Source organism: Argiope bruennichi, chromosome X2 (assembly GCF_947563725.1).
Source record: "Argiope bruennichi chromosome X2, qqArgBrue1.1, whole genome shotgun sequence".
NCBI classification, from domain to species: domain Eukaryota; kingdom Metazoa; phylum Arthropoda; class Arachnida; order Araneae; family Araneidae; genus Argiope; species Argiope bruennichi.
In genome coordinates, this window is record NC_079163.1 from 9,408,649 (window position 1) to 9,552,827 (window position 144,179).

At 29.1% G+C, this 144,179-nt stretch overlaps 1 protein-coding gene across 1 annotated transcript; it reads left to right on the forward strand.

Annotated features, from left to right (window-relative positions):
* Window positions 1-1,245: 1,245 nt before the first annotated feature.
* Window positions 1,246-120,445, forward strand: LOC129960391 (uncharacterized). Its single transcript, XM_056073812.1, has 5 exons — window positions 1,246-1,406; window positions 100,859-100,991; window positions 104,747-104,889; window positions 115,384-115,519; window positions 120,184-120,445. Exons 1-5 carry the CDS (start codon window positions 1,358-1,360, stop codon window positions 120,443-120,445), a joined length of 723 nt encoding a protein of 240 aa, XP_055929787.1. The 5' UTR covers window positions 1,246-1,357.
* Window positions 120,446-144,179: the final 23,734 nt, after the last annotated feature.

Here is a 144,179-nt window from a genome sequence, read left to right on the forward strand (position 1 = left end):
CTCATATTTACCATTTTAATTATTTTATTTTCTTAATTATTTATTAGCTAGATTAATCGAGGGCTAATTTGGGAAGGACCTTGGATTATAGTTCGATCGAACTCCACTGAAGAATCAAATTATTTGTTCGATATTTAGAATTTTAGTACCTGAGTGTTCGCAATATACTCGGTAGTAAATTATAGAATAAGGACAAAGTATCAGAAAACTTAGCTTAAAAATTTTTAATTTTTCTACTAAGAAATTATCTTCTTTCTGTTTGTTTATATTTCTTTGATCTAAGTGCGTATTTTTAAATAAGTTTATTATGAATAAGATTTATGTTAATTTTTTATAAAAGTTTAATTATTAGCAATATAAAATATATAATTTGAATTTTTATCTTATTTTATTTTTATATAAATACATTATAAAAGAAATAAGAGTGTATTATTTTTCATAGATAATGCCAGTATAATGTCATTTTAAGTTTATTAATTAAACTGAATACCCTGTACCATCATATACTCCATCGCATAATCATTATCATATACTTCAACGCACAGAAAAACTGCAAATATTTTTACAAGTTTGAAAAGTATCGCATATAACTAAGAATGAATTATTATTTTATGTGGTGAGCCAAAATTTGAATTTTGATGAAAGATTATAGAAGTATTTTTATACTAAGCAGAAAAACTGAATATATATATATATATATATATATATATATATATATATATATATATATATCTATTCTTTATATTTCAGTTTCAAATTACTTTCATGGATGTAATGATTCTTCCATTGATTGATCCCATTCTTCTTATAATGCCTGTCTTAATAATAAATTGAATAAAAATAATTTTTTAAAATCCTTTTCTATTCTGATTTTATAAAGGCTATTTATTCTTACATCTTTAAATTATAACACATCATTAAAAATATTATGCAATAAATTTTTCCCCAATTCTCTACAAGTTGCTCACTGTTTCTGAATTAAAATTCGGTTAAATCAATGATTGGTTAAAAATTCAGCTCTGAGAGAATCTTCTTTTAAATAGGCTAATATAAATTTATTTAACAGTAAGGACCAACTTGTTTATTTTTCAGCTTTATAAGCAGTAGGCCTTTGAAAGTTAAGAGAGCTTCTTACAAATATCTAGGATGAACAAGTGAAAGTTGAGCGCCCTCTACCTTAAATTTGCAGCCAATATGACAGCGCGAATAGCACGTGGCTTTCATTCGGAAGAGCCATGCCGAGAAGACAACTTCAACAGTCTTCTAGAGTTCATTCGGAGTTGTAACGGGAAGTTTCCGAGTCTTTCAGTTTTCCCGAATCCGATCGCGCAAAGAATAGGTGAATCCGGATATCTGAATGGATGTTGCTCCGGGTGCATTTTTGTTACTTCTCTCCACCGTTATTGGTAAGTGTGAAATTTATCAGATCAAGTGTAACATTTTCTACGGTCATTACTTTTTGAAGGAAACACAATTCAGTTGGAAAAGACAAAAAAAAAAAAAAAAAAAAGTTAAAATATATTCTTTTGAATTTTATTTATGATTCCTATTAAAGAATCAAAAATACAATCTAGGATAATACAGAAATATCTTATTACTAAATTTCAAATTTGTTAGAAGAGAGCACAGTTTCAAAGATGTTTCAAGAAAAAATAAATGAATATATAATAATAAATTTTAATATGGATTTATTTTTCCTACTGATTTTTATATTTCCCCTTAGAAAAAAAAATGATTTGGGATTTTTCCACATGTATGTTATATGAAAATGAATTCCCTGTTTTAGAAATAAAATATCACCAGTTTTTAGATTGTATTATAATATCAGTTACTTACTGAGCTGCTTTTATTGGAAGATTCTTAGTTATTTTTAATGCAAAATCATTTGCATTTTAATAAAAATGAGAAATTTCATCTTATTTGTCATAAGAAAGCCCTTTTTAATAAAGATTTTTTTCTTTTTTACTTGGGCAATAGGCACATAGTTTGTTCTTTTTTTTTCTGTATTTATTTTTAATGGACTGGAATACATTATTGTTCATAAAATATCAATTAAATCACGCGTTGAATTATTGTGATATTAACTAAAACCAGTCAAATGATATTTCATTATTATTTTGAGAAATTCCTTTAAAAATTTAAGCTTATTCCCAATAAGGAGCTCTAATGTTAGATCTTTGTGAACTTAAAATAAAAATATAAATAAATTTCAAGTGCGTGTTTAACTTTGTAGCATAGACATTTAAAATTCAAAACTTCAAACATTTTACTCGAGGATTCTCTGTCCATAAAAATTTAGTAAATCATTTAAAAATTCAAATTGCTCATTGTCTTCAGAAGTCTCATTTTTCTTTTCTTTTTTTTTAATTTTTTAAACGCGTTATTATGTTTATACTAAGGATTTTATTTAATACTACTGTTTGATAAGACTCTGCCACGTCCTTAGCAATTTTATCGATTAGACATTTTTTCTTGTAGTTTGACCATGCATTGTGAATGAAAAAACATATAAAGAATTGAACTCAAAATGTTATTGAATACTACAGTTTGTCTTTAGTTATAAAGGATACCTAAAATATAATAATCGAAATTAATGAATTAATAATTCTTTTACTACACTCTTCTTTAATTGAAACAGATAGCTTCTGTTACATTTAAGGAAAGTCTAAACTAGAATTACCGGAGTTAATCTCAACACATCCTCTACTCATTAAACTCAGTTTTCAAGAAAATCCACTTTAAATAACTCATTAACTTCCTCGCTTTAGTTCCAAGGAAGATAGTGTAAAACTGCGTTCTTAATTAGTTTATGTCTAAGAACTGTTACGCAGTTGGGCTAGTCTAAGCTGTTGGTTTGACAAATATAAAGATATTTTGCTTAATTTTTATTTCATTTTTAAAAATTTGTGCTCCGACCTTTCTGTTGGAAAATTATTATAAATGCTGTGGGAATTAAAGTTTTTCATTTGCAATGGGAGTCGGATATGGAAAATATTTAAATATTTATTTCAACAGTATTAATCATTACACTTGCTTAATAAATTCTTTATAAAAATGTGAAAAACATTTCTTGTGATTCAGATTTATTTTAATATTAGCAAGTTGATTTATGAAAGAAGAATTCAAACGGCAGTACGGAAACAATTTTAAAATTATGTTGGTAATGTCATAGGATTAATTTGTAAATATCCAGCTCTTAATGATATTTGAGAAGAAAAATACAAGGCTCTGTGGATTAGTGTCTTTTTTTTTTTACTTTTTGCCTAATGACAGTGGCTTTAACTTTGAAGTCAAATTTAACGTACGACAAATGTTATGAGAATTTCAACGGTTGAAATGTCGTTTTATTTCCCTCAAAATTAAAATATGTAGACATAAAAATTTTTCAATAGCTTAGGATATTCTTTTCTCACTTTTTTTTTTTTTTTTTTTTTTTTTTTTTACCTCAGTACGCTTCCATTCGATGACATAAGCTTTGTTTTCATATTTCTAGAACGTCGTTCGTATAGGATGAGATATAAATTGTGAATTCTTTACAATTTTGTCATCAAAAATCTCATAAATATAAAATCTTTTAAGTAAGAAGATAGTGAATATTCTTTCACACAATAGAATATTACATCAGATGAGTCACAACCTTAAATAGGTTAAGAGATTTTTTGTTGTCAGCACCAGGTCCGTGCATTCAACTGAAACAAATGAAGCAGTACTTCTGTAAACAGTTTATTTCTCAAATGCTATCTAGTTGCGAATGTTTCGATTTCTTTTCTCTCGAAAATATTTAGAACTAGCTGGTAGCCGGCGCGTTGTTGCCGCAGAAAAAATAATTTTGTAAATATCGTTTGAAATTTGAAATAGCTATCTTGTTTAATTAGGAATGATCGAAAGAATGATATTTATTTTTTATAGACAGTGAATACATTAATTGAAATTGTATGATATATAAAGGAGCAGTATAAATAATATTCTATTTTTTGACGTTATTATTCAAGAGCTTTAGGGTAGACAGTATTTTTTGTTTTTCCGTTCTTCTGCAAAAATAAACACGTTTTGTAGCTGTCCGACTCTTGAGCATCCAATATACAGCTGGCCATGTGAAAAACATGGATTTTCTAGGTTCAAAACAATAAATTAATAAGGTTTTATCGTCATTGGATGAACAGTACGATAGCAAATAAAACACGAACACACAAAAATTCATTTTTAGATATTGGATTACGAAAGTGCTGTCTTTGTCCGTAGTGCGAAAGGTAGAATGGTTTTGTCGTGATCTCCTTACTCTTCAGTAATTTTGACCTTCCAGCATATCGGGGATGAGAATATAAATATGTATGTTTAAAGTAAGTGATTCATGCCTCATCTGTACACTTCAACTATATGTTCCAAGATATTCATGCTAATTGTGTTATTTTCTCGTTCATATTGATTACTTGACTTTCTGCAGAGGATATGGAACATTCGTCAAGAAAACGAAAATTTAAGAAGTGAAATTTTTCAAAGTGACTGATTATACATTTAAGAGTGGCAATGCATCCTATTATACCTTGCGCGTAGAGTAATAACTGAGTTCTATTTATGTGGAATTTTATATTAGTTCTTCAGTTTCATATTAAGTAGGTTTATTTTTAATAAGATTGTTAAATTTTTTCATAGTTCTGATGAAGCTACTTCCAAAAAATTTCTGCAAATCTTCTCTGATCATGATTCCTAGATCTCCAACCTATTTTATTTGAACGACTGAGGAATTTATTATAGGAAAGGAAGAAATCTTGGCCAAATTCGTCGATGCGGTGTCGAATTCAAAGGGATTGGAAATAGTAACGCAGTTGAAACTTTTATTTCCCCCTAACTCCTTTACTATTGGAGATATTTGAGAGAAAGATAATTTAAATTTGCCTTGATGAACAACTTTTGTATTGAAAATTTGTCGATAATTTCAATAGCTTAGAAATTAGGAGCTGAAAAGGTATTTTCAACCACCTAACTTGAGTTATTTTTATCCAAAGCGTATTGGAAAGATGTTATTAATGGTATTCTCTACTCCCAATTTCCTTCACAAAGCATCAATTCTGATAAAATTAGAGGGGGAAATAGCGAAAAGAATTCTTTATATCTCCGAGCAAAAGGAACAGGCTTGCAGATAGGAAATTTTTATTCACGTGCTTATATATATATATATATATATATATTACTTTAGGATAATTTATAAATGTAACAATTGTAAAACCTGTATAGATAATATTGTGCTTTCTAATTGTATTAAAGGTTCAATTGCTTCAATGGGTTTTAAAACAACCCCTAGTGAACACAACTTCGTCTTTTTACTTCTATTTATGTGTGCAAATACGAAGGTAATATTACTAGATGCTTTGTAACATTTCTTATGTTAATTCAAAAAATATTTCAAAAAGGAGATAAAAGTATACGCTTGTCATTCAATAAAATAGAAACATATTGGCATTCAACGGGCGAGCAAAGAATTGCTATCATTTACGAATTCATATAACTATTAAATGCTACTTGTTCCTGCTGGAAAGAAATACTTTGGCATTTAGATCTTCATACGTGATAAGAATGAGGAAAGATAAGGCTTAAGAGATAAAAAAATTTCAGTGTCCACATATAAAATATGAGTATACTTTTAAATAATTGTTTGCATTTTACATTTTGTTTTTTACTAAATATTTTATATTGGAATCTTATACTTGTTTTGAAAAAATTCATAAAATTTAGTACTTATTTATCCTGAAACGTATATTGAATTTGTCAGTTAAAAAAACTGAGTAGAGATTATTGAGAATAAAAATTCTAATTAATGATATTCTAGATATTCGTATATGCTGTTTACTAATAAAATAAAGTGCAAATTTTTTCATAGCGCAAAAACGAACATTTGCATCTATTTTTCTTGAATCATTTTTTCGTTATATTGTTTATAGTTTTTTTACTAGCGTTTTAGTGGAGTAGAAAGTAGTATGGTAATTAAATTTTACTCAACTTAAAAAAAAAATTCGACTGGTCTCAAGTAAAGTTAGAATACATGAATTGTTTTTGTATAAGTGTCAGATTGAAAAGCGCTCAAAATTTCTTGGAATTCGGAGCAGGCAATTAGTTAAAGTCCACAAATAACTGCCTCCCAACATATGAAGATATTCTAAGTTCAGTTGAGGAAAAAATTCTTGTTTTATTTGTTGCATCTGATACCATGTTTTTCGTAATAAATACACATTTCTTTAAAAAAAAATTCTTTTGACCTACATAAAATTAAAGTGTTGGTAAAGGGCTTTGTTAGTCTTTGAATCCAAAATACTTTCCATACTTAACTATAAAAAAAGAAATATTGAACAAATAAATAAAATAAAATGTTCTCTAGAATTGTGAAACTTCCGACATCGAATATAAATAAATGGAAAGAAATGATAAGTAAGAACTGGAGCATGCTTGTCTTAAAAAGATAAAAATTACTATATGAAATTCAGAAGACTTTTTGGATAGAGTAAAATTTATGCGTGATTTAATTCGTTATAATAAAATATACGATCGTTTTCATTTAATTGGTATAGTCTTGGGGGACTCGAGAGGTGGCAAAAAAGCCTGAATATTACTGGAATAAACTTGAAAGATGAAAAAAAAAAAAAAAAAAAAAGGTTTTGGTTTCCTTTTGTATTAAAAGAAAAAAAATTATTTTATCATGTTCATTCATCTAATGCAACCTACTGTTTGCAGTAAAAACTATATTGAACGAAATTCACTAGAGTGTAACTTTCCATGACAAACAAAATCGATTAATAAATGTACTTTTCAAGATATTATTTGTTGCTTTTAGGGTATTATTTGCTTTTTCTTCATTAGCTGTATTTCATTTTGGAAAAATTAAAGTCCTTTTATGTACTGTAGAAAAATACAGAGTGGTCATAAAATAATTTTGCAAATGTACGAACCAGATTCGAAGTATAAATATTTAAATATAAGGCTCGATATTTTTCTTAGTTTGTGCTGGGAATTTTCATGGTATAGGTATCATTCTAATCCCATTTATGATCGTTCATTGCAACGATCTGTAAATAATGCATAAAAATGAATTCTGGCATTTAAAGTTTTCGAAAATATATTGTTGCTTTCATCATTGAGAGAGCTCGGTTTTTATTATTCTTTGGAAGCCTATATTGAAATATTTACATGTGGAATATCATTCACATTAGTCGATCATTGCCGTCACTTACAAGTTACGTATAAGCGAAATTATGACACCTGTGTGTGCAGCTTACGTGATTTAATTTTAATTGAAAATTTTACGATAAATAATGTTCACATCAGTTTCTAGTTTTAAAGAATTACATTAGTTATACAAGTTATTTGGTCAGCATTACATTTTTTTTTGCTGCTGACAATTTTTAATTCATTAGTTTAATGTTATTTTCAACAAGTCCCACAATAAAAATTTATGGAGGAACAATTTAAAATTTTCTATATTTTCTATATCGTTAGTAGTGAATGAAAGCATTACAGCCTAAAATGTGTTTCATAAAAGTTCACAGTCTTACATCAGGTTTAAGAAAATTCTCTTTTGAACAAAATCAGCAAATAATATAATGTTTTATATAGTAATAATATTTTGAATAAAACGTATACAGGGAGATTAAAAAAAAATGAGGCAAATGTGAAAAAGTAGCGATCTTAATTCAGGCAAGGAATTATTTGCAGATTCCAAACTCTATTTCACATACGATAATTTTCAGTTGAAACCACAAAAAGAAAACAAACATAGATGTAAATTTGTTATTTATTGACCTACCATACTCTATATTATGTGATTTTACCATTTATAGTTTTTAAGTTCGACCCTGTAAGCTATTATGAAACTTGTTTTGTTTGCAGTGTATTATCGCCTCTCCAGATCTTTTGAAATCTCTCTGTATTGCTGCTAAAATTCGGATTTAGGATAAATTGAAAAAATGCTTTAAACTTATTTATTTAACTTTGTTTTCGTGTTCAGTATTTTAATTCATGTTGAAATGTACGTTTGTGAGAGTGCATACAAGGGAGTGATATTAGTCTCATCGTTTTGGAAGGAAGAAGTAGAATCTTGATATTGGATATTCAGAGCGAACAACTAAATGGTCACTTTTAGATCATTTACTGAAAATTTTGTTTGTAGTATGGCATCAAATTATAATTAACTAATTAAAGAGTTAAATCTAATCATCTTTAGTTGTTCATCTTTCTTGCTTAATAAATAAAATAAGCCCCTAAATAGTATAAAAAAATACTTTTTTCAATATTTCTCTAAAAATTTGAAATAGAATTAACATCTTGATGTCTCAAAATAGCAATTTATTCTGTTAAGTTTCATAAATGCTTTATTGGCAAAAATAAATTTGACTTAAATAATATTCCCGGAATTTAACCTGGACTTTTATTTCTAAATCAACAGAAAGTAAATTCTTCCAATATCAGTAATTTTGACAAGGTCCACATTATACTTTCACATACTTTCTAATACATTCCTTTGCCCCTCAGACAAATAAATAAATACATTATAAAAGGACATGTAGTATTACTCATTAATATATATTACAATAATATTTAACGTTCTTTTCAGCTATACAAAAATAAATCTCTAAAACTTACATCAGAGGGATATTTGAGACTCTTATTGCAAAATGTTTTTTAATGAAATATTTTATTTTCAGAAATATTTCAATTCCCCCGAAAATTGTCAAGAAAACTTGATTCTTTGCAGATTATTTTTCATTATCTAGACAAAGAAATCCGCTCTAATTGTTTGCCGCGATATAGTATGTAAGGTAGTGATATTAATCTCATCGTTTTGATAGTAGAAACAGAATTCTGACAATGGATATTTCGCATGAATCAACAGCGATTCGCAGTATTATCTTTTTCACTATTCAAGTACAAATAGCAATTTCAGGTGTGGAAATATTCTCAAAGCAGTAGTCTTAAATAAATATATTTATTGGTTTATAAATTCCTTTGTAAAAGTATGCAACAATACATATTGGATGTTTATCCTAATGACTGTTTGGTTTAGCTGTTTTTTCATGAATATTCAAGACATACTTAATCTTTTACAGATTTGTCATAAACTATTCAGCCGTCTTCAATCACCAAAAATTATCGAAACCTTAAAAATAAATTTCATCTAGTCATTCTTTTTACTTCTTCGAGTTTTATTATAGGAAAATATGTTCTATATAATGGTTATTGCTGTAAGGTTTCAAATGAAATCCCAGAATGTTACTTTTCAAAGTTGAATGAAATATGCGTTCGGAAATGTTGAGCATGTGCCACAAAATGCTGTCCTTAAAACCAGATAATGTTCTTAAACCTTCTGGACTTATTAGATGAAATCGCAGAGTGACACTTTCCAAAGTTGAGTGAAATATGCATTTGGAATTGTTGAACACGTGTCACAAAATGCTGTCTTTAAAACCAGATAATGTTCTTGAACCTTCAGGATTCATTAAATTCTTTCTAAAATAAAATCGCTGGGATTGTGCCTGAAGATCCGGGAAAGCACAGATGATGAAAGTGCGATTTAGGACTCATTTTTTTGTAAAATATATTTTCAGAATATATTTAAAACAACATGCTTTACGACAAGGAGCTCCATGTTCAATAGTGGGTGAAAGACATTGGCGTAATTATAGAATCAGAATTAGATCCTTCTAAAACACTGCTCGGGGTTATTATAGGACACACAGACCTACAAAGTCACAGGACCTACCGAGATTAAATTCTCGAGGAAGTATCTATCCAGAAGAGAAATGCATATTGATGTAGAAAAATTCACACACTGCTATCGATTTTGAAGAATGCAATTAAACATTAAAGAGAGAGCGTGGATTTTGTGAATCACAAATTCGGCATTCACCGATTCTTCCATTGAAATCGAGCTTCATCTGTATACAGCATGTTTCAAAGACATTTTGAATCGACTTATAACGATCAAGAAATTTAAAACTTAAGTGAGAATCGAAGTCGTGTGTAAAAATCGTATGGATGAAATGAAAGCTTGAACGAATACTATCGGAGGAATTTCAACAGCTTCTTATGAATAATTGAACATAGTCTACTCAGCGGACCCTGGTACTGATCGGAAGGTTTGAAACTCTTAATTCTTCACTTGAGCTGCAACTTCTTCCACTTGCTGCAATTTCTAGGACGAGTTTTCTTTCTACAAAAAGATATCGATTAAGGAAATCATATATATTTATCTATTAATGTGTATAGCATAAATACTAAATATGCTCAGAGATTTTTATTTATCGTTCGTTTTCTTTAACATAAATTTTATTTGCCGAAAAGTAAGAAAGAAAATATATATGTGAAAACATGAAATGTAAAATTCTCCATTGCATTCATATAATTGGTTGCTTTAATAATCTGTAGAATATATGAAATTTATATTAAAAATATAAATATATATTATATGTATCACAGTTGTATACACAGTTGTATCATATAATATATATTATATGTATCACAGTTGTATACACAGTTGTATCATATAATATATATTATATGTATCACAGTTGTATACACAGTTGTATCATATAATATATATTATATGTATCACAGTTGTATACACAGTTGTATCATATAATATATATTATATATATCACAGTTGTATACACAGTTGTATCATATAATATATATTATATATATCACAGTTGTATACACAGTTGTATCATATAATATATATTATATATATCACAGTTGTATACACAGTTGTATCATATAATATATATTATATATATCACAGTTGTATACACAGTTGTATCATATAATATATATTATATATATCACAGTTGTATACACAGTTGTATCATATAATATATATTATATATATCACAGTTGTATACACAGTTGTATCATATAATATATATTATATATATCACAGTTGTATACACAGTTGTATCATATAATATATATTATATATATCACAGTTGTATACACAGTTGTATCATATAATATATATTATATATATCACAGTTGTATACACAGTTGTATCATATAATATATATTATATATATCACAGTTGTATACACAGTTGTATCATATAATATATATTATATATATCACAGTTGTATACACAGTTGTATCATATAATATATATTATATATATCACAGTTGTAGATCTTCACAAGTCAAAGTAGCTTTTATAAACTTGTCACACTGTACAGATTTAGATCCGAAGTCAGTCTGTTTTTGAAAAACGTGCAATGTTTTCTATTTGAATTTCGGAAAAGCTGATAAAATGGATTTGTTTTTTATTTCACTTTATGTCTTATTTACTGAATCAATGATGCTTTATTTACAAATTTACGGTTTTCTTCCGAGTTGGATGTGATATTTTCTCTTTTTATTATTTTGAAAAACTATTTGTACCTGCGTTACGTTTCCAAGGTAAATAAACTCAGTTTAGAGACTATTGATTTCCTTTATGTGACAATTGGCTTTCTTCAAGCGATTGGGAAGCCTAATTGTTCTTATCACGAATCGTTAGTCCAATAGAAATCCTTGAAGCAATTAGTTCTGCAAAGCTTAAGCTCTGCTTTTTTTTTTTTTGTATTTCTTTGTTAAGATTCCTTTAACTTAGGCTCTTTGTTTGAAACACAGATGAACGCTTATAGTTGATTGCACAAATTTTTCTCCTGTGATACGTGTTCAAAATAAATAATAATCCATATTTAGACAAAACGAAATTATATTTTCCCAACGTCTATCATTTTTCAGATTTTTTAAAAACGAAAATTTTTAATATTCCATCCTGTATGTTGAAAGATAATTAGTCGGTTTCTACATTCTTGTGCAAGAGTTTTACAAAGCAAAGATATTATAATTGTAAATGAATTCAACTCCAGAATCTGAGGCGTCTCTCTGAGACTGAGTTTAGTTTAGTTTAGTTTAGTTTAGTTATATTAACGTCTCGTTGTAAAGCAACACTAGGGCTGTTTTGGGACGGACCTCGTAATTTTGAACCACGGTCCGATGACGAGGACAACACCTGAGCTGGCACCCCCATCTCCACACCACACCACACCAGCGGGAGGACCTCTGAGACTGAGAAAACCATTTTAAAGATTGTATCTGCTTATCTGTTAAATCAATGATTTAAAAACTGAAAGAGCTAGACCAAGGGTTGAATACAAATACGCAAGTTTTAAATTTGTATGGTTCGCAAAACATTATAAAATCTCCCCAAAGTTCTATTTATAAAAACGCAAGTTTATTTCGAAAGTAGAGCAAATACAGAACAACGGAAAAATTCATGTTTTTTCCGTCATTTGTTATTTATTTTCTGCTATAATCTTGCCGATTTCGAATGATATCTTGTCCACGATGATTACTTTCAAAACGATCTAAGGTGGATGTCAGTAATTCTTGATCTGGCAAAAGACTTATTTCCTTTCATAACTAAAAGGAAATAATCGATACCACCGATAAGTGCTTTTAAATAGTTTCATTTGCTAATTTATGAGTGATACAAAACCTGGCTGGCAAATATTTGTGAAATCAGGCAATCCAACTTTACTGAATTTTGCCTTCAACTCTGAATATCATTAGATTTTGACTAAATTAATCGATGTACGAGTAAAACGACTAATAATAGGACATTGGTGAACTTTGTAGTTCTTTATTAATAATTAATAATTTTGAAAACTAAGCTATAAAATTCTAAAAAAATTTATTACATACATATTATATTTGCTTGCTCGTTAATATATTCGAGCTACGAGTTTGACTCCCTTGAGCTAGAGAGATTTTACCAAAGAAGAGATTTTATCCGATCTTTATACCAAAATTATAAATATCTCTCAAATTTTGATTCAAATGCAAGATGCATCATAAATTCTCACAAGCTTCAAAAATTCATAACAAAAGAAGTAACGCTCGGAAAAAATTTCGGTTTCTAGAATATAATGAAAAAAACATGTTTTTTTTTTCCAATAATAATAATGATTATTTTTATTTTAAAAGTAACCGAAAGAAGGCGCTCACATGTCACATGTTTTATCTTTATCAGTCAAACACAAACAGATAATGAAACAGATCTCAATAGCATGGCATTGTGCATTTATTTTAAAGTAAAAGATGTTCACATGATCACCCCATCACAAGGCAAGTGAGGCGCATCTATTAAAGCTGAATGTAACATCTTGGCATCGATATCATCGATGGTCTGTCGAATAGCATCATTCAATTGTACCAAAGTGGCTAAAGAGCCCAGGTACATAGGAGACTTTAAGTATCCCCACAGCCAAAAATCTTGTGGGATCAAGTTTGGTGATCGTAAGGACCTCTTACTATCAATCGGTCTTAAATGAAAGTGTCCAAAAAAGAATGTCTTAAATTTATGGGGAAAATGAAGGGGGGAGGGAGCTTCATTCTTCATGAAGGTGATAAAAAATAATGCATATCTTTCCTACAATGCAGGCACATTGTGGTCACTTCCAACATAACGTTCTGAAGACTGTACAAGTTTCCCAATCGGACATTGGACAACGCTCTTCGAGAAAGAAAGGGCCTAAATTGAAAGACGCCGTGAAGCCACACCAAACAGTCACTTGAAGAGAATGCGGTGACGTAGTCAGTACCCATTAAGGCTTGACATCTCCTAGATATGATTGTTTTGTGTATTGAGGTCCCCATTCATTGAAAAGTAGACTTCATTCACTCATATGGCGTTCCGCAACCATTGTGATTCACTTATCATTAGTACCAGCGTTCATGTAGGAAAGTTAAGTCTTCATACGTATCCGCCGATAATAATTGGTGAAGTTTCTGTATCTTTTTAAGACACAGATGAAACATCCCGATCAGAATATGTTGAATCGATGACTTCAGATTCCCCGTTATTCTTCCGCCTTCACGAGTACTGTTACTTCCCGTTGATGTCTCAACTGCCAATTCTTCCGTTACACTTTTTATAACGTGGACGCTGTTCACTCTCAAGGGACGTTTGCCACTTCGGGAACGATAAAACCCAACTCCCGTTTCCTCCAAATGTTGTATTAAATTTGATATCGCATTCAATGAAATAGGGTTGTTTTTGTTCTTTTGGTCCCTTCTTCGTACAGTTTAGCATATGTAAATTTATTTTTTCATGTGTATGCAAATACGATAATTTGGAAAGGCGACAAGTCAGATTGGTGTATTTTAATGTGAGTTTTATGTAATTTAATATATAACGAAATCGTAGAGTTGTGTCTAATTTAAAAATAAATCCTTGAAATTTTAGAACCATCAGTTCTTTTTTGTCTGCCTATAAATATGTCAACACAACAACAGGTCAGATAAATGAAATTTAGATGGAATCATAGGATGGTAAATTTCCATCAAATTTTGACGATTAAAGCAGAGTTCCAAATTTTTCTTCTCCATACGAAGAAGCGAAACACAAAACGGACCTTAAAATTACAAGAAAGCCAAAGCTTTGATTTTCTTGAAAAATATTCAACAAGCGAGTTTTAAAAAATGAGTTTCAGCAAGCTCACTCAAAAAGTTAAATACGCTTTTTACTTTTCCAATTAGGGTTACAAAAGAAACTCATGTAAGAGTCATAATAATATAAAATTGTTTGAGAATTTTACTTTTAAGCATGCACTTTAGAAATATAAACGCATGTTTCAAGTGTAATCAAAATAAATATTAGCGTTGAACCCTGCTCAAAGTGAAATTTTAATTCTGCTCAATAAATGACTTCGTGAGGAGGTAAGATTATGCACGACATATCATTAGCAATAGCCATTGTTAATCATTGTCAATAATTTAATGATAATCATTATATCGTTAGTAATGATGTAATCTTTTCGATGATCTATTTGTTATTATAGCTGTTTGTGATTATTACCGATTTTTCAATTTGCATTTCAATGGCAAATTTTGAAGATGTTGGAGAAGCATAATGATTAAATTGTTCTCTCCACTGCCTTTTCTTTACACAAAGCTTCACTTAAATTAAATTATTATCCTGTCAATGATTGTTAATTTGTCTTAAGAAATATTTTTCTGCTTTGCATTCATTAAAAGGCTTTAAATTTCGGATCAATTGATGATTCTGTAGTAAAACAAAAATATGATTGAAACATAAATCCATTTGCAATTCAAAATCAGCATGCATTTTGAGAAAGTTATAGTAATGGATTTTACTTAATGTCTGTTAAAATGCCAGGCTCTTATAAAAAGAAAACCGCTGTTAAGACATTTGTTACATGATTGATCTAAAAAAATCAGCTCAGATACGTTAAATTGTTTATAGCAAATCCATTAATAAATCATACGTATATTTTATTGCCAATGCAATATTAAGAATCAACAATCTTCATTAAATAAGCTATAATTTTAGCCATCTAAACAGTAACAAATATTTAAAGAAGCTTACAAAGAGCACGCGTGTTTTATTTATGTGGATATTACTTAAAATGTAATCTATGAATAATTAATTTCAGTCTAATTTATATTTGTAAGTTCAACTAATCAATATAAAAAATAAATAAAACCCCACTGTTATCGAAGTGTTAAAAAGTAAATTTTTTAAAATCTCAATATTTTACTTTCTTGTTTGCTAATCTTTAATTTATAGTTCGTTATTAGAAATGATTGAAACTTCATGATCAATGCTTTTGAAAAATCATTGCTAGGTAGCGTCACTCGTATGGAATCAAAATTAAATTAAATTAAATTAATTACTTAAATCATAATTAAATTGTGAAATTATTAAGATAGGACATTGCCAGTGATCATAGATGGATGGATAAAATTTTAAAACTGTTGTATCATAAAGTGGGTAAAAAAATCGATTAAAATATTACATTTTTACAAACATGCAACAAGTCAAGTTAGATGAAAGTGCGTACTACAACGAGATTCGCTATAGTTTCGAAGCGTTAAGCTTATTATAATTGTTTCTCATTCAACATCATCTAATATCAACACATTTTTTTTTATCTCACTTGGGTTTATGTTTTCCATGCATTCATCTAAGTGATAATAATTTGATAGATATTGGCAGAGTCTTCACAGGTATATTTTATACAAACGCTATCTGACAAATCATCTACTACTAATTAATTTCCGCCTAATTTGCGTTTATGTTGGAAAGTCAAAGTAAAGCGTGTTTGCGCCTCCTTTTCTGGAGGATTTAGCCCGGGAATTAAGCTGCAACCAAGAGGAGAATGACAATCATTTTTGGCGGTTTCCTGTACGGGAATCCTGGGATTCTCGTTCTGAAGTAATGAAAGAATCTTCGACGACAAAAGGAAGAAGTCATCCGACAGGGAGGAAATCGGATCTTCGGCTTTCGTTGTGATTTGTTTCGCTATTTATTCGCTAAGCAAACCAACAGAACTATTGGCCCTCCCCCCATTTTTTTTTTTTTTTTTTTTTTTTGCCCGAAAGAAATCATCAGCGGTTAGTTCATGCAACTGGAAGGATGGTTTATTTTCGATCGGGAAGGTATCCTGCCAGGTGAGAGGGAATTTTTATAAAATAATTTGATATGGGTAAGTAATCTTAGCTACGAATATAATGTTTAATATCCTATGGAAGCAAAATGAAAAAAAAAGTATTGATCGTTGTAACTGAAATTGAATCTAATAGGATTTTCGCAGAATACGATATTGATTTGAGTCAAATTCTAGTATTTTTCATGAATGCTTAGTAAGTTATTAAACGTTTTAATTAAAAGAATATTTCTCCTTAGTTAATATTTTAGTCGTAAGGTTAGGAACAACAAAATAATATTACTCAAGATGAGATTTATGAGGCTTAGCCTTTAATTAAAACCGAGACCTGCGTCACCTGATGATAAGTTCTCGACTTTAGAAAAGGAACGTTGTGATTTCGGTAAAAATTCCATAGATTGTCTATCCTTTAATTGGACCTTGTTTTTTCTGTGTGAAATGTTTATTCTTGTCCTAATACCGATTGGTTTAGACGTGTTATCATAAAAGCGACGGAACCAGCAAATTCCCCGGATAATGTGTGTAATGACAACGATCTTTCGGTGAAATTATAGAAGAGTTTTGACATTTGTATCAATACAAGTTTCTATGTTTTTACGCAAGTGAGATATTGTCAAAAAATGTTTGAAATCACAAACTTTAGGGACAAATAGTGAAAAAAAAAACTCTTAGGATTAGGAACACTTCTAAAATGCTAGTTTAAAATCTAAATAAGCAAATGTAACAAGTATTCATTAAATATCATGAATTTTTAGTGCATATCATGCAATTCAGGTATATTTGTAAACAAAAATCGTAAATTTTACGGTTGATTTTTAAAAATGTTTAAATATTTGTTTTTATCTTGGCCTTGCCGATTTCTTTCCAAATCTTCGTCCCTAATTATCATCCATAATTCATCTTTTCAATGATTTTAGGGGGACTCTTTGGAGTAAATCAGGAAAACATCTATGCATTTCGGTTTAATAATTGATTACTTCTAAATAGTTTTGTAAAACATTGAGCACCTTTATTCCCAATTTTTTTAGAACATTCTTCGATTAGTTTATTTAGCACTTTTATAACTTCTTAAATAATTACTGTATTGCTATAATTCATGTACCTCATTGATTGGCAAACAATTTGGCATCGTATGATGTCAAATCAAATGCAATCACTTTTTTAGGTAAATTTTAATACATTTTTGAATTTATGCCCAAAAAGCAACCCTCATAAATCTTTTCCTAGTCCCTGAATGTTGGGCGAAGTTTCATGATGGTTGATCAATTTAAGCACATTGGAGAAATAGTTAATGTAAGTCTTCCCTCCTTTTCAAGAAATTTACGTTCTTAAGACCAAATTAATGTTTTCCCCTTACTGTGTGGGGAAATTGACATGGTATCATTTAATTTCAATCTAGTTAACATCTTATGCATGTCGAAGTTGACGTTGCATCATTATTTACGTTTTTGTACTGTGTTTATTTGGCATTTTTCTGGTGGAGGGGGGATATCTTTGTTCCAACGTAATCCAAGGATAAGGGAATACACTCGGTCATGTATCTTCTTTTTTTTCTTCTCATCTTTCCTGCATCGTTTGAGGTTTTTTTGAAACACACATTTATATCTTATTTTATTTTAAATTTGATTTCGAGCAACACTCATGCTAAACTTAATCTATCTATCTAAGAATATATAAATCTTCCAAATTTCCTATAGTGCGTAATTTTAATGTTTCTTTGTTTTATTATTCATTGGTCTCATTATTGATCCTTGATTTCATTATTTCTTTGTCTTTATTTTGCAATTAATTATTTAATTATAAATTATTTTAAGTACCGTTATAATTAATCTCAAGTTGTTATGTGAGCCGAATGTTTTTTTCGACTCCTTCTTTAATAGTATGTAAAAAATAAAAAAAAATTAAAAAATAATAAAAGACATTCAACACTGTTCTTGAGGAGACATATTTGATTAACAAATAAATTACTTTTATATAATGACTTTTATATAAATTAAAAAATGCATACATTTCTTTAAAATCCCATTTTAATAACACTCAGCTAGAAATCGGAGAATCACTCCCTCATTTGTGCTGGGCATAAGTGTAAATTCTCTCTTCTTTTTTAAATTATTGTTACAAATGTAGTCCATCAAAAATACCGATTATTGCTCTTAATCTATAAAAAATAAATTCAAGGTAAAAATATCATTCGATTTTGAAAAATATATAAATTGCATTCTCATATTGAATAATCTATATATTTATTTGTGCACAAATTGCAACGCCTAATGTTACATCTTTTTGTTGATTCTGCTAAAGAGAAATCTCCAAATATAAAATGTTAGATAAATTGTTCAAAATAATCTGAGATATACGAGAAAAAAAGATTTAGGAGCCTTCTCAATATATGCATACGTAACAAATAGGTCGTTATTTTGATATTTTCCTTTATGCCAGTTTTCATGTTTTCATTTCAATCGTTAACAGGGTTAGCTTTCCTCTAAAAAAAATATTATTATTTTTTGTTTTTTATGCATAATGTTATTAGTAAGGAAGCAAATAAGAATCCGAAATTTATGCGTTTATTTGTACACTTAATTGCAAATAAATAATAGATAAATAGTACTTTCGCATTATATTATTTAAAATAACCAAAAATTTTGATCCTGTTTAGCAATTAATATAAAAAAAAACTAACTTAAAAGTGTTTGGATCAGTTTGAAATAAAAGTCAGATGCTTATTTTCTGAAGCATTCTTTTATAATTAAAATACACACACACACACACACACACACACACACACACACACACACACACACACACACACACACACACACACACACACACACACACACACACACACACACAAAAAAAAAAAAAAAAAAAAAACAGGCTGTTGATTTTTTTTTCTAGTTTTCACAAAATTTAATTATTTTTAAATTACTTTTTAGAATATTTTTATATTTAATATCTTTTTGCCAGAAAGTGTATTAAATTAAGAAAATAATTACCGAAAAGTTCATTATCTTTTGTTTCATTACTGAGTATTTTAATGTAAATTAAGTATTATTGTCGAAGATTTTATATATCTTGAAATATATTGAAAAACCGGGATACCTCATTCAACATTAGCAACTCAAATTTTCAATACCTTATTACTTATCAAGAGTTTGCTCAAAATTACAAAATTTTGTATGTATTTGAGCTATTTTAATCTGAAAAATTCAGATATATATTTGAAATCAGGGGTTGCTATTTGAAAACATTGAATTTGAGTAAATTTATATATAGAGGTGACCCTTTGATCGAATAAATATTTCATTCACGTACAGGGAATATATTTTGACAACGGTTAGCATCTACAGATTTATCATGAGGTAATTGGTAATTAAATGCATTCGGATACACTTTTGGCTGATTGTACATGTGTATGAATATATAGGAATGCTCAGATTTATAAGTATGTTTTAATTTTCTCTTTTTTTTCTTTCATTTGTATTTTGCAAGGAGTGCCTTTAAATTAATTCATTTAACTATTTATAGTTTCTCAAGAGTTTCCTTTTACTTTCAGTTATGTAGTTATATCATATCTATACTTCAAATATGTAATGCGAGGTGATCAATACAAAATGTCTTTTTACTTTTATAATGGTCCGTCTTCATGAAATATTTTGCACACAGTAGATGTTGATACCTTCTTTCCACTGGCTCTCAATTTACTTCAGCGGCAGCCGTGTTCTAACTTAAGTTAGGATTAGTTCTTAAAGCGTAATTACATATATTGTTAAATGAAATTCGATATACCTCTTGAATAAATTTTCTGGATGCCAAAATTATCTATTCCAGATAATTTTTATCATATGACCATTTCAAAAATTTCAATCTTGTTTCATATATGTATTTTTATACTACTTGTATATGATGCATTTCCATTGCAGCAACATTATTTTACTTATTGCAGTTCCATTCAAAATCTTTCATCTAGCAACAAACTCGAATTTCCTATCATTAGTTAAAATTTTTTTTTTATTAATTTATTGTTGGGCATAATCATACAGTCAAAGAGCACGTAGAAACTTCTAAAAGCATAATCATAAAAAATCCCAAGATATAATAATGAAACAAATCATTGTAGGACAAACGATATTATAGCTAAATTTTTAGAAATAGCTGGGAAATAATAGCTTAGGTTTCTACAAAATTTATTTATTTCCAATAAATGGCGAAATCAAACTATATGGGAAAGGTTGCTGCTCTTAGATAGATGAAAACAACCAGTTTAATTGTGATGACGTCAAAAGAAAGAAATGATATACTCTAACAGTTACTCAACTCAGTTCCATTTACTTAAAAATAAATGAATAAAAGAGTTTTTTTACTTTTCTGATGGCAATCTGAAAGAAAACTCATAAGAAAATTGCATTTGTTAAGTTTGTTTTCAATTACGAATGTAGGTATAATTGTTTATATCGACATATGGATGATTTTTTGTGCCATTAATATAACATTTTTTGAAAAGGGGTCTTCAAAAGCAACAGGGGTGTTCTAACTGGCAGAACTTCCAAACATTTTCTGTAGATGACGCTGTATATCTGGATAAGCGAGAGTATTTGATTTAGTGACCATGTATCGTTTGTATGTACAAACGAAAGGGTAGCATGTTGCAATTCAATTTTTGTGTGACAAAGGCGTTTGTGGAACGAACATTTATAGACGAATGCGTATGATGATCAGTATTTATCCTGTAGTAGTGTGTTTGAATGATGTAAGAAATTTTTCAATGGACGTGTCCATCCAACGGAACTACAGCAAGATCTGTGCGCAATGGATCCCAAAACATCTTAATGAAGGATAGAAGTCTCTACGATTGGTTGTTTACTTCCTGTATCTGCTGCATTATAAAACGGAGGAAAACAACTTTCTTACCGGGATTAAAGCATATGACAAATCATGCCATTTTTTCGATTCCACAACAAAGAGTATGAAATGGTTTGTAGAGAACTCAATTCTTCTCGTCCGAAAAAAAGTATCTTCAATTCGAGCTGACGAAGCTATGCTTCTCTCTGTGTGTGTGCCCCCTTGCTGTTGGTTTGATTGGAGATGGGAATATCATTAATGTACTGTTACAAATAATGCTTTCAAAAGATGAAGCCAACAAGAATTTCAGATGTGATTTATTGTCAAAAAGTGTTATTAAGGGTAATGCTGGTCTTCCTGATCATCCTTTCTACAGTTCCGATCTGTCATCTTGCGATTTTCATGTTTTTGGGTCTTTGAAAAGAGCATTAAAGGAAAATTGATTTGAAGTCCCCAAGGATTTCCGTGCAAGCGTTGAAGACGGTTATGTTGTCCTGTCGTCAAAGAGGAACCTATGTACTATAGTCAATCAGATGATAAATGAATTTTTGCTCCCACAAAAAGCGGATATCCAAAAAAATTCTTGTGAAAAAATTAGCTTCGTTTTAAACTTAAATTAATTTACTTTTTAGAAGAAAGAGATCCTCTCTCTAATTATGGTAAAATTTTAAAGTAAAGCTTAAAAGTTTGTTGCAGCAGAGCTGGTTGTCTAATCGTAATCAAAGAATACACCCACACAAAACAAAATATACTAAATAGACAATAGTTAATGTACTAAAAATCCTTACTCAGGAACATACATATCAGCTTTCACTCACAACGATTACAAACTGGAATTGACTTATATATGCGTACGGTAAGTACGAAAAACTTAAATGATATGCCGATTTGGATTAATCAGTTTGTAATCGGGATTAGCGTATCATTCTAGTTTGTCAGCCTTGATCATTATGGCGACCCATTAGAGCTAACAATAAAAAAATTAAGATCTGAAGAGAAACTAACGGTATCGACGATACATGCAGATGTTATATTATTTCCCATACAAACGGTAGCAAGATGTTTGGTAGAAGAATTATACGCCAGGAGACCTCTTGTGCAGATCTTATGTTGATACTGCACAGTATAGATAATTTTAAATGGCTTCGTTAGAATCATAATTGGGCTGATTGATTGGGTTTGAGTACTATTCTTAGATGCGAGTAAGTTCAGTCTGCTATAGGATAGTAGATGCCAAATGATCTGACATGAATGTGGTACTGCTAATTGTCCAAAAATATCCAGGAAAGTTATCGATAAATGAAGTACAATACCATGGTTTGGATCGGTATCGTAATCAGTGGTTGCACGCCTCAATATATGGTTACAGCTGGCACTATGACTGACCAACTACATTGATAAAATTTATTGCCTGATGTTTGCGTTTTCCGTAGTGTTGCCTGTTTCATATTTTACACGAGTGAAGTCTAATAAAAACATAAATTTGAATTCATGGATGTCAGCATACCATATCATCGAGCATTTTCTATTCAGGATTATCTCGTGGAGCGAGAAATTCCAACACTTCGTTTGACCAACAGGTTCTCCAAATCTAAAACCCTCTGAAAGAATTTCGGATACTTTTGGGAGAGGATTTGCTGATCAAAAACATTCTCCAACACACAAGAACACCGCCATCTGTGCTTTGACAGAAAAGTGAAATAAAGTTTCCCAAAGTGAAAGTTTGAAAAGTGAGATGCATTCCAAGGCAGACATATCTGGTACTGACACCTTTCTTAAAGGTACATCCTGATTTTTATATGCATTTTTTTTTCATTTTCATCAAGCGAAGATATTTTTCTTTTTAAATGTTTAAACATATTGTATTTTCCAGAATAGAAATTATCCTCATTAGACTATCCGAACGGTGCGATAACTCAACTTCCAAGCATTTTTAAACAACGTAGCATGTTTTGTATTGAGCCTTATTGTAGAACTACAATAAGAATTTTGAACCTACTTCCATTGACTAATAAGATTCAAACCTTAAGGATACAGCGAGATTTTCGTTGATTTGGCAGCTCCAAACCGATGTCTGATCCACTGTTGTTTAATGGCGTGGTTCTGACGGGCACAGGAAATTGTCTAGTCACATCAAAGATCCAAGGGCACCCTCATCTTCCTATGGAAACTCTCCATAATATAATTCTATGCACTGGATTTCATTTATCTGATTCATTACGTTTTTGAGTTTCGGATTCATTGACAGATTTAAGGCAGAGTTGCAATTCGGGCTTTAAAATTTCGATTACTTTCAACCACCTAGTTTGTTGCTTTTTTTAGTTATCGAATCAACAAGCATACCGAAAGACAGGCTGATTCGTCAAGAGATTCATTAACATCCAATTCTTTGGATATTACAATTCTTTCTCTTTTTAGACGAAAAGGTAAATAACACGACATACCTTAAAATAAATAAAAACTATGTCTCAATAAGCTTAACTTCCTACTAAAGAAAACGCAAGAAAAAAGCTAATTTTAACTTAAAAGTTTAAATTATTTTAATTAAAATTAAGTTAATGATTTTTAAAAATCTAACTTTCTGAAACGATTTTAGGGTTTCAGTAGTTAGTAGTTGTTTACTGGATGTTTACAAACAGCAAAGCGTTTAAAATACGGCACAAGCTTTAAATAAAATCTTTAATCTTTATGTAATCTCAAATACTTGGTGTTTTAAATGACGATGTTTCTCTGTGGAGAATTAAGCCGGAATCGTAAATAAAGCTTTGCATATTAACAAATATTTTCTCCTAATACATCATTTCATCTAAAAGGGGAATGTTTAAAAATAGCGATAGCGCCTACATTACTCTACATATTTTTCTATAAAAAATTCATTAAAACGAAACTTGATTTTTGATAGTTTCTTGAATTTTTATTTCCAATCTCTGGCTTTTTCCCCATCTGGCAAAGACAGATTTCTAAGTAATGAACTAGTTTAAAGAGAGAACTTTTTTGAAATGCTCGATCAATCAGGATCCATAATGGAGCAGAATGAATATCTAGCGCCTGCTTTTGATTGAAAAAGTTTTTAAAATATCGTTTATTTCAGAAAGCTAATCTTTAAATTCTACAACCAAATATTTTTTCTAATTTGTCTCTTTTAGGTAATTACTTCATTAAAAGATACGAAATCGTATTGACGATTATGATATCTAAATCCATAGAATGGTAAGGGCATATCGATAGTTTTAGATAAATTTCGTTAGACCAATAGGAAAGAAACGTTTTGAGCTTTAATATGAGTTATATTTTACATTGCATGTGAATCGATACATTTGAAATATCCACATTATGATAGAATTAATTTCTGCGTTTCTTTACATACTCTTTACTTTGATCTACAAATTTATTTAAACTTCTACTTGGAATATTTATTGTTATTCCAATCCTTAAAAAACATGAAGGGTATGTAAGGTATTTATATGTCTAAGATATTTTGATTTTTTAAATGAAATGTTACAGTAGCTTATTTGTAGGTTTCAATATAAAAAATAACCGATTCAATTCACAATCCAAACGTTATTGTACGCTGAGGAGTTATCGAATGGTCTGATTTTGATTTTGTTATGATGGTAGTTTAGCGTCATTCTAATTTTAGAATTTACTCCCCATTTTACCAAAAACAGGACGCGAAATCCCAATACTAGATATCAAATGTTTGTCATGTGGTGATGTAATCAAGTGAATTGACTCCATTCACTGAAAAATATCTGGTTTTTAAAGCATTTGTTATTTTAAGATTACGGAGCCATGTTTTGTTAATTTATATCTCATTACATTAAGTAACTTTTTCTATAATCAATATGCTTAATAATATTTTATCGAAAGTTTGTGTTTGTTTTTTTTAAAAAAAATCTTAGTTGAAAAGAGATTAGAATTTATAAAGGCTTTCAACTTTATTGAACATGCATTCTAGGGGTATCGAACTAAGAATTTTATAACTAGAATGAATGAAGTTTTTATTATCAAGACGAAATTGATATTGCATTGATATATGAAAGTTAAATTAAATTCATATTTTTCTAATTTTTTTTAAAATTTTTTAATTAGAAACTTTTTTTTCTTTCAAATAATTTGTACTTACGAAATTTTTATCCCCTTTACTTCTTTTTATTTTGCAATCGTACAGATTATTCAAACTGATTATTATTATTTTTTAATTTCTGTATCCATTTCTTCGATCTTTCAAGAAAAAAGTATTTATACAGTCCGTCAAAAAAAGAAAAAAAGATCCATGGACTTTTTGTTGTTCGCAATTTTCAAATATACAACCATGTAAAGCGTACCATTTGATTTATGAGCTTTTTAAAAGATATGTAATAGTGTCGTCAATTACCACTTTTATATTTGTAAAACTCTCTCTGTAATCCAGTAGATAACATATTAAAGGACTACCATATTAATGAAAGTGTCAGAATAGTAGGGTTTTATAAAAAATGCATTTTAATAACAAGTGTCTGACTGCAGTTCAAAATTACGAGGTCCTTTACAAAATGCTCTAGTGTTGCTTTAAAATGGAATGTTGGTAAAATCTAAATAACTATATAAATAAATCTAGGATCTACCAATTTATATTTTACTGCTTTCTTCTTCTCAAAAATAGCTTGTTACAAGCCAGTAGCCTCTGTCGGTTCACTCATGTCTACTTCAGATCTTTTTCGGTACTATCCAGCAATCTGGTGGGTGATCTTCCTCTTTGTCACCTTCTTTCTATTCTTGAAAAGCTGGAAATACAACATCATGTCTAGATATAGGACCCAACAAACTAATGCGAAATATTTTTACTATTTTGATTGTGTCGACCTTGGCATATTTCTTTCTTTCTTTCTTTATTTTATCGCAATACAGAACAAGGTTTGATTTCCACATAAATAATAATAAAAAAAATTACTAGAAATAGCTAAATAGGCATGGCAGTAAAAGTATTAAGATGAGAAGCTATTTCGCACTGAACAATGGCATAATGTCAAATTGATATCGTATATTCAATAACCTTCAAGGATACTCTTGAAAATCTCTGTACCAGCAGAACAAAAATTGCGCTGTGGTTTGGACTCTAGTTTCAAACAATGGAAATTTCAACGGGGAATTTTACAAGCAGTTCATATTCACTACATATTTATTACTGCTTCATGACACATTGTATCCCCTCCCCAACGGAAACTTCAGTAAATAATGAAAAAAAAATAATGGAAACTTCAGCACCATTCTGTATTAACGCAGCGAACCAAGCTAACGCAATTCATGTGAGTTATTTATATTTTTGTAAGAAAAATTTCGATAATCTTCAACGGAACTAAATCCTTTAGACTGTTTCATTTGGAAGATTTTAGAGGTTAAAGTAAATGCTAAGGGCCGTAGAAGTTTAGACTCTCTTAAAACTTCCGTACTGAGTGAATAGGGAAGGTTTTTCTTCTTAAAATGATTCTTGCTGAAAACAGATAAGGCTGTTAATGATTATCTTTGTTAATTGATAATGATGGCAGTTAATTCAATTAAAATTAAATTTTTATTTATGATATTTATCATATTCATGAAATTATCACTTCCCATTTTATTATTGTAAAATAAAAAGATTCATTACTTATATCGAGATTTAGTAGCTGTACTTTATTTTAATAGATTATGGATTTCCTATAACTTTCTCTAGTATACGCAAAAGCAATTTTGCTTGGACGCTAGAAAAATTGAATCTGTCAATTGAATCGATTGGTCGATTCTTTTTTTTGTTTTTAAAATTATTTTTTAATGAAAAAACGTTATATTACAACCTGGTTATTAGTTTAAAGCAATCCCAAGATTGCTTTATTTTGCTGCGTCATTTCAGTGATATCTTTCCCCCTCATTTTATAATTGCGGTGACTTCCCGAAAAAAAATAAAAATAATTCTAAATGCTTTAGAATTTCTCTGTAAAGCTTCTGAACTACTGAACCAAAATAAATTAAAATTTGGTCAGCTGTGTTCTAGTTGCTTCTTTTCGATTTATTTATTTGAAAAATTTTGTATGTTTCAATTCAATAATTTTGAAAATTTGAATTAAATAGTTAATTAAAATTAAAACAAATCACTTTCAATTTCAAAATACGCACTTTTGGATTCATGTTACTACGTAAGAGTTTAATATAAAAAGAAAATTATTGCAATTAATCAATTATATATTGAAATATTTAGAAAAAATGGCCCACTTCATTTAGCATATAGATGCATAAATTTCAACTGCCCATAATTCGGCAACCGCATCTTTGGAACCTGCCAGTTTCAGATGCAATGGGGCTGTTTTAAGCCGGAGAATATAATTTTGTAGACTAAACTGTATCTACTATGCGAAAAATTTGAACTAATACTAAATTTACTATGAAGACCGTCCCTTGCATACACAAAAATAACATACGCTTTTAGACACCTATTTTCTAAGACGACAGAAAGTTTCGATTTTAATGCGCAATAATTATGCCTTGAGTAAAGTGCAGCGTTTGATGGACGCATGTATGAAAACAAACTTCAGTTCCTGAAGAGAGGATTCGACATTTCCTAAGGAAACCTATGCATCTGAAAATGCTGATTTATTTCAAACGCTAATTCATTTAGAACGACGAAATTTTGTATAACTTTGATCTGCCTTAAAGCAACTGAAATTTCATGACTGTTTTCAATGTTAGTAATTCAAAATGCAAGATAGATTATCGTGTGTAACTTTTCTTACTCGCTTATATTTTTAAACGAAAAAAATAAATAAATAAAAAAAAAGGCAGAGGAACAAGCAAAGCTTTGAATTCTAAAACTGGCAACTGAATGTATGCATGGAAAAGCAATCTGTCTAAGAAAGAGAAATTATATCTTTTATGAAGTTAGGTTTATATAAGTGTTGTAAAATACAGAAAATATTTCTTCAATAAAAAAATAAATAAATCTGGAATTCTGAAAAAATCTGGAAGGAAGCGCTGACATAAAATTTTTAAATAAGTTGAAATTTTTAATCAACGTTTTAGCAAATGTTCGAAAATTTCCTTTCTTTTAACATTCTTTAGGTTTTACTTCCTTTATTGTATTGCTTTGAGAGTCTCATTTTTTTTAAGATTATGCTTCGACTTCCAGATATTAGATAAACAAAATTCAACTTTTGTATTTTAGTACACTAATGAAAGTGTGCTTCTGAAAAGTCTTTTTTTATTAATTACTTTTTAAAAGATTTATTTTTAAAATTTTTATTAAATTAATCGTTAATATATGTAAAAATTCATTCTTATTATTATTATAGAATACTTAATCAGTATTCCTCAAATTCAAACCTTGATAACGATTCATGTATTGAATCAAATTTAATTGAAATTATGCTATTTATTGATATTTAAGTTCTGAAAATATTAAAGCATTGTACTCACTGCCGTACGGAATTGCAGAACTCTAGCATATTAAAAAGTGAGTGAAAAATTAATTACGAAGTTTCAACTTTTCAAATAGGAAACAATTCAAGTAAAATAAAATCGGTAAAAAACATGTAGCATCGATTTGCAGAAAAGAAAAATGCTGAACTGTATCATTTTAAAAGTAAAAAAAAAAAAAAAAAGAAACATTTTTTCTTAGAGGCTTCTGAGAGTTTTAAAATCAAAATGATCACTGAATATCTGTCATATCTTTTAAAGAGAATTGTTATTTACTGGAGACTGACACAAATAATTTTTATCCGTCAAAATAAATAATTGCTAATGATAAAGGGAAAAAGGAAATTGTTTTTTTTATCCAATTTACTATCTAAGAGGGTCGTTCTACATGTATCATGAAAACTTTTTATGCCATTAGTTATAATAACCTCTATCTTCTACTTTATGTATTCCACAGAGTTACTGACTGTCTGCTAATTACATATAATATTCGAAGTTAAATGCTTATAACATGAGCTCGGAAAAAATTAAAGCACTCGAATGTTTATCTATGATAAGTATTCCTACTTTACGACTTTCCAACTATATTATTCCATGTTCCTGTTCAAAAGATTTTGTTCAAATGAAATATTTTTACGTTCCGGAAAGGGGAACCCTCCGGAAAATCTGTAACAAAAAAGCAAGTTACATTCCGTGAGCTGAATATATAGAGAAGAACAGTTGTCACGAAATATTGTATTCTTATGTTTGGCACGCCTCCTTTTAGCCTTACGGTATGCGTTCTGCTTCAACAGTGCACTTGCTTGGATTTCTTATAACGAATTCTTTTCGAATTTTTCCGGAGAGCTTATAAAAGGCGAGAGCAAGCAGCGAAACAGAATTTCAAAATCTTTAATCTTACTGACGAAAGAATTGGAATTAAAACTATTATATTTTTTTCCTTTAGTACCAACTTCTTTTCTTTGCAAAAATATTTTACTCTTTATATAGATAAATGTAATTTTAAATTCAATATGTAGTTAAGAATATAAATTATTCAGTTTCATTAATAAATTGGTTAATTATATTTTTATTAATATTGTAGTAAAGTTGTTTTAATTAAGAAAATGTTTTCATCAATTATTTAAAAAATGTATTTATTTTATAAAATTATTTATGCAAAACGTTTTCATAAGCAGAATTATAAAAGTAAAACAATAAATGAAATAGAAAAGCTCCATACTATTCATTTTTATTTTCAGTTTCATTAGTGATTGTAAACATTGCATTATAATGAAAAAAACGATTTAATTTTTAAACCTTTATTTAAAAATAAGAGCTCTTGGAATTGTAATTTTGTTTGTTCTTAATATATTTAAAACTAAATTTTTAAAAAACTTATTATATTGTATGTTGAGAACACAATTTTTAAAACGTTTTTTTATCAACCCATTTACATACAAATTGGTACAAATTAAAGCTCTCAGAAGAGACAAATAAAAAAAGCAACAGTACGAGTCTAAAGCGAGATTGTGACAAAAATGCAGGACATGGAAAAATTTCAAAATCTCAACGATAGCATGAGCCACAGAAGTATGGGACCCATTCTGGTAAGGTAGTCTTTGAACGAAACTGTCACACCATGGATTCCAGCCTCGATTGTTTGTACCACATGAATCAAAAGCCTGGCTTTCGTTGTCAAAATGCTTGTAAGCCCTTCGGCTATTAGGAATATAATATATTTATTTTCTATGTAAATTTTTTTCATTCATCATTTCGTTGAATGTAGTTTCTAATGTAATTCAGGCAACATTTGATTTTATTATTGATGCATTTCTATAAACAGGCCACTGCTCTAGATACAGAAATTTAAAAATCATCACCTCCCCTTCTATTAACCCTCAAGTTCATATTGTTGCTAATTGTCTACATTCAGTTCGACTTAATTTTACTCAGAAACCTGAGTGTGTCTGTTTCCGAACGCACATTGATAACCATAGACAATAAATCATATGTGAAAGAAAAAAAGTTGACATTACTTTTGGCTGGTAAGTTATATAATTTTTTTTACATTTGAATGTGTTGGGTGATGAAGTTCAGAGTGTTACCCGAAGAGATAGTTTCTATAATCGAGTTCCCTATAAAGGAGTGATATAAGTAATTGTTAAAAAGTTACTTCTCATCTGTTGTCGGGTAAGCTATCAATGTTTGATGTTGTATTTGAAAATTATATTAGATGCAAGCTAGTTTTTTGGGAAATACTGTATGTTGCCAAAAGTCTACATACAACTTTTTTCAAAATAAATATACCACATTATTACCTGGATTTTTTAAATCTATTTTTTACATTATCTATGACTATTTTCTTATAATAAACGATTTTTTAAAATTCAAAACAAATAATCATGCCTTTAAGGGTTTAAATGCATCATATCAAGTCCTTTTGGAAAACGGGCCGTGGTGGCCTGGTGGTAAGGCCTCGTCTCGTGAGCCATAGGATTTCAGGTTCGAGACCGGATTCCATCGAAGAACCGTCGTGCAAGGTCTGTTGCACGTTAAATCCGTCAGGGCCAAACATCCTCCCATTGGTGTGGTTTTGTGTGGAGAGGCTGGTGCCAGCTCAGGTGTCGTCCTCGTCATCTGACCATGGTTCAAAATTACGAGGTCCGTCCCAAAATAGCCCTTGCGTTGCTTTACGACGGGACGTTAATATATAACTAAACTAAACCTTTTGGAAAAGAAATTACTATTACAGAAATTAATTATTCTTTGACCCTGACACGAGTGGACTGAATTTCCTGTCTGCGTTATATAGTAAAGATAATCAGATGTACAGTGTGATGTAAATGAATTTTTTTATTATTAAGTTTATTTGACGATACTTTAAAAGCCTCACAGACTCGACGAACCTCTCCCTCGAAAAAAGAATTTAATTAAAAATTGCAATAAGTTTATTTTATCTTGGTAATTCAAGACGATAGATTTTCATATTTTTTTTAATATTAAGGAAAAAGTAAATAAATTTTTAATTACAATACTTTTGTTGAAAATTTCAATTAATCCAAACGCGTTTCCAGTTCTTTCAAGAAAATATGATATAGTTTGAATAGATTATACATTAAAGGAACTTGTTTTATTTGGTTTTCGTTAAAAAATATGTAAACTTAGAAACTTTTCTTAAATTATAGCATATCAACAGCATCAAAAAAGGAAGACTTTTGAAACATTAGAAAGATTCACAAATTTGTAAATTTCTGAAAATTATGTATTTCGTTGGTAGATTATATTCTTTGATAATGTTGGTAGTTTTTAGTCCTCATTATTTCAGTTTCAGAAGAGCAACAACTGTTTTTTATAAAAGAAATGTCTATGTTTTATAAAGTGGCTATACGATGAGATCATTTATTGTCAAATATGAAAAAACCATGCGAGATATTTGAGACCTGTTCAGAATTTAATAATATAAGATCTAAATATTTCCAAAATGATTTCTGGAGTTTTTGCAAAGTATAGCTAGGCTGGGAAGAACTAACAGACTTACAAACTAAAAAATGTTAAGTATGTAAAGGCAATTTTTGGAATTTTGAATGAAAATGTGTAAAATGGATATAGGTTGCAGCTGAATTAGGAAATTAAAAGGGTTTCTAATTATCGTCCAAAATTTAAGCGGATAATATTAGAATAAAATGTTCTGTTTTTTCCTCTTTCATTTAAAAAATTTTCGAAAAATGAAGAAATAATAAAAAATAATTCCAAACTCAGCAGTAGAAACTTAGCTGTATTGCTTCATCTTTCTGTGAGAAAAAGGGATAAATGAATGCTGAATGTCATTCTTTTTTCTTATTTTCAAATTTTTTCATTTAACCTGAGTTTTAAAAGGAGAGGTTGATTTATGTCTGAAGTTAAGAGGTATTTTTTTCTGCATTATCAATTACATTTGCAATTATATGTTGATAAATTTGTGCTACCTAATTGTTATACCTATTTTTTTATACCGTTGAGCAATATATAATATATATGAATCTAATACACTAATAATATTTTAAGTATAAGAAATAAATTCAGTCTTATCTGTATTCATTCTTTTAAAAAGATAGATATAAATATGATAATCAAAAATATCTACGTGAATCTTGAAACATTTTTTTTTATTTGAAGGAAATTTTGATGAAAAGCAGCAATAAATTATGTATTTCATAAAACCTTTAGCACCTGAAACTGTACGCTAGATCAGACTTGGGAAAAAAAGCTCCATAAAAAGGCGGATTATGAAGCTTCCTTTATATTCCTATGTTGAATTTGGTTTTCCAGTGAAAACAGAAATAAGCAGCTTGGCGAAAACCATCAATGCTTGCTTACTCTGTAAAAAGTTGAAAATGAAAGCCAAGATCTCTAGAGATTCCTGTCATTCTTCTGTGATTGTATTTGAGGATAAATGGTTTGAAGATGTGACGCGCATACCTTTATTTGTTACAAGGGCACAGTACCTTACGTTTCTTGTATTTTAATACTAGAAAGCATACTGTAGAAATACTTTTGTAAGAGAATTCTAGACTCTTTTTTTTTTTAGGTTGTCTATTGAGGGCAACAGAAAAAAAATGGATATCGGATTATTTTTGAAGTTTATACGTGTACAAGTTTAAAAATAGATTTAAAGGAAATAATTTAACAAGGGGAGGGGGCACTGGCTGGAAAATTGAGTTTGGGATGAGATTTAGAATAATGGTAGAATACTTTTAGGATGTTAATTCATTCAAGTATTAAAGCGCAATGAATAGCCAGTTCCAAAAAAAAAATGGTCTTCACATTTTTGGAGCAGTTTATATACTAGAAAGTTCTTGCAATGATCGATATCCGAATGGTAAAGTCATGAAAGCACTTACTCAGAAGTCGAGAGGTCATATCTGGGTGCATTTTATTAAAACTTTCTTTAAAAATTATTTCGAATTTAATTATCAATTTTCATATAGTTTTAACTTGTTTATTACCCATTTTTGTGCAAAAATAAATGTTCATTTATCTAATACTTGAATTAGAATTTTACTTTTAAGCAGTAAAAAAATACAATTTAATTTTAAAAAAGAAAAATAATTATTATTATGTATGTGTTTTTTAATTTTTTTACCAAAATTATTTAAAATTGAATTAGCAGCAGCATAAATACTTTTAATTAACACGTAGCACATTTTTTAGGTAAAAATAAATGTTCATTCATCTAATGAATTATAATTTAATTTTTAAACAGAAAAAAATTATAAATATGGATGCATTTTTTAAAAAAAATCAATTATTTAAACTAAGCAATTTACAAACTACTGGCATGAGTTTATCTTCAGTCTCTGATACACATAAATAATAAGAATGTTTTAACTAATTATATGTTGCATTAATACACTCCAGTCAGAGCAAAATCCATGAAAAATTGGCACTTTTCCCTAGAATATTTAGAAAGAATGGAATAGGAATTTAAACGTATAGTTAAGATGTCCTACCACTCAAACATTTTTTTGTTCATACAGAATATTGCTAATGTTTTCTCTAAACTTTCTCTAGCGTTCGTCTAAATTTGGGAGATCATTAAAATTTTGAACTATCTGACAATACATTAAATAACTTAATACCTGCTTTCTATTATTTTCTTTCAATTATTAAAGACGGAAACGGTTGTTTTTGTATTTAATAAATTATAAAATGTTCTTTTTTGTTTCCGACATTAAACGGTTTCGTAAAATTAGAGCAGATAATTTATTACTATTAAAATAAAAAAATATTTTTAATGATTTTTAGGTGATAATTGTAATTTATTTATTTATCAACATAAGCATTATATTAATAATTATTTTATCACTTTATCACTTTCAAGTTATCACATTATTTTATCACTTTCAAGTTTGAAAGTGAAATTTATAAATCAAGTATTAAGTGAATGAACATTTATTTTTGAATCAAAATTAAGGAACATGCAACTTAAAACTATATGTAAACTGCCAATTTAATTTGAAGTAATTAAAAAAATAAAAGAAAGAAAACTACAATCGGAGAAAGAAAACTGAACCCTATTTTCTCAATTACCAACCGAATGCCTTGACGGCTAGGCCGTCCTGGATCAACGCGGGAACGTACTAATATGCGTACTAGTATTTGAAGGCAATTAGCATTTCGGAATTAGCTGCCTATTTCGCTTTAATATTTTAATAAATGAAAAACCTAAAGGTGCTCAACAATCATATTAAATTTCATCTCAAATCCAATTTTTCTACCCTGTGCCTTACCCTTGTAAGATATTTTTAAGTCTAAATTGAAAAACTAGTTAAACATTCAGAATTTTATAAACCTTAAGAGCAGGCATATAATATGAAGAATTGAAAGAAGACACTGCTAATTTTAAAATTATCTTAATCAGTCAGATTATTTATTTAAAAACAAAAATTACGGATACAGAAATCTTTGGGATAATGAACTGACATGAAAAATAGTTTTTTAAAGACAATTTAAACGAAAAAGTCCTTTACATCTTCTGAAAGATAGATTGAAATTTCAGATTCATAGATATTAAGATTTCAACTCTTTCAGTATTACGAAGTGCATATAAAAACTTCGATGAATGGATGGATACCTCGAAAGTAACACGAGTTAAAAATGCGACCATGCGCTTGTGCAAAATACCAACAGAGAGATGGCACATAGCAAGAAGCGCAAGAAACGACGCAGATTAGTATGCTACCGGTCATCGAACGATACGTGCTCAAAAACTCATGACAAATAGAAATGGAGCAATGGATAAACAAGAAGTCTTGTATCAGAGCAGAAAAAAACGGACACGGAAACATCTGTAATGCTGCTCTAAGTGTACAGAACAGACGCAATAAGCAGAGATTGCACGTACGACTGGTTTAAATATTTTCGGAAGGGAAATGACGAACCATATTCGGGTCGATTTTCAAGTGTGACGACTGGCAGTATTGAGAGGACGGGTCAGATGCAATTACAAAATCGCTAGCTGTCTTTACGATGGATATTAGAAGAATTGAGAATTAGTAAATACATTGTTGGTGCCACTATTCACCAAGATTTGACTAAGCGTAAGACCTGTTTCCGTTTTGTGCTGTGTTCATCGATCGACGAGCAGAAAAACACGTTAGTACTGGAGATTTCATTCACATGAGTGATAAAGATTCAACCTTTTTGCATATCAGTAGCAAACAACAGAATGGTGCTCATCAGCTTCCTTACGATCTAAAAAGAGCCATTTATCCTCTGGAGAAATCCAGAATCAGGACACTCTTGGTTTTTTCCCCGACTGTAATGGCATGAATTTGTTCTGGAATGCCAAACAGTCAGCATCGAATTCTACGAAGCCATTTTGAGGCTCGCTGCGCAGACAAATAAATAGAAATGAAAAATGGAATCTGTTGCATAATAACACGTGCCTATATACTGCAATCAGTGTATGGAATGTTTTGATCTAACCCCGAGCAATAGTTAAAGCACATCCCCTTTGCTCACTTGATCTAGCACCTGAAAACTTCTTTTTGTTCCTTCGCCTTAAGATGATCATATATTTTGAAGATTTATCTGCATTCGACGACGTGTGGCATTTGTGCTTCGATCGATCACAAAAGAGGGCTTCGCTAATTCTCTCCAGCAGCTTTTTCAATGATGCAAAAACTGCTGTGTGTCCAACGGATTTTACTTTGAGGGAGAATAAGATATTCTGTTTCCATGTTTTGTTTTAATAGTTTTATGCTTCAACACACCGAACATTTTAGACACGCCTTGTACTTTATCTTCGTAAAATTTTAATAATTATACTTTTAGAGAGAAATTTTTCCATATAATTTAGAGTATTAAAATTTAAGTTATTTATACAGATGTTGACAGTTTTTTCCTGTCATTTCTTGACACTCTATCCATGATTAGACATTTATTGTAATTATTCATTATGATTTAACCTAGATTCATTATCCTTATTATTAATTTTCAGAGGTTTCGAAATCCAGGAGGATAAATTAACAATGAGTAAAATTCATAAATCCCTTTAAAATTAGCCTATTGTCTAGATCCATCTTTGGATATAATACGTATTTTTAATCAACATTGTGCTATTTTTTCTTCATTTATATATTATGTTTATTGATTACTCTTAAATTCATAAAGCTGCTATTCAAATGCCTCATATCGTAATACAGTCGTTGCTGAATTTTTCTTTTCTGAACATAATTTATATCAGTATTGAAATAGTTTTTAGGTTATATTAAGTTGGAATGGTTTTTAGGTTTTATGAGCATACCAGACATTTCTGAAAGAACTAACAGCATTTCTTTCAAACATGTTCAATTTTATCTATTTCTAATATTCTTTGCTTATTTTATGACAATTTTTCCTACTTCATATAGGAGCATCAGAGGGTTTAGTGGGATTAATGCTTTCAAAACTGCATCTAATACAACATGTTTTCTTCATACATAATGAGAATGCCATGAAATTCCAATAGTTTCCAATCACGCTTCTTCACGACAAGCCACTATATTCAATATATTAATATTTATTTGTTCTTATCGCGGGGAGCATATGGAGACTATTTATTCTGAAGTGTAACAGTCGGCTGTTTAAGTTCTAAACTATTGCGTAGCCTCTAGCAATTAGTGATAACATATCACGTGGCCTACGACACCTTCCTTTCAGAAATGACGACGGACCTCGTTTATCTTCGTCCCTTATAAGTCCCAAGCGTTACCTCCCATGTTGAACCTTGATTATGACTGCCCAAACCCCCATGTCTCATTCTATTTTGATTTTGGATGTGATGTGGAGATGCCGTCTAAAGGAATTACATCTTGATCCCTCTTTTCGATTACACCCTCTGGTGGGTAGGATAATTTCTCTTATACTTGTAGTGACGAGTAGCAGTAGTGTGTGGATTGACCTTTCTTGCTTCCCATGAGAAAAAATAAGCAAAAAAAAAAATATTACTGACATAAACTAATCTACAATATTGGCAAAAATATTTGAAAGCTTAATATTACATAAAAATCTTTTTTCATCAATATATATATATCCCTATAAAACTGCAATAGGTTAGTTTAATATGGAATAGGTAAATTTAAAATGAAAAAATCATTTTAAAAATACACTCGAAATGTGCATTTTACATAGCTTTAATTATAAATTATCCCTTGACAATTATACGAAATTTAAAAATCTCCGATTAAAAAGTGAATTTAAAGTCAATTCACTTGGACTAGAATAGCTGTATTTAAACATATCATTGGGACTAAGCATAACTGCATTTAAATATTGCAGACATTATTAGTAAGAGTTAATTTCCTGAGTCATGCAGCTTTATAAACTAAATAACCAGAACGCATCTTGCTCGCTATGGGACTCGCTAAAATTAGAGGAATCCCAGCTATTTTCTAAGGATTAAGAAACTGCTTCAAAGCTCTTAAAATATTTGAGTTACCGGGAACTTTTCGTAGCCATTCAATCTTCATTTTCGTTGAGTTGAAATTATATTAAAGATGAAGTTTGCATTCCACATTTAATATCCTTTTTCCGCTTTTTTTGTTGCAAATATTAAAAAGAAGAAACTCATTTTTTTAGGTTTAATTTAATTCAAAATCGGTTATAAAAGCTTTTATCTATAATTTAGAAGTTTATCCCCGATTTTGCTTGCTATGGCGGGCTATCTAATGACACGAATGTAATCAATTTAAAATAAACTCTTAAAAAATGAAAAGTCCAAATTTCGTTAGCATTTTTCACCCTTTTTATCTATCCAGAACTAGTGTCTGCATTATTAGACATTTTAAAATTATAATATGGATCATTTTTTGTATTATTTTTTATTGTATAACATGACATGCAGATTCTTCTAAACAATAATTATTTCCAAATTAAAAATAAAATATATTTCGGTTTATCTTTTAAATTTGAGAACCATATTAAACAAAATAAGCCTTTAAAGAAATCTTTGTGCGGATTTTTATAGTTTTTTTCTTCCTATAAACAGAATATAAATGAAAGTTTGAACACTAAGGAATTAAAATTCTCATTGGGAAGAGAAGGCCCTAATTAAACATCCCATAACTGCATATTGCTTTGAAACGGAGTTTAATATTCTATTTAGAACCCCAATGCAATTTTCAGTCTGAAAAGGGTCTCAGTGACTGACAAATTCTAAATAGAAAATTAATTTCCCCCGAAGAGATAACATAAATTGTTCGGCTTTTAAGCAAAGCGATTGAGTTTCAAACCAATTGATAATCTTCACCGTGCTGTTAATTAACTGCTCCCACTGTAGGATTGTTGGCCGAGAAACAAAGATGGCGACCCTAATGAGCTATGCTGCTTCTATGATTGTTCCTTTGGTGACTATGACTCTTGTTGGGGGAACTCAATGGAAAGGGCTACACTTTCAATAAATTACTTCGAAAAGGAAATGCTTGTTTTTATTACATTTTACAAACTGTTAAATTAATTGAATTTTACAAATTGTTAAATGTAATACTTAGAGTGCAATAAGTTTGCGTGGAAGGATTTTGATAATTACGGTTAACTTCAAACATTAATAAGTTTCAATTTTAAAAGTTAGTTTTTCACTTTTATTTAGATATTTAGATTTTATATATATTTATTTAGATATTTGCGATTTTACGATAAGGATTTTAATATCTTAAAAACTCTTTTTCATTTATGGGATATCAGATAATATATTTCATAAAGCAAATAAAAAGAATAAAATTTTTTGGTAGTTCTATATATTTATGTAGAAAATGAAACATCTTACAACTTTCGCTAATCAACAATAAATTCCAATATTTTAATATTTTTTTATTAAATCGTAAATTGTTTCTTCTAATATTTATTTGAATTTTTCTATAAAAATTAAGTTATTGTAAAAATAGAAAATTTTTCAAAACGAAAAAGCACTTTCACATATTCTTATTTAAGATTTGAAAAAATTAATATTTTCTCAAAGTTAAACCTTAATAAACTTTTAGACAATCGATTGAAAACTTTTTATGCAATTTTTGAGTATAACGGAAAAATAATCGGAGCTTGAATTTTTTAAAAGTTATCTTCAAAAGATTACTAAATTCATTGTAAACAAATTCAAAATAATGCTTAATTTTATTCACAAAACGACTTTCAGACATGCTAACAAGTTTCTTTTAAACAAACATTTTCTCAGCAACTACAAATAAGCAATGAAATATGCATCTAAAATAATTTAATTTGACATGATGCGGGAAATTCAAATTGTCATATTTAATATGAAAACTTGAAAACGGGTTCAATTGAACTATTGAAACTACAATAATTTCCAAAGATAATACAAGGGCTACATAAATCTGATACCATAATATAATATTTGTTATAGGCAAACTACGAATTAAAATAATTTTTTTATTCATACATGTTGATTCCAATTCTCAATGGAATTCTAAATAATAAAGAATTAAATATTCTTTGGAAGACATTTAGAAATGAATCAACATGAGAAAAATTTGTAAATATATTACTGATGCAAGCCACTGAAAGAATGCCCTTAAATATAGACCAGCCATATGAGATATATACTGCCTGTTGCAGAAATGTTATTTTAGTCTCTCAAACTGTTTAAAAATTTCTTGATGTCGATGCTACAATGATGAAACATGGCGTTTCTCATATGATCTTAAAACAAAAGGAAAAAGTGAGGAAAATGAAGAAAGATGTAAAATAAACTTATCACAAGGAAAAAAACCTTATCAAAATAAAAAAAAATGCTCATGATATTATTTAACAATAAAAGTATTATCCACAAGAATTTGCTCCATTTACACAAACACTTTCTGTTGAGTACTATGTTAAATGTTTTGAAACATCTGACGGCCAAGAATTAGACGCAAAATATCAGAATAAAATAGCTAATATTTCTTTCATGGTAATGCAAACTAGTTTATGTTGCATTAACATGAAACTAACCACCTAAACAACTAATAACTGTTACCAACTAAAACTCAACTATTCATAAATTTTTAACAAAAGATTAACATCTGTGTGCTGAAACATCTAGAATATTCACCAGATTTAGCACCCTGCGACTTCTCATTATTAAAACTTTAAAAAATTTAAAATGACCTAATTAATTTTGAGAATATTATGAATAAACAAGTAGCTCTGATACGTGCTTTGAGGTAATTCCTAAAAATGGGCTTAACATGAATTTAAATAATTGTTGAATTGCTGTAACGAGTGTATTGAAACCGGAGGAGCTTATTTTTTTAGTAAAGTGTCAAGCCAAATAACATTTTTTTTTCATTTTAGTTTTTTACATACTATGTAGTAAGTAATTTATTGGAGGTAGCACTTTAAAATCTGTAGCTCTGATTAATGATTTCAACCATACTGTAATCTTTAATAATTTACATCAGTTCATTAAATAACTGAGATGATTCCGCCATAACGTATACCTCCATTGAAGCATTATTGAACATTTTCAAGATCTTTCCATAAAATGCCATATAGAATAATCCAGAGAATTGGCTGAATAATTTTTTCCCTAAATCTTAAAGTAGATATCAATTTATGTAATCTGAGAGTTACATTTGAGTTCAAAATTATTTCTATAAATTCAATTTTTTTTTCTTGACGTATGGTCTTCAAAGTTCGTATTTTACAGTTATCTTCTTTTAAAGGTTATTTATTTATAAATCTTAAGCACTTGAATAAACATTATTTCTCTTTCAAGCTCACAGCATCAGACTATTGAAATTCGATATTTTAGAATATTTTTTAAAGTGCATAAATATGATGGATTCTGAAGGGAAGAAGTACATTGAAGTACGAAAGTACCTGCATAGCTTAGGAATAATTTCAAAACAAGTTAGATGCAATCTATAAATTTAATAATATAAATAGATGTTTATAATTAAAATGGTAGTACGTACAAAGTATTATGAGTATAGCTAAGTACTATATTTCGAAATACATATATTTCTTTTGACATTTACACCTTAAAGAAAAAAAATGCTGCATTCTCCTTTGAAAATTTTAATATTTTTCGCATATAATAAATATAATTAAAATTAGTGTTGAAAATTCCGGCATTCCTACTAATAAGCGAAACTTTTAATTTTGGTTATGACTCATCACTGATTTTAAATACATTAAGAATTCTTTTTTCTTTAAATATGATGCTAAGGAAACATGGAAAAAGTGAAACATTATTTACAATATAGATGATCGCGGATTTTTTTGTTTGCTTTCCCCAACTGTTATTTTATTATCCAATTGATTTCTCAGATTAAAAATAAATATTATAAATAATCGGGTGAAATTTTAAAAATAAGTTACCGATTATCAGATAATGTTGAGATAATATAGAATTGGAAAATAATATTTTAAAGCTCAGTATTCCAGTGTATGGGATGTAAAAAAAAATGCTTTATAGAAATACTGGATTTCACTAAAACATTGGATAGAGTTTTTAAAATCCTTTCTTATTTCTTTAATAATTTATGAGAATCATTGTTTAAATACAGAACGTTTAAGTCGTGATTCCCTGAGAAATGTCAGATCTTTTGTAGTAAAGCATTCAAAGATTTATTTTAATTCATTATCTTGAATTCCTCAATTACGGTCGCAGAAACTTATGTGAGAGGAATGGCTTAGTTATGCAGGATGCAAAGTTAACGATAGATTAATCTAATCAATTGATATAGCTTTAAAAATATCGACAGATCTATTCCGTTGGAGATTCTTTCGTTAATTAATTACTAGCTCTTTGTAAGCCGATCACATTCAGAGTACTTGAGATTAATGCCAATTCTTTAAATGTCATGAAACTTTGTTTAACGGTGATTAATCACTTCTCTGAGAGTGGGTATGATAATACTTTCCTCTGTATTCGTAAACTGGAGTAAGAATAGAATCTTCAAAGACACACTTTTACTGTTGTGTGCTTCATAATTTTTTGCGATAAACTATCAATTAAAGAAAGTAATTGGTATAATTGAACTGGTATGAGAAAGATCTGTACGGCAGGTTAGATTATTCCGATTCTGTGGAGAGATGGGTGGAAGCAAGTTTATGATGGGGTTCGGATCACAATTTTTTGCTTTCATGAATCAGTAAGTAGGCGGGAAAATGGCGAACCAACTTCATGCTTATGAAATAAATTTAGAAGATTTTAACACTGTAAATTCAAGATATTTCACTGAATTTATTATCATCAATTACAAAGCATCATAATTTCATAAAATTAATAACGTGAAAATATTTATATTTTGCTTTTTTTTTTCTATTTTCTCATATACGAAGTAGAGTACACTTCTGAGTATCCGTTTCGAAACTATCTGCTTCCGTACTATCCGGCATAGTTCCTTTTATCGTAATTAAATGAGGAAGACAAGGCGTCTATTAAGTCATTTATTAAGGACTTATTCAACACCTAAAAACTGTAAGTTTTAACTCTTATCTTAGATTTACCTTTTCATATCTGTCTAACCATTTATCAATAAAAAAAAAAAAAAAAAATAAGTTTGAGTCAATTTTCATAAGAATTAGGCTTAAGATTTATTTAATGTTTTTTTTAATGTTTCCTGCATTTAAGTTGGGCATTACAGAATTTATGTTAAAATGTGAACAGTTTACATCCTTTAACTTATTTTTTTTCAAATAAATTCTTGAAACGTGCAGTGCAATATATAAACATAAACTCCCAGTACAGAACCTTCTATTTTAACTCGATACTCCCTGTAACTGCTTCTGTGATTCACCGGGACCCGTTTAGCGTTCACTTTGAGGGAAATGGGGGGCTTAGTACTCAATAAGAAATAAGAAAATGCATATCATAACAGTGAGTTTTGGTATAAGAACTTAGTTTTCTGGTATTGGTGGACAAAGAAATGAATCCATAGAACTCCGGCTTTTTTGTAATCCGATCAGTCTTTCTGCCACCTTAGGCAGGATACTCGGGAGTGTACTGTATAGAGAAAGTATTGTGATCACCAATAAATTCGAACTCCAGATTTTGACGAATCTCCATGTATTAGGCCTTTGAGTTCGAAAAACACATTTTTCGTATCTGTCTCTATGTCGGTCTGTTCGTCTATCTGTCTTTAACAAACTCAAAAACGCTTTTAGAAAGATGGATGGAATTTCATATGTGGATTTTACAACAAATTTGTTGATTTCTATCATATTTTGAGTAAACTTTAAAGAAAATCTGTCTGTCCGGGTGTTGGAATATAAGTTAACACGATAACTACAAAGCGAAGAGAGCTAGATGGATAAAATTCGGCCCACAGATTTTACTTCTGTAATATAAAAATATCAAATTTTGAGCTAAATCCAACAAGTGGTTGAATGGATGTTGGTCTGTGCTTTTAGATGAATGTAAATACGATAACTGAAAAACACAATGACTTAACTATATCAAACTTAGTATGTAATTTTGTGACTACAGTAATAGCTCTGTGTAAAATTTTTATTTCAATCGATTGGAAAAAATGCGTCTAAAACAGAAATTTCATAAAATGACTATATTTAAATATGCAAATTTAAATCAAGTTTATCTGATAAATCTTCAGAAACTGATATTTATTAGATACAAGGAAATGTCGAACTGAAGAACTTGCAGAAATAAAAATGAAATAAATAAATAAGTTTGCACGTTTGCCAACAGAACTTTCAATCAGATTAACAAGAAGTAAATCTGAAATTCGCTTTCCAGTGAGCTATCCGATAGATTTTTTTATAATTATTAGAGTATCTCATTTGGGAGTGGATAGTAAGTTCAGGTGGCACATGAATACAAACCAGATCAAAGGTATTTAAGTCTATATTTTTATTCTTCTTTTTTTTTTCCCATTTTGACCGACATTTATTTCTGATAATTACGAATGTAAAATAATCCTCCTGTAAATAATTTATTAACTTTTTCATTGCTTTTGTTAAAGAATTTATTATTTTTTTGAAGATCACATAACATATACATCAGTTATATACTAACATCAGTATATATATATATAACCGTCTACGTCCCTATGTAACGCGAGGCGGAGTTAAAAATATTCCCACCATTTTTGTCTGCTTAATTATAGGATGCGAAATCCCAACCTCTGTTTTGGCATCTAACAACTAAAACGTTTTGTTCATGTTTAATTTTTTGACTTAACAGTAGGTAAATAAGGTCATTAGCCGCCTAACTGTTTCGCCAAAGTGCCATACGTGCATCGATTAATCGAATTTTAATAGTTGTAAGCAAAAAATAAACCATTCATAACGATTAGAATTCAATATTAAAATTATTTCGAATACATAGAGTTCAAGTATTCAATGGATTTCCATTTGAATCAAAATAAGAAAATGTTCCTAAAATAAAAGGTGTCATCTTTTTAGATAGAAAAGAAAATAAAACAGTTAAGGGGTTAAAGTTATGGAATCCTACTTCACATTTATTTACAGTTTTTAATGCCGGATTGCAAAGGCTAAGGTTCTGAGGTGTTAGATTTTCATCATTTTATTTTATTTTGTATTTGACATTGCATCTTCTTTCTGTTTGTAAATCATTATTTGTTGCAAACCGATTATTTTAATTTGAGTTTTCCTGAACGTTATGAATAATGAAGATCCCATTGTAAGGAAACACAATTTTTAATGTTATTGTGTATGTACATCTAAAATGTATTGCAAGTTATGATTTTTTTATTTCTTGCGCACTCTGTCAATGTGTATGAGATTTCTACAACAACTTTCGTTAGTTAATCTGTGATAATCATATCCGATATATTGTTAAAAGGATAACAGCCCATCTAGATGAGCTAAAGCATCTTCTAGAATTGAATGAAATTTCCTGAAAAAACAACAATAGAAATATCTTTAGAATAAACTATGTTGCATTAAACCGTAAGTATTACAATGAAATTCACATAGATGGATATAAAGCAAAAATAGGTTTTAACAATTGCGCACTTCATAATAATCTGAAGCTTATTTTTGTACATTGATAATTTTGCCGAATGAGATATTTTTAAATGTTTTCTTTTTGACACAGTGCCTTTTATTGCACAAAAATACTTAAAATCAGAATGCGGATGTTTCAAGTTCAGGAAAAAATAAGCTGTCAATGTTTTTTTTTTAATAAAAAGTAATTATTACTTTTAATGAAGAATTCAATTTCAAGAAATTTTCATTATAATCATTTGTATTTTTTAAATCGCATTTACATATCAATCAATTTTTTTCTTCTTCATTCTGTCCTCTTTTATTAATTTAAGAGACAATTATTCAATAATGCACACAATAGCAAAATAATACATGTTTATCAATAGTTAAAAGTTGAGTATAGCAATGTATATAAAAATATAAAGCTTTCAATCATTTTATCAGAAAAGAAAACAAGCATACATTGGGATGCTAACTTTGTTTTAAATACGCCACGGAATTTCCTAGTACATTCATTATATTCAATTTCAAATACGATTTTCTCTGTTTCCATCAATATTGAAATTGTAATTGATGCTGTGACTTCCCAAATTTCTTTAAACATTTTTAACTTATGGATATTATCATCACCCTGTACCATGTATCAAAACTATTTTCCATTAGATTTTAAGCTTTCTTAGCAAGAAAAAAAAACTTGCTTTAATTTTTATTGCGCTATATTTATTCAAACTGTTATTTATAAACCGTTAAGAATTCATAAAGGTGGATCCTAAAATGCACACATCGATGCAAGAATCAAACATATCACTTTTGTTAAAGTATATAAAAGTGATTCTATTCTCTTAGCACTAGCTATATGTATTCGTCATCCATTTCTTAATTGAATCATAAATATCTTTCAAAGCCAACGATATGTTTGAACATTTATCATTGCTTTTATCATTTTCCTAGAAGTATTCCGTATTACCTTTAAAATCACCATTTTCCTTATACGACAATTTTCTCAAGAGATCTCCTAATGGTTCGCTTAGAGGGACTAAGTAAGGTGTCCAGCATTCTGGAAAATTTTTTCGGCTTCCCAAAAATAAACAAGATCGTGCATCGATTTTCATCGAGTCCCTCGATTTAATATTATGTGCGACAAATGATATATCTGTAAAAAGTTCATATTTTACTTCGTAAATTTGTTCTAAACGTTATATATATTTGTGCTATGCGACATATTTATTCAGGCCTCAGTAAATCCATTTTACGAAATATTTTTTTCCCATTAACTGGCTAAAACGGAACACATGATCACAACTTCTAAGAACTCGTTTCGGTTGAGCACTAACCATGTTGATGAAGCAGGGCCTGTCATAAGAATCATATTTAGCGGAAATTTCGATTAAACATTTTAAAAACCACTACGTAAAGAGCATGTTACAACTAGCCACAGACTGCTATATTTTATTAAATTTTAATTTCATCAGAAAAGTATAGGTGTGAGACACTAAATCCATCAAAAGTGACAGTATTTCTAAATTTAAAATTTTTACAAACATATTTCAGACATTAATAAAATCCTTCAGATAAAAATTAATCTTTTAAATAAAATATTTTAATTAAAATTATAAATAAAATCCTTCAAATAAAATAATAATTGTAAAACAGAGAAACTTACTAGAGTAACTTCGCTTTAGATTTCAAATGCTATCCAGTGTGCAATCGGAGTTCCAAATTTATTAGAGAATATTTTCGAAGAGTTTAAATAGACATTTAAATACATCCAAAGAAAGACATTCTTCAAAATATGTGAATGCCAATGATTGCCATTGTTGATTGCAAAAAATGATTGCATATCATATAAATTTAATATTGATGGTCTTATTGTCTTATATGGATTACTCTTATTATCTCATATGGGTTACAAGTATTCAGATACAATTAATTTCGATCAAAGTTACGGAAGGCTTTCCTAGGTCACCCTCTAATCATTGAAATTTAGTTTTGTTTCTTAACAAATATGTTTTCTTATCAAGCAGTGGTAACAGCGAACACCATTTTCAGAAAAGAACTCTTTTCTCTAAAATACAGCAAGAATTTCAGATCTAAATATACAAGTATTCCCTTCCTTGCTTATAATCTATATTATACTGAAATCAATATCAATGTATCTGCAAAGATTTGGACTGATACAATCAACACGCTTAGATTCAAAACCATTCTTAGACTAGATATGCAATCAAAATAATTCCGAATATTACTTTTCTAATCCCACTACAATGAGTGAAATCTTAACAGAGAAAGCTATTTATGAAAGAGAGCTTTAATTTACGAACGAGTATAAATTTTGAAAGGAGGTCCTTTGAGACCCAGCACAGAGAGATTTATTCTCCTTTTGCAAGTCCTCCCCTTCGGAACACGTATCGTTTCGTTTCCAAGGAAAGCGATCTGATGAAGCTATCACGTACGTGGTCACTGCCAGACGATTTGATTCATTCGAGTCATTATTGCTTTCGCTCTCATTCTGAAAGAACTTTAATCTTTTGACACTCTCCTTCTTTCTAAAAAAAGTATCGATACCATCAACGTCAGATTTTTTTCTGGCGAAGGAAAGTGACAGGAGCACTTGTGCTCATTCACATCTCTGTACATTTCTTTTCTAATTGAATGATTGATTTGTTGAATTAGCTCTAATTTTCGCCAAACTATACATGCTTAACTGTCTTGCCCGAGTACCATACGTGCATCGATTTATCGAATTTTAATAGTTGTAAGCAAAAAGTAAACCCTTCACAACGGTTATAATTCAATATTAAAATTATTTCGAATACATAGATAAGTCAAGTATTCAATGGATTTCCATTTGAATCAAAATAAGAAAATATTCCTAAAATAGAGGATGTCATCTTATTAGATAGTAAAGAAAATAAAACAATGAAGGGGTTAAAACGGGGTTTCAAGAACTCTTGTACGATCGGATGGGAGCTGTAACTTCTAACTATAGCTGCAGTATTACTTTTATTTAGAATATTTAATAGAAGTGAATAACTGCTTTATTAAAACTTCTTTTGCTATTATTGTGTCAGAAATCTGGAACTACCCTTTTCATACTACTCCTTCATAAAATATAAATACTTCCTAATAAAGATTTCCATGAAAGCATTATTTCCTTTAAACATCTTTTAGAGATATTCTAGCCTTGAGGCACTTAAAAAGGATTTCAGCCTGTGGCACACTAGTTCTAAATAATTCGGAAGAAGTTACATTTTCCCCATCATTGTCATGAATATGTCACCTTATAGATTAAATGTGACAGCATAACAGCTTTAGTCTGCACTGTCAATTTCTGATGAAGAGCAACATAATTTTGAGATGCTTTCAAATTACAAAAATGAATCAGTTCACACATTTTGCACATTTCATACTATTGAAAGTATTTTTGGTAAGGGCATGGTTTTAAGGATATACATACACATTTATCACATAGAGGTATTATCGAATAAAATCAAACGGGCTATTTTTGGATCTTATAGGTTTGAACCGAGGTTGAATGAAAGGGGCGGTTCATTGGTTGGCACCCTTTTTCCAAGTACGCAAAACCTGCCGGGGCATGCACCAAGCCCACACTCTTGCAATGTGGTTTTTCGGAGGATTTGGTTTTCGGCTCGGAATCTCCGATCTTGAAACTAGGACCTCAGTCAGCCATCGTGGCCCCCAGTATTAAGTCACAGAAAATGTTCAAAAGCAAAGACAGAAATTTAAAAATCCCGAAGGAACTCAGAACACAAAGCTTGTGTCAAGGAATAAATTATCAGTTCTTCCATATTAACAAATTAAAAAAAAAGGAATACCAAAAATCAATTAAAAAATAAAATACAATGCTTCATGAATGGCTAATGAAAATATAAATTATTAGGTTTTTAAAAAATCAGAGTTCAGAAATGTTAAAAGTGTCAAAGATACAATTTTTCTACCAGTCTCTTTCTCTAAGAGATCTCTATACATATATAATTTGAAATCCTAAAAAAAGTCTTTCAGTTTCATCAGACTATTCGTTAGTACTTAAAATTTTAAACCACGCGATTTTGCTTGCCTCTGTAGATCTGCTAGTGATATTCGGCAGCATAAATACAATTAAAAGCGTGGCGATTTGAACTACATCACTTTTTGAATTGCTTGCACAATTTCGGGTGCTTGTTAATTCGGAACGATGTAAGTACGAAATAAATGGATCATGGCCTATTAGAAAGTAAATAACATATTTGCTCGAAATTATTAAATCAGGATGAACAGATCAAATGTAACATTCAATTCAAGCTCCTCTGTTAGAATTCATCCAATCGTGTTGGCAGATACTTAATATGAATTATTTAATCTGATATTATTTTGAATTTGTAACCTTGCTTCCCTATTCAGTGGATTCCTGGCAAGCATAGGGTTTTACAAATAGCTCTAACGGACGCTAAACGGATCCCGAATCAATGATCTCTGATCTTGGCGACAAATATGTTGATAAAATTGAATATTCTAGAAACCACTGAAATTTTGGCGAGAGGTAAATTATGGTGATCTTTATAGAACTTTCTTTGCCCTGTTACGAAAACTATAAAACGCGGGAAGCCAGAGCTGAAATTAAGAAGTAAAATAACTTCATCTCTGGCATGTCGTGGGCTGAGTCAATTGAGTTGAGCTCAAGTGAATAGTTTAGTGAGTTCTTTCGTGCTATTTTGGTATACCTTTGCTCGTGCTATTTTGGTATTCATTTGCTCGTGCTATTTTGTTATTCCTTTGCTCGTGCTATTTTGTTATTCCTTTGCTCGTGCTATTTTCTATTCATTCTATTCATTTAGTGCCATTTTGCCGCTTGTGTGGTGCTGTTTGATCTGTGTGTTCATGTCTTTGGGCAGAATAAATCATTGTTCTTTGTTATTGTTCCTGTTGTATAGTTTCACTGTACATTTACTACGCAGGACCTATTGGCTTTCAGACTATGGATATTGTATTTTTCGCAACAATATTTTTAAGAAAGACTAGAGAACAGGGAGACTAACTTTTCCCCCAGATACTGTTACAATTTTTTCAAAGTGAACGGCAAGCTTATTGCTGGGAACGTCAGTTTGGACTTTGACCCAAGATAGACAGGATATTCTCTCTGGTATCAATAACTAACATTTTAAGGTTTAACACGAAATCAGATCTTTAAACTTTTTAATGACTCTGTTAACGAAGAACTCTCGATGTTGATCTTTATTTCGAATTCTTTTTCCAAACCCCAACTTGTAGCAAAGCTGATTGCCGCAAGTTCAGTGTGAAAAATCAAGTTAAATGAAGTCAACTGATAGCAATATGTTTTGAAAAGTTTTTGTTCTTTGAAAATGCACTCTGTAACTCCTGTGTTGGCATTAAACTTTGAACCGATAGTGTATACTTCATATTCACTGTTTTTTATATTTCCATTGAAAATTATAATTTTTCTCTAGTAGGCATTTACTACGGGTTTAAAATAATCAATATTGTTGATGGCTTTAATTAAGAAATTTTTTGTATACTGTGGAGCAGCTTACTATGTTTCTCAGTGAGTGTCCATCCATCTATCATAGAGTATGAGCATTTAAATTACAGTCGATTACCAATTTTTAGTTAGGGAGCTTCTAAAGATCCATTTAATGGACTGTCAAAATTACAATTGAATTGTAAGCTTTTATTTAAATACAGAGTTAAAATTGGTAAAGACCAACTGAATTTGTTGTGTTTTAAAATTGATTTGTATTGTAAGTTGTTTTTCTGCTAACATCAATTTTAAAAATTGTATTTTTCCATAATTCGGTCTCATTCTTTTTTGGGGGATCCGTTCATCTCCCGCTTTACACTCCGCTCTCCTACCACCTCATCAAAAAATGATTCCTACCACCTCATCAAAAAATGATTCCTACCACCTCCCCAAGCAACCCTTTACCTCCTTGCTTTAGCATTTCCCTTGACCGAGCCTGATCCTCTGCTATTAGACGTTTTACACATAATCCCATAAATAAGGTGAATTACTTGTCACCATAGATCGATCTGCCTAAGGGGGTAAATGAACATCTCACTAAATCTTGACGTGTTTACCAATAGAATGAATTTTCTGACATGCCTATTAAATTCTTCGATTTCCTCTCATCAGCTACCTTGACAAAATAAAGAGGTTAGATATATAAATATTTTACACAATGTGTGTGTGTGTGGGGGGGGGGTAAACAGAACTGATATTATCTTGGTGTCAGCTGGTAATGATATCTAATACTAAAATACTATCTAATACTATGGTGTTTAGTTACTTGTCAGATCCTTCGACATTTGTGAAAGAAAAAAGAACTGTAAATTGAAAAAGGTTCTTTATGCTTGACTTCGTCAGATGTTTATCCTGCTTATAAAGACTTGAACTTAAACACAAGCTCTTAAACATGACAACAAAAAACCTGAGATGTGTCACACTTTTCTGTGATTGCCTTTCACTTTATTCTGGAATATAATTTCGAGCGAAAACTGATATGTTGAAACGGACTTGATGCTGTAATTAATGGATAACATGCTTTAGAAATTATAAGCTTTTCTTTACTTGAAAAACAACTTCGTTTCTAGGAATATCGGAACTACTGGGTATAAAAACAATAACAAATTAATTATAAAGCAGTGTATAATAAATTGGTAGAAATTAATCACACATACTCACCACGGTTTTTAAAATCTCATCAAGTTAAAATATATTATCAAAAATCGCGAAGTAACCAACATAATGAAGAAATTTCATTTTTGTTATGTCTTGTGAATCTCCAAAGCTATTGAATGAGGATTGTGATGAAATATTGCCTCAGAGGGAACTGGAATTTGTTATTTGCCTTTATAAGAAAAGTAAGATTAAAAATCTAAAGACTTTATTTTCTTGTTAATACACAAAATCATTTAGAGATGATTCTTTCTATCTGAATTGTTAATTTTTTTAAATTGGTATTTGTCATTAAAAAAAATCTCCAGATTCAAACACGTCTATCGTTGCAATGTTTAAATTTATAATACTGCAAGCTTTCGATGGTATTTTACACGATATAATCCAAGTAGGTACATGAACATTTCAACCTTGTCATATCAAAGAAAAGAACGTTTATAACATCTGGATTTGTTTTTCTTGAAAAGTTAACAAAGATCCAGTTTTAAATTTGCTTAATTAACCGCCATTCATTCAGAGAAAATTTATCTATTAAAGAGTCCTCATTGTTCATATAGGGAAGAAACCTCCTAAAATTCAGTTAAATCATGGACAAATGGCGATCATCTCAGAAATATTGAAGTCATAAACGCACATGAAAATTAATTATTTCAAATATAGAAAGGATCAGCACTGCTACAAAAATAGTACTGGATCCCGTATTCATACAGGATAAACACAAAAACAGACCATGGCCCTAAGGAAATTCATAAACATTTTAGTGGTGTTGATTGGAATGACAAACTCAGAATGTGCTCGTCATCTGATTGAAAGGGTAATTTTAGTTCCAATCGCATGTGATGTGATGAAATTGTCATCGCCACAGATGCGTTGCCGATCATTTAGGTCTATGTGTAGTAGAGACATATAGAGACCTGCAACTTATCTGGGGGAATATGGGGATTTTTTTAATGCTCTTTTCTTTCATTATAAGTGCCTTTTCTCACCGAATGTTTTTTCCACTATAAAAATGCATTTTTGTTTTATATATATCAAAATGAAACTACAGTACTTTTCACTGCCACAAAATTGCTTACTTTGATCGGTTTTAGTGTGCATTATCTTCTTTGGTGTGGAATGAAAGATATTTTTTGAAATCGCTGGCTTGTAACTGTTGAAATTGCAGATAATGATTTAGAAGACAGTTAAGAAATAATTTGAGTTGCTGCAGATTTTATCAAAATTATCATGCGGCTACGGCTACTAACTTTATGATATTTTGAAATCAAGCTTACACTAAAACTGTAATCATCTAATACAGCATGGTCTTTCTCCATTTTCTCTCTAAATGGAATGCTGAAGTTTTGTAGAAAAAAATGGATATAAAAAAGTTAAGTAGCTATTTCGAATTTTGAAAGTAAGAGAAACGTTTTATTAATTGATGGTTTTACACTTAGGGAGCAATATAAAAAAAAATCATTTTTTAAACTTCTTATTATCAACTTGCACAAAAGCCAAAGTATTATCTTCTGTTTTAATTACTATAATTTTGTAATTTGAAGTATATGTCTAGATGCTATATTTAGAGACATAAACGCTTGTTCCATTTTTTTGAGCATCCTGTATAGTGTGCATTAAGAAAGAGAAATAGCACCCATTTAACGCTCGGTATATTTAATAATGAATGGAAATAAAATTCATTGTAAATTGCTTTATAAAATTTGTTTCAAATGCTCAGCATAGTTCATTTTAAAATTGTTTATTGATTTCAATTGCATATTGTAGTTAAATGCACACTATTTCTATCAATTTTTACAAGCGTAAATACTTATTGATAAGAAATTAGTTTAATATGTGTTTAAATTGGTGGAATCTCATTTGCTTCTTCTCTACACGCATTTAAAAAATAAATTGAATAACATTAAAAAATATCTGTCCTCAGAAAAACTACATTATCTCCAAACCATGACGACGATTATTTCGTTTACTCATTTCACGTTTGAGCTCAACTGTTTCATTTTGTTTTTGATTTTTGTTTAATAAAAAAATTGATTCATGTTCGCTTTTATTTTTCTAAGAAAAATATTTCCTGAAAAAATAATTAATCATGTTATTACAGATTTGCTCTGTAATGACTCGTTAATTGTATTTGATTATGTCATTATTTCATTTTGAATTGAAAAATATCTTATTGTTTAAATACAAATTTCGATGTATCATCATTATTTTTTGTGTGGCTTAAGCTAATTCTTGAGATCAATAATTAATAATATAAAACTGTCGGTCCTTGAATTTGGATTTTTAATTATTTTAATATCTTTCCAAATTGGAAACTGTTCATTATTATTTTAATACAAATTTTACTTTGAACAACATAATGTTTTGTAAATGTGATGATATTTATATTGAAAAACAGATCTGTGGTTTCGATTTTGAACTTCTTTTATAATACACATTGTTTTTAACCAAGGATTAGTGCAAAAAAAAAAAATAAGATAAAAATTAAAAATGATTGGTAAATTAAATTAATTTCTAAGATTGCGAGAGGATTAGCTCAGAACATGACTCGCAATTTTGAACCTTGGTTAGACGAAAAGGACACCACTCTTTCTCCACGCCATAACGGCAAGGAAGAGGGTGTAAATTTAATCCCGACTAATTTTCCTTGCATCACGCCCGCGCATGTAGTTTATTTTTAATAGTCTCAAGTATCTGATTTTGAACTAGACAACATGAGAAAAAGTACGAATTGTAAAAGCAGAATTATATGCATACAATTTTATACTTATATATGAAAGTAATAAAAAAAACCACGCATATTAAATCGAAACTATCTCACTATTTTTTTTTTTATTTTTTCACTTATAAATGTCAAACGTTTTCATTAAGAAATAAACGAACTTGTTAAAGTTGAATGCCCTAACAGAACAACTGATGTTCATAGCATAATTCTGTGAATAATGAAAATCAAGTCAATGAGTATATTGATAGACCTCTTCTAAATCCCAGAGAATGCATAGCTATGAAAATCTTTTTATCCAGATTAGTAAAGGATCAAATTCACCTGGCCCGGAAATCTATGTAATCCAATCACTTACGTCAAATAATGTCAAATGTTATGTCAAAATAATTATATGACATATATATTATCTATCTACGTTAATAATTATATGACATAACATCTATCAGACATAACTGTACTAGGCATTATCTCCACATTTCGAAATTCAAAGTGTAGCGTGATCCGAAAATAATTATTTCTTTTCTCGAATAATAATAAAAAGAGCTAAAATAAGGATGTAATATTTCTTCAATGCACCAACATTAAGCATCCTAAATGATTAGATTTTTATTCCGTTTCAAACGATAAGTATCATGAATTTTTGAGTTTAAACTGATACAGCATACGGAACAAATTTAACATAGCACTGAAAATTATCCCTATTATTTAATCAATATAAGTTAATAAGATTGTTATACCAACATTGCCCTAAGTAACGATGAAATTTATTGCTTTAGAAGACCAGAAAAGACTTTCGCCACGCTGTTTTTATTCTATCACTTTCAATATCAGAAACATTGTTGGCATCCTTGGCAGCTTTGACATTTTTGATAGGATTTACGGAAAGCCTTTTAATATCTTTAAACAAAACTCAAAGCTGAGTATAAGTAGAAAAGTCATCAGGAGAAGTAAGAATTGGCTATCCGTTTTGAGTAGGCGGCTTAGTTGAAAAGTAGTTAAAATCCATTGTGGAGAGTTTCTAGCATGAAGTAATTAATATTTTAAATGAAGAAGCTATTATTTATTTCAAAACATTCACAATTGCTTCCAGAAAGCAAAAATTGGAATTGGTGAAAGAAAGAACATACAAGGTATTCTCAAATAAAATAAGCCGATATTTTATTATTTGGCCTGTTAAATTCCGTGATTTTCATCCTAAGAACATCAGTAATTAACATGTTTATTTCAATATTGTTTTATTCCCAAAGATACTAAGCCAAAATTGTTTTTAAAAAATCATGTTTGCGGGAAGTCTCTTACATGATATAAGTTTTCACTTTAGTATTGGTATTTTATCAAATAGTGAAAATCAATTAGCATTAAAAGAACGTTTATGATAAATATCAAAAGAATATATTTGAAGTATGATTAAAGTACCCGTAACACATGACTTTTTAGGACCTGGTTTGACATCTATATAATTTAATGCAATAACACAAAGTAATTTTTTTAATTCTGTAGTTTATAAAAAATTTATTTTTAATTGAATTTAAAGAAAAGAATGCAAAATTTTATAAATTACTCAAAATGTCTGCGATTGAGTAGAAGCTTATTTCACATATTACCATCAAGATTTCAAATTAAATCAAGAATTTCGTGATTATTACCGAAATAATCCTTACCCAATCGTTTATCTCCTCCTATCGATGACGGGACATACTTCCTTAAGGAAGGGTTGTAACGTGGCCGATGATGGCCCTTAGCACTCAACCACCGTTCCCGCCAGTGTTGCTGTCGCGGCGGTCCAGTCATTCAAGTTTTTCCGTGTGCCTTCCGGCGGGTCGGAATAGTCAGTTTGTTGTTACTTAACCGTTTCTGATTTTAATAAGAATATTTTATGATCATAACAAATTGAGTAGCACTAGTTTCTCCTCTACAGTCCCAAATCTATTGTTTATTCAGAGCTCTAATATGTTTTCCAATGCCCGATTTTCTTCTTAAATATAATAAGAACATTAAAAGTGTTTAAATCAAACATTGTGAAAAAAAATCAGTTGCTTTCAACAAAAAATACACAAAGAAAGTATTAGGGAGAAAAATATTTTTCTAGTACGGCCGATTTGGGAATCTCTGAAATCGATAAGATCTTCTCATCCCCATTAATCTTAAATACTCGGCCATTTCCATCCAATGAAATAAAGATCAAACTATTAGTCACTGAAGAATTCTAGATCTTCAGTTTGACTTATGTCCATTCTCTTTATTTTTATCCAATTTCTATTTTTCTTGTGTTCGTGAGTGTTTGAAGTGGCACTTAAAATCTTCTTAACAGATGCTTATCAGACTTTGAAAGTCATGAATAGATTATCTGGTCAAGATTAATAAGTAATATAGAGTTTATGTCAATGTTTAATTTTGTAATTGGCGTTTCACACCATAATTTTATCAAATGTTGAAGAAGACAGTTACGAGTTCTTTGAATTTTCATGCAGACACCAGAAAAGTTGTAGCGGAATATCAAGCGGAACAAAAATAAGGTTTTTAAAATATGCTTTTATGTGTTAAAAAATACTATTTTATATAGAAAATAATTTGGGGATTAAATTAAAAGCTTGAAAAACTACGTAAACGCATTGATAATATTTTTAATTTTCAATGATTGTTTATTAATTTTCTTTTTTATGGAATTCATTATGGTTTCTTTTCTCTTTTTTTGTCGTTTTCAGTGTCTCCTAATCTGACACTTTTTTTTTCATCCACAGACATTTGCTGAGAAAAAAAATTAGTGCGTTTTTTCAAACATAAATCTAAACATGCTTTAAAAACATAGAATTTTCTTTTTTCAGTCTTTAATTCATAATTCATTATTATAAATATTATAGAATCTTGCTATTACTATTTTTTAAAATTCATAACTATGTTGCACCAGTCATATAAAATAAAGCTTCTGTTGAAGTTGACCAATTAATTTGAAATTAAATCCTAAAATTATTAAAACAGTGTATCATCATCAGGAGCAAAATTTCAGAACTCTTGCGCATAAAAAGAACATGAAAATCCAATTATAAGAGTCAATCCTTACAAACATGAAATTAAATAAAATTGTGTAAATCCACTGGATTATTCAAGATTGAACTCATTTATCATTCTTAAAACATAACTAGATACCTTGATATGCTTCTAACAATTTGGAATTTGAAAATTTAGTATGATTCTGATTCGTAATGCCACAAATTCTAACGTGGATCCATTTCAGCTAAATAAATCTTGAATTATTCTTTCTTTTAATATTAACAATGAAGTATCGGATTTTGCAAACTTCTTATTTATCAGAGAACTTGAAGTTTGAAATCAGCTAGAAATATCACCAGCTGTAGACATATAGAGAAATTATTTCATGGTGCAATAATATAGAGAAATTATTTCATTCTATAATAACACAGTGGAATTTTATTTAAGTTATCTTCTAAAATCAAGATTCTAGGATTTTTCCTTTATGTTATTTTCTATTAGATGGGATTTTTTTTTCCGACATGACCACCTTTTTCTTTTAATTTATTATGCGAGAAATACAATAGACTTCCGTACAACGTGACAAAAAGTCCAATGTATGAATGCGTATTAATGAATATTTCGCATTATGAGAAATTTATCTGTTCAGAAACCGCACTCTTAAAGCACCAGATTTTTCAAATCCTATTTTTTGGGAGATAACGATACTTTTATTGCCAATCTTATTTAACTTGCTGTTGATTAGTCAAGGATTTATCTTAAGACAAAAAATTTTGAAAGTGAATTCTCTTACAAGATACTAGGATCTTTAGGTACTAGCAGGAGTGTTCTATTCGACACTTTCTTGCATACAGATGTTATCTCCTTCCTCTGCTTGAAATTGTAGACCTAAACAATAAGATATTCAGATTCTTATTTTCACTTTTGCTCCTTAGAACAGTAAAGAAAACGGGCGTTTGCTTAGCAAGCGCATGCCACTGGTGAACAATAATTATTAAAGGTCGATGTTTGGTGCAAATTCAGCCTTCTTATTGAATCTGGCATACTATCTTTGGTTATTAATCACTGACATGCGGTTAATACACCAATAATGGAATATATAATATGTATTTTGGACGGCTAATAATTAACTAAATGAATTGAAACTAAAACTTGCCATAGAACTACAAGTATAGTCACAAAATCAGACATCAGTTTTCATTTATTTAAGTAATTACATTATTGAGTTATCGTGTTTACATGCATCAGAAAATACTGACTGACAGACGGTCAATCATTTAACAAATTCATTTCAAAATGTGAAAAGAATCTGCACTTTAGAGGCTTAAACTTTGTTATTTTTCTGGATGACCTATGGGAATAACTATGATAACATGCATTCAACATAATGGAATTCAGGAAAATTTGTCAGCCAAGACATGGTAAATGGTTAATGGTTTTAGCCATTAAATGGTAAATGGTTTTAATAGCTAATTTAAATGGTAAAATTTAATTTATCTTACGTATTATGAAGAAAAATTTAAGAACAGTCAAGAATGTTTGTGATATATTCCATAAATTACTTCTTGTCCTTTTATTTTCCGCAATTAAGTAGTTCAAAAACTCCTAACTACATAGATTGCCGCAAACATGATCTACGTTATATAATTGCAGAAAGCTGATGAGCATAATATAAAAAGAAACTGAGTTTTGCATCCATTAATTTCCGTCAGGGAAAACAAAACAAATGTAAAGTTATGTTCATTGAATAAAATTAATGAAAATAGCAATTACGTGACTGCTTGAGAAATGGACAGGGTCCTTAAGTTTTTGTTGTCCTATTCATGTCATTGGACACGCAAACAGTTTTTGGACATGGTGGCTTTGAGTAAGTTCGTGAACATTTTCATTTCCTCTATTTGCAAACTACAATGTTGTTTTACATCAAAAAGCGATTAGAGCTTGTCTGACATAAAAACTAAACGTTCTGAAAGTGTGTTATATTACTCTGAAAGTCTGGCTTTGCATAACTTTCCAAAATCCATTCTAAAAATGTGTTTAAAATCTGAAATTATTATTGTGCTCTATGATTCAGCTTTACACCCAAAGTTCAAACACGAAGTTATTTCGAAAGATTAAAGATAATTTTTATACATTTAATACAAGCAATTAAATAAATAATATCTGCAAATTTTTTACAGCTTGTAACAAACAGAATTCTTATTTATTTTAATGATGAATGTTTAGTATTGTCTGTAAATGAGTACTTAATGTTAAAAACATATTGTAGTTTTCTTTAATTAAATATAAAATGAAAAAAGAATCTGTGAAGAGATTTGCTTTAAGAATATTCGTGATGAATGAATTGTATAAAGGAGCAAGAAAATGCCGTTAAAATATCCATCGTAATAAAAATATTCAATTTTCTCTTTTTTTCTTTAAAGAATTTCCTTAAATATATTTCCATTTCTGTAACGTTATTTTATCTAATTCCATGCATGATCATTAAAAAATTCTAGAAATTCACAGAGTCTTCTATTATAATATGTTTTTAAAGTTTAGATTAAAAGTTTTCAGGTTTCTTTATAACTATGTACAAATTTTTCAGCTGTGCGATTTTGCGGAAATAGAATGAAGCGAATGTTCTTCAACTTATATTCTGGTATAAAAATTTGTCAGTCACCGGTTTTCATATATCTTTTCAATTTATATCTATTTAATTTTAAAGTAATTTTCGCTGCATAAAATGCTAACTTTTGATCAGTCTTTAGTTTGAAAAAAATTCTGGGAGATATTTCTGTGTTTGGTGGTGTAAACTTTCAAGGAACAGAAAAACAATTTGAAAAGAAGAAAGAAATGAAAGAAAAGGAAAGAGAAATTAAAGAAAAAAAAATAAAAAGGAAGAAAAGGAGAAAAATTGAAGAGAAGAAAAATAAAAATTAAAAAAAGTGAACCAATTTTTTGAAAAAAAAAGTATATGCGAGAGTTAATTAGTAAATTTAGCTCCTCTTGCATCATCAAGGAAAGTTATTCAAAGAATAGAAAGGCAAAGATAGCATGGTCATTCCTGTAATGCTGACCGAAGCTGGTTATTTAGCATTGACGAAAAAGAAAAATTCGGATGATACGTTGTCGTCATCTAGATTAAGTCATAAGGAGCATCGGAATCGAAAATCTCATCAAATTTGAAGTACATAATAACGAAAAAATTTTTGGTAGCTGGAATTTTTCGCGAGCCGTGCACATCATCTGAAACAAGTTTCGTGTGTGACCATAGTTCATGATAATGTTAGCTATCAAACAACTAGACGCACATAAGAAATTTTGCAGAACTTCGTTGGAATGTTGTTTTTTTAAAAGTTTTTTTTCCCTTGAAACCCAGATTCGATGCCGAATAATCGATGACGATGATGTATTTCAAATCTTATAAAATATTCTAACAAGTCCTACAATTTGATTCATTAATAATACGTCGAAATTTGGATTGTTGTACATTTTTAATGTGCATAATAAGTATTGAGTCTACTAATATTTACCGTTGATCATTGAACGAAGTGTATTCACTGAATTACCTTAAAATATTTTATTCATCCTCTGATACATGGTATATAAAAAAGGTGTGTGTCTCTCATTTTAAATATATCAATATGAGCAGTCAAACAAAATTATTTGTCAGAAAGCTGACTCCCACATGCTTCATAACTCAGCCTAAGTAATTCTTGACTTATATTATGCAGCGACTGAATTTACCTAAGAATTCTTCAATTGATTTCTTTACTTTCAACTTTTATACATTTATAGCTTAACGAAGAAAGAATTTTGGTTAAATAATTTTAACTGAATAGTTAATATTTATATTAAATTAATTTTAATTAGAAAATAAGTTTACGAATATTTTATGCCCTTTTTCTTAATCTACATTACTTTACTTTCATTTATATAGATTTTCACAACTATTTTTGAAAAATAAAAATATTTAATTATACTGGCTTAAACAGGAGAAGCAGTGGAGTCAGTTCAAATGATATTGAAATCATGTGACAAGCATCACTGTTCATGTCATCTGCCTTCTGTAAACACGTTACCTTAAGTTGTGCATAATATCAGGCCCATTTCCTTAGTGGAAAATATTCAGTTGATTCAAGTAATTATATAGTTGTTGGGCATTTACTGTTTGCTACTAGACAAGATTTGATTCTTTCTTAATAAATTTGTTTTGAAATAAAATCAATAAAATGATTAAAGTATGCACTTTGGCATGGTAGCTAAAATAAAACTTTTGACCTCTGTGAGTGTTTGTCATTTACTTTTTAATTTTATGATACGTTTTTGACATTTAAAGTACTATTTCCTCTCAATGACTCAAAATTTATATTCTTTATTGTAAAGTGGTTGTTCTTCCATTTTTTAACATGGAATTTATTTATTTAACCTTTATCACTCCCTTTCATGAGATCCTCCCTTATAATTTCGAGCTTAAAAATCAATTATGTATAGTATTCTGTAGTTTAAACCATCTCAAGAGAAGGTCTGTCTCCCCAGACAGAAAAAAAAAGCCCATTCTTTTTTATAAGATTTCTTGTTCTAATTGCAGTCCAAACGATTCTCCTTTAAATCTACATTAAGTTCTATGTGGACTAGAAAACAAAACATTTCAGTAAGGGATGTGCTTTTGTATGTTACAATAAAGTGAGTGAATTTAACAAATTTGGGGTTGTTTCAAAGAGCAATACTTCTGAGGCAGAGAGAGTCATTACTGTTAAATTCTCACTTTTCCTACATTGTGATCGGGTTTTTTTGTAGATCAGAAAAAAAACAATGGTGCTGACATTTCAAAATACGTTTGAAACTATTTAATAGCTATTTTTTCTCTACTTAAAGCGGATTTTCTCCTAATGCAGACTGTTGCTAGTCAATGGAAATTCCATTTTCTTTCTTCCTCTCTTTTTTCTCTGAGTCGTTTTCGTAGTTATCGAAAAATCAGCTCTAACTAGACGACCCTTTTCGCATTTGGATTTGTAGGCGGGATAAATATTGAAAGCTCATTCTTTTTTATTTTTTCTTTGTTAAATTGCTTTTTCTTTCTGTTCTTTCCTCTTTCTCTCAACTTCGTGTAAAAGGAAAACAAAATCTAACGATGATTGAGCACCTGTTTAGATCTTTTATTTTTCTTTCTTCCAAAGGTGTTATCTTGTGAGAAACTCAGAAGTCTTAGAATTAATATCTCGATACTAATTTATTTCTTTAAAGATATACCCGACTCTTTCAACGTCAATTCAGAAGAAATTATACCATAGACATCGAGATTATAGTTTATTTGACTATAAAACAACAAATCTACCTTTGTATTATCAATGGTTTTTATACCAGGAAATTCTCTTTATTATAATCAGGCTATGAACCAAACCGAGTAAATACTTACCTTATGGCTTTATTTAGAATAGAAAGGGTATATGAAGAATTTGAGTACAGTAATAAAATTCCTCTTGGATTAGTATGTTTTACATGGGTACGACAGTCCTAAATTAGTCTAATTCCCTAAATATCTCCCTATGTCATTTGGTGTCTGCTGTCTACTTTTATCTCTGGGTGGCAAGCGAACGAGTTCTCCATGAGAAGCTATTATCTTCCTATTTGCTTCTTGCCTCTCATAGGCAGTCCAAACCCCTCTTGTTGGCCATGCTTCGTGATCCATTAGATGAATGATGCATTGTCGGTTCTCGGGGTATCAGTTTGGCTGGTAGTTTAGATAAAAACCACCCGGTCACTGTTACAATTCATCGATACTTAAATAGCCATTACAACGTCATATTTGATAAGTAATTAAGGAAATCCTTCAAGATGTATCTTCGGAAAGAGCTATAGCAGTGATATTTTTGAGCAGACTAATATTTATGCAAAAATGATAATCAATTTAGTATCAGCCAAACATATTGTACTTAATGCCACAAAATTACATTTACCGCTTAAGGCTAGCTATATTCATATAGAAATTCTCTCTAGATTTTCAATACAATTCAGTGTTATAAATATCAAAGATTTGACTGTTCCAAAATTGCCTAAAAGTGGGAAGCAGACATGTTGCAAGTGTTTTTCTGAACTACCTTACAATCGGTTGTCAAGGTATCAAACTTCTGCGTACAAACTGTGAGCAGTCACATTTAGCAGACTCAAAATATTTTCTGTGTTACACAATGAAACTTATTAGTAAATTATAGAGCTCCCTGAGACGAAATATGAACAATAGCAAAATCTCAGTCGTGTCAATTTTCGTCTTTGGCCTGCCAAGAACGAAATATTTGACTATAGTCCTAGGATTCAAATCTGTATTGCTGTTGACGGTAATCAATTCGAGAAAGATATTGAAGTTCTACTTCTTCTGTATTAATTATTGCAATTTTGTATTATTTTACTATGATTTCTGAGTAGTTTTCTCTGACTATTTTTCTTTTGATAGAAATGAGAATAGTAGTATCAGTAGAAATTCCAGAGACTTCTTCTAAATTCTTACTTTCTATTTTCAGCTTGGATTTTTCCTGCACTTAAAATGTCTCATTCTACTAGGTGTAAAACGCTACTAATAATGATATTATGAATTGATTTCCCCCATATTTTCAGTAATTTTCTAGATGCTAGAAACAACGCAATGCTTTTCTCGATATTTATAATTCGAAGAGTCAATAGAAAGAAAAAATTCAGATGGGAGTATAAGATTCTTTTCTTTAATTTTTATGGTTTGATTGTCATAAAATATTCTTGAAGGTTTTCTAATGCACTGTATTTGCTTAATTCCTGATGTCACTGGAAATTAAAAAAATAATAATAAACTTAGAAAACTAGTAAAATTAAGGTCACTTCAATATTCTGAAAAAAAATTTACGAGAATCAAGTTTATAAGACAGAATATTGTTTAGATAAAACGAGTTTGCTTTAATCCGAAATCTTCTCAGTTACATTCTAAGTTCCAGCGTGTTAAAAATACCCTCAAAACGGAGCGCATTGAATGTGCTGAAATTTTTATAGAATTAGGAAGGGTTAAATAGAGCCAAATCACACTCGATATTAGGAAATGCAATTTTCCAATCTTGTAAACAAAAGAAAAGACGGTGTAAAATATCTTCAATAATTACTATGGTTGTTATATAAGAGAACACTTTAAGTGCGAATATTTACATAAAAATGTTTCGAAAGCAAATTTACATCGAGAAAACGAAATCTCAATTGATGTGGAGTTCAGATGCCACTGGTATGATGCTTACATAATCTCCCACCTTACAATTTTATGGAGTACTTGAAATTACAAAAAAAGTTGTAAATTGAGTCTATTGGGAATTTTAATACGTCTGCCAGCTTTAGTGACAACATGAGAAGTTACTCTGGTTATTTAATCATCATCTTCACTGGAATCGTGATTTGAAACAACTGGAGTTGCAGGAAGTTGAGTGTTTGTATCTTTATCCTTTTGCTGAGCAATGAATGGTAATTTATCAGAACTTCTGATTTGCAAGGAATAAAGTCTCTGGAATGATCTTAATTTTTCCCCTTAAGCTGTTCTTACTCTGGCAACTCTTGAATGACAACCTGCTTCAGGGAGGACTTCAGTTACAATTCCTAAGCACCAGTGAAGGCATTTTCTATCAGTTTCAAGGAGAATTATGTCTTCAACATTCAAAGATTCTTCTCGGTTGTGGCGACCTTTATGCACTAACATTGCTAAGTATTCGTTGTGAAATCTCGTTCTTAATTCATGTGTAGTTTTTGAATAAAACATAATTTTCTATTTAGGCTTTTTCTGTCGATTTCGTCAAAATCAGTTGAATCACTACTAGGAATGCCTTGCAAGAAACAAGCAGGTGTCAATGGCCTTAGAACTTCTGAATTATCTTCAGTATATGTGAGAGGCCTGGAATTTATTGTAGCTTCACAGTAACATATAAGAGTTTCCAATTCTTCATAATCAATATTCTTTTGGCTCAAAATTTTCCTTATCATTTCTTTTAGCATGCGGATCAACCGCTCCCACCATCCACCCCACCATGTAGCAGTTGGAGGGTTGAAATTCCATATAATTTTCTTGATAGTGGAAAACGACATAATCCCCCAATCTAGATTTTTCAAGGCATTACTTGAACCAACAAAGTTGGTGCTATTATCAGCGTAGATTATGTTAACTCGACCTCTCCTAGCAAACAATCTTCTTAGAACCATTATAAAGGCTTCCGTGAACAAGAAATTGACACACTCAAGATGAATAGTCCTATAAATAGCACAGGTAAAAAGGACAATCCATGTCTTTTCTCCAGAACGCAAAGACAATGGGCCTGTCAAATCAATCCCTGTGACTTCAAATGCTGCAGTAAATTTTATTCTATTTTTAGGAAAAGGTGCTAAAGGTGGCTCAGTAGGTTTGGCTTTAAATCTTTTATAAGTAACACAATGAGAGCTTACTTGTTTTGCTATTTTATTGACAGAAATAATCCAGTAATTTTCCCTCAAATTGGAAATGCGAGTTCGAAGTCCGGCATGCTGCAACTCACAATGTTTCTGTTGTATCAATCGACGAATTATTTCGTGGTTACCCGTCAACAATATTGGGCACTTAAAATTCTCCTTTATTTCCCAGTATGAGTTTAGTTCTAACTTTAAGAACGTCGGAATCATCTTTGAAAGTTTGCATATTTTTCAATGCTTTCATCTTGCTATCTGCAAAATTTTTCTTTTGAATTAGCTTTAGAAAACAATTTTCAGCTGTTTGGACTTCAATTTGTTTGGACAAGCTGTTTCGACAACAATCGAGTTAGTCCAAAAGTATACTTCATTAAATTTTATCTCAAGTCCATCTGTCACCTGACAATATAATCAGGATAATATAAGATCTCCCAACAATTCTAATTTTCTTTGTTGGTGACATTCTTGATTTATTTGCTACTAATTGAACTGAAATTTTCTCATTATATTCAACACGTAAGAAAATACATGCGGCATAAGAGACTTCACTGGCGTCACTGAAACAGTGAAGACTTATCTGACAATCTTTAAAAGGATTTGAAATGAGTCGTCTTGGAATTTTGCAATCTTTTAGCAGATTTACATGTTTGTACCAGGCTAAAATTTAATTTCATATATCTGGTGGAAGCACATCATCCAAATTAATTTTTCTTGTCCATATTTTTTGTAGAATGATCTTTGGAATTAGAGTAGTTGGACTCGTAAATCCTATTGGGTCGTAAATTCGTTGAGCAATAGATAATAATGTTCGTTTAGTTATATTTTCTTCTGAAATTTTAATAGCTCTGTTACAAGAAAGTTCATCATTTTTAGTATCCCAGGAAAGTCCTAATATTGGAATATTTCTCTTTTTTGTTTCTTCTACAATTTTTTCAGAAGTAATCCAACCCTTTAAATCAAATTTGGCTGCAGATATCAGTTCTTTAGTTTCAGAAATAAATTTGGCTACCTCTTCCCTAGTTTCCGAACTAGTTATGCAATTATCTACATAAAAAGATTTTTGAAGTTGACTAGCTGTTTCCTTCCTAACATCTGGAACATTCTCTAGATGATGAGCTATCGTTGCCTCAAGTAAAAATGGGCTAGGAGAAGCACCAAATACCACTAAACAATGTCTCAGGATGATCAATTCCTCTCGTCTAGAAAAGTCTTTCCACCATAAAAACTTAAAATAATCTCTATCCTTTGGGTTCAGGAATCGAAGACTGGGCGAATCTTTGTAGTTGTATCTCCAGTCTTTATTACAGGATGATGAGGTAACTAGTATCCTTTATTCTTATCTTTATCTATAATTTCGATAATTCCCTCTCGAATCCAGTCATTAAAAGCATCATATTCGCTTAAATGTCTTGATCGAATAAGATTTTTTGTAATTGACATCAAACGCTGAGTGGCTAATTCTTTGTTCCTTTCTAACTCTGGATATCCACTTTTCATATACTTCACAACATAGTTCATATCTCTTGTCTTCATTTCTCTGAATAGTTTTAGGGAAAAATTCAACTGTTTCTTTATCGGCTACCTGCCTTGATTTAATTTCTACAGGACCTCGTATACCGATGGCATCTAGTCTTCATAATTCCATCAAATCTAAATTGGTAGCATAAATAATATTCTTCAAAGATTTTGACTGTTTCGTTTGTTTACCTTGAAGTGTCCATCCGAGTTTTGTTTTTATGGCTACTAAATTTTTATCAATGTGTTCAATGCACCAAGATAATCTGCTCTTATTAATAAATCTATTTCAGGAGTGTCTTCCCCTGTATCACTTAATTCTCTATTTTTTCTCTTCAAAATGGGGAAAATTTCAGGATTACTTACACGAGGAATAGCACCACGTATTTTCTTTTCATCTAAAACGGAAATGTACTTGAAATTTCAACACAAACTTTGCAATGTAATGTTATACACATTATGGGACTTTTGTTTAGTTTCACTGCCCCCCCCCCAAAAAAAAGTCCAAGACATAACATTTCTTGATCTACTGGTTCTAATCCCAGTTTATCCCCAATATACTTTTTTATGAAAGATCTCTGAGCACCGGTATCGAATAATACTCGGATAATTAAAGATCTGTCTTTATTCACGATTTACACCAATACCGTTAATAATAACGTAGATGAATTCAAGAGACTCTTAGCATCTAATTCAGGTGATGGATTTTGTTTTGTTTGATTTATATTTGGACACATAATACTATGATGTTTTTCTTGCATATAATACACTTCAAATAGGTCCTACAAATCTTCGAATTATGACCTCGTTTCAAACAAATAAAACAAGCACCTTTCTTCTTTAATATTTCTCTTTTCTCTTCCAGTGACATATCAGGAGCTTTAAAGCAATCTGTTGTGTTATGAAATGATTTTCCCCAAAATAAGCATTGCTTGTCATTATTATCAGCTCTTTTCTTTTCACTAGATACAATGCAAGCTGCAGTAGGAATTTTCTCTTTCGGTATAATTCTTTGGAACTCTTGATCCTTCTCAAAATCGGATCGAGCAAGTTGTAATCTCTCATCACTTTTGACTTCCGATCGAAGGAATTCTAACAAGTTTCCCAAAATATTCGGCTTGACTTTATTTTCAACTCTGCCACGTGTTCGTTCCCACTCTTTTATAAGATCTTCTGGAAGAGCTGACTCTACTAATGGATACAGAATTGCTTCGTACTTTTCAGATGTCACTCCTAATGTTTCCAACACTCTTAACTAGGTTTCTAATTTATCATAAAGAGCACGTAAAGTGAAATTTTCTCCATTCTTTGTTTGCATTAAAACAGGATTCAAAAGTTCGCGAACATAAATTTGAATAAACAACTCATCTTTAGCAAAAGGCGATTTCACTTGTTCAGTAGCTTTATTATAATTCGCGCTCGACGGTGGAAAACTTTCTACTAAATCTCTTGCCGATGAACCAATTTCCGTCGCTTGCAAAAGATATTGAATTTTATCATCCGAATCAATACAATCATCATCGTGAATTTTTTTGAATTGTCCCCAGAATCCGAACCAGTTCGTCAAAACGCTTTAATTCTAACTTGGGAAAGCGAAAAGTTCGTTTTATTTCATTTAATACACCGGAAGTATCGCCATTTTCTTCTTTCGTGGTCAAAACAAAATCAATTTTTGTTTTCATAGCAATCCACTGATCGCGATAATTTTCCGTTATGTCAAGGTCATTAGAAAATTCTTGTTCAATATTTTCCATTTCGGACCATATTACTCTAATTTTTTCATCTAATTCAAATAACCTTTCAGTTTTATACTTAAAATATTAAATACCTGCATCAATTCAATTTTACTTACTGGTTCCGTTTTCACAGCATTTTCAACTTCTTTCAACGAATTTGTAAATAATCGCATGAATTGTGTTTTCTCCCGTTTTGGATAATCCATAGTCCTGTCACGGACGCCAATTTGTAAAATATCTTCAATAATTACTACGGATGTGATATAAGAGAACACTTTAAGTGCGAATATTTACATCAAAAAATTTCGAAAGCATATTTACATCGAGAAAACGAAATCTGAATTGACGTGGAGTTGAGTTGCAACTGGTATGACGCATACAGACGGTAAATCATTAGAATCGACGGTAAAAGGGAATGCAAGCGTCATTACACATGTTATGTGATTGTAAAGTCATGAATAGACTTAATTCTACCGGCTGTCAACTTTCATCGTGTATATATATATATATAATGTGCAGTATAATTTTGGCAGTTATGTGGCCGAAAAGAACATACCTTTTGAATGAACTTCAATTTATTTTACCACAGGAGGCATAATTTTTACACAAGAGCAAAGGTGCGGCGCGATGCGTATGTTCACACCAGCCCTTGGGTGGTTTTATTACGAGATTTCATAGGGATTTTTTTTTACATTTGTCGACTTAGGAAAGGAAATCTTAGGTATCTTTGAAACAATTACGTTAGACGCCAGGGAGTTTATCCCTTCTTTCATGGCGCGAGAAACAAAGAATAAGCAATTTTTAGAGCGTGTGTTGGTAATAATTAAATAAAGTGGGATTTGGGTCAGGAAATAAAAGAAAATGTTACAATAAAGTAACAAGGACTATTTTTTGCTTCAAGAAACTTGAGTTACACTTGCAACCTTCCGTGGTTTGAAATTTGTCTTTTATTGGGCAGAAGGATTTGATAAATAATTCCTTCCTATCAGATGTTTTATATTCCTACAATTCCGCCCAAAGTAAATTGATAATACAGAAGAAAACAATCCTCGAAATAAATGGCATGCTTTTTTTTTTGCATAAGCTTAATGAAAACGCAACTTCCTTTCGCTCTGTTAATCCATTTAAACAAAAGAGAAAATTAAATTCCTTTAAAGAGCCTTTTTATGACAAATAGCAGCTTGATAATGGGTAAATTCAAAATAAAATGTTCCATTCTGCAAGCTTAAAACGGCTTTCTTACCAATTCCTCCATCTCTTAATGTAAGCATTCAAGAAGCGAATTCGAATTAAACTAAATAATATTCTGCATTCAGACTAGTCTCGAGATGATTTTAGTAAGACGCAGCTTTCCAAATCCAGCATAATCCTAGTAATCAAGCATTAGTAAAATTGTCTTTAGAGACTTAGAGAAACATGTGGGTTTAAATCCTAACTGAATTTGCTGACAATGTATTATTTAGATGAAAGTTCTCGGATTTTTATTTATTTTTATTTTTACGAAGACATTAATTTTTATTTATGAATATAGTTGTTAGTAAAAATCTGTGTTGATCATTTTCTTATGAAAAACCTTTTTTTCTGAAATAAAATACCTGTGTTTATACTCAAAACGTGTTTTTTCTATGAACTCTTCCTTCTAATTGCTTAATTTTCTTCTTAAATTATTAAAATAAAAAGAAAAATGTTTTTTTCTTAATGCATAGAAAATTTGTTGTAGGAAATTAACCAGAAGCAAATCTTTCTTACTCATGTATTTTTCTTGCAAAGCATTGTGTGAAATTTGACCAAAACTTCTTTATGTATAAATCTATGCACCATAGTTTTGTATCTCCCGTTTGGGTTTCCAAAGATCGTGCTTCTGTGATGACCAAATAAAGCTGTTATTTTTAATGTCAAAGAGGTTATTTAATAACCGTTTACTCTAATTTTTCACGCGTTTATTTTAGTTATTTATTACTTAAAAACTAAAATTTTCCTTTATTATAGATCCTATAAATGCCCCAAACAACATATTAGAAGGAAAGAAAATTCCTTTTCTTATTTTTTATACTATATACCCTATTTTTTATGCTATATACTATATTTGGCTCACAAAATTGAAATGTTGCTTATTTTGATATCAAAAGAATCACCTACATTCGAAGAACATTATTTGGTAACAAACTATACATTCAAATCTATTTGGTATTGAAATTTTTTTTTTTAAAAAAATTATAGCATAAAGAAAACATATATAACACTGGCTATAAGACAGATGTTTATATTGCAGGTTGTTTATAAGGATCTGTCAGTGAAAAAAAAGGCGCTGAATTTCTTTAAACTATATGCCACAGCTATGTTTGAATATTGTTCAATTTCAAATAGATCTTACAAAATAGAATTCTACACAACATATATTTAATTTCAAAGAAAAAACTTTTTTCATTGAGCTGGATTCATGAACAAACGAAAGCAATCTGAATTACTGAATATTGGAAGTGTAATTTTTTTTCCTGAAATACAGTTTAAAACTCAATATGAAGATAATAAATTTGTTATCATGCATTCAAATCACTGATAAACGGAATAGAGATGATTTTTGTCTGACCCCTTATCGGATTCGAGGATTCAAAATAGTCCTGTGTCAACTTAAATTCCAACAAGATTAAAGTAATGGAGAAGTTGGATTACATAGAATATCCAATTTGGGCGTATAAGGTATTCTAAAAGAGGAAGAAATGGATAATCAGACGAGAAACTTTCGAATTCGTATTTTTTTTCTTTATTTTACTTTTTTACGATAGAAATTCTAAAATCGACCTTCCACCATTGCAGAACTTTGAAAATAAACGCTGGAAATTACGAGAGCTTGGGTTTCTACATCTATCTTCGCTTCTCTCATTCGGAAGAGATTTAATGAAGCTGTAATAATGAAAAACGAAACGGTTTTTCGTCCGGAAGAACTTCCCTTTTCATCCTTACCTCCGAGGAATAATTTTAGAAAATAAATTAAACAGGGTATTTTCAATAAAAGAAATATATCTGGGAATGAGTTCAGGCAATCATTCAGCATGGTTGCTGTTATTTTCAGTTTCAATTTCGATTTCAAAGTTTCTCAGAAACAAATGTATGAGTTTCTTATTTCTCATTACAAACATGGAAATCAAACCTCTAATTTAATATTTATTAGTTTTATTTTATTTCCCTTATTTTGAGGTAAATTTTGAAAATCATTTCCTGCTCTTTATATCCAGAGTTTTCATAAGAATCAGTAAATGAAATTTCCAATTGTAAAACAGAACCAAGTCATGGTCATCAAATAATAAAAGCAGAAAAATATTTGAAAACACCATATTCTAAAATTCGAATATCAAATGTGTTCCATAACCTTCTTACTTAGAATGACCTCCTGCCAAAGTCACGGTGTAAGATCAAACTGCTATTTCATTTTATGTGGATAATTACTTTTACAAGATGGATAATCTGGTTTCCCATCTTCAACTTTTGCCTTTTTTTTTTTAACTCTTTGTACAAATTTTTCGGCATAATTAGTTACTTTAAAAAAGCATTTTCTGCTCATATCTTATTTCGACTCAAAATGTTGCAAATACAGAGTATCCCTCCAAAGCGGAACAAGCCTTGATTATGTTAACATTTCCTTAATTATAGCAATTAGGTATATACTTATAATTGCTAATTTTCATCATACAAAGTATACAGATATATGAAAACACTTAAGGTTCTGTAGAGATTGATAATAAAAATTTATAAAATTTTAATTTTTACATGGCTTTATAGCAAATGTATTAACTGAAACTTTTTTTCATACCTCAGAATGGTGTTTGAGCGAGTCTTTCGTTGCCTGTCTAGGGGATGCTAAACATATTACAAAAGCTTATCAAAAGGGCGGAATCATAATAAATTTGCACATTGATAAATTTATTACTTTTCGTGAAATTTTGAAAAAATGGTCAAATATCGCATTGATTGAATGCTTTAAAAACTTTCTCAAAGTGAATACTTTCGACATATATACGAAGATACACTCTTCTAACAATACTTGCGCAGAAGTGATTCGGTTTATTTCCCGTGGAGCAATTTCAGCTTTTCAAATTCCTCGATGAAGATCTGCTACGTCTACTGGAAACATGTTATTCGCCGAAAACTGCCATAAATGGAAAATCACAGGCTTCTAGGTAATACTAGATGAAATTCAACAGATCTTTATAATCCTTTCCACCTAATAAGGAATGCAGCAGCCAACCATAGTCTTACAGCTGGTATATGGTGAGAAGCAGCACCATCTAATTGTGACTACGTATGTAGAAGTATTGTCTAAAGCTGAAGAGTTCAGAAATAATACCATTAAAAGCTAACTGAATATTTCAGGCATCATTCAGAATACTATTGTACAAAATAAGAGCAATCAAAATTGTATATGTTCTCTCAGCACATTCAAGATAATTAGCCTTCTAATTAGCCTCTAAATGAATCTATTCATTTGAAGAAATATATATTCTTTTGAAATCTCATAAATCAGACCCCCATGTACAGAAAATCTCTATATATCGAACTTTTTCATGAACCTTGAATTTTCATTAGATAAAAGATTCTGCATGTCGAATAAAATTTCTCTACATTGAATAAAAATTTTCTCATAAAACTTTTAACTATTGCAGTCAACAAAAGTCCATACATCTTAAAAAGGTATTTAATTAAATAAGAATTCCAATTCTTAATGCAAATATTTGCAGGAGACCGGAGTTTACGAAAAAGCAACATTTATTTGCCGGCGAGTCATAGGTTATTCTATGCTACAGGTATACAAATTTCTCTCCTAATCTGGAACTTTAAAGTGAAACTAAATTTCTATGGTGAATTCTATGAAAGAGAATTTCTGCTAAATTTCTAAGGTGAATTCTATAAAAGAGAATTTCTACTTGATAAAAGACTTAGAAAGCGAAATAAAATATAAAGTTGCGACAAAAAATATGAAATTTCGACAATACTGCATTGAAAATTTTGAAAAAACGTTAAGTCAAGGAATCAACATGTTGGAGCATTAAATGATTAAAATTTGACGAGATCGATGATGCAATAATGGATTAAGGGAAAATTATATGAATTGTGTTTTGGGGTCGCTTAATAAGAATAAAGCGACTGAATACGCTGCAGATTTGGAAATTCCGTCTTCCAAGTCCGTTTTGGATAACTCGATAAATTAAAAATGTGATATAGCATTTAAAAAAGAATGAGACAAAAATGTGACATAGCATTCAAAAAATATTTGCCTAACGGATGCGTAATGTTCTCAATTGCAAAAGACATTTTTGAATTTTTTTTAAAGAATACGAACCTGCCAATGTGTTCAACATAATTGAAACTGGTTGTTATTCAAATGTTTTAAAACCCTTACTTTTAAAACGATAAACGTTTTGAAGGAAAATATAGTAAAGAATGAATCACGGTTGCCGTTTGTGCGACCATGAAAGTTAAGTAATAATTTATTTTTTTTAAATAGGAAAATTTAAACATTTGTTTTGCTTCAAAGGGGTGAAATCATTTGAAGTTGACCATGATTTAAACAATAATTTATGAATGACAAAAGAAATTTTTTGAGAGGTGGGTAATTAACTTTGGTAATCAAACAAAAAAAACCCTTTCTTTTTCTGGAAAATTTCTTGACTCATTAAAGTTTAGTTGAACAAAAATTGATTAACGTTCAGCTAGGTTGCAGGATATTTAAATTGCAACCCAGAAGAAGAATAAATAAATTAAAGATTTGGGAGCTCGTTGCCAAAAGGAATAACTGGTGATTGATCTTTGCATTTGGAAATGAGGAATTTACAGAAAAATTAATAAGTTTTTGATTATACATAAATCTGTTAGTCAAAGTATGAAAAGTGATGCTTTACCAACTAAACTAATTTCCCCGGGAATAGACCTCAAGTACTTGGATGAGAAGTTATTTATAAGTAAGCAGGTTTTCGCTTCTCCTGAAGGTACAATAATGGATTGCAGACGTATTAGCCACATTTAGATGACTAGATGTACCATTTACGAGATGAGTTAGTGTATGGGCTAGTGATGGCCATTTTGGAACTAACCGTATGACTCGGCTACAACAGAATATCGGTATCATTTATGGTTACTCACTGCAATAAAAATCTGTTTTGCTAAAGCGGATTTTGTAAAAATAATTTCTGTGAATGATCGAAATAAATCAGTAGATGAAGAGCAAACATCTGTAGAAAACACGAGAACAACTCTTTTCTGTAGGGCAAATAAATGGCATCGAAATGGAGGAACTGAAAACTTGCCCACTTATTTCGTGCAGTTTTTTCTCTCCTTTTTTTACGAGTTTACAAGTCCGCCATTTGTAATTCCAAGCCGATATCGTAACTCAAGAGGAGACGTCGTTTCGGCGCAGATATTCACAATGGTCTCTTATGATATTAGTATTACTTAAAATGTGAATGAAAGATGCATGAAGTATGTTGAATAATCTGAAAGGTTTCCTGTTATGTTGTCGGCTGTAGGAATAAAAGCTGTATTAGAATGATGTAAAGAAGAGAGTTTCAGTGGATTATCTGAGTTTTTAGTCTGTTGCTGGAGCGGCTGCAATTTCTGGAGACAAGACACAAGAGCGCGCCAACTTTGGGAAAACTGTTGCAGTACTATTGGAAGTACTATTGCGTCTGGTCTCTTGGAGTTGGCTGCGTTTTGTCTTGCAGTTCAGAATTTCGCGCTAGATAGTGGGGTTTTCCCAATGAATTTAAAAATGGACTAGAACTAACTGTAACTGATTGCCGAACTGATAAGACACATCGAAAAACGACTTTATTTAAAATGTTACAAAAATGATGAGATCAACTGAGATTAAATTATCAAAAACTAATAATTGGAAAGCAAGTAATTGAAGAATTCTAAACTACTAGATATTACCATTTATTCATAAAACTACTGAAAATTTTTTAACTTCTCTGAATAAAAGTGAACATTGTTTTCAAAAAGGTTCGGAAAATAATTTTCAGGTGGATCTTGTTCAAAAATAAGCAAAAAAATATTTTCTTTACATGCACGCAAACGTACATTTTTAAAACATCATGTGCAAATGAGCATTTGTCACTTTTTGAAATAAATTTCTTTGATAGTTTAATAGTTTTGCTTCTACTTTAGGCCTATGCAGAGTTGTTTTTAGTATGAAAATGATAAAATAAATTTACAATATGTATTTTCTTGTATCGAAATTTCTATTGGAATTTTTACTCTCGAAACTTGTAGGTTCTGTATATAGAGACTCAATGGTTCGGTGCACTCCCGAATATCCGGCCTAATGTGGCGGTATGACTGGCCGGATAACAAAAAAACCGGATAGGCCGGAGTTCTACGAAATCCATTTCCTTATAATATGTATTTTCTTACTTCTTATTGAGTATTAAGCCTTCCATTTATCTCAAAGTGAACGCTACCGCGTCCCGGTGAGTCATAGAAGCAGTTGTCGGTAACGTGTCGAGTTAAAATAGAAAGCTCTGCACTGATAGTTTATATACTGCACTGTACGTTTGAAGAATTTATTAGAGAAAATAAGTTAAAGGATATAAACTGTTCACATTTTAACATAAATTCTGTAATGCCCAAATGCAGAAAACATAAACGAAACAATAAAGTAAATCGTAGGCCTAATTCTTAAGAAAATTAACTCTGATTTTTTTTTACTCATAAATGATTACATAAATATGAAAAGGTAACCCTAAAATAAGAATCAAAACTTACGATTTTTAGGTTTTGAAAAAGTCTTTAATGGATGACTTAATTGACGCCTTGCCTTTCTCATTTAATTACGATAAAAGAAAACTAAGGAAATAAGTAAGAATAAAGGAAAGCGGGATAGTCGCGAATCGGATACTTAGGAGTGTACTGTATTTAAAATTTTAACAAAGTTTATACGAGAAAAGTGAACTACATGATTAATCGATGCTGAATTCTGTAATTCCAGAATTTATCAGTAATTCTAGAAATTAATATTTTCTTTGAAGAACGGAAAATTTTAATTTAAATTATTATTGAATAATAAGACAAATTATGATGAGTTTGTTAAAGTTAAAACAACGTTGATTCCTAATTATCAAAATGTTTAAAAGCAACGTTGACGAATTATTTTCAAACCAATGCTATCAGATAATTCATTGTATTTTGCATTGAAATTTTCTTTTAAGAATGCATAAAACTAAATACTGCTTTCTTTGATGTTAAAAATATAAAATCAGGCTGTGATGAATAAAAGAAGGATGCATTCCATGAAAAATTGATTCTGACAAAATGTTAAAATGTTTTTAAAAGTAATAATTTTTGATACATTTTTAGATATGATTCTATGACGATAAAAATAATGATATATTTCTTTAATGACTCCTGCGAAGATGAAGCTCAAGATAAAAGAATGTGCTTTCTTAAAAAAATGATGATGTCATTATTACTGAAGAATTCAGATGACAACTGAGTGAATGAAAGAAATTTCAATTTTATATTGAACTATTTTATTTTTCTTTAAATGTTTACTGTTAAACATTATAACGGAGAATCCAATTTAGCAACAATTCCTCGCTACGATTATTTGTAGCAAATGTTAGACAATATTCTTCATATTTAAATGAGATGAGTTGCAGTCTCATTAGGTTGTGTTGATCCTAAGTGTTCTTTAACAAATACATGCATTAACAAATTTATTATTTTGTTGCATAGTGCAATTTTTATTTTTAAGAATTTATGACTGCAGTGTAAACAAATGTTTTTTCAGTTAAAGAGTTTCTCCATATAATGAAACTCTTTATAATTATTTGTCTGCTACCTGCATCTGATATAAACATGAAGGACTTACTAGTTTATTTAAGCTCATGAAAGGATTTATAAAATTTTCCTTCTAATCGTGTTCCAATAGAGATAGGTATATATTCCAAGCTAGAAAAATGCTCTAAATGGCAAGAATTATTATTTTTTTTTTTGATCTTTGAGTCAGTAAATATACTGAAAAAATTACTATTTATAAATTTAAATTACACTGTAGTTCTTTTCATATTTGTTTTAATTTCTTGACACTTTAATATTTTAAACAAAATTTAGTTTCTATTCGAATGTACTAAAATTGACGAATTTAAGAAACTTTGAAAACTTCAATTTAAGACAATTTTAGATCATTTTAATAGCCGTCTCTAGGACGATCGATTCACAGAGCTTTCTTAAGTTGGCCTTTTATTGGTCTAAAATGATGAGATTCATAGCTTCATAACTCGATTAAGTTTGGTCGCAGAAATTTGGAATCGTTTATGTTAACGATGTTAGTGTGTTCCAAATAATTTACTAATTATGATTAATTCCACCAAAGAATTATGTAATAATTTCAAATTCTTTATTTTCTCAAAATCATATTTATTAATTCAAAGAATGGAGAATATAATTCTTTACTTTATTTAGAACTTTTTCCATTGAAATATATGCTTATATCGACGATTTTAATTGACAGCTTGTATATTTTTTTCCATAAATAGTTAATCTTTATAAATAATTTAGTACTGTTTGAATGATTATCAAAAAAGTACAAGGTTTAGTATTGTGGCAACAATACAGGGTTCAATATTCGTCTATTTAATTGAATGACATTCCTCATCTTTCAAATATTTTTCAATTATTAATGTGAAACTGGATGACTACCACTTTTGTAAAGTAAATGATCTGGATTGCCACATTTCGTTTTTTATCAAAGATAAATAGGATCAAGAGAAAAGCGAAGATCTTATGAGATTTTTTTAGAGAATGAAACGCGCAGCTCAAATTTTCTGCAATCAAGAAATGCTTAATGACACTACATATTAATTATAATTACGTAAATATTCTCTAATACGCTTTCATTAAATATGTTTTATTTAAAGAAATAAACATTGATGTGTATTTATTAGTTTACTTTTTACTTTTTTTCTATTGAAAATATGTGTGATTGTGAGAGATGTATTCCTGTCGTTTTTACAGGAAATTAAGTACTTCAAAATTTAATGCGTTAATTAATATCGCGTTTGCAAATATTCCTTTGAACTTTTACTCTAATGTTCTTTATCTGTCTTAGAAGTTTGATGGGAAATAAATAATCAATTAGACTGAAAGCAAACGAAATCGTTCTTAGTTTTATTTTCGTCAAAGCTATTGAAACAACAGCGAAAACCACTTACATTTTATTTCTAGTCGTATCAGAAGATTCCCGCCGGTAATGATGAAAACTTTTAAGTTTGAACACTATCAGATATCTTTGACTTCCTTTTTTTTCTAATCAAGATGGGCTCAAATGATATTTTTTCAAACATTTCCATTTACTTATTTATTTGGAGAATATGTTCTTGTTTCTCCTTTAAAATCTTGCTTTCACTGGGATAAAAAGGATGTCTTTCATTTATCAATAAAAATACCTGCGACTGAAAGGTCAAAGAGAAGTAATGAAATACTCTTTAGTATTATATTCAATAATATGGAGGCTTAGAATAACGAGGATTTTTTTTTTTTTTGCCATAAAATAAAATTTAAATTACACGATAATTCAAGAAGCCTTCAAATAATTCTTCATTCATCTGAAACAGATATTGTAGTTGATATCAACAGAAATAATTTCAAAGAAAAGAAAACAAAATTGAAAAACATCATGTAGATTCTATTACTAAATGGGACTTCTTATTTTTATTCGTTAGTTATTAAATTAATTCATTAAATAATATGCCTTTAAGTATTGACTTCGATGCTTGTAATTCTGCATATCTCAACAAAGGCACTTCAGATATGTTGACGAGAAATAGCCGAACAAGCTCTCACTTCCTTGGTGGTGAAAAAATGGCGTTGAATCGAGTGATTCCATTCCGATGATAGGCCTTACCTCTTAAACGAATTGTGATCATCTGGGTTGCGGCGTAATGGGGGCTATTCTGCGTTCGTTACAATGACCGATTAACGATTGTTAATGCCACGAGAAATTGTTATTGATTAATTATCGTTTTGACCGCCAATTCAAATCGCCTCGTACTCTTTTTATAGGTTAGTGATAAGAGTCTTATGTTGTTGGTTCGCCTAGAAATAGTGTTCCACAAAAAGCTATCTTTTAATCCAACATTTTCGCTTGAATCTACAAAACGCATGAATTTCATTCGAAGATAATTTATATAAGCTTTACCGCTAACATAGGCAAGTCTTTAAAAATTTGAAGCTTAAGATGTATGATTGAATTTTACTAATAAGTGCTCTTTTAAAGGTCTTTTATTGAAGATAAAAATATATTACACATGTGAATCGCCGATTGATTGAGATAATTTTTTTATCTATCTGTGAATAATGATTAGATGTACTTCATTATTTAAATTGTTTTTTCATTTATCATAAAATCACATGAACCTATGAAAATGGTTTTTCTACATTGAAAGAAGATTTATTGAGAGATATGTAAACAAATATAATGTAAATGTAAAAAAATACATACATGCATTTATATAATAATATAATATAATGTAAACAAATATATAAAAAATATGTAAAATTTATAAACGATTTATATAACAATTTCTTTCCGTTCAGTACTAACATTTAATCACTCGCAAAATTGAAATTTTTAAACATATGAAGTAGATTAAGAACTTGAAGCTAATTATTTCTAATTTCGGTAAACCTAGAAATTCGGATTTTTTCATTAATTTCTTTTGAAAAAAGTTTATTTTGTTTATGTTATTTTAATTAATTAACTGTTGTTAAATTATTTGTTGTTTAAATTGCTTTGTTATGAACAATTTATAGTAAACATTAAAAGACTCAAATTAGACAAGCTTTAAAAATTATATTCTCCACAAATTACCTTAATAATTTTGAAAATATATTTGAGTAAGACTATAATTTCTTTAAGAAAAGTAAGAGAATCGCGTATATGTAACTAGTGGAGAAAGCTAATTGCTTGAAAATCTTACGTGCAATATAATGACAAATCGACTTCTTGAATATTTATCAGGTTTGCATTTTTTAGAATAAATTTCTAAATTCCTTTTTGTTCGGAACTGTTTATGATTTGGATGACGAATTTAGCTGTTCTGAAAAGATGAATACAAAGAGTGTCTAAGAGAGAGCAATCATAAAAGGAATCTTTACAAGACTAAATATTCCATATTTTGTCATTTTTTTAGACTGTATTAAAAACAAAAGAATTCTGAACAAATTACAAAACAATATTTCGAAAGCACAAATGAGAAGAAAAAGTAATTTCCATGAAATTAATGAAACCTGAAATTGCTAAAGAATGTTTTTTTCACAAATCAATGATAGACATTCGATCAGTTTCATTTGTTTTAAGAGTTAGTCATAAAAAAAAACCGTATAATATTATGAGAGTAAAAATTTCATAGTATAACCAGATATTAAAAAATTTTATTAGTAAATATCAAGAAAATAAAAAGATTAATTTATGTCGTAATTTGTAATTCCCCATATCTATTATCAAAGAGGGAGAATTCTCAATTATAAATTTTACATTCGTTTGGTGGTAAATGCTTTGCAATCTATGAAAGTATTGCATTTTTTTGTCCAAAAATGTATATATATTATCCCATAAAGAAATTTCTATATCTATTTTTGTGTGGTTTTGACTTGCCTCATGCTTATAAAAATGAATTTTACGATCATTTTTCAAAGTTTCGATCTCTTCCTGTCGAGCTAGTACTTTGAAAATGTGCACATTTAGTGTTTCCAAAGCCAATAAAATATTTTAATATCTTTAAAACAAATTATCAATTAATCTATTAATTTTAACAAATTTTGATTCCAAATGTTTGTCGTCATCTGTTTGTAAATTCGAGTAAAACTTTTTGTAATTATAGAATATTTAATGCAATAAATTAAAAAAAATTATCAAAACCGAAAAATAGAAATGAATCTAATTAAAATTAGTTTTTAAAGGCACACTTTTAATAACGTATTAAAAACATAAGAAGAAAATCTGTTTTTAAACAAAAATAGGAGCCTCGAAGTTAATATCGTAAAAGAAGGAGGCGTTGAAACAATACCATAGAGAAATTAAGTTACAATATGTCATTAAAATTTCTAAAACGGACAGGAAAAGTTAAAAATATAACACAACTGTTAATTAAAATTCCTTAATGTTCATAACAATTTATTCAGCTCGATTCTTTCTAGAACATTTTTAAAGAAAGTTATTTTCTTATTTTTAAAACACAAATGAAAGCGAGTTTTTAAAAACTTTTCAATTTTTATTATTTTATAATAGTTTAAAGATTAAGCATGAGCTGATAAAGAACTCACCGAGAGCCTTTGATGTTCTTTAAGGAATTAGTTTTATAATAATTTGCTATTTACTATAGACAAAAAATTCTATTCTAGAGGTTTTTAGAGAAAAACCTCTAGAAATAATAGCGCAGCATCATATAAATAGGAGAGTAACATACGTGGTAAAGTTCCGACAATAATGCAAAGGAAGTTTATTTCTAAGGCAATGATTAATACTTCCTATAGAAGCCACCATTTGTATAAAATATTATTGAATAAAAAACATTTTTACTTCATTTTTATATCATATTTTAAAATTTTATGGTAATAATTGATGTTGAAAGCTACATTTTTATCCGTGAAGAATAATTTTGCTTTCGATCATATTAATATATTTTTACTATCTTTCTGATGATCAAATAAACTCCAAAATTAAAAGAAATTTTTTTCCATTTTTTTTTATTCACAACCGAAAACGTCAAAACTATTTTTGACCAAAATAGATATTTATTAAACTGAAGTGAAAGAGAATCAAATAAAAGCGAAAAGGAAAGTATGCGTGTCATCAGCTGCTAGTGTATATATGCTTTTTTGTGGTACTCTACATTGCCTTTGAGCTATTTGACGAAGAATACATTTCTAAAGTTAAAACTACGAATGGTACATTTCTAAATAGACGTGACGAATAGCACATTTCTAAAGTTCAGTTTTCTGGAGTTATATTCCCAAGATATACTAGTCAAAATGCTCAGACAGAGACCTCCCATTTTATTTACAGCATGGTCACAAAATATGTGAAAAATGTTGAACAGCTGATTTATTAAAAATCAGACCAGACTTTATATAACTTTCTGCGCTAAATAATACTCTTTTTTTCAACAACGTTTCTCAGTTCCAAAGAAAGATGACGAAAATGAGAATGAAACATTGAATTTTTTTTTTTTTATAAAGTATTAAAAAAACTGTGAGTGCTGCAAGAATGCCCTTCGATACAGGCGTTAGCTAACACACCATGGGTTAAAAAAGACATGTAATGTGTTTTCGCAATTTTCTTTTGTGATATTTGAGCGCGTTAATTTTTTTTTTAAATTTTGTACGTTTAGTAACAGTTGATTAAAGTCCCAAATAGCTGTAATCAGCTGTTAAATGTTTAAATAGTTTACAAAATGTTTTTTTTTTCATATTTTCTAAACATTTGTAAAACAATCTAAGATCTGTGGTAAAGCTCTCAAAAACATAAAAAACAATAAGTGAAAAATTTATTTGCAGAAATTCAGCTTTAACTTTTTAACGCATTGATTTTTTTTTATATAATTTCATTACAGTATCGCGCGATTTTTTTCCCTGCTTGTTGTAGATAAACAATTTACAGAGAAATACTTCTTTGTTGTTCACATTCAACTTCAAAAACAAACAGAAATTCAAAATCAAAATCTCAGCTCCATTTCAGACTCAGCATCATTACCTCAATATTCCATTCGAGGATATTGAATCCACGGCATCCCGAATACCTTGTTAATCGATTCTAGCTGAGCAACAACAACTACAGAAAACTGCATTTCCTTTGACGTTTCTTTCCTTCGTAAGAGAGGGATTTACAGCTTAGCAATCTCCTGTCAATTTGTTACATTTGGTGATCATTTCCGCTTGGGTGATCAGAATCTCATTTTTCGAGTTGTGATTTATGAGTTTTGGTATCACTACGTCTGAATTTGGCGATTCTTTTTGAGAAAGAGTTAGTTTCTCATCTTCCAAGCAAGAGAACAATGAGAAAGTAACAAAACAAATCTAACTTATAGCGTCGAATTTTTAGTAGGGAATACACACACTGCTCGTTCTTTCAATGGAAAGCGTGAGTAAGATTTAATTCAATTCGTTGGAATGTGCACACTCGGTGTGAAATAAAAATTCGTGCATCAAAAGAAAATAAAAACGCTCCCATTTTAGCCTTGGGTAAGAAAAATGCAATCCAAGACGGAATTTCCATTTCTGAAGAAAGCACTGGGAGAAATTTTGGACCATATCGAGTCCCAGCTTTTTTCTTTTTCATGTATTGTGTTTATATATTTGTATTTATGTGATGTTCAAAGAAACAAAAGTTATTTTCAATGATATAATGAAACTTTTATAATTCTTAGTTTAAATCTTAAAAACTATTCAAATACAATCTATCAAATTATAATTGATTTTCGAATAAATTATAGGACAGATATACAGTCTTTACAAAAACGTATTTTTTAGTGAATATTATTGAATTTTATCTCTTAATGAGAGTACGAAAAGAAACTGAAACAATTATTACTTTTAGATTAGATTTTAAATTTTTTTAAATTATTTATGGACATTCCTTAAGAAATAGTCAAAAATAGCAGATATAAAATACATTAGTGATTCATCGAATATCAAATTAAAAATTACTGAGTTCAGGTTTATATAAACTTTTTGAATTTTTGCGAAATAAATTTGGTTTGATCGTAAAAAGATCTTTAATAAAACCTAATAATAATATAATTATATTTGCTAAATACACGAAAGTGTCCTATATATATGGATAATATTTCCAGCATAGTAAGAAAAAGAGGCATTGAAATATTGTTTATCAAATCATTTCATGAATTACAAGATAATTTTTTAATGCTCATTGTTAAATATAAATTGTAATTTCTTTTATCCCTATAATTATTGTTTTTTTTTATTTATCGCTACATTTTTTATGCGTTGCAATTTTTTTATTCGCTGCTACTTTTTTTATTCACTGCTACTTTTTTTATTCGTTGCTACTTATATTGTTACTTTTTTTTATTCATTGCTACTTATAAAAAAAACAAAATACCATAGAAATAATTTTTATATCATAAGATTCGAGAAGAAACTTACTGATTAAGACCATTTTGAAACGGAAATGCTTAACAGATAGGCGCTCCTTTGTAGAAGAATAATTAACACTAATGGAAATTTTGATTTTAAAAAATCTCTTCTTTAAAGCAACCTTAAATATTATACAATTAAAGAAGTTAGAAATTGTTAAACATTAGCATTCTGGACTACTCACAAATTAAATTGTATTTTTACTTAATGTTGTATTTTTATATAACCTGTATCAAACATATTTCTATTTAATATAATCTTTATTCTTATCCAGTTTTCGATTTGTATGTCTATTTTATATCTATATTAATGTAAATACGAATATATATATACAGTATATTAAAAAAGAATATCTATTAATCTAAAGCCCGACTCTCTAATTTAAGAAAAATATTTTTTTAATTATATAGTCATAAAATATTCCTTCATAGGATATATTTTTGTACATATTATTAAAAAAAAAATTAGAAAAATTCTTCATTCAATTCTAAGCACCATATGGGAGACATAAGATAATAACTTATACGTATAAGATCTCTTATACAAAAATATAAAAAGCAATTAATTATTACTTTATAAAACTTCATATTTATAATCTATATTCTAAATATTCATATATAGTTCCTTTCTAAGTCAGGTGCAAGTAACAAAAATTCTTCATTTAATAGCAGGTGAAAGAAAAAAATTTTAAACATGTTTTTTATTCTTACTATAACTATAAATTTGTAATGTTCTTTATAGTTACATTAAGGTTGTTAAAATTCGTTTAAGAATGCTAAATAACTTTGAGATACTTGTTTAAACAAGTGTTCCTGAAATTTTAAATTTACATAATAATTGTACTACAAAATTATAACATGGCTCACACTCTATAAATTTATTTTCAACTATTTAAATCATAAAATTCTGATAATTTGTAAATTACATATTAATTTTTATAAAAGAACTTGATTCTTGAAGAAGAAATCATACGAATGAGGTATTGATGCAAACCACATTCTATTTAATGCAAATTTGTTTGGTTGTTTCAAAAACATTTATATTAAGTTTAAACATTACATTATCTGCTATAGGAAAGAAAGGGAATAAAAGATAAATGTTATGTTATTTTTGTAGATTGAATGTAAATTTTCTCGTTATATTTGTGAAATTTATTATCATTAAATAAACAAAGCTGACCAGAAAGCTAAAGCATTGCTCATACGATTATAGATGATTTTACAATTGAAATATTAAAAACACGATGATGAATTATAAGGTATAGAGTTTAAATCCATAAACTTCCATAACTGTTACCGCATAAGTTTCTAAAATGAGATAGTTAATAATATCTGCGCAAAAATGATCAAAATATAAATTTTTTTCCAATCAATATTTCTTAGGGATTTTAATAGTGTTAATGTGGAAAAAATGGATAAAAACACAAATACAATTAATTTTAGCTGCAAATCCTTAAAGCTGGCCGGTAGTAAAACCAAGAAAAGCAAAATTTGTTTCGATATTTTGAAATTAAATATATTTGAGAATGTTAGATGCATTATAAATTTTGAAATATATAATACATCTATAATTCTTATTCATATATACATTTATATAAGAATGCATATATTTATATTATATCTATAATTCTCATATACATTTATATATTTAAAACTCTTGTTTTATAAAGTTGACAGCATGGTCTAGGAAAAAAATATTCAACATTTAGCGTTTATAGCAGATGCAAAAGACCATTTTACAATTTATTTTATGTCTGGCCATGATAGCAATTACTTTTTCATTTCAGTGAGCCAATGAAGTTTCCTGTATTCTATAAGGTTTAGAAGTATTTTCTCTTCCATGATTTTTAAATATGAGAACATGAAAACATGCCTTAGAATAAATAAAAGTATTCTCATTTTGCGGAAATTTCATTTTAAATCTATTTTTATTTTTCAAAACTGAATAAAAAATTTGCATATATCATAGCACTGAATGCACATAAATTACTTTGCAAACATTCCTGATTATTTTTTAAAAAAACTTATTTATTTTTTCTTCTTTAATAATAATAATAAAAAAAAACTTTTTAAGACTACAAGAACACAACGAAGTAACTAAAAAGTAAAATAAAAAAAAAGAAGTTATTTTTGATAACTCCACTTCTATGTACAATATATAATTACTTAACACGCGTGATAAACCAAAAATGTTAATATAAAGAGAAAGTTATTTCTAAACACTCCATTGAGATTGTTTGATAAACATCATGCTGATCATTTTTGACTGATGAGATTTTTTGGTTGAAAGTGAGAAACTCATTATTGAGAGAGGAAGAAGGGTGCTTTTTACTTTATTACTCGTATTTCATCTAGTTAAGTTCTTTGCTTATAAAGAACGATGATAAATGAAAACAACATTTTTATCTGCATAAGAAATTTGGTCTATGCAAACAAATGCCTGTAGCTGGATTTATTTATAAACAAATCAGAATATGCAATAGTTCCTTTTATTTCTACATTTTATTTTAAAATAAAGAAAAAACAACTAATCAATCAACCAACCAACCAACCAAATATTCACACATTTAAAAAACATTCACACATAAAAAAATCTTTCAGTAAGGAATATGTTTATTACTTCATCATTAACATATATTGTAAAAGCAAATAACCATTAAAGGAAATGAAGCAAAAATTAAACCACTATTTAAAAAAAACGCAGAGCTACCTTTATTTCTATATTTTTCGAAGAAGTAGAAAAATAATGGTGTAAATCTCTGGAAAGTTTAAACTGCGGGAAGCATTTACGTAAAAAAATTGTAATGGAAACCTTTCACTAATGTAAGTCTTTATATAATAATACTGTATTTCGTTTTCATTCTTAGTACTTATCTCAAATAAATATTCAATAAAAATTAATTACTGATACAATTCTGCCTTTGTAATTCTGCTTAATTAATGGCTAGGAAAAGTTAAATATATTAGTTTAATTTGGGTGCACTTCACTCTATGAATATTGATTTATTTAATACATAAGAATGGATGCAATAATTGTTCTTTTTCTGAGTGAAACATTTAAATTTTAATAACTATATATTTACAATATCAATAAACACCTATTCCTATGTGAAATATAATTATTACTTCGATCTGAAATATCCGATCCCAAATGGATTTCTAGTTTCATCTTTTAATCTTATTTGTCTTATTAAATTAATAAAAAAATTCGAGAATATTTTCAATTTCCTTTACATATGACTCTGCCGAAGAATTTTTAGGTAATTCTTTCTTTCATTATACCCCCCCCCATCCTGTACATAAACCTGATAATTTTAATACATTTTGACCACAGAAAAACTCAAATAAAATGTTGTGAACGATGATGTAAGTTTAGGATAGGGGCTTTAAAAGCAGCAGCATCACTCTTATTTGGAAATGAATGACTGAAAAAAAGCAAAACTAAATTTGGTTATTAAATAAATATGAAAGGATAAAAAAATGCATTAATGTGTGGCATTTATTCATCTGTTCATATTAAAAGGGGCATACTTTTGAATGTGAGGGTATTAATAAAAACTCTTACCACAGGAGAAATAAAAAATTTTAATTAATTTTATAAATTAAAATGGTTGATAATAAATTTACTTATGATTTTTCTATTTCTCCATTTTTATTAAAAAAAATGCAGAAATCTTTTGACACGATTTATTATTCAAGATTTTCATACAAATTCACGTTTTAACCATAAATAGTCGGACTTTTATCGCCTCTAATTGGTAGAACAATGAAACAGTTAGGAATACTTATAAAGTTATATAAACTCATTTTTATAAAAAATTTTAATATTTATGCATCGTTTACAGAATTATTCATTGGTAGGTTCAACGGTTTTATAGAGAGAGCAGACCATTCATAAGGAAATCCTGGGGAAACATGTTTTATTTTACTTTCAAGACTACTGTTATATTACTATCCAAAACATGTGATATACTGTGTGATTATATAAAATCGAGTTTCAAATCTAAATATATCTGTATTGACTTGCATATTGAGCGGTGGCCGTTCTTTAAAAAATTTATTCCCTTTCTATTTACTTTGCATCATCAAACTTTGTCTCAAAAGAATTTATATCATGGTGATTTTATTTCTTTAAGGTTAAAAGTCATTTTATTGCAATATATATGACATACAGGAAGAAGGAAGCTAAAATAGATTAAATATAAAAGAAGAAGCAACTCCGAAGCTCATATTTCAAGGGACTAACATAGGCATAGTTCTGAAATAGACTTCCTTACAAAAGAATTTATTAAAGAACATAGAATAGGCTGGCAATGCATAAACAACGTAAAATTTATTGTAGAACGACTGCAATCAATAGCAAATAATAGTAGGGTATTTTCGGTGAAGCAAGTAAAGTTATAAGTTACTAAGGCTTATATATCAGTCATTTTGTTTTAGCTGTTGTTCTATATGCAGTAAAAATTTATTGAGCTGTAATCCAAGATGAATGTCAGTTTATATTTTTAATGTCATAAATGTCAAAAATTATATAAAAATATAATATTAATATGAAATTTCTGTAAAACTATGTAGAAAATGAAGGAATTGCCATTAGTTGAAAGGCAGTTACATTGAATTTAATGAATTTTACTTACAAATATCAACGATGAATTTCTTATTTCTTTCTTTGTGGTTAACGATTTTATGAAGGATTTTGTCAGAAATATCACAGAATAAAAATCTGTCCTAATGTGAAAGTAAAATTTAAAAGAAAAGTATTTTATCATGATAAAGAAATAAAATACAAAATGCATCAGGGGTTAAATGTACAGAAGACAAAGAAAGTGAATTCGACTAAAGGTATTTTTCTATTCAAATTAATGCCTTCATATCACTTCTGTATTATATGAATTGGGCAGGAAGCTAGATTCTTTTCGTCTTATTTTTTGTTGAAGAGGAATGTAAGTCCATTTCTCACTGTCAGTATTCTTGTAAATGATATGTATTATATCCGAAATTCAGACTGATTTTTTGATTTTGAAGGAGCACATGTTCTTTATCTTTCTCTGCTTCAGCTGAAACCGCATATATCATTTACTGAGTACAAATGAACGGTATTGAAATAGAAAAAGGTGATAAGGACTCGTTTGAATACTTGTCGAAAACTAAATGAAAAAACGAATAAAAACCTTTATAAAACTGCTTCAATCTTCAAATTGAAATTTCAAGTTCTGTTACATATTCTATGCATCTATGCATTAAAATATTTTGAAATTTGAAGTACATGAAACAATTTATGAATATTAGAGAGTAAATGCTAAAAGGAACCCTTAACGCTCAAATCTGAAATTTTAAGTGAACAGATAATTTTATCTTGAAATATCTAATAAAATATGTCAACATTTTTGCACGGCTATTCTAAATAGTTCGAATTTTTGATGCATCTATTTTTATATTGAAATAAAAAGATTCTTTATTTGACACTTTTTAAAATTCAACTGACAGAAATTTATAAAATTATGGAAAACTCTCTTCTTATAAATAGATTTTGTGTCAAAGACTTTTTCATTTCCTCAAAAAATATTTGGCAAGGAAGTATGCTTATAAGTGCTTACCAGAATAACGTGTAAAAGCATATAAAATTAAAGTTAAACAAAGAGATTTTATGAATGTTTTATCAGATCTTATTTAGCAACAGTCATGACAGTTTGGAATTATGAATTACTTTTCTAATATTCTAAATAAATCATTGAAATGTATTATAAAATATATCATATGCTATATCTAGCTATGCAGTTTTCTTTTTTCAAAGATACGCAAGATTACTTATGTTCAAAACATACTCCTCTTAAATTTATGACAATAATTACTTAAAATACAATATTTAACTTGGGAAAAAAATTGGAAAGAATCGAAAACTTTCACGAAAAATGTTTGCTTGATTAACATTTGGTTTCATTTTTTTGATAGCACATATTAACAAATCAGTATACTTTTTCATTAGTTGCATCTACATATATTTAATTGTTCCTTTGCAATTTACTTTCTATTATTTTAGTAATCGTTAAAATTGGAAAACATATTTGTTAGCTGAAATATTTGTTTGTAATTAGCAATCACTCTCAGAAGTTTGAAGAAACAATCAAATTTATTATTCGCTACCCATATTCATTGATAAGAACTTGATAACCCAAATATTTAAAGCACTCATTTGGAAGATACAGTAGCTTCAAATTCTCTTTTTTACGCTCCATCCTAATTCATGCTTCAATTATTGTGAAAAGTTTATTTCCTGGTAATATTCGGTAGTGCACAACACAGAGAATAGATTGTTTAATGGTAATCAATAAATCGGCAATCCATTTTATTTGTAACAGGGGTAGAAATATCAGATAATGGTTTGGCTGAAGAACAAGTTTCGATAACTTTTTAGCTTTAAACTATTTCAAAGCGGGGGCATCAAATGGCTTGAATTAACTCGCACTTAATCAATTGATATAATCCATGTGATACTTTGTTATTAGATTCAATTAATGACTTTTTACTGAAAATACTTCGAAAATGAGCTTTCAGCTTTACAAAGGCAACTTGTATAGGTCATATCACAAAACTTCGCTTGATATATTCATTAGGCAAAGACTTCGATTGATTTTAATCTGTGTTGATTTTTTTAATGATGTACTCATACGAATGTTGTAAAAGCTTTACGAGTACAATTTAATCTTGTCTAACAAATTCAAATCATCAATGATTTTTCAATGAAAAGTGGGAAGCATATAGTTCTAAAGTTTATTTAAAAAATCCTTTCAAATTTGAAAAAAAGTGAAAACTAGCACGTACATTAAAAAAGTAATATATAACATCCTGTGGAATTGAAAATGGACTATAAAGAATAGAAATACAAATCAGAAAGTTTTTTAAGTAATTGAAATTATTGCTATTTCAGCTTTTTCGAAAAGAAAGAATTAGTTTTATGATTGAATTTATCATTTGTGAAAATTTGCTTTATTGTTAAAAGTTAACTTAACTTTAGGATTTCTAAGCCATTGAATCTTGTTGTTTTCATAATATTTAAAAGCAAAATAAAACTGCTTGATTTATAATGGAGACCAGGATATGGAAAGAGAAAATGAGTGAAATATTTATGAAAGTAAAACATCTTATTATGATAACTATGATTTATTCAAAAAGAATGTTCTTTAATATGCAGCAGTTCTTAAAGTTTACAGAATCTTCACATTGGGATTTCAACACTTTAAAGCGATAGATTTTGTTAAAGAATTCTTTGCTGCTGAATCGCCTAAAAGAGTCTTTTCTAACAGGATGAATTTCGTCTTGTAACTTTGCTCCATATTTCCAAAATATAACAAATAATTAAATTATTTTAAATTTATTAATTGAAAAGAAAAATTTACGCACATAAATAATTCTTCATTGAAAACAGCTCTATAATTTCTCTTTTTACAACTCCAAAAAATTGGAAAATAATAATGAATCTATATATTTACAAAGGAAAATTATTATTATTTGCTTTTCATCAAAAAATTTTTTAAATTCGATCAAAAACCAAATTTGACATATTTTGTAAAAATTAATTGCACAGCGTGCAACATACTTAATGACGGAGTGAAAATTAGAAATTTACTCTTTGCTGATCATAAAAAAGCATTATTAGAAAATTATTGCTGAAAAAATCAATAAAGTTCGTGATAACAAATAGTATACCTTTAATTTATTCTATTAACTGCAAGAAATAGACAAAATTTCATTAAGAATAAAAACGCCTTGAGATATTTAAGCACAGTGGAAACACAAGAACACAAAATATAAATCATAACATCTAATACTGGTTTCTTTTTCTGTGCCATGCAGAGCTCATATTTTAAAATAACCTTTTGAGTTGTTTTTCTCGTTTCGTATCATTTATTCTATAAATATTTTTAGTATTTCCATTATAAACAAATGAGTATTCATTTTTATAACCCCCCCTTTTTTTATTTGGAATGTAAGCTCGAAATATCGATGAAGTTTTCTTCCAATATCGAGCACTGAAAAACTTTTTTAGACGACAGCCGATGTTCAAACACTAGTGATTTCATTTTAAGTCGAAGGCCTGAATTTGTTTCCCTCTATTGTTCAGAGAGTGTATTCAATCTCCACAGTGCTAACTATGTGGATTCTTTTGCTTTCGAATCTAATTTGAGCTCCCTTATGAGAATTCCAAGCATCTTAGAAGAACTGGAAGCTTTGTTATTCAAATGTGAATTTGCCGAGTTTCACTTTCCATCCGAAAAAGCACTTCAACTAAGACGGAAGAATTCTTCTTTACCAGATAAAAGGAAATAGTATTTCTCGGGCTAAAAGAAACTTTCTTTCAGAAAAAAAAAGAATCTAGAAAATCTGTTACATTTATATTGAATAACAACTTATTTTTTAGATGAACTCCGATGAAGAGAAAATATTACAGGAAAAGAAAGTTGTTTTTGAATAGAAGAAGGATCTGAAAAATAGCATCATAAAAATATAATAAGATCAAGATTGTATTCATTTCTAAAATCAGTGAAATATCGTCGCATCTGCATTTTCTCCAGTAATATCTCATATATCATACGAAATCCAGCTGTTCTTGGGGCAATTTATGAAGAAACTCCTGTTCTAAAATACCCTAAATTGCAATAATTCAAAATGAAAATCTGCATGTTTTGGATATGTTAAGCAACAATTTTATTAAATAAATCACTAAAAATGCTATTCATAGAAGAAATTCAACTCTTATATTCTGCTATTTATTGCATGAAGTATTTATTTTGATAACTTATTATTGATTTTGAATGCATTCTAAGCCGATGAAGAAAATTGCTTTAATATGTTCTAAATGACAACGGCTTCAAATTATTTCACTTTTAAAAATATTATTTTCATTTATTAAAAGAAACGTCGCATTAAATCAATAGTATCGGAAATTTTACTGAAAGCAGAATCGAAGCATCTAGAAATGTAGAAAGCTGAAATTCAGTAAGAATTTGGACTCATGGATTTTATAAAAACTAGACAATATTTTATAGATAACTGTTTTATAAGTAAATGTAAATCTAATAATCAACCCTGACAAAATAATGCGGCATCAACATTTGTAGAGAGTCAATACTTCTTTTATAAAAGCATTTTTTGAGACATATATCACATATACAAGTTAAGTTGTAAAGGAATCTCGAAAATACTGTGAAATTTCGAGACAAATGTGAAAAATTTGAAATTAAAAAATCTATGATATACCAGCTATCACCGACTGACAAAAGGATGCAATAATGTACCGTGTTTGGCTGAGGATACGACTATGATTCTACAGATATTTCTTAATAATGATATCATATGCCTTAAATACTGTAAGTTTCTGTAAAACAAACATTTATCGAGCATGCAAAGGGTGCAATGATATTCAAGAAGTAATTCTTTCCCCTAGATATCGTCAGCAATGGAGGCATATACCTAAAGTTAATTTCTTTTAATGTAGACGTTATATAATATTGCAGGTTAATGCCTGTTAATGACCCGATCCGTCTATTTCCGAGTTCACTTTGTGACGGAAGCTATACCATATGGAATTATTCTCCGATGGCGTTCTCGGATCACAGTATTCCCTTCCTTCCTCCCCTAAAAAAGTCATGTGGACTAAAGAAAAAAGATAACGGTCTGTGGATGATTGATTTCCGATGCATAGCGTGGCCAGGAAAACCACGCTTCTGCTTGTATTTCAATGACACATATTTCCACTTCGTCAGATGCGTCCAAATATAGATGGGGGGGGGGGTTATAAATATGATGTTTTGAAAATGTGTTTCGGTAACTGGTATTTAGGAATGGGTGCACGATATCACCAAGACACATTCTACAGGTGATACGTCCATCATATATTCACACATCGGTCCAGACCGATGTGGCTTTTCTCAATAAAGAGGATCCAATCGCAGAAACTTTCTTCAAAGGTGACAATCAAATCTTTGCTCACGCAAAAATGTTCACTTTTCACATCGGTGGCACATCGGTATACCTTTACGAAGCATTCACGATTTTGCCGCTGTGCTTCAGGCGCCATCAAATTCTTCTAACACAAAGTACATGCCTACTATCTTAGCATCATTACTAATTGCAAGTTCTTTGTCGGAACTTAAAATAATTAACTCTGAAATTAATCGACAACCTAGTTATCAAAGTTCTCTGGCTTATTCGGATGGTGTTTTCGCTGTTACTTTCTTGTATGCTTTAGATTTCTTTTTACTGCCACCAGTAATATTTGTGCGTTGAATTTTGAATAATCCTGTAAATGGTTTCAGCAGATTTTTCCTATTCTTTCTTAAAGCCGCGGTGGCCTGGTGTTAAGGTCTCAGATTCGGAATCAAAGGGTTTCATATTCGAGATGATTCCACGGAAGAACTGTCGTGTGCCAGTTTGGTGCACGTTAAATCCGTCGGGGCCAAACATCTTTCCGCTGTTGTGGTGTGGAAGCTAAGAGAGGGGGAGTTCAGCTCAGGTGTCGTCTTCGTGATCTGACTGTGGTTCAAAATGACGAGGTCCGTCCCAAAATAGTGTTTCTTTAAAAACGGGGCGTTAATATAACCAAACTAAACCTATTATTTCTTTGATGGTAAAAGATTTCATTTATGTTTTGATTTTTCCCTTTCTATAGTTTTCATTTTAGATCAGATTATCCATTTTTGTTTTCTGCATATAAATCTCTTTGGTATAAAATAAAAGTCAGTTGTGCCAGAGCCGATTTTCATTGTAAACGACCAGTGATAGAAGCAAATCATTTCTAGCCACAAATGCTGAAGTCGGCAATGGGGCAATTAAATAATCCCATGTATTTCCGTGTAATAAGCGCAAATATTGTATTATTCATTTGCACTAACGTTTTGATGTTTACCTAAAGAAAATAAATCAGGTAAGTACCAATTCTCGAATGCATATAAAGATGATAGTTAGAATGAATGATGTAAAGATGAAATGTAATGATAAGACTATTATTATCTCTCTGTATTATTATATCTTAGTATAATTAAACGGATCGAGCACCAAACTTAGAGGAGAAAAACTCACATCTGCGTTAACAGGGTAACTTTATGCATTAGTTTATTTGGTCAATTTTTGTTTCGCATATGTCATTCTGAAAATATGAAAATAACATCCCAGGAAGCTTATATCATCACTCAGTTCCCAGTATTACAATGCATTTGAGCAATACATTATTTTCTTCAAACACAAATCAAGATTCCAGCACGTGCTTTAGACACGAAAAGCTAGGATAAAAATGTTGTTTCTTTTTCAACTTCTCTGGCTTTCTTCTCTTCTTTAGAAATGATCAAATGCACTTATGATTCTAAATCAGAGGAGGCAAATGAAGGAAATAAAAATGAGAATTTTTATGTTTTTCTCATTCTTAAGTCTAAAAAAAATAGGTAAAGCACTTGAGCAATTCTTGTTCTTAATTTAAAATTGCTTCAACGTTTTCAATTTTCAACAAGAAAGGTAAATTATGAATAGTTATTTTCCAAAATTCCAAAAATTTAGGTCACTTTATCTGATAAATTTGATTCATAAAAAAATTCACAAGAAAAACTAAATTAAGAAAAAGAACTTAAAATACATTTTATAAAAAAAATATACCTTTTAATGATCGTTTCGCTTTGTAAAAATATACAATAGTGAAGTTTTTTCATTTTTTGGAGGGCAGTTTAAAACTTCTGTAATAAAAAATGACAATAAAGAATTCTACACATTTGCAAAAATTTCCACACCAAAAGTTTTCTTATTTAGCAGGTATCTTGAATTTATTGAAAGATAATAAATTTTGAAAAATAACTTCTACACATCAGTCTCAAATAATAATTATTTTTTCGGATGTTACCAATGTAATTTAACCAGTGTGATCAATTGCAGTAATTACTGACTTCTAATTGCTGTATAATTTTCGATGTTCATTTGAAAGGAAACTTGCATCTCATTTGAAGCAATGGAGTCTTCATTTGGCAAAATGTGCAGGCCCGGAGAATTTGATGGCTTTATTTTAGTGAACATTGTTATATCCGGTGCGGTGCATAATTAATTCGATCCCTGCATTAATAGATCGGAATCGTGTTCGTTGACAAGACTAGTTAAGGACCAAATCCTAATGATTCATATGCAGATCCAATCATGTCAATGCATTGAAATTCTGCTTCAATTACTGATAATCACGTCGAAAATTATTTTGTGATGCTTTTGCTGTTGGATTATAAGAGGACCAGTTTTAATGAGTATCAACGACTTTCTATACAAGGGTCACTATTCGAAGTCTATATAAGAAATAGAGAAAAATTTTGATTATGGATTTTTCCTTCTACTAAATTTGTAACAAAATTGTGAAACTGCGGTAACAAAGTTATTTCACCTTAAAAAACTATCCGGTTTATTCGGAGTTTTTGAAATCTATTTTGGCAAAGTTCTTAAACCAAAATCCCTCTCAATTTTGGAAAAATTATAAAGGAGACCACTCAAAAGCAGTTCCAGAAAGTTTTTTTTTTGATATAATAGTTTAGCTTATAAGATGTTTTAGCAGAATAATCTAAAAAACATGAAATAAAACATTTCTTTTCTGTTTTCGTATATACTGCCTGTAAATTATTATTTAGAAAAATTGTTTACATCAAAAGAGGGACTATACTTATTTTTAACTTTTATTATTTATGTTATTTATATTACTTTCTGTTATTTATGATAACTTTTTTAATGCCTCTTTAAAAATATAAATTCGCATCTTCCTTTTTTTAAAATTCAATCAGTTTATTTGCAGTTTGCATTACTACAGATGTAACAAATAACTCAACAGAAAATATCAAACAGTTTAAAGTACTTCAATGACTTTCCCTATCGTTATCAATAATAACTTTAAATTTATAGGGGTAACAAAAAAGTTTTTGTTTCTTAGAAAATAAAATAGTATTTTTTATGTAGCAGTTATTTTATTTTCATAATTTATTGTTGAAACGCATTTTGTTCAATTTTCTACAAGAATTTTAACTGAGTGATAATATTAAAAACTAAATTTTTATTTTCTATCTTAAATCTATCAAGAATTCTAAAACTTCCATCTGGCTTTAAATTTTAAAACTGATACGCAAGTATAAAGAATCTGTATGGAATATTTTAGCAACTCAACACTTTTAAGTGTGTACACTTAAGAATTGAAGAGCTAATTAATGGCTCAAAAGGGATTAACTTCGTAACCTTCATAATAATAGCATTTTTGGTAGAATTCACACATTGATGGATTTAATCGGTTAATTTGGGTTGCAAAAGTCAAGAAATCGGGTAGAAACGTGACCTATAAATGTTTGGGTAACTTCAAATCTTACCTAAGACATAGTCCCGTAATTTAAGAAACTTTGCTCTGAAAAGTGAATAAATGACCGAAGAAAAATTTAAACAAAAGAAGAACAGTGACAATGAAAATTGATAAGCATTAAGAAATTAATTTTAAAAAAGACAATTAATTTTAAGAAAGTTAACAAAAACAATTAATTTTATAAAAGAGAATTGTTCCATAGACTGTTACAAGATGACTGTCAATGGCTCTGAAAAAAGACAGAAAGTGCTGGTATTTCGAGTTTAGAGTATAAATATAAGATCATTCTACAACCTAGAGCTCACCTCCTGCGATTTCTGGAGTTTTCCGAATTTTTTTTACAATAATTAAGCAATCGAAGATTTATAAAGTATTCTGAGGTTATGATAGCTGTGTAGCTTTATTTAAAAAACTACCTGACAAAATTTTGACAGACAATATTTATTGAAGGACAAGAAAGAAAGCATTGGTTTGTTAAACCATATGAAAGGTGCTTTTAGTTCTTCAAGAAATAGAAAAAAAAATTATGAAAGCGGTTGCATATATTTGCCGTAATCTTACCGAAAAATAAATATGCATAGCTGAATTTCCATCCATTTTTCTAAATAAACATTTTCATCTCGTCCAGTGCCTGAACTACATTGTTGTTCACGATGTATCACTGAGTTTTAAAATTTTTTACTTAAATACTTTCAAATATATATAGTTTCAAATATATATATTACAAGAATTAACATGAATTTAGGTTTGAGAATTCTAATTAAAAAATGTCAAATTTAATATTTTTAGAACGTCCACATTTTTTTCAAGTATAGCTGCAAAAATAATAGTAAAAATGGAATAGAGTCGATTTCATTCTACCTTTTGTTTCCAGTAATCCAAGAAATGTAAATCAATTAGGAAAACTAAAAAAATAAATATTCTGTAATTCTTTTTTGAATTTTTATTTTTTAAGTTTAAAATGTTGTTGATGCTTAGTTGATTTTAATTGATCAGAATCAATTTAATGATATAATCTGAAAAATGTTATTAATCACTTTTAATATCATTGCATACAATAAAAAGTTTTGGAAAAGAGTACTATATTGCTTGAATTATTAGAAAATGCACTGAATCAATGTTGATTATTAATATAACCAACATTATCTTGATAATGTTGGTTATATTAATAATCTTGATAATCTTTCCATTTTATTCTCAAATTTTTTAGATTATTTTATTTAAATGTCCCATGACCATAAATTTAATGTATTTTTGAAAGGTTTTAGGCAATACTCCTTGAGGGTGTGAAAAGAGCGAAATAAAATCTAAACAGTTTATTAAAGGAAACCGTTAAATCCCTTTAGAAATCCCCCAGAGCAAATCAAAAACGATACTTTTTTTTTCTTTCACGAGGTAAACATATGCACATATATTGAACAGTCTTTAGGTAATAATAAAAAAATAGTTGCTGTTTTTATAGCCAAATTTTAACGTAATGTAATTTATATTTTGACTTTAAAATATTGAAATGTATTCTGTAATTACAAAAAAGTTTAATTTCACTCTAATTTTAAAATAATTAAATTTAATTGGAATTTTTTACTTATGATTTCAGGTAGTCTTGCCGAAAAAGAGTACAACTGTACAGCAAAAGAATTTGAAGAGTGCCTTGAAGCTCTAAACGCTATTACTCAAACAGAAGATCTTGCACTTGCTGCAACAAGAGAAGAGTTAAACCTTGTCTGCAGGTAAATCAGCGTAGAAAAGGAAATGTAAATTTAATTTAGAATTATGAGGTGAATGCTTAATGTCTACTAAACATAAAACTATTATTTTTTAAGCACAGTGAGTAAAAAATTTTATACGTTTTTTAACGTTAAATTTAATGAATTGCATAGTTCTAAGCACTCTTTAATCTCAAATTTTGGTACAAATTAATGGTTGAGAATATATTAAACTTATGATCGGTTTCAAGGAAAAATTAATTTTGTTCAGAATTGTTTTTAAGCTTTATTAAATTCAGTAATTATCTTAAAAATATATCTAAGACATTTTGTTTTAATAAATTCTAATGATCTTATCATATACATTTTTATGATTTCACTGAGTGGTCTATTTAATTGTAGTTCTAACATGATATTTAATATTTTGAAATTGAAAGAGAATTTGAATGAATCATAAAACAAATATTCATGAATATTCTTTTTTAAATGTTTTCATTTTTAACGGTGCGATTTATCTTCGGATAATATTATGTGAATTACAATATTGTGAAAAATTAGCAATAAATTCGATGAAAACTTTCTTGAAATTTTACATTTGCGAAGAATAAAATTTCAAGAAAATTAATTTAAATATTAGTTTAAATAATATTAAAGTTATTGTGTTTTATGTTCGTATTAATTTAAATAATATCTAACAGTAAAGAAAATGACGTAAAAGGAGATCAAAAGCTAAAAATGATAATTTTATGCTGTGAATCTAAGTGAATGTTAAAGAAATTATCAGACTTTCATACAATTTTATGTATATATCAGATATGAGTGATTATCATGAAAATAAATTTATGATGAAAAAACATACATATTTATATGCATATACATGGTGTCCTAAAAACGCAGAACAAGCTTTTATTTCTCTAAATATATCTAGATAAACTTCTAAATACGAAGTTTCATTAAATAAAATGGCCAGTTGTATGGAAATATATTGGCTTCAGCGGAAGTTGATAGTAAAAAGTCTAAAAAAATTATATTTTTGCACATCACTCGTCGTGAAAAAATGTCATTTAATAAAATGTTGCTTTACATTATCTATACGCACAAAATGTTTCACATTCCTATTGGAAAAATTTGCAGAGATATGTTTATTTCGAAATTTAGAAGGATTAATTACAAATGTAGTTGAAAACTTTATTACAGAAATTATTTTTCTTTACCCACTCTAGTGTACTTTCTTATAGAATGGCATATTTCAGGAATAAGGAACGTTTGGATATGCTGAAGATTTAAGTTATTTGTAATCGTAATGCCAGTTTATTAGAAGAGGAATGCTAACCCGTTTTCTGAATTCCCGGTATTTTAGAAAGTGTTTAATATGCAAAGTGGTTTAGCGATCACGAACCACAGTATCTTTATTTTCCGGAGAGGAATGGAGGGGGATAAGACGTTATACAAAAATTGATATTTTGACTTATTTTTCAAGTCACCCTTATACTAGTTTGCAAACAGTGAATACTGAACTCAGAATTCCAAAACTGAAAATTTAGAGAATATTTCAACCTAATAACTGCCACCTATACAGTTTTCATGGTGCTCATGCACATACAATAGTTACAGTTACAAAATTTCAATCATCGTCTAGAATTTTACAATTAAATCCTACCTCCGGTAAAATAAAATCCTTTTCTTCTGAAAAATACCTTTTGAACAGACGAATGTAACTTTAAAGAAAATAAAAACATTAATATTCAAAACTACCTCTAACGGTAAAATTCATTCTTCAAACAGTTGGTTCATCATCAGTAGCCGTTTTCTATAAATGTGCTGTAGTATGCTGAATGGTAATCAGTATAATCAGTTAGGTTTGACTGGCATTTTATCTACATTGAGGGATGCAATGGCTTTGGCAGTACACGCTCTGTAGATCTCTGCAGACCGATGAATTCCAAAAACCTGTCTATATCTCAAGTTATAAACTCGATTACACATGCACAAGTTATGTTAAAGTTATCTAACTATGTACAGGTCTCAAAGATGTATATCTTGAACAAATTTTTAAGTACTTCAATAATGTATTATCTGATTATTTGTTTTAATTTTAAAAGTAAATAAATGCCTTATTATTTTCTAATTCGGTCTTTTTAAGAATTTTTCATGATATGCATATCCTACTTGAAAATTCAATGAAAGTGTAACTCAAGCACAAGTCAGAGATATGTTAAGATATTTTAAATCAATAAATGTGCATTTTAATATCTCAACAAATTTTTCCGATTAAAGCATAAAAATGGGTGTCGTTATCGATGATTGTAAGAAAAACCATTTACTCACTGATATTTTTGCCGATGGTAGCCGTATAAAAATTTAATCTAACTTTTCTTCCTCTCTTTCAACAAAAGTCAAACGAATTTTCATACATTTGAGTACCTTATTTGATGAAACCTTGCAATGGAAGTATATTTATTGTAGAAAATATATTTCTAATTCTAAGGAATTAAACGCTTGTTTGGGATACTCTGTATATGAAGATAAGATTAAGTAAGATGTGAAGTGCAATTTGGAAACAAATCTTAGCTTAATAAGTTACACCAGCTATATCAATATTCCAAATTTTGCAAGAGAAAAAAGATACTGAATTTTTTCGCATATTTGTATGAATTTTCGAATATTTCTGAAGTTTCACACCTGCTGTAAGCATATAAGATTAACATACTAAATGCAAAAATAGTCCGAAATATTCGTTATAGGCTGGGGAAATTCATTTTTTGATTCCTCTGACCAAATGTGGAAAATTGAGAAAGGTGGTGGTGTTTTGCGATGAAATGATCTTATAAAATAGTGAAAAAATATCCTACAAGATAATAAATATGTTTTATTATTACGAATAAAATATTGCGAATCCGAAATTTTTATCAAAAAAAAACTTTCCGCAGTTTCTTCAACTTTCCTTAGCGAAAATGCTTTTTCCGAAGTTTTCTTAATGAAAATAAACAAAAATATATATATTGCTTTGAAAATTTAAAAATAAATATTTCAGTATTAATTTATTTCATATTCACTTTTTTGTAATCAGTATTGACAATATTATGGTTTGCAATGTGAAGTATACTCAAAATGTTCTAAATGTAAAGACTTTTTTCAAGAGTTAGGAAAAATCAGTTCGTTACACATTTAGGAAAGTTTTATATTATAATACTAAAATCTGGATTGATGCACTTGATATCAATCCAGATTTTTATATTAAAATTAAGATAATTTTTATAATTTCTGCCGAGACCGTCATAATAAATTTCGAATATTATTTAAAATATCACGGATAAAAAAAGTAAGGGATTCAAAGCAATTTAACTATATAAAATGCACTTGATATCAATCCAGAAATAATTTTTGTGTGGTATTGATACACATAAATAAAAATTATCCCATTAAAGACTTTAAAATAGAGAAATTCTGAATATTCTTGAATTAAAATCCTTGTTTCATGTTGCATGAAAAGGATAAACACGAATTGTTAAACAGTAATCATGAATTGCTGAAAATCGATCACTACCTGTTTATTTATCCTTATGCCCAAGATCAAAAGAAATGGCTCTGATGCTAACTTCTTTATCAACGTTTTAAACAAAGAGGTGGTAATATAGCTTTTAATTTATTTGAAATAAAACTACCATCTTATGGTATGGCATAAAAAAATGCGTATACCATTGTATAATATGGTATAACAGCCTTAAGAGTAAAAGAAGAAAACAAATAATATTTTTGTGTTAATGAATTCTTTTTAGGAAGCTACAGCATGGTGTTCGTTGTATTGATGATCACAGCTATCGTTGTTTCACAGCTGGACAGAGGAGGATCTTCAACTCTGTCGTATCAGAATCAAGACACGTCATTAATGACTTATGTGTTCCTGGAAAGCTTCAAGAAGGTATGTATAATACTGCTTATAAATAAGACCAAGAAATCTGAAGTATAGCAGTACCAAAAAGTCTAAAAATATCTAAAAGAAGTACCTAAATTATTTTCTTGAAATAATATAAAGTCGAAGATTTCCAATGTAGAAAAGTTTTAGGTGTAGATTTATCAAACATATTTCAACCAAATTATCTGATACGAAAAGCCATATCTAATGAAATACAGTATAAGTAGTACATATTTAGTACCTTTCAAGAGAAAAGCTATGTGAATTTATGTCAAAATTTGGTGTAATGCTACGTTAGCAGACCGTCACGGCTTTTGTTAAGTTTCTAATAATCTGATTGAAAGTGTCGTATGCTATGTGCAAAAAAAAAAAAAAAAATGTATTTCTGAATATATGTTTACTTTTACGAAAATGCTTATATATATTGCAATTTTTATACATTTTTATATTTATTACATTTTTTTTATTTTCAAGTTCAATTATGATAATGGAAGCTCTACTGTAAATCCAAACCAAATAATTTGAAAAGAAAAATTTTTCAGTTTGTACCAAAGTCGTTTTAGAAAACAAAAATTCACACTTCCATGGGGAATAAAATTTTAACTATAGGATTCAGCAATTCTTTCAAATATATTACATTAACTTGATAAAATTCAGTATATAAGTGAAAGCGTATTATATTTTCACAAATAATCTTACAAGTAAGAACGCATAAATAAGAGTGTGCTCTGACATAATACATTAAAAGTAGAAAAGTCCTTTATACTTCTCTGTCACTAATGGGAATAATGTTTCAGAAAATCGAAGTGTATTTCATTGTCCGCAGGTTTTAACAACAGAATCAGAACTCTAGAAACGGAAAGCCCTGTACTTTTATTGATCTACCGTGAAATATCACCATTGGAAGAGCACAAATGAGAAGTAAAGTTCCTCAAACTGAAATATGTCTTTGAAAACAGAGAAGAACGCCTTTTGGGAAAGAGACATGAAATCCTTTGGGAAGCATACTTTGATTGATGACTGGTTTATTTAGCAAAGTTTCTCATCAATAATAAGCTCTGTTCAAATCTTTATCAAAATCATCAGTAATGTCCAAGAATTACCAGCGTATAGAAGATACTTATTCGTAACTTGCAATGTTTTAGTATCATATATTCATGATTATGAAATCGAGGTTCACATCTTGAAATCAAGCATTTTTGTAAAAATTATAGAAAAATTTGAATATTGCATCGTTCCGATATTAATCATTATGGAATAAATAGTCTGTTATCAATTCTGCTTAGTACCTCACAATAGAAAACGCTCATTAAGGTATAATTAAAAATAGGAAAATAACCAGAAATGTTTGGCTTGTTCCTGATTGACTTTTGTATAGCATGTTGTCACACTTTTTCCATCAGTACAGTGCATAGAGCTTCCTTTTTTTAAAAAAAAATTGTAATTAAAATTAGAGTTTTTCTTTCAATCCCTTCGCCTTTCCGTCAAATTTAAAATCCCTAAGTTTAATTGCAATTTGATGAAAAAAAATTCATTTTATGATTTCATTATATTACGAATGTTTTAGTTTTATTTGATCAAATATTCAAATCTTCTTGTTTGTTAGTCAGAAAATGTCATCTATATATAAAAAAAGGACTTTTATCATGTAATTCGATGTCAAGATTACATTTTATTCGAAACTGTCAGTTTTATATTAAGGACTTTTATCATAAAATCTGATTCAAAGTTGGCTTCATTTTTCTAAATGTGCAATAATTTTCGAATAATTCTGGCAACATACTAAATGTTTTAAAACTCTTTTTTAAAGAATAAAATAAATTTTTGTATTTTTTCAAATTAATCCAATTTTGGAAGATGACATTTTTAACAATTAAGTTTTTATAAATTGATATGCTCTCAAAAACTTTAACCCATAAATTTAGTGAAACCGAAATATCGCTCTTCATTTCAATAATGATTATTTCATACCTAGATTGAAATGTTTTCTAATTATATGGCTCTAATGCAATGTTTAGAATCATATTCTTTCTGTGCAGTGTAGTAAAATTTATTTCATGCTTTTATCTTTCTAGACAATACTTTCTTATTTTTTAAGCATCAATGATATATAACTTCTTTATATAATGCAAATTAAATAATAGCTTTATAAAGATTTTTAATTAACGAGATCTTTATCTCAAAGCCATAAAAATGAAATGGAAATTTGGTTACAGTTAAATTCTACAACACCAGTGAAAAATTTAACTATAGACAACCTCTTTTACATCTTTTTTTACCACAGGGAAAAGAAATTACTTAGTCAAAAATGAGATGCAATTTACGAACACTAAATAATTTAATTACTCGTAAGACCTGATCATTGTTCAGAATTATTCGTTTTTAAACAATCTTCGTGTTGCTTCAAAACGAGAGGTTGATGTAACTGAACAAACTAAATAATTTTTAAAGCTGCTAACATGAGGAATTGTAATACGACAACTTGTTTGAAAAGAAAAATACTTAAAAAAAACTTATAAATTGAAATTTTTTTTCTATGGATTGTCCTTTCTTTATCCTTCGGCATTTGGAAACATATTTGCTTATTTATAAATCCAAAGGCTTTGGAAAATCAAACATGTATTGTATTTTCAATTGAATTTTAGAGAATTTCCCTTCTGGGATATTAACTCTTTGGAATGAAAATATATCATTTCCTTACGAAATCCCTTGTCATACAGATTGTATTTTGCATCTAAATAAATGAATTCAATTCGTAGAATCAGTATTAAACCTCTGTGCGTAAACTTTGAACAACAATTCAAAGCACCTATTTTTGAAATTGTTTTGAGGTCGTGATAGATGGTGAATTTGATTTAACTTTTTCTATATTTCGGATAAAAAAATTCTTTTCATTTACAACTGAATATCCAGCTCTTCTCCCTGGAGAACATATTGTGATTCAAAGTTCATCCTTTTCTCATTGCGCGGTTCTTCAGATCCTACATAAAAATTGTGAAATTTTTTTTATGTAGGATCTGAACTTCTCTACTTGCGAGAGTTTATTATAATATAATATTCTCAGTGGTTCTGTAATTTTGTATTCGAAGTCACTATTTTTACAATCAAAAGAAGAATGTGTTTCAAGTGATGAATATTTTTACATAAAATCAATGCAGATAAATTGGTAATCGAACATACAAATTTTGACTACTAGCAGTTCTGTCAGAGTAGCTAATAAAATAAAATTCTGATTTAAGTTAAAACAAAACTAATTGCATTAGACAATGAATTAGTGGATTCAATCCACCCCAGCATATAACTAATTATCTCGTTCTATTTAAAAAAATGAAAATGCCTGTTTTTTCTCTTAACGTTCGTTTTTTTTTATAAAATATATGCTAGAATTAATAAATGATATCTAATCTCATATGCACAATTCCTTGATAATTAACAAAAAAGCATACAAAATCGAAATGAATAATGGTAAAAAGAAATGAAGAAGCTAAATAATCAGAGTGATTTACAAAAAAATCCTTACATATAAGGACAGTTATAGGTAGTGTATAGGAGAAAGTATTTATAATTTAATAGAAAAATGTAGCGATATGAGTGACCAAGTAGTTATCAAAATAACGGGAACACCTGTGAATAGAAGAGACATTTAAGAATGCCTTTCGTAAACAATAAAGTATAATCCTAGCTGCTAGTTTTTTTTATCATAAAAAATATATATTATGATAGTATGAGGCAGATTTAGTGAAGTTGTATAGCTCTTGAATTTTTGTCAAAAGCGTAAAATGCTAGACCTTATAGACGTAGAAAAAGGCCAAATTGTAGGAGCCGGACTGGTTGGAGCATCTGTGACCGAAACTTCCTAGCTTTAAGGCGCTTCTATAGATCGGTGTCTAAAGTCATGACAGCGTACACACAGGCAAGACAAGCTCGGAAAAGCAAAAAAGTGGATGAAAGAAAACGCTGAGTGAAAGAGATCGACGAGTATTGAAGTGTAGTGTAGTATCCAGAATGAAAACAATGACATCCAAAGAGACCGTCCAGAGCTCAATCAGCATCTGGATTATACAGTGTCAATAGATCCAATTAGGAGACAACTTCATAACATTTACGGCAACGCAGCAACTCCCAAACCACTTGTCATATATGTTAAGGCCAAACATAGTCTACAAGGGTGTCATAACCATAAAACCTGGTCTACTGATGATAAGTGGAAGACAATTACATGGTCAGAAAAATTGTCCTCACAGCAGGACAGGCGCAAGCTTGGAAGATACCTGCACAAACTTATGATCGGTATTGTGATCATGTAATCATGTCATCCTGATTGTCTGTATTGCTGAATTTCATTACAGTGAATCTATAAGGATGTTGCATAAAATTTCACATTACCTGCATTATTTAAATATTCATGTACACAATGTACAGTACTTCCCAGAATATAACGTTTTCAGATGCATGCAGCAAATAATGCTAAATAAGATGACAAAGTTTGACTCAGTTAAACGAGGTATTTTAAACTACTTCTACAACTATTTTGAATACAATAAAGCAAGAAATTGTAATTATCGCAAACATCGAAACCTCTAAGAAATCTTTTATTTTTTTTTGAAGCTTGGAAAAAGAGCCCATTTTTTATATATTTTATTTATTCAATCTATTTTTGAAGTTTTGTTCTTCATTTCTTCTCGAGAAATATTTTTTCCACTCAAAAGACATTTAAGATTTCGGTGGTGTAGTGGGAAACTCATTGAATCCAGACTAGAGAGCCGGGGTTCAAAATCCAATTCGAGCCAAACCGCTTGTTAAATCCGTAGTAGTGAAATGTCTTTTGTTCGTGATGTACAGATATTTAGAAACGGAATGCCAATTGGGGTGTTCATCGTTCTAGAATTGTAGTTTTCTAGAAACCCATTTTAAGAATCCATCGTTCTAGAATCCTCTCCCATATTGACTTCATGAAGTTTCAATGAGAAAAATTAATGCTGCTTAGTTAAAATTTGTCATATGATCGTTTTGCTTTCATTTATTTTAGAATACAGTCAAAATTATTAATTCTTTTGTACTAAATTCTCTATTCAAAAGAAAAAGTGTTTCGTTTTATCTAAAAGTGCTGCCAAATTTCTGTTCAGTTTTTGGTGAAATTTATATTGTTTTAGAGGAAGATATTGAGCAGTTCATTCATTTTTTCATTTTCTTCTTTCAAACTTCTAAAGATAAGAAAAGAGAAAGAAACCCATTTTAAGAATTTTGGCGCATTGTAACTACACCTGAGAATTGACTGCAACCAGGAGTTTCCTTCTTAATCCCACAGCAGATTTAAACAGTAATTTGAAGTGTTTGAAATTTAAAATCAAGGAATGAAGCAACTATTCCGAATTGTAGTAATATTTCCTCGGAAAGATTAATAATTATAACGTGCAATTATGAAATGAGTTAATTAAAATTTAACTCAGAAACTTTCGGTCACCATCTCAGAGATCGAACATTCAACAGAAGAGGCAAATGTTTAATTATAAACTATTTCCAAGATAATTTCCGTTAATTCAAGATTACATCTTTGCGAGAATTCTCAAACAGTTTTGAGATACCAATTGTAATTAAGTTATACAGGATGTCTATAAAAGACCTGTGCTATTTAAAATAGTTATAATATTGTAAATTTTAACTTATAAATGGAATATCGTTAAGTGATTAGTAAGTCTGATGTATCAGTTTTTGTGCCTCTTTAGAAATTTTACGTTTAGATATTTAATGAGAGAAGCTACCTCGTATTTAAACTTGTGTTGCAACAATGTACATGAAATTTATAGAGTCATTTCCTGCGCTGTACTGTTACAATTAATGAATATTTAATTTGTACAGAAATCATCAGTTAAATGTATTTAACAAAAGACTATGTACATAAGCTATTTAAAAGTAAGTAGTAAAACATGTTATGCTATTATATTCGTAGAGAGGAAGCTTGTTTGGCTGCATTTTTTGTTATTATTTAATTAAAATAATTTAAAGAAAAGGCTAGGTTTATTCTTTGTTGTCGTTGCCTGATAGTCATTCAATATGGGTAACAAATTCTTGCTTTAATTGGATTGATGAAATTAAGGAGATTATTGTCTCGTATTAGAGGAAAAGCCCAGTAAGAAGTTTTTATAGTTAGAATAATTAATAGTCCCCAGAATTAGGAAATGAAACAAAGGAAATCTAAAGAGAACATTTAAGAAAGAAAGGAAAAAAAGAGAACATTTAAGAGAATAAAAGTAGATTCGAAAATCAAAAATTAAAGCTGCTGCTTCCTTTTATATCATGTGTGAGGGAATAAATTAAAAATGATACCGTTCATAAAATGCCATATTTCGGTTCATACATTGGTGCTAATGAGAATAAAAAAATAAATTTGCTTTAAGTTTTTAAAAAAATTTGGTAATCAAATTTGAGGAACCAGTAGTCTAATTCAGGAAAACAATTTCTTTAACAGAATTAATGACTCAGATTTATTAAGCTTTTTTTTTACTGCTGTTGTATTTTCTATGTTTTTCTTTACGGGTTTTTTCCAACTATTGTACAGACTGTCAAAAATATTCAGATATTTATTAAGCTCGTAGTCTATAAAATTTAAATTTAAGATAAAAATATCATTCGATTAGGAAGAATGGCTTCTTCAAAAATATATCAATTACATTCGCATAAGGGATTATATACATATTTATTTTTACGGAATCTTAAAATTTTCCAATTGCAACTACTAATGTTTCGTCTTTTAATTGATTCTTTGTAATGGTAAATACCCAGAAATAAAATTTTTGATAAATCGATTCAAAATTACCGGAGTAAAAAGAATGAGAGGTTGTTTAAATATGTGGAAACAGCAAATATTCTACTGTGTTAATACTTTCCTGTATTTAAGTTTTAATTTCACTCCTTAACAAGGTAACTTTGTTCTAAAAAAAACTAATGTTTTTTATTAATAAAATTAGTAGTAGTAAAATAAGACTTAACAAATATTTGATAATAATAATAAATATTTGCGTTTATTTGTATACTTGATTGAGAATAAATAGTAGATAAATATTATTTAAAATAATCAAAATTTTGAATAAGTTTAGAAATTTATATTAATAAAACTAACAAATTAAATGTTATTGGTAGCAGCTGAAAAATAAACGCCATTTGCTTATTTTCTGAAACATTTCTTTATAATTGAAACATGAAAAAACATTATGCTGTTGATTTTCATGTTCAAGATTCCTCTCAACGATATTTTAAATTATTTTTTAGAATCTTTTAATACTTATTATCAGAAAGGATACTAAACATGATTATTGTGATAAAATGGTTTTTTGTGGAAGTCTAATGACACTGAACAATGAAGTCTAATGACACTGAACAATGAAGTCTAATGACACTGAATTATGACACTGAACAATGAAGTCTAATGACACTGAATTATGACACTGAACAATGAAGTCTAATGACACTGAACAATGAAGTCTAATGACACTGAATTATGACACTGAACAATGAAGTCTAATGACACTGAATTATGACACTGAACAATGAAGTCTAATGACACTGAATTATGACACTGAAGAATGAAGTCTAATGACACTGAATTATGGCACTGAACAATGAAGTCTAATGACACTGAATAAGGAATTACTTTGGAATTTTATTCAGTAATGTTTTAATTATTCGTATATTTCACGCTACATAATTTTTGTACCTTGTAAAAACAAAACATATTTAATTAGTAAAATTCTATACTTATTACACAGAATTTAGCTTCCGTGCTTTTTTTATTAATTGATGGTCTCACATATTATTTCTTCAACTACAATATACTCCTATTCATCTCAAATGAAATTTCACTTGAAATGTTACTGGAATAGAATTTGTTACATTTATCGATTTCCCCTTTCATCTAAGTACCTGTTTTAAAAACAAAAAATTCTTAATCTAAAGCAGGGATGATAGACACGCTTTGTTTTCCGTTCCATTTAGCGATTTTTTGATTTCTGCCAGAAAATCCTTCTGCGGAAATGAGATACTCCCTCTCTTCCCTAAAAAAATGCGAATATCATATCAAAAAATGAAGTTCTAAAAGCTTTTGGTTATTTCTACATATTTTAGGAACTGTATGGCTTAAATGTATAGAATTTCGATTCCTGATATTTTAAGTTTTACTTCTTCGATTAGCGTTAAAATTTTTTGATTTTCTGTTTAAAAATCTTTAACTTGAAAATTTAAAAATTAAAAACACAAAATATACTTTTAGATCTTAAAAGATACAACACTTCAATTTTTATTACTGAGTATTTTAATTGAATTTAAGAATCGTTATTAAACATGTCCTATATATTGAAATATATGGAAGGAAACAAGAAATTGCATTAAAATTTAAGAATCAAATTTTCAATTGCTTATACTTATAAATCAACTATTTAAAATTGCAAAATATCATATGCATTGTTAAATGTCAAAATGTTATATTTGAACTATTTTAATCTGGTGAATTCATACATGTTTTCGAGATTGGGTATTGCAGTTTGAAAAAATTGAATTTGAGTAAATCTATATATGGAGACGAATCCTTACATGAGGAACTTTCTCACTCACTTACACAGAATACTTTTTTATAGCGCTAGCATTTACAGTTTCATCACTTGGTAATTAGTTTCGGAGTAAAGAACAGTGTTCAGATACTTTTTTGACCAGTATGCATCCTTTTTTGGTGTTAGCATATTCCTAAAAAAGTCGGTAACATTATTTGGAAGATAAATACATAAAAATCTATGAATTTTTAAAATAAAAATCGCTTCTTCCATAAAAAAATCTTTTTGGGATTCAAATAAGGCAGCCTTCAACGAAAATCAATGTTGACCCATAGTTCCAATAAAAGAGAAAGTAACTTTTATTGTTTGGTTATTTTTTTAAATTATTTTCATGCGCTTGGTTATAGAACTTCTGTGGAATTCTTTTTTCTGAGTTCTAAGTATTCCCAAAAAGCAAATGAATATTTTAGAAAGAAGAGAATTTACTTTTTTTTTTATTGCAGCCGTAGCGACGAGTGATCTTGAAGAATGAATAATTTTTCGGTTAAATTGCTGAAGGGAAAAAAAAAACGATATATATTACATTTTCTAATTAATTTCATGAATTCTTTATATCACATATACAGGGTGTCCCAAAAGGTATGAAGCGTCTAATATTTACAGATTCGGATAGAACACATCAAGACGATTATTTTGATGTATAAAATGTTGTGATCTCCGAATATAGTGTCATAGTCTAATTAAGGTATGAAGCTTATGAAAACTTAAAGAAATAAAAAGAAAACACCAAGTGAAAATAAATGTTTATTGAGAACTTCAATATGACATATTTTCGAAATGTCGGCCGTTCGAACAGATGACAGGCGAAGTTTGGAATCAAAGTTCTTAATTTTTTTCTACAAAATATCTGTTCCAATTTCCTTAACTTCCATTTCAATTGCTGCTCACAAGTCGTCCAATGTGGAAGGCTGTATGAGATATACTGTGTTTTTCGGACGTCTCCATAAAAAATGTTGCATGGGTTAAGATCCGAGGAATAAGGTGACTATTCTATACCTTTGACTGTTTTCGTAATGGAATCCAACCCGATCAATCTATCATTAAAATGTTCCGCTAAGAGATAGAAGTTTCGTTGAGTGCGGTCAGGTCTAGCATCAACTTGCATACACCAATAATCGCTTCTGTTGTCTATGCCACTCAAGAAGGGGATGAAGAAGAAACATCAGATAACGCACGCCTATCGTACCGAAGTTGATGGACTTGCTTTGCACTCTTCTTTCACTGTACACGCACCTGTTTTTTCCCAATCGCTAGCACATTGCCCAACACAGTGCCGGTCTCCTTAAATCTTTCGTACATTCTTTTAATCATCGTGATATGTATGTTGTAGTAATTGCCGCATTTTTTCACCACAGCTGATGGTGATTGCAATTCATGATAAGTCAGCACCATGAAAATACGATGGTCAATCAAATATTTGCTCATTTCAGAATCACGACTATTACGTACAGTACACAATAATTTCTTAGCGAGTAACGCGCTACTCATTCTATTCAAACCTGTTTTCTAGCCTTATATGCCGAAGCGGGAATTTGCATATTCACATGCAGAAGCAATTTTCCTCTCATTGGTTGCCATACATTTGTATAGTCACCTAGGGAAGCTTCCGTGTTGCGCAGCCGTCGTATGCATCGTAATCTGGAATACAAAGTGTTGAATTCGTAATTAACATTCTTCGTGTAATTAGACTATGACGCTATATTCGGGGACCCCACATGTTTTGATCAAAATACTCGTCTTGAGGTGTTGTATCCTAATATGTAAATATTAGACACTTGTGAGACATCCTGTATTAATATTGAAAGAATCATTTTAAATGGCACAAAATTTATGGACACTCTGCATTGAAATTTGTATCAAGTAATTAGTAAGTATAAAATAATAAATGTTTTTTCAGATTATCTCCGATATGCCCCATGTTTAAAAAATGTATCTACAGATGACCGCAAATGTGCGTTTCAGTATAAAAGGCTGGCCAGTAGCTATGAAGATACAGGAGATGATGTGAATGATAAACTGAAAATACATTGTTGGTAAGAAAATTTCTTTTTATGCCTTGTAATTTTCATTTTAATATCTACTTTATCAATTAAATCTTTTGATGCCTATAATCAATCTTCATCATGCATTCTACGAAGTTATGAACAACTTGGAAAATAAGATGAAATATCATTACGGATGATGTAAAAAGTGTAACCTCAATGCAATGTCAAATATCTTTACGAATCTTTACACTTATTGAAATTACGGACGGAAATAGACGCTGTCGGAAACATGAAAAATCGCCCTAAAGGCTCTTTGCAAAATATATTTATTTTGCTTTTAAAGATTAAAATTTTTTTCTCATTCTCAGATACGTTTCTTTGGATGTATACATACAAGCTATTTTACTATATCCACTCTCTAACTCTACTCATATTTTACCCTTCTTACATTTATTATTTATTTCTTAAGAATGCCTTTTCATTCATTTTGATTCCAAAAATTTTCTTTATTATGGGGATTTCAAGAAATAATATTGAATTCTAATTAACTCCTGGTTGTTACGTACGAACATGTCGCAATTAATGTTAAGAGGAATGCATAAATTAATATGTATGGTTGCTAATCACTTCTAATGCACCACTGCGTATCAGATATAAAAAAATTGAGAAATTCGATGTAATTTTCAACGTTTTTTGAAATTTGTCTTTCTTGATTTGCAAATTTCTTTCTGAGTTTTCTCTGTATACTAAAATTTTATTATTTCCATCAATGTAACACTTTTTTGTTTGAAGCTTCTTTCCAGAAGATTATTTGTAACTTTTATCACTTGGTTTTGTGGTGTATCTTTCTTTTAGAGCCTATAGAACTTTTTAGCCTATAGAAATACAAACTTTATTTATTTAAAAAATATATTAAAATAACCTAAGAAATTTGAAAATCGATGATGAAAATACTGCAAGTCAAGCTCAGGTAAGCGACTCTTTATACGATTTTTGCAGTAAAAGGTAACAAGGAATAAACATTTTTAGCACCCATTGGATTTTCGAAAGCAAACAGAAAAGTTATGATAATATTTAGTTGTCTCATAAGAAATCATACAGTTAACATCTTTCTAAACAATTTATGTGCACAGGCATTATTTTAAATAATTTTATATCTAGATATCTTTATCATCATTCGTGATAAAAATGAGAAATCATTCATGATAAAAATCGTAAGTTTAAAAAATATTTCGTGAATTACAGACTAATATAAATTATGGAATATAACAATTTTAAAAATGCAACACACTGTTTTGGTGTTAAGACTGCATGTGAAAATTCCCTCACTTAATTTGTTGTGTTTTTTAGTCAAAATGTTCACATGCACACGAATGCATAGATCGACAAATTGGCATCCTTTGACAAATTTGGAACCAAATTAATACAGATTTATAATTTTGATTACAAAATCAGATTGCAAATTTCATCTATCTGGCTTTTTTGCGTTAACATGTTTGTATATAAAGCATGGATATTCATTAAAAACTCGAAGTGAATTTAGTGTTACGATACTTCAATTTTTTGGGATTCTTATACGAGAAAATAAAAGTCATTTTATGAAGAACATCATACAAGTGTAACATTTTCATCTGCTTACACAGAGCATATAAAATATATATTCTAGTAATGTAGTCACCATATTCAGAAGACGTGTTACTCGAACCAATGTGCTTAAAATTGTAGTTTTACTCGTTAACTTAATTTTGTGTACAGGAAGTTTTAACCTTCTAAATTTATTTTTTAATGAAAATAATTTAATTGTCGGAATACTGCTGAAATTTTGGTCAATAATTACTGATCGTATGTGCTTATCTAAATTTCTTGTCATCAGCTGTATTAATAATGTAATTTTTTCATTTTATGTCAACTAAGCGAAATTTTCAATTTCTGAAAATTTTTTAAATAAAGGTTTGAAATCTCATATTCTGAAATTTGCCATGACACGTTCTGATATAATAGAAAAAACAGTAAAACAACCACCACTTTTTCATTTCTTTTACACAAGACATATTATTCAAGCGATCAAGCGAAGAAAAAAAAGTGACCTACTTTCATTATTTTCAATATGTAGTTAATAGGATAACCCTTACTACAGAAATTTTCTTTGTAAATTTTTTTTTAAATGTGGAAAAAAGGCATTGCTTTCAGAGAATGATTGATTGCTGCTCAAGAGACATAATTTATTCTGTTTTGAAGGATCAAACTCCTGTTGAAAATTTTCTCCAAGTGAATAGATAAAAAGAATCTAAATCTGTATTTTATATAGAAAACGATTTCTTTGAATTTATTTTGCAAAATATTTGACATTTGTATTTCGCGTTTCTTTACTTTTGCTTTAATCCAGATTGACGAAAACTCCTCATTGATTTTTTGCAGCTTATGGTAGCAGAATGACAGTTACGTTTACTGATGTTTTACTGATTTTTTTGTGCTACATTCAATTTTGTAAATCAATTTATTGATTTCTTAATCTCTAAAAGAGATAAAAGAAGAAGTAAGAAATCGTTAGACTTTGAAATGTCTATTTTTGCATTTTTATGGTTTGAAATCTTCGAAATGCTCAACGGCATTATTTCTTTCACTGTATTTTAAGCAATTTAAAATTCGAGAAATTTCATAACAATTCTATGTTATCCCTGTAACAACATTGCATGAAATAATCTTAAAACTCAAGAAGTCCAATGCGTTTTACTACAAAAGAGGTTACGTTTGCATCTCTGTCTTATTTCTCTGATGAGCAACTTTGCCTAAAGACGACTTTTACTCTTAGATTTTATAGACTAATGATAGTCTGGAGCAAATGCAGTATGAAAAGTTACAAAGTAAATTACATTGTAAAATTTAGTTTACTTCTTAATTTAACTGCACAATTTTTCACCAAAAATTGTCAAATTGCTTATGGTACGAAAACAATTTTTTCAACACCCCGAATTTTTCATTTTTTTATAATACTAGTTTATTTCATCTAGTATTTAGATAAATTTTATTTTAAACAGCAATTTTTAAAAGCATTTTCTATTTTATAATGAAGGCAGTATATTTATTACAGATTTGTGATTATATTTTTCATGACTTTTTATTTTATTGTCATCATTTTTTGGAAATGGTAGTAAAATGTAAGTGCTCTTATTTTGTTATAATAAATTTTAAATAAAGTTACCAGCTTGAGAACTTAGATTTAAAATTGAGAAAAAGAAGCTAATCATTTCATTAACATTTGATGATAGATTTAGTTTGCTGATTTTATCTTTTATATATTATTTCCTTCTTATGTATACAAATATTTGAAATTTTGTTTGGTAAACTTAGAAGTATCTTCTTATCACTAACTAGGCATACTGTGATTGCTTATGTTTGCCAAATAGTTAATTTCTTAAAGGCAAGGAACTTTTAATTTTGACCATTAACATTGTTTTTCCTACCGCTTTAATAGAAAAAAATTGTTTCAAAATCATTTCAAATATCTTTTCTATGAATTATCTTGATATAAAATAACAGAAAATGTTTCAAGAATTTTTTGTAACAAAGAAGTGCAAAAAAAAAAAAAAAAAAAAAAAAAAAAAAAAAAAGATATCCATTTTTCAGTTGCAACAAGCGGACGAAAATGCATTACAATTAACTCTACGCTATCAAATAAAAAGTCTTCAAATATGAATTATTTTGGCTTTTTAAATTTTCTTTCAATAAATCAATTAACGTCATTCAAAACAGTAAACGAAACAATGCAATGTTTTAAACGTTAGTTACTCATTTTAGCAAATGTAAGGCAGTTAATGCAAAATAACATAACATGGCTTAAAAATAATTTAACTGCAATATTATTAAGTATACTTGCAACAAGGTGAAAGTTTTTCCTAAGACAATTGAACCTAATTTTCAAAAAAAAACTGGTGAGCAATCAGTTATTCATCTTAATATTATGAAGGCATTATTCTTCAGAAATAATGCATTGAAAAGTAATAACTTTTTGTAATCCTTAGCTTTGCTTTCTATCGATAATCACATAAAATTGAATAAAGAAGCAAAACTGTAATAAATAAAACGTCTGCTGTTGTCAAAAAATGTCTTAAAAATAACAAATTCAAAATAGTGCACTTGAATTATTTTAAATGGATTTCATTAAAGTATATTTCCCGCATAAATAATCAGTAAGAAGTAGAAATAACTGGAATGATTTTTAACCGATAGGTATAATAGTAAAAATTATCCAGATTTTTAATGAGTGTAAAGTATTTTATTAATAATACCAAAACTATTTCTATCTATTTATCATGCTCTTAAATGATATAATAATTCAGTAAAATTTGTTCAATCAACTGAAAATATACTTATTCTATTTTGAATAAGAATTTTACATTAAAAAAATATTTTGGGAATTAAATTACTTAATTTCGCGCATCGTTTAACATATGTTAGGAATTAAGTTATTTAATTGTATGTCAGAAGAATTTGAGCTTAAATTCACAGGTTCTTGTAAAATATTAATTAGCATTCAATAATATAAAATGACCAAAATTTATTTAAATTATCAGAAAATCTAAAGGATAAATAAATAATGAGAAATACGCGACAAAGTAAAAAAAAAATTAAAAATTAAAATTATTTTTATTGTTTATAATCTATACGTGGCTTTTAAAATTCCAAATGATTTGTTTCTTTCTTTCTTTCAGTGTATTCACCCAATTCGTCCAGTGCCAGCATGATCATCTTCTGCGTGACTGTGGCACTGCGGCAGAACAGTTTTTTCAAAGACACATGGACCGCATGTCGGGATCTCTTATCAACGAACACTGCGTTTTATTCACACATGGTTCTAATGCGTGCTCATTCGACACGAACTCGGCGAATAAATATTTCAAACATGATTTCTTGTATACAGCAATATTTTACTTAATATCATTGCAGATTGTATATCTTCTTGTAAAACATTGATAGTAAAATAAGTTCAAAAAAGACTTAAGATTTCTTTGAAAGTTAATTTCTGTTTAAAAAGTAGTGTAGAAGTACAGGCTAAAATTACGAACTAATTATTAAAAATAAATTGATTACGATTTCATCTTGCAAGATGAAAACACAGTTTTTATGTGATGCAATAAATGACGTGAACGCGAAAACTGGGCTTATTAACATAAACAGCCTGGGAGACTGACCAAAGCTCGGTCTCTCAGTTTTTTTTTTCTTTTTGTGTGAGTGTGTGTGTAAAATTGCGTTCTTTCAGAAAAGACACCTATATAGATAAACTTAAAAAGCAAAACCTTATCTGAATAAAAGAATTGATCCAAATCGTTAAAGCTGTTACAAGATACACGAAATAAATTTGTATATATATATATATATATATATATATATATATATATATATATATATAATTGAAAAAATACGTCAAAATGCCAGAACTCAAATTAATAAATATCAATGCAAGTAATCAATCGATAATTCCGTGATTCTAACAATTACAATTTTCATATTAAAATTATACTTTTTTGCAAACTCTTGCTCAGTTAATCCTTATAATTACAGCTACAATTAGTCATCATAATGACAGCAATTTATGATCCTCATTTGGCAGTGGAACGCCATATGAACTTATCAGATAGAGTTTGCTAACTTTGGGATTCATTGTGTGTTTCTTTTTAAAATATATTGACTGATCAGGTCACTAGTTCTTCCAGGGGGAATGGAGAATCTCTGCGTTACTATAATAATACTTGGTTGAATGTTGTTGAATTCACGAAGAAATATCAATAAACTCTCCCTCTCTTATCGGGGCTTTTAGAGATGTCTTTCATTCATTACTAGCTCTATTGAAACTCAAATTCCCATTGGGACATTTAGTAGCGTTTGCAATACCATCCAATGATCAACAACTCCCCTTTCCCTTGTATCATTTAATTCAAGTTATGAAACTTTTATCCATTTTCTTAATTATTTAAGTAATAGTTATTCAAGGTGAGTATATATTTGCAGGACATTGGCATCGTAGAATGGTATGTGTGAAAAATTATTTGCATTGGATTCTAAATTCTGAAATAGTTGAAGATAAAAATTTGTATTTATGAACAAGAATTGGCCTTTTAGAATTTCTTACACTTGTTAAGAATACGAAAATGGAGCAAATATTTTCTCGGACTTGCTTCCATTTTTTTTTTTTTTTTTTCGTTAGCGAGAACTTTCACTCCTTGTCGCAATTTATTCTTAATAAGTAAATTTTTTAATATTATTTCCAGGCTTATCTCGTCCTTTAATCATTTTAAATTTAATTCTCTATTTGAATTTTTTATGCATTGGATGTTTTCGAGAAGGCTTATTCTCCACATATTAATGCTGTTCTCTGTTATGCTTCTTTCAACAAAATGCTTATTTTTAAATTTGAAAAAAAAAAAAACATTAAAAAAACATGAAAATACTTCAATTTTTAAATTAGAGGAACATTTAAAATATAAGGAATTTGAATTCAATATTTTCTTTACATAAAACTAGGTTATATACAAGAAATTTGCTTCTAAGCAACGTTAAATATAAACACTGTTCAAAATACTATTCGAAGCGAACTGCGAAAAAAGTTATTGGAATTACCATATTGAATAGAAATTTTTCCATTGAAATAAAGTGATGCATTTACTTATGTAGACAAATAAAATTTGGAAAATCATAGATATTTATGAAATTATATAAATGCATAAAAAATTTCTGAGGGATCAAAACCTTTGCTACTATCAATAACTGAGCACTTATAAATATGCTTCAAAAAGTTATTTTTAAACGCTTTATAATTCTAAATACTATAAAGGAAGTCGGGAGTTCTTTTCGGTATAATATAAAGCGTTTCCGAAAAGAACAGAAATGCTTTACAGAATTTCTGTTCTTTTCCTTTTATAAGCATTTGCTATAATATCTCTACTATTTCCTTATTCTGAATTTCTTTATTATTATTATTTCAAAACAATGCTTCCGTTTACTTTTAAATCTCACATTTAGAAAAGAAATCTTATTTATTATTCCAAAATTCTAACATACTTTCGTTTAATTTGAGCAAATTTTATTAATTAAAATTCTGTAATTCAGTTATCAAAAATAAGAAGTTTTTCCATAATGATATATTGCTTTCTTGATTAAAAAAATGGGGTTAGCAAAAAGCTAATATTTTTGAAAACAATACTTTTTGAAATTTATTCTTTATTCTAAATTATTCTCATTTGAGAGTATAAACTCAAATATTTCAGAAAATATTATCACCTAATTTCCTAGTTTAAATCATCACATAAATGTATGTTAAAGTTATCCAATCGAGTTTTCTTAATGAAAATGTACCATTTGTGAAGGAAAAACCCATACGGATGCAACACTGCGATTCATTTTAATGTGTTTCTTCTTATCAAGAAAGCAAGACAAATGATGTCCTTGGATTGAAAAATTTATTATAAATTCCGAGTTTATTAAATGCATTTCACAGTACCCTGACACACAAAGTTATTTCTTTCAACGATTCCCTTAAGCTTTCGAATAAAACCAATAAAAGCTTCAGTTAAATGTCGCATCCAACTCTGTTAGGAAAGCGAATTGAATAGAAGAAAAGCTGGGTATGTATTTCGAAGAGAAACAAACTCGATTTATCTTCCATTCCGTCTGTCTTTGCCTTCAATTAAACTCTCAGTCCTCTGAAAGTGGGAGTCTTCAGTGTTTATCAAGCTAGAAGCTTTGTGTTTTGACAAGAATGAAGTTGAACTCAACAGACCGTTGCTTAACTCTTTAACGCGCATTTAGTACTTACCGGCCATCGATAGGCGAAAAATCAATTCTTCGCGAGGATTTCAAAAGAAAGGAGTTCGCAAGAATCATTCGAGATTTTGATAACTAAACTAGGAGCCGATGCTTTCATTCTAATAGTGAACTACTATCTTTCAGACATAACTATTTGAGTACAATCACGTAAAACTATGAAATATCAGAATCTGCTTTGTAAGCGCATTCATTGCATAATATCGTTTTCAATTGTTTTCGATATTTTTTTCCGAAAACTTTTCACTTTTCAATAATTTAGAATAATTAGAAACTTAATAGTTCTATTACTAAGGGTGTGAAAGGGAAATTTAAATTCTTTTGGTTCAGAAAATTTAAATAGCAATCGATTCTAAAGGAATAATATTGTTCTGTATTATTGAACTTGAAAGTGAGTGGACTCATTTTTTAAAAGCAGAGGAGTAAAAATATACTCAATTAAGCTTTTAAGTTCTATGCTTCCTGGAATTCAAGGTGATTGATTGAAAAATAATATTTTTATATCGGTAGTCTTTCATTAAACTCTCGAACATGTGCTATCAGATCATATCGGCCCGGAAGCTATGTTGTAATATTTCTTGAAAGCATATTTTGTTTATAAATATTTTTGTAATAGAATAGCTGAAAATATGGTTAATTCTTCCTCAAACCTTCTCCTTTTAACAAGCTAAAATATGGCGATTATTTGCGTTCCGTAGTAATATAGGTCGAATATAAAAAATATTTCAATTGGCAGTTATTCAACATTTAATACAGTTCGAAAAGTTTTGTTATAAAGACCTCACGTTGTTAATTACAGACCTTTTAAATCTGCCATGTAACACAAAAAATGGTTAAGCGGTCTTTCTTTTGACGATTTTGCTCGAAGATTTGATTAGGATATAAAATATTAGGAGAAATAAATATTTCAAATGTATTTACTATGCTGTGCTTCCACGTTATTATTTTTAAAAAATACTCGGACAAACATATTGAGAGTTTTCTCATTAATGGACTTTGCTCAAAATTTAATTCAAATCTATAATGGTTTTATTGGTCATGTACCGAATTTCATATACATCTTTGATACAAATTTTAACTATAGAATGTGCTATAGAATTCGATACTAAATTGGACAGTTTGCAATTATATTGATGCTAAATTCCCACTGTTTTTACATTATTGTAAGCACATTCACACAAAAGGACAAAAAAAAAATGTGGAGAATCGCTAGAAGGTTTTCCATTTGATCTCACCAGCAATAGATTGAGTATGTGAGCCTGGTACATATTAAATCTGCCGTCTCAGCACTTCTGCGCATAATTACAAAATCTGTCCCCAACCATCATTCGATAGCTTCTGAACGTTATTTATATGTTATTCTAGCGTATATAACTATCTAATAATTGAGAATGACACATGGTGCAATCACGCATAATATAAAGATGTAAGCAAATTCTGAATCTGAAAATATATTGTATTTCTGCTGCTCGTCAAGTTTGATTCGTGGCATGCATTTATTGCAAATAAAAGGAATAAATGAATTAATTCCCCATGAATTGCATACTCTGTAAGATTATCATTTAATACCTAGAAAAAAAATGGTTTGGTTTTAAAATAGAATAATTAACAAATTATGACAACTATGTAAATTATTTTAGCATTCATTCAGTAAGTATTCATTTATATTATTAGCCACGCCAACAAGTATATTATTATATCCCTTGTGTTAATAATAAATGCCATCGATATTGGCATGCAGTCATTAGAAAACTAACAGGGAAAAAGTACAACTATATCTAACAAAAGATTTTCTACAGAAGAGATGGTATATGAAAATTTTATGCGAATTTAAGACCTTGCACTCAAAGTTTTGGACGATTTAACAGAAACAGTAAGGTTATCCAAAATGACGTGAAGTCTGATCAGCGAAACCAATTTTTCGCATTCGCATTTAAGGATTTCGAGAAAACATTTATAAGCACTTTCAGATTCCATATGTATTCTTTCCTCCTTTATCTCGAATTTACTTGATTCTTTACTTGATGCGTCTCGATGAATTTAATACTGAAATTCTGGAATGAATTAATATTGGAATCATTTTTTTATTGGAATGGTTTCTTTATCTCACTGATTTAGTTTTTTCGTGTTGGACATCAATGCGAAAACCATATAGAATTCGAGAAGTCCTATGAGGATGGGAAATACGCCAGTGAGGCTAATTCGATTAAGAGAAGCATATAAATTTTGTTAGTATATTTTCTTGTTTCTTTCTGCAGCTTGTATTTTTTTTTGGGGGGGGGGAGAGGCTTTGAATTCTTTTGTTTTACTCCTAAAGATTCAAAAAAGGCTTTTACTTTGAATCCTAACTCTTAGACAAACATTTGATATTTACAAAACTAACAATTGCACTAATTTAATTTTTCATGGCCACAGAAAGAATTTGTCTTTTACGTACATCATCTTTACCATTTTGCTGAGTATTCTTTTTTTCCCCTGCCTTTTTTTGAAATTTTATTTCATTATAACACAAACAAAATTTTCGTATTTCAGATTCAGTTATATTGCTAACTACCTACTATGTTATTTCTCTTAAGTAGAAACCAGAATCCATCAATATAGTGTTTCTAATTCACTCTATGGGCGAATAATCTTTTCTTTTGTTTTAACAGCTCAGTTTAAATTTAAATGCGATTAAATAACACTATATTCACAAAATCACTAATTGCACGAAAAACTTTTCTTACGCAGATTGAATATAATGAATAAAAAATGTTATAAGAATGTGGCCAAAATGAATTTTGATTGTGTAATGATGTGCTAAGATGAATAATGGTGATGAAATAATAAAACCAATGATTTATTTTCTGGTATAAGAATTGAAGTGAGCTATAAAACATTATTGCTGTTGTTATCATGCATATTGAATGGAAGTTATTTTTGTTTATGATATTAGATTAGAGTACAGATAATCAGTTACGGATATTTCAAATTACGGATATTTTAATTCTATTTCTTTTTGAGCTCAGAAATAATCTGTCTTTCAAATATGTAAATAGTAATCATTTTGATCAACACTACATATTATCTCATTTAAAAGTAGTTTTAATGCTATTAGCAATTACTTATACATACATAACACAAAGACACAAAGCTTATATAAGCATAAAAATGATTGATTTGTTTTCTTTCATCATTATCTGGAAATGAGATTATAATGAAAATTCGGTTTCTGTCTAAAAAAAATTTTTTATTGCTTTCATTAAAAAAGCATTTCTGAAAAAAAGAAGAAAAAATAAGAGAGAAAATGCATCGAACGGATAATATGGCTTATAATGGTTATCGAATCAAAATCGGCTGTGAAATGTGTTCGAACTTTTTGAAACTCTGGAAAATTAGAGGAACTATTCCAGAAAAGCTATGCGTAAAATTTTACGATCTGGCAGAATATGTTTGTCTCATAAGCAAAGAAAAGTCTTTAAAAGATTAGGCTTCATTTATAAAAATTGTACTTCCTTCTTTTTTTGAACTGGAAGCGCATAAAAACGAATTTAAGAGAGTGAGATAAGAGCTGTTCAAAAACCATTCAGCCGATTTTAGCTTCCTACCTCATTTACTTGAGAAAGGAAAGAAAGACCTAAGGAAACGTTCAATGTAATTTGGAGAGATGAGATATGGAAGGAATATAATAAGGCCCCAGCTGTAGAGATAGGAGAAATAAATATGAAGTTTGTAAACACTTGTAGTTTGGTCTTTTTTATCAACATTAACCCCAGCTGCTTTTTAGAATAAAACGGAATTCAAATATTCTTTAGGGATTTATGATTTTCTTATCGGACCATAATAATGGAGGAAGAGTGAGTTTACAGAAATGAAAGAAAGGCAACCTTTTTATATTTACCTTGAAATAAAAAAGATACACATTCCCATTAGCAACAAATTCAATACAAAAACATATTGAATAAAATTTGCTACTATAAAGAAATTAAGAAATGAAAGCTCCTAATACTTGGAAAGATTACGAATTCATCAAAAAGTGTTCTACGTCGCACAAAATAATAAGTTGTTTCCATACTCAGGATCGCAGAAAGGTTTAGAGATATTTAAATGAATTTATTGCGTTTTGAAACTTTTTAATGATTAAATTATTTCTGATGATAAATTATTTATTCTGAATTTTTAATGAGAAAATTTTTTATATGAATAAAAGGACGGATGCCAATTAGAATGACTTCTTTGCAATTTCACGAATTATCTTTTATTAATCTTATTTCTTATAAAGAGGCGAAAAAAGGCTTGAAATGAGAAACGGTTATATTTTTTCAATAAAATAATGAAATTATATAGTCAATTATTAAGAACTTCTCCTAGTTGTGTTCATTCCTTATAACTGAATTTTTTCCCTTTTGTTTTTGAAAAAGTATAGCGGTAAAAACAAATGATAATCTTAGGAGAAAATTTCGTAAGAATTGTGCAATTTCTAGATGTTTAAAACATTAAGAAATCGCTAATTTCAGGGTAAAAATGGTATGATTATGACCATTTAATGAAAAAGGATCTATTTCATAAAGTGAATTGAAAGTAGCTTTCATATTTTATCTTAGATTCACACCTCTAAAAGAAAAAAATATATAAAGAAAAGTAATTTGAGTCATTTTAAAATAAATTCTTTATTATAGAAGTTAAATATTGCCCTCGTTTCAAAGAATAAATTATTTTATGATTAATTAACGTAATTTGAACAAAAAACACATGTTTAAAAAATGCACAAGATGTTTTTTAACTGATATTTTCAGCAAAGTCGATTCATTCGCCCTTTTCTAAATTACATCTTATTTCTAGTAACAATGTAAAAATAAAGTGTTTAAAGCTTCCAGTAATCGCAAAAAATTATTGAGCAAGAAAAAACGTTTTGTTGTGAAAAAAATGTATCACTTAAATTATTCAATTTGTTCTAAAACATCGTTAGAGCAAATAAAACATTTATATTCCTTATAAAAATTTTCTAGTTCTTTAGTAGTACGCACGTCTTTCAGTTGCAAGAAGTTTTTTCATAGAGAAATTACTTGTATGTTATCGATTTGCTAAATAATATGGTATTTTTAGTTTTTCAGAAATATTTCATCGATTAATATCTCTTGGATACATTCTGAAATTGATTATTAGTTATTATTTAATTATTATTTTCAAGAAATAAAATAAGTTATCGAAATGTTTAAGTTATCGAAAATTGATGTGTTTATATATTTTTATAAGATATTTATCCAATGAATGCTTAATAAATATCAGCACTTAATGTATCTTTATGAAATGGAATTTCGATTAATGGATTGCATTGTTTTTAGCTAAGAATAATCGATACAATGTTATCTTTTTTTACAGAAATCTAAGAGATATAGATATTGCTCTTTCATTTCCAAACAATATATTGAATGAAAATAAAAAGATATTGATCATATTTAATTTAATTAATCTTGGGTGAGTTAGGGTAATTGGAAACAGTGACTACAATACACACCCGTGAAGCCTTTAACGAACTCTGAATCACCTGCCTTCTTGAAGGCACTCTAGAGGAAGAACAATCTTTCCTGCTTTTTCTTGTGTTATTTTGTAACGTTTGTTTATTTCAGCTGCAACTACCTTAAAAAAAGTAAATCCAAACTTTTAAAAGTTTTATTCTTCATTCCCTACATACATTTCTAAGGTAAGTAGCTAAGTTATATATTTCGTGGATCTGAAGAATGAAGCGCTTACGAATAAAATTCAATTATCACTTTCAGACTTTCTCATGAGAAATATAAGATTGTTTTCTATTACACCTGACAATTTTCATCGTCGAGTAACTAGGAGACGGCTTTCAATGTAATAAAAACTTCTATTTTTCATGCATTTTGAATAATTTATTATATGATAGGAAATGTTATTGAAACCACGAACACGATATTGTCCTGCAACTTTAATAAGGTTTATTATTTTATACCAAATTAGCAAATGATATATTTAAAAAATACATCGTGTAAACTACATGCAAAATACTTTTCACACTCGAAATTTCGTTATTAATAATGATATGATATTGGTAAACGTCCAGTGTAGAAGAAAGTAAGATCTTGGTACTGAAAGAGAAATCTGAAGATGATTCTTTTCAATAAAAAACAGGGGCTGTAGAGACGAAGACAGTAATATCTCAAATCCTTCATGGTTGATTTTTTTAAAAAAATATGTGTGTTTTGTTGTATTATATTGAAGGTACCAAAATGAATGGCCTAAATCATCTGTCTAAGGGATTGATGGATTTGACGATGAAGCTCAATGAGACAAGTTTGAAAAGCACCAGTTTGATTAAATCAAAATTTGTCTTAGAGGCTAATGATACTTTGCAGTTTCTGAGATTTAGTTAAATTTATTCTGCTAGAGTCTACTGCTGAGTAAATTTTTTTCAGACAGCGTAAATGTCAGAGAAAAATGAATAGAGTGGAAAATTGAGCGTTCTATTTGAAATGGGAGCTTTATTTTCTACTACTAAATGAACTACTAGCTCTTTTCTCTTTAAAGTACGTTCCTAAATCTTGTAACTTCTTTCTTGAATCTCATAATGTTTATCCATTTCTGCTTTAATAAAGATTCATTTCCTGGAAAAATTGGGGAATAGAATAAATATAAATGACTCCAACTGAAGACATTAAATAGTTATAATAGTTTATGTACAATATTCAATGAAATAAAATATTTTTTATTGAAAAACAATACAAACGTATTAATATGAGACAGTTGCGAGAGGGCGGTAAAAAACAAATTTGAGGCAAGAAAGACTAGTTTCTTATTATTTAAAATATTTTCACTTCAAATCAATTCATTAATAAAGTAAAAAAATAGTAAAAAAATAGGTGCATTCTAAAAGTAAAAAAATAGGTGCTGTAACCAGGACTGGCTTATCCATAAATTAATTTAAAGAAATAAATGTTCTTTAATGAACTTTCTCAAACAAAATTATGCAACCACATAAATTATAGACTTATTTTCCATCTCATGAGGATGTTTTAAATCTAAGACGACAAAGTCTGCAAAATTCGTTCCCAGTTACCCTACTTATCCTACGGATATTGAATTAAATTATATGAAATGTCTCTTAATTGCTACCATAGCTAAAATACATGCAAATAGATTTCTGATTTGCAAGCTAAATATACAATATTAAATCAGAACATAGAAATATTCTTATTTCATGCGTAGTGATTATAAAATTATAGCATTAGAAGAAATATATTAAAACAAACTATAAAAATATAAAAAATTGTGGGTAAATTTCTTTTTTCAGTTTATTCACAAGTATCGGGTGCTTTTCTATCATTATTACAGATCGGGAGATATGTATAACACATCTTATATTCGAAATGAGATGCATTCTATTATATTAAGTCAAGCTATTACATTCCATGTTTGAAATTATGCTAAAGAAGGTCCATATCTCTTCAGTATCGTTTTTCTCTGATATGTGTCTAATTGAACAAAGAGGACGTTTACAGAAACAATAATCAGCTGGATACATATTTAAAAATAAAAATTATCCTTAGATACTTTGTTAAAATATTTTAAGATGAAATCGCTTTTCTTTTCTAAAAGTAAGTTAGGAGTTTTTGTAACATAATCTAAAGCAACTAAAGGTGAAGCAATTTTATTTTTCTAGCTTAAGAGATAAAATATTAGGAATATTTCGAATGGGACAGTACTCAAACGGTTTGAAAGTTATGAAGCTGGAAAGACTTCATTCAATAAAAATTTGAAAAAAAAAAAAAAAAAAAAACTTTTTATTAGTTTTCTAAAAATAAATAGCTAATAAAATATTTTGTACTTTTATGTTTTTGTTTTATAGTTTACTATACTAAATACAAAGGGGCCTCGCTTAACGAGCTTAATTCGTTCCCGAATCTTACACGAATTGTTACGAATCTTACGAATTGTTTCACTGAACATTCGTCCAGGGAAACAATTTTTTCTAGAGAAATGCTTATGAAATAGGACTGTGCGTTCCATCCCGAAAAAATACTCAATCAAGTTCATATAATGTAAAATTTATTTATAATGCATGTTTGTTTGTTTTTTACAGAAAAGTTGTCTAAAGTTGTATATTTATTGTTTACTATGCTTCAAAACTTGGTGAAACATTATTATCGAGATGCAGTATTATCGTTAAACAAATTTCTAATGCTCATATATACTGCCGCATTCGAGTGATGCTTCTCAATATACGATGTAATATTTTTTCATGCTTTCAGTACTTATCTTATTTTTTGGAAAGTTGCTGCTTTATTGGGACTATTATTCTCTCCTCTCCAAACCTAATATCCACCGTAACGTTTTACTGTGACACAGAAATGTGAGGTATAGCTTCTTTTGTAGTTCTAGCTATGTTGATCCAACCCATTGATGTCTACCTCTATCCTCATAATATTAACCAGAGATACAATCTCATCGATTAAAGCTTCGCAGACACTTGTTCGAAGTGGCGTTCGACAACTCTAACCAACCAAAGCTTCTCATCTTCTATGCAGGAAAAAGGTCTCTTTTCTTTTAGTCTTTAGTTTTTTTTAATGTCTTTTTTTTAATGTTTTAATTGTTAAGCGAATTATTCGTTATGGGACACGCTTGTCAAATGATATTTAGCTGTACTACGGAATTTTCAGGATAATTAATTCTCAAATTCATCACCGACAGCGCCATACATATGGATTCAAAGTTAGTTAAATTAATTGATTATCTGACAAGTAAGTACTAAAACATTAAAATACAGTATTGTCATCTACTGTATTTTAATATTTAGGAAATGTACTGTACTATATAATTTGTACACAATCTGGTACAATTTATTGTTTCTAGCGCAACAGAAGTGGATGAAAAATTGATTGCAAAATTCCATCTATACAAATGTAATGAGTCAAGTTATATAGAAGTGTATAAAAGTCATTTAATTTGAGAAAGGGCCTAATCATTAGAATAAATGAGAGCACGATAAAGACTCCGCATTTCCTTTGTTATGCTCATGAAATATCTAGTTTTGTTGTCTTTTTATAACTTGATACATTTCTTCTCTAAGAACGCAGTGAACGTTATTTAAAGTCCTGCGATAAATCCCTTTAAAAACTTTTACTGATTTCAGTCGTATTCTGTCACAAGGTTTAATGAAATTTAGTCGTCGAATTTTATATGTCCGATGTAAAAATATTTTGTTTATCTGAAATTTGTTTCATCTTATTTTTATTGAGAAAATCTGTGAATTTTTATATATTTTATCATCGGCAAAAATATTTCTCTATAGCTATATTCTCCAACAATTCTTTAAAATAATAAAGCATTATAATTTTTTTTCTTGAATATATAAATACACTGAGAATAATAACAAAGGTTACAAATATTTTGGAAGTTAAATTATTTATATTTATAGCTCAAAAATACTCAGATGTAAAATCAGAATCTTATATCAAAATTTACAAGTAACTCTTTTTAGTTAAGATGATAAAAGGAATTTGTTTTTTATGTTTTTATATAAGATAAGTTTATAAAAATAACTAATAATTTTTAAAAATAACTAATACTTTTTAATATGTTTGGTTTTTATTTAAAAGTCTAACTGAACCAAATTGTTATAAACCATAGACTTATGAAATGCGCGGAAATTTTATTTTCTATCTTTGATATAAAAAAAAATTGTTGAACCTTTGAAACTAAATTAAATTCTAAGCAAACCATTCGAATACTCTTGAAAATTAATGAGAAGTTTACGATTTCAAAGCAAATAAAGTGAAAAGAAGTTTCGATTTAAAAAAATATACGCAAATAAGAAATCTGATTTTTTAAAAAATATTCCAGACGTTCGTGAAAGCTTGGTGGCAGTCAAAAGAATAAATAAAATAAAAAATGATTTCACCGAATAATCAATGTATATGGGACTTGTGCAAGCTAAATGCAAGCAATGAAAAATAGAATTCACTGAATAATCTCAATGTGTATGGGACTTGCGCAAGCTATAATCATAGCTAAAATGTTTTTTTTTTCTTTTGTGATAATATAATTATCTTGTGTAATCTGATTACAATTCAAAAATTTTGAATCAGTATTCAAAAGACTTTGAGTAGTTTCAAAAGGGGTTGAGAACCGAATTTAATTTTTCAGACGATTTGACTTACAAAAGAGCTGAAACGATTCGTTAGTAACTCCCTCTGTCAAACACAAAACACATGGCAGAGTTCGGTAAAAGAAATAAGAATGAAAGAAAACGCAGCCGAGTTCTTTTAATAATGGATAAATCACTTTACTGTCATTCCGATTCCATCTAATACATTTGCAATGAAAAATAATCGACAATGTCATTGCCAGCAATTGAAAGATTAATATCTTTTACCTCCTCAGGAAACGCGAAACAGCAATCCTTGTCATCGCTGTTGGAGGGAGAGAAAGAAGCAATTGTTTATGAGGGGTGGAGAAAGAGTGGTATTCAGTAAATACAAAAGATATCGTTTTCCGCCGCTAGAAAATCTGAATGATTTGCGCTCAGGTGGTTTCAGCATTTACCAATAAATCCATCTCAGGGATTGAAGCACTTTTATCATTGAAGATTTGCTGCTGCAGCTGAAGTAAGGAAGAATTTTTGCATTACTAGCACAGAGGTGGCTATTAAGAAATAAATAGAGTTCAAGGCATTCCGCATAAGAAAAAAAAAAAAAAACGTGTTTGCATGAAATATTCAAAATGCTTCAATAAAAGGTTTCCAGCTTCGCAGCCAATGGAAAGATTTTTTTTCATTGAAAGAAGCGAGAAATGTTTAGGAAAAAATATCGAGGAAGAACATATAAATGGTTTACAGTATTAAAAACTAATATTCAAAAGAAATTCTAAAAATATTCTAAGAAAAGAATATTCTAAGAAAAATCTATAAAACTGCAGTTTTATGAGGAAAAAAAATTGCAAAAATAAAAAAACACTGCAAATAAATTTTGAAAGAAAAAGAATAGAAATATTTATATGCATCTAGGCATAACATTGTATAAATGATCTAATTGAATTTCACCGTTTGAGAAATTTTTGGAAGTGCTTTTTTTGTTTTGTTTAGAAGAATGGTATGAATTAATCTCAGTAATACTAATTTTAATCTGAAGTATAGACATGCTGATCTTCAGTACAATCTAGCCATGAATTTACAATTCAGTGACATGAAGCTGAAACTCTATTCATCATTGTTGTTAAGAATGTAAAATTCTCATCAATAAGGTTTAACTTAATGGTAAAAGATAGATGACTCAATTAAAAGTATACGATAAGAATCCCAAAAGAAACTGAGCTAAACTAAAATAAAAATATTTACATGTGTCAATGAATTTTTATACTGGATGTCTATTCTAATTGCAACCCAATAGTTCATTTCTAATCCAGCGTACAATTCCAGTTGCAAAAATGCTTTAGATTACATATGGAATCATCATTGTTGTTTCAGTCAACATACTGGAAAAATTGCAAAATCTAAATTTTTATACAGTTCCTAATCCTATCAATCACGTTCAGTAAAATATTTTTGACGCACTGATATTTTAAACAAAACTACTTCCACTCTTCTATTATCAAAACTGACCCGGTTATGCAGCTTTGAATTTCATTATTTTAGAACAATCAACGACCGTGAAGAAGATGATGAAATGGTATAAAATATTAATATCTAATATATTAATGTTCAAAAACTTTATGATAAGTCAATTTTAATTTCAGAAGAATGGAATTTTTTTTTATGATTAGTGTACTAAAAGTCTTTATTAAATGTGATTTATAAGAGTAATAAGGATTTAGGTTCAATAATTTTCTCAGCAGTGTGTTTATGGGCTAAAACGCCATGAAACAGAATTATTTGCATTCAAATCCTTCTTTTAATTTGAATGTACACCTATTACTAAGAATTTATAAATTAACTACTACTACATGATTGGAATAAACACACTCTATATATGAAAATAATTATTTATAAAAAAATTTCCTTTAAATAAGAATTTCTGTTATAAAATCATGATTGATATTTAAAAAAATATTGGTCTTAAAAAGGAAAATAATAATAATAAAAAATCCTTTCTTCTATTTTCCCCATAGACAATAAAAAACAACAACAAATTGCTTTTAAATAAAACGACGAATTACCATTTCATTTATTTGCAGGAGAACGAGATTTTTTTCATAGAAACGAGTAAAAATTATAACATTCTCTTGGGAAAAAAAAGTTATCACCATTACAAGATTTCAAAGAAATACCTTTTTATATGGAAATTTCCAATTTCAGAAAGATTCGATTATATAGTATTTGCAATATGAAAAACGAAAAGTTAAAAAAATTGAAATAAAAGCTTAAAAAATCTAGCATTTTAATGATATGAGTAATCTTAAACAACATAAATTTTAGATTTCGTTTTTTATACTTTACTGTTTTTATGTTTCGATACTTCCGTTTTCTTTCAATCTGAAATATCGCTAGACTCATTTTGTAAAAGAAAAAAAAACTTTATTATAAGAAACAGAGAATTTTTTAGCTCTAATATATGATAGGAAATCAAAAACAAAAGAAAATTATAAAAGCCTTCAGAATGAAAAATCCATTCCGAGTTAAGTAAAATGTTTTTCTTTGAAAAAAAGTAATATTTTCCTTCTGTAATCTGATTTGCATTTCAAACGCCGATATATTTCACGGTTGCAATAAATGAACATTTATTTTGCTGTGACAGTGACTTTCACAACTAAATGGCAAAAATCTACAAAATCTATGAGCCTGTTGATGAAAGCAGATTTTATACTTCAAATATTTTGTACTTAAATATTCAGATTTTATACTTATATAAAATGTTATATAATTTTCATTACAAACACAGAATTGGAACAAAAGTATTATATTAATAAATTCGGTAATAATATCTCACGAAAAATACTTGAAGCAAATGGTTCAAATTCTAATTTACAAATGAATAACCTATAGTGGAATTTTCTACAAATACTTTTGATAAAAAAAAATGTATAAAAATATTCTTCAAATTGTTATATTCCATTTCTGGTTATTTTAATCTTTTGAAAGTTATAAGTTTTAAATAATTGCAAAAACACATATATAACTTTATTTAAAACAACAAAAATACTTTTCAAACTTTATAAAATTGCCTAAAATTAGTAAACTTTTTCTTATCCACATTTTTTCAAGAATTAGAACTCTGGTAAACAGTTTTTATGCTCTTCTATAACAGTTTTACAAAAGAAAATCACCAGGAATGATATCCACAAGCCTTTCTCACTTATTCCCACGTTTTTATCCTCTAGGATGAAAATAAAATGGCAGAACTTGAGCCAGGCCATGAAGGTCACGAATACTCCAATTTTTATTGCTCTCGAAATTAGAGGTTAGCGGAGGGACCGGAAATGTAACAGAACAAACGAAATAATCTCCCCCCACCCTTCCAACTTCCGTATAAAGTGAGCCTCCGTGAAGCATTTTGTGTCTCCAAGAGTAATGAAGAAAACCACGCATTTAGGACGCTTTCTTTCTGACCGACTGAAATTAGAATTAGAAGCAAAATACAATTTTAATAAGACGATCCCATGCGAAATTTTATTTACCTATGTTGGCGCGAATTTTAGTTATCGTATTTACATGCACGCGAGTATATATAAATAGACTTCCATTCCTTTGACAGATTTGATTTAAAATTTCTTATAATTCCAGTGGTGTAGAGTAGATTTCAGACGTCGGAGACGTTGGTCAAATTCTTTGTCCTTTTCTTTAGGTATTTAAATCCAAAAAGCTTCAAAATTTATAAATTCTAAAGAACATTTCGACGAAAAATATTACTGTTTATTGCAAAAAGTAGAAATAAAAAAAAACATGTATACATGTTTTATAACATAGGATAAATTAGGTCCAATCTACGAAAGAGGATAATAGAAATGCCCATGTGAATCATAAGACACTGTGGCAACCATGTCCTATCTCTGATTGTTTCTAGATTATGGCAGATAAAAAGAATATGCTACAAATAGAGAAATAATCCTAATTTAAAACGCTTCTGACTGACCTATGTACATCAGAAACCTACATTGGCATATATCAAAAAAGAAAATTCGCGAGGGGCCGTTTTTGCTACTGATTTTAATTTCCTGTCTACTTTGAGTTTTGTTTTAGTTAGGTCAAGAAAGAACATTTTAAAGTCAAATAAGAAAGTAGCATTTTTATTAAGTATTAAATTCAATGAAAACTAACCGACAGACATTTTTGTTCTGAAAGAATTCTTATTGGTGAATTTATATACATTTATCTGTCATCTTTTCTTTTGCTGACTTTTCGACGAATGTCTATTTCGGAAAACGGCGCTTTCAGTGACGTATAGCAAACGAAAAACTAAATTTCTCTTGCACTAGAACACTGATATATTTTATTTTAGACGGATTCGAACCCTGATGGAATGGAAAAGTAAATTTGACTTTGTAGTTAGAAGGGTATTTGCAATATCCAGAATTAGAAATTTTTGTCGACAATTGGATTTTACATTTCCCTACGAGTCCAGTGCTCGTACTTTGCTTTAAATTCAAGCAACCTGTTGAAAATAGTGTTTTCTCATAATATTTTCCCATGTCTTGTAAACTATGGGGGTTTTGTAGTGTAGGGTAATTAGAAACTTTTTAAATTAGGATGTTCCTCGATTAGTAGCATATACGTTTTATTTGCTATAATTTGTAAATTGGAAAAGAAAGGACAGGGTTTCCATAGTGTTTCATGATCCACATGGGCTTTTCTATCATCCTCTTTCGTTTGGCAGATTAGGTTAAACTCACTCTGTATAATACGCCCATATATATACGACATACATAATATATATTAAATTCAATGAAAACTAACCGACAGAAATTTTTGTCTTGAAATAATTTATATTGGCGAATTTATATACATTCATCTGCCATCCTTTCTTTTGCTGACTTTTCGACGAATGTCTATTTTGGAAAACGGCGCTTTCAGTGACGTATAGCAAACGAAAGACTAAATTTCTCTTGCACTAGAACACTGATATAGTTTATTTTAGACGGATTCGAACCCTGATGGAATGAAAAAATGAATTTGACATTGTAGTTAGATAGGTATTTGCGATATCCAAAATTAGAAATTTTTGTCGACAATTGGATTTTACATTTCCCTACGAGTTCTAATATGTGTACCACTTGTACCAAACTTCTAATATGTGTACCACTTGTACCAAACTTCTAATATGTGTACCACTTGTACCAAACTTCTAATATGTGTACCACTTGTACCAAACTTCTAATATATGTATCACTTGTTGATATGCATATAACATATATGACATGCATCGATAAGACTACGTAATTATATAAAATTAAGAACACATAACAAATAACAACGAACTAAATATAAAGCCCAAATCAACTTCTAGTTAGAATTATAATACAACAGTGGGAAAATATTTTCATTATTGTTAGTTGTCATATTTATATGCACTCAAACAGACAGACTTCCTGTGGGCGGATTTCTTTACACTTTGATAGAAATAGGCAGGTTTGACGTGGATCACATATCACATTTCCTCTATCTAGCTCAGCATGTTTTGAGTCATCATGTTCACAGATACTCAGAGATAATTCCAAAAATGTCCCAGACTGAAAAACTAAATCGTGGGGATACATTAAAATTACGAAGTCGAAAGATTTTATGGTTACAATCCTTTCTCTTGATATACTTTGTATATCTGAAGGTTAAAAAGAAAAGAAAAGAAAGAAAGAAATTTGTAAATATTCCTAACCTATCTCCAAAAAATTATTCAAAATTAGTTTGTTTTACCATTGTTATAATTAATTTTTAGATATCAGTAATTTTGAGCCCTACCACATTCGAGATATTTTGCATCATTGACCGTTATTATTTTCACTAGGGAAATTTGCCTGAAATAAGTTTTTTCCTATGCCCTGATTCATTATCTCACTGAATTTGCTGCAGGAAAAGGTATCATGTAAACGTCTTCATCTACCTTTGAGCAACAATACCACTTATTCAGGATAACTTTTACTTCTTTTTTTTCATTAGAGCCTCCTTACTGCAGTGGAAATTTCACAAGGGGAGTAGATTTCCCCGGGCTGCAGGTACTGAATAATACAAGAGAGAAAACTTTCACACAACTGTCATACATCATCCTTTCTTTATTTCCACGCTGTCTAACTCTAAAAAACATTAAAAAAAAGTTTTCCTCCTACTTTGAGGAGAGCGTTTCTTTTCTGGTGCCTTATCTCCAAGAAAATGGGCAGATTTGTACTCGTGGACAATCAATGGGATACGAATCTTCGAACATATCGACATTTCTCCCTTTTCTACGATTTACTTTTTTTGTGGGAAGGGGGAGAATGCAACTCCAGCTCGCCAATGAAAAAATAATTGAATGTTCGTTTTTTGAATTATTCCACTAGAAGGAAGGACGACGCTTTTTATCACTGCTGACTTCATTACAAAATACATGAAAAATTGTTAATGCTCTTTTATTGATAAAATCAATAAATCCCAAATAAAATTAACTAAGGAGATAAATGTGCTGTGTAAAACTAGAATGAACAGTATTGCAATTTTTTTAACAATGCAAAATTCTATATTCAAACAACCATTACATAAAGTAATTAATATAAATCATATTCTTAATCAAAAAGTATTAAAATGAATAATAATATTTTTTCATGATCATATTTTACAAAATATGCTTGATGATGTCATATTTATGGGGATACTAGCCGCCTTTGACAACCAATTGATTTGACAAGAATACTGTAATCCTTTTTACATAATTTGATCTGAATAACTGTCTCGATAAAGTTATAGATTGTCCTGTCATCTGATATTTCACTCCACATTGTCTTACAAGGCGCTTTGAGCAATATGGAAATTAAATTCCAACAAAAAAATGGTGCATAATATTCTATTTGCAATATAATACTTAAAATCTTATAGGGCTTTCTTTAGAGAATAAATAAAAATTGATAATATAAGAAATTAAAACTTTATAACGACATCACCAAAGAACATGAAAACGATAAATAAAAAAAAATCTTCTCTTACTGGCACTCAAAAGTGGAAGAAAAAAATGTAAATATTTATATAATAATGAGGACCTGTTTAAATTTTATTTCTAAACGGAAAATATTGTTCAAATATATAGCATAAAAATATTTTTAAAAAACTCATTATTCAAGAAAAAATTTCCCTGTAAGTAAAATTTAGATACAAAAGCTGCTTTTGTAACAGATTTAAAAGTCTTATTAACTGTAGTAATTTTATCCAAGAAAATAAATATTGACTTTTTTGCCTGTTTGTAAAAGAAATATTGCACAAAAAATAAGAACAATTTTATATAATACTTCCTTTTTCCGTTTTTCATCCGGAAAAGGAACAGCTGTAAACAAAGCACTAACTAATTCTTTAGAAAGAAAGGCATTTTATTAAGAATTCAGTTAAATTGGAATTTCAAATTGTATTTTGCTAAACTTTGAATTGGAATTGCAAAACCTTTTGTTATTAAAAAGCTAAAAAACTTTATTAATTGAATGATTTGCCACCAAAATGCCAAATTTTTGGAAGTAAAATAATTATACCAAACGGAAAGTTTTAAAAATTACATTAACAATAGAATATATTAAAATTAAAACTAAATTACTTCTTTACATCTCTTCTTTAGCTACAGGTACAGATTCTAGATTGAGTTTCATACATGAATTTTGGGATCGTGAGAATATTAATAACTTTTCTATTAGTTTCATCAGTATTAGTCAGTACAAACATCTGAATTCCTTCGACTGACAAAAAAAAGCATAAGTGGCCATTTCGTGCCTAATGCAGGTAAGCATAAATAATTGCTAAAATCGTCTTGAAACATTTCTACAAAATTTTCTTATTAAATATATTTCACCAAATGTCTTTTTTTATTAATCAATAAAGGCTTCATTATCTCATATTTCATTTCTCTTTATATCTTCTTCCTAGAATTGAAGGCAAAATTATGGAGACATAAAATTTTCCTTGCAGCCTGAACGAGATTCAGGAGGAAGGAGATGGAAATGATCTGCTCGGTGAAATTGATGATCATTTCACCTAATTCCTGAATTCATTCTCAGTCTGTAAGGCAGGAGTTTCGATTTTCATCCCCTTGTTGAATCTGACATTCTCATTAATCAGGACATTGCAACAATCAGTTGCAACTGCGATTATTCAACTTGCAGAGAAATCACTTACATTTCTGAGCTCATTTAAACCTTGAAATGTATCTTAATAAAAAAAAAGTTCGAAGTCTCAAATTCCTCGGGAAATGAAGTTGAGCATGAATTTGAATTAAAATAATTCTTGTAAATAAGAATTTTTTTTATAAAAACAGAGATACAGATATATTTTCTTCTCTTTAAATTTGATTAGTCTTTATATTTTGAAGGTTTTATTAACTATTTATTTTATTTGCATAGGAGTACAAACTAATTATTCTGTTTATGAAAATTGTGAATTATGAGATATTTAAATTTAGCTGCTCTACATACATAAAATAGAATTAATTTGAAAACTACGAAACCCTCAAATGGTTTCAAATTAAATTTTGGAATGTACAGAAAAAAAGGAAAGATTTTAAAAAAATTGAACAAAAATAATAATACGATTTTTATGCAACTCTCAGTTTAAATACAGAGGTGTCAAACCATATGGCATTTCGGGTGAATCTTAAGTAGAGTTCGCTTTAGAGGAGTTCACTTCTTTATTTTCTGTGAAATATATTAAAATCAATTACGAAATTCTTCTTGGAGTACACTCATTCTTTTGACAAGTTTTTTATTCACTAAAAGGAAATTATCTTATTTCATAGAATCTCAAAATAAATGCATGAATAAAATGAACTGAATATATTTTTATGAATTTTTAAACATGAATGAGTAAAAAAGTGAATTGTAACATAGTAAAATCTTTTTAAATTCTAACATATTCTTTCAGAATTTATCTGAATTCTTACATTTTTTGCATGAGAATAGAGATGCACCTGCTAAAGTGTAAGAATTGAAAAAAAAATTGTGCTCATATCTCTAATATATTCTCCTAAGAGAAGAAATAAAGCTAGTATGGTTTGACAGATGGTATATGTTCAAAAAAGGAAGGATAACTTACAACTTTATTCCTAAGCCAGAAATAAAAATAAGAAGATACCATCCATTGGTAATCCAAATTATATCAGGACATGGGAGATTTCCTGCATATTTTCCAAAGATTTGGAAGAATGCAGGAAAATAATTTGTGGAGGAATCGGTACTGTGTACCACTATTTAAAGGAATGCATAGAAATCTCGACATTTAGAAAAAAATCTGAAAGTTGAATATATTGACTTAAGTACAGTACTGATGGTACCAGGTAATCTTAATAATCTGAAGGACGTGACGTCAAAAATGGACAGTTTTTTACCAACTCTTTGAAAGTGTTCAGATTTCTGTTGTTGCGAAACGAGAATTTGGAGAAATATTTAGAATTTCACGAAGATTTTCTTTTGGCCTGTTCCTTGTTTAATAAGAAGATGATGAGGAAGGACATTAATTGACCACTTTGTGGCCAATTGCCTCGAAGAAAATGTCAGTTTGACAAATCGGTCAATATAAGGATGGACAATGCTAAAGATAGCAGTCGACCACAACAAATCCTTTCGATACTGCTACGTTCAGTGGTGGCAGGGTCGGCTGTACACAACAAAAAGAAGCTTCTGAAATATGTACTAAAATTACACAATTCTCATAGTCGATGGTAATACCCAGTTTTCCAAGGATTGTATACAATATTTATTTTTATTTATTGATCTTCTTTTTCGGAAATACGAGTTTTAACAGCAATTATAATTATTAGTTGGTTAAATTTGAAAGTTATTTTCATATAAGACAATTTTGATTTCATATAAATTTTGCTTTAAAAAAAAAAAATATCCAATTTCAATGAGACGTTATGCAAGACAAATTGACTGCAGAAATGCTTAAATTGATTTTTATCCTTTACTAGCAATTACCGTTTATAAGTAAATGAAATGAAAATATAAGGAAATCTGCATCATTTTTTACCGTTCAGTAAGTTAACTAACACTAAAATGAGGAAATTAATTAACATCTATAATTAATATTTAATGGCTTAATGATATGCACTTATTCATAAATTTCTTTGGTTAGATGGGGAGTATTTTCAGAATGACCTTAGACATATAAATTACTCACCATTTTGCAATTACGTTTATGTAAAAACTCGATTTTGAATCTCGAGTTCGAAAAATTACAACATGATAATGCACTAGACTCGACTCCTTTGTATTTGTTCGTTTTGATTGAATCAGCCATTGTGTGATCTTTATAGCCATTGTGTGATCAGATCTTTATAGTGCTAATATTCTTTCTATTCGTTTCAATTAGTAGTTTTCGCAAGCCTCATCACGCAGTTTACAGACAGCATGCCAGTCTACAAATATTAATATGTTAAAAAAAGAATTAAAAGTATCATGTAGTCCATCAACTACAAAATTTTACCTTATGCTGCTATAATATGCTTTTGTAAAGCTCTTCATTTAGAGTATACAATCCAATATATCTTTCAAGTCTCTTCTCTTTAAATAATTGAATCTAAAATTCGATAAGGAACACTTTAAGTATCATAACTACAAACTGAATTTCACGTTTCTAGCATGCTTTGTTTATAAATAATCACATTTCAATATCTAGGAACAGACTTGATTAGAGTCACTATCTTCTACTAGAACTAGAATTTTAAAATTTGATACAGATATACAAGTCTCATGATTAAGTCAGTACAATATTTCATCCATCAAGATTTTAGTTATT

What these genes read in the sequence shown, in the direction of transcription:
- LOC129960391 (XM_056073812.1), top strand. Translation starts at nt 1,358, where the DNA reads ATGGATGTTGCTCCGGGTGCATTTTTGTTACTTCTCTCCACCGTTATT. An exon ending in ACTTCTCTCCACCGTTATTG is followed by an intron (nt 1,407 to 100,858) that starts GTAAGTGTGAAA and finishes TTATGATTTCAG; the next exon opens with GTAGTCTTGCCGAAAAAGAG. An exon ending in GAGTTAAACCTTGTCTGCAG is followed by an intron (nt 100,992 to 104,746) that starts GTAAATCAGCGT and finishes AATTCTTTTTAG; the next exon opens with GAAGCTACAGCATGGTGTTC.